Genomic DNA, 141,345 nt, shown 5'->3' with positions numbered 1-141,345 from the left:
CAAAAGACAGGCATCCAAAAACTAATCCGGGTATCCGTATATAGAAGTTACAGATGCACCACCAGCAGATGATTCACCCTTTTCTAAAACAGGTGTCTCAGATTGCTGCTGTGAGTCACTGTGAGCACCACCTCCGTGTCTCCTCTGACTAGAGGATGCTTATTTAACCAAAGTGGATTTCACACATGTTTAAAATTGCTGAAGTTAATTGAAACCTGTCCCCACCATCTTTGCCCTGTGAAAAGAGACACATGATCTCTGAGTCATCTTGAAAGAGTTTTGGCTGAAGGGGGATAGTGGACAGGTGAGTGAAGAGCAGCCTGATGTTCTGCACCTGCTTGAGGTGAGAAAACATCTTCACCTCAGTCACAGCTGTAGTCATTCAAGGCTTTTAAAATAATTATCTTTGTTTTCTAATGATGCACTTACCAGTGACCACCCAAGAACAACGTATCCAAGCATCATTTCTTTGGGATTCAGGATCAGGCCAAATCTATTTTAGCTGATAATACGGAGTAAAATGTGTGATATTTGAATCACCAGTATGTAATTAGGCAACTCAAAAAGACAAGGAAGAAGAGAAATATTATGATTGTGTAAGTCTCTTCCTGTTTCTGAACATTAAAAGTCACATGAAAGGGGTTACCAGAATTATGTTATTAGCTTAGAAATTTTTAATTTTATGTAACTTTGTAAATGTGACAGAACGTTAGACCTCTCTGTAGATGAAGGAACATGTAAGGATCACGTAATTAGGATGATTTTGTCAAAATGATAACTTCACCTAGCATATAAGGTACCTGAAGGTCATAGCTACTTTCAAAAGGGATAAGCATTTTTTTCTGTTTAAGTGATAAAGACCAGAGTTTTGTAAAAAGCTATTTTAGGATAACTGAAAAAAAAAGTAAAACAAACAGCTGTGTTTGTTACAAAGCCAAAGTGGCATGTAAGAGCTGTCGTCACTGTGTTCTCTCTTATGAAATACTATTTGTTCTGCAAAGTGTTGTATCTTTCCATGCAGTTTAAAAAGAAATGCAAGACACAATTTTACAAGGGTTTTTTTCTTTAGTTAAGAATTAATTAATGAAAGTGAGAGAGGATTTGCTTGTTTTCATGTAATGCTAACTTTCAAAATACAGTTACAAAACTACCAGATTATAACACAGTTAACGTTTATATGCATGAAAATCGTACTTTTAAACCTCTCTTCCAAATCTAAGTATTCTGCTTTATGAGTGATACTTTTGTGTTATTTATGTATATGTACATATAGGTCCGTATTTGAGTGTGACTACAGGCGTCCACACGCATACTGAATTACAATGATTTGCCTCCCGGATTTTTTCTACTATCTTTTTAAAGCTAAACCCAGAGCTCATTTTTAAACACGACTTGAAGTGCTCCCATTTCCCACGACTCCAGCATCTGGCGCTTTTTTTGAGAAAGTCCGACGAGGGTCAGGGGCGGGGCTGGGAGCTGGGAGCTGGGAACGGGGCCGGGCAGGGCGGCAGCGGGGCCGGGCCGGGCCGGGCCGGGCGGCGGGGCGGGATTGGCCCGGCGCGGTCAGGCGCCGTGGGCTGTTGCACACACGCGGCTCCGGGCCCCGCTGACCGGCAGTAACCCCGGGAAGCCCAGCCCACTGCGGGTGTTCCCCCCGATCCCGATCCCGGCCCTGCACCGTCAGCTGGCCCGGGCTGTGCCCGGCCCCCCCGCCTACGAGGGCGCCTGCCTGCGCCGGGGCCTGCGCCGCCCCCTCAGCGCTGCCGCGGCCCCCCGGGACAGGAGCTCCCTCAGGGGTTGCGCTGGGGCGATTGGCCCTTGAGCACATGCCGCTCCATCCATCCCTATGCTCTGCACGGCTGCTGTGGTGCCATCTCCTCCACGCGCTCTCCTGGGACTTTGTTCCCTCTTTCCGAAAGTCCCCACGGGCTTGTGGGGCCCGCACGGAGGGTCGGCAGCAGCTGGTGCTTTCTCGCTGTGGTTGGAGCGCATGGCTCGGAGCAGAGCTGGTACCCAGTCCTGCTCCTGGGGGCATTGCTGCCTCCCTTGGGCACCCTCCCTGGTCCTGCTCCCAGGGCCCTGGGCTGGACACACTGGGTTCCCCACAGCTGTGTTCACTGCATCCCACCCCTGGGGAGTGAGTGGATTGCAGCTGGAATCTGTTTTCTCCTAAGGATCACGTTGGCATCTTCAGCATGGTGTGTTCAGAGCAAAAAGATGCAGCAAACTCTCCCCTGACAGCCTGCAGCCCTCCCGGCTCTCCCCTCCCTTGGGTCTGAACAAGCAGGCACTTGTTTGCCTGCTCTCTCCTACTCAGCAGAGCTGGCTTGTACATTAACCCTTCCTTTCCCTCTCCTCTGGTGGGTGGGAGATTTTCAGAGGAGCAAAGTTGGGGTGCACTGGAATTGCAACCCAAATGTGCAGATTACATAGGAAACCAGGAATGATCATGCATGAAGTACTTCTAGGCAATGACCTAAAATGCTGAGCTGGCACTGCATTGATACTGTACGAAAACATATTTTGGGCAGGGGATTTAATAACAGTCTTTAACGAAGAGGGAGAGGTTGCGATTGGAGTTGCACTCATGAAATCCAGACAGAGGGATCATTAACTTTATTTTTAGGCTTGGCTGAATAATCAGGAGTTTTGAAGACTTGCCTTCTCTGTTTCACTTGTTTTAGGAGGGGCTGTGCTGTCACAGCTGGGATCAAAAGTGCACCAGATTACCAGAAGAAGCACCTCTCTGTCATTTGTGGGGCCATGGTGCTGTGACCAGCTGATGAGCAGGAGCATTTGCTTTGCTTTTTTCTATAGCTCAAAGCAGCCATGTGTCAAATTGGTTGGGCTGGTCACGTACCTCCATGTGGAAGAACACAGCTGCTGGAAGAGCCTCAACCTTCTGTTTTAAGTAATTCTCTTTTCACCCCCCAGTCCAGTTTGCAGTGCTGGCTCTGGCCTTCCCACCAAAGAGCTTTGCAGCAGCAGTAGCTGCAGCTGGAAACCAAAGCATGGGCCTGTTTTTCCCAGGGATTCAGCATGCCCAGCTGCACGGGTCTGGCAGTGCCAGCAAACATGGGCTAGACCAGGGGTCCCAGTGTGCCATCTTTGCAGGTGGCAAAGATGCCACAAACAAGGCCATCCCCTCTGCCTGTCTGTGCACGGAGCGAGCTGGTGCCACACAGAGATGGCCTTACTCACCACTGTGATCAAAATGCGTTTGGGTGGGGGTGCAGGGAAGCTACTGTCAATAAAGTGCTACTTGGTCGGGGGATTTCCCCCTTTTCCTTTCACTTCCCTCCAGCTGCAGCAGGGGTGGGGATAAGCAGGGACACTCACTGCTGCATGAGGAAAATTCCCCTGCTGAGGCTGATGAACCCGCCCGACGGGCGGCTGCCGGTATTACGTGTTGTGCCGCATGTGTATCCGCCAGCCACAGGGCCCTGGCAAGGGGCCCCGGCTGGAATTAACCTGCAGTAACCCCAGGCGCAGGGGCAGCCTCGGCGGGGTGTGCCTGCCTGGCCTGCGCTGGAGTATGAAAGCCATTATAATCCACTCATTCATGATGCTTAAAGAGCCAGAGGCGTTTTTCCCCTGGTTCTCCTGGAAGAGAGAAGGGTTTGGAAGCAGTAAGGCACAGCATTCCGGTCCTGATGGAGTATCTCGTGCTTTACCAAGCCCTGCCCACCATGTCATCAGTCAAACAAGTTTTAAAGTAACATTTATCATTTTTATTATGAACAAATAAAATTTCAGATCAGCACAACCAGATGTCTGTTTCCATATTAGTAGAAATTATTTCAAAAAGTTTTTTTTTTCCCGTACACAAAACAGAGATACTACTATGCAGAAATCCCTAAGCTGTGAAAAATCGTATCCTACTCACATTTCAACAGTGACAGAGCTTAGACAATGTGCAGATTCAACTTTCCAATCCTTCCCTGAACACTCAACACTTAGACTTCTGCTCTTCACAATACCAGCAGGGCTGGGAACGGTTTTGGAAAACAAACCAGTCCATGCTTCTGCCAGCAGTGGTGTGTGTGGTTCGTACTGTTCCTTCCTGTGCTCGGCTGGTCGGCAGCGAGCCTCACCCACACCTCTGGGAGGCAGGGTGTAACACCCCGTTACAGATAGGGAAACTGAGGCACAGAGTGTTTTTAAGTGACTTCGTCCCAAATCACGCAGTGAGCAAGTTGGTAAGCTGGGAGCGGGTCCCAGCTGCTTTAGCCATGAGGTCCCACTGCTGCTTTTTCTGCTTCCACCTTTCACAGACTCATTTAAGCTAAACATACAGACTATGCGTCCAGGACACAAACATGCCACCAAAAATATATATATATTTATAGGTGTATATATATATATATCTCAAACAAAGTTCTACTTAAAGTGTTGTATCTGTTTCTTAATCTAACAAAAATTCTAACTCAAATACATTCAAAATCACCTGCACCCACAGTTCAATGTAGGCAATTAAATAATTAAGAAACCCCTTGAATGTTCATAACTCAGAAAAAAAAAACCAAAACGGCAAATAGCTGTCAATACTTCTATGTATATTAAAGAAAGATTTAAGGCACCCAGAGATATTTGCCAATCTACCTTTAAAGTGACTGGACAAACACCAGGACTGTTTGGTTACTGCTCCTCAACTTCCACTCTCATTCCAGATTCTGGACCTGAATCAGCACTTGAAATTTGAAAGGAACCCTTGATGTCAAGCCCTGCTTCTCTGCTGAGAGGATGTGAAATACTGCTGCATTTCACAGCACGCATCTCTACTGTAGAGTATGTCACACTACACCTTTAGGGCACCAGGAGCAAGGAAATCATTCTCCCCTTCTCCCCTCCCCTCCTCCCCTTTCAAATTACTGGCTGGAGCAAATTCATCCTCTGGGGACTTCCATGAGTTCAGAGGGGTTTACACTAGAGCAAAGTCAGCCCACAATTACAGAGCTAACAGTGTTTCTCTTTTTTTGGAGGGCTTTTTGGTTTTTTTCAAATGGTAGGATACAGCTCTAGCCACAACACCCTTTGCTCCAGCCAGCACCCAGGCAGTCAACAGCGTCAGAGCAGTAAGGACGCTGTCTCCTGAAACCAGGAGCTGAAGGACTCTTTCTCCATTTGTCCTTGTTCCTCTTGGCTGGAGACCACATCACTCCTAATGGTTCAAAAACTCAAAGGGTCCCATTGCTGAGCATAAACAAGGTCATGATGGTGGCAAGGAGGGGAAGGTGAGGAGACAGGCTCATTTTCTGAGTAACAAGCTTGTTCTTGTTAAGGAGAACATCACAGAGCTATCCTGGCTCCTGGCGAGTTTCACTGCAGCAGGTGGAAGCAAAGCTGCAGACACTCGCTCCCGTGAAGCTTCCCTGGCTGCGACGTGGCAGAGCTGAGGTGAGGAAATTGGCATCTGCACTGTCTCTGCCTTCCCTGGCCTGCCTGAATAAGGGAGATGCTGCAAACCCCACTCCAATGTCACTTTGTTCCAGCTACCTCTTGTGCTTTCCTCCAGCTCCGACTGATGCATTGAAGCAACAAAAACAGTACTATTGCTACAACTAATAACAATAATAGTAATAAAAATTAATAATAACTAGGAGAATTAAGGGGGAAAAAGCATGTTCAGCTCAGTGAGAGGCGTGATGCCATAACATCCAGAGTGTAACCAACTGCCTGAACTCAAGCTGGTCTCTGTAACTTGCAGGAAACAACACCCACATGGACTTTTTCCCCAGCGCCCTCCCGCTGCATGCCCACATCGCTCGGTGATGTAACTGCCCTTTCTGCAGGCTCAGCCGCCCTCGCTGCCTGTCTCACTGGCAAAGAGCGCGGTGCCGAGATGGCTCGCCGAGGGGGCTGGGAGGCGAGCTAAGGGACTAACAAAGAGCTCCTTCCCACTCCCTCTGGGCAGCAGGGAATGGCAAACCAACACAGCACACCTTGGGCAAGAAAGCACAGAGGTAGCTCACACTGGTGGCAGTTTCTCACCTTGAGGCCTCAACTTCCTTGAGCCCCCTGTGCCACCTGGCCCCACATTTATGTTTCTCAGGCACTTGTTGAGTGGAGCCCCCAAGGATGAAAATACCTGGTCCTGCAGACACTTTCACTCCTTCCTACACCTGCAGGTGCTCCCTTGTCCTGTCTCTGTGCTCAGCAAAGATGTGGATCTGCCTGCTACCCAGAAGGGACCCTGTTTTTCCAGCACATAAAGCAGCTTAGCTCAGAAGCTCACCCTTCCATCTGTCCTCCTCCTCACTGTGGCTCTCCAAAACAGCTGTGGAGCTCAGAGTCATGCTCTGCCTTCAGTCCCTCGTGGCACAGAGGGCAGTGCAGGGAGGGAGGCTGTGACACCAGAGGGAGTGCAAATTAAGGCCACCAGCACTCCCTCTCCAGTGCTAACTGCTGTTACAGCATCACGGCCAGTGGTGGGGATGTGAAAGAGTCTGGGCACTCTTCTCTCCCCAGCCAGAGTGGCTAGGTGGTGAGGAGCAGTGGAGAACACTTTCCAAGAGACATCTTGGAAAGAAACAACTCTTCTTTCTGATGACAAGAGCAAGGGATGGGTCTGCTTTTCCCAGGAAGAGCAGTTGAGCCATGTCATGTCTGTCAGCAGCCCTTGAGAAAAGAGAAGGGACAGTGGCAGAAACTTTGAGGGGAAGGTAGTGGGGAGAGGGTCACTGACTTTGGCTCAACTCTTCATCTGGCTGGTTCAGGCTTCCCTTAGCTAAATAGTACATAGCCGACTGCAATAGGCCTCCCCAGGCCACTTCCTACCAGCTTCTCTTCCAGGTATAGACTGGGAAAATGTAAAGCAGGAGACAGGTTAGAGAGACTGGAGAAGAAAACAGAAAGGGAAAGGAGAGGAGGGAAAGGGTGGCCTTGTGTTATAAGGGCAGAGTCCTAGGTCTTAAATACATCCTGCAAAATGCAGTGTGGGAGGGGGGTGTTAAAACTCATTATCATTATCTTAAGCAAACTGGTAGCATTATTCAGTAGTTAGTTAACAGAACATTAAACTTTTGTCCAGCGTGTTTGGAGGGGGTGGGAAGGGAGAAAAAAGGACGAAGGAGAGGTGTGGATGTGTGTGTGAAAGGGAGCAGGAACTCAGCCACTCTTGTGACTTCCATCTCCAGTCCGCAATTTCCGAGCCAGGATGACCTCCTTGGAGACCTTCTTGCGATCGCTGGCCAGCCCCAGGAGGCACATGAGGTCAATGAAGGCTGTGGTTAAGTTGAAGCGCCAGCCAAACTCACTGGTGGAGTAGTCATAGGGGAAGGTGTGGTGGTAGTTGTGGAAGCCTTCTCCTGAAAAACACGACCAGGGAGAGGATGTTGCAGAGCTCTAGGTGACAGACACTTTATCTTACCCAAAGCACCATATTCTTGTAACAGGCTGTGGATTGAGTCCAGGTTCCTCTCTCCTCTCAGCCCAGTTTCACCCTTCTGCAATCTACCCCATCTCATTTGGCATCACCCAGCATGCCAGGGCTGAGACAATGACAATCCCAGAGGAGTTTTGGTTCCTCTTGGCTTTAGAGGAAAGTAAGCATATGGCAGGGAACAGTGAAAGGCCCTGGTTCCCCAGCTGCACCAAAAAACCAGAGGATTCCTAATAGTTTTTCCCCTCCCATCACAAGAAATCTTCCAGTATTAATTCAGCTACCAGCTAGACCAGCAGCAAGCCCCCAACAAACCAGGCTAATGAATACTCTCACAACACTGGCAATCCTCATGTCAAATCCAAAGGACATTTCCAGATGAGGAAAAAAGCAGACACTAAACAGGCACTTCTACTAAGCAATCTACACCAGTCAGCCACTATCTGGTCTGGACACTGTCAACACTGGCTTCAGTGCTCACCCCTTCAAAGACACTGCCTTGACTCCTGCTCCTACCCCTGAATCTCTGCAGTTCAAATCCCTCTCTACTAAAATTCCACAAGCAGATCCTTTGGTGGTGGAAATCAGTGAAGCCCCACTGAGATACAGTGGTGCAAAACAGATGAGGATTTAGGGAAAACCAGTAAGAGCATATGCTGATCCTGGAATGTACTTCACTAGATCTCCAAAATTTCAGTAAAAAATATGAAAGCATCTATCTTGTCTTATCCTCAAGTACCCCCAAAGTCACCAGCTGTCCTGAGAACATGTCAAAATGTGAATCTGCTGGTTTTCAAGTTGACAAATCTCAGAGAGATACGCAGTGACGGCAGCACACGTTTTTTAGTCTAGTGAACGTGGCAGAGACCTCTGAACAGGGTAAATAAAATATTGCCATTGAGATAAGAAGGTGCTAAGTGTGGCAGAGTCCTTTCCAGCCTGGAAAGAGTCTGATGGGAGCTGATAACCCCACTGCCCTTATGTACTCACTGGCTAGCACAGGAAACATCCTCAGATGCAAAGGCCGAAAGGTGCAGGGGAAATAGGGACACCTGGACTGATAGAAATTCCTAGAAGCAGTTGCAGCCCCAAGAGGCAGTCCCTGTTCTAGAGTCCCCCTGCAGCAAAGACACAGATGTTGGACATACCTATGGCCCCCAGGCTGACCAAGGGGTTCTCCCGCGGGTTGATGTTCTGGTCATACGGCCGGTTGCCAAACATGTGAGCAGCACTGTTCACTAGCCAAGTGCAATTGAGCCCTACGGTGTAGCGCAGGATGGCTGGAATGAAGAAGCTGATGATGATGGACTCATCCCAGAAGTACCAGGGCACTACAGATGGCAGTGTGAAGCACAGCAACACCACTGAAGGCTTGTAGTATCTGGAAAGGAAGGGACCAGGAGGAAGGGGTTCAGTGGCAGAGGCAGGACAGGAAGGACTGATTCAGTCCTCCATTTGAAGGATTCATGCTCAGCTATACAGGGAAAATCAAGTGCAGAAATGCCTCACTCCTGAGCCTTGTATCTTTTGCTCTGGATGTGCAGAAGCCATGCCTGGAGATTCCCAAGTCCTATCATCAGGCAAAAGACTCAGACTAAATCCTGCTCTCCTCACATCTGCACAAAGCAATGCTCCCATCACCATGGGGGTGAGTGAGAGTCCAGACACTCAGACACCCAGAAAAGCTGCTGCTTTTGGCTTCATCTGTCATTTGCTTCTCAGCTGTATTGGTCCCCATAAAGGCAACCCTGTGCTTTCAGAGTCCCACACATGGTCCTTTCTCTGGCTTTGGCCCAGTGCTGCAGCTCCTCCTTGCAGACTTGGCTCTGCCTACAAATACACCCCATCAACAAGTGCAAGCAAGTGGCACAGATGAGCATGTGGGCTCTCTCACACTGGAAGAGTGGGAATAGAGGAAGGTGAACCGCTCTGATGACCCACAAGAAAAGTCAGTCTGGGACCGTACTAGGAACTTTCTGACTTAGGCTGGTTACCTATTTGGGTTGAGTCCCACATCCCTGCAGCCTCTGTGATAGGCTCACCTTCTCTGCATCCTAGTATAGCTCCAGATGGGTGAGAGATACCCTACCCAAGAGGCACCAGTGAATGAAGACTGTTCTTCCCAGTTGCTGCACCTCTCACATCTCCATTTTCAACCCTTCTTTCACCATACTGTTTCCAAAAGACTGAGGGAAGAGGGGCACACACATGGCCTGGAAGGTGTACAATCTCCAAGGATGTCTCAGAGGCACCTGTGTGTGGGCTCTGGGCCAGCCAAAGCACCAGCTGGGCTGTGGGGTGAGCAGCTGTGGAGTGGCTTTGTGGTGGGAATCTCAGCCTGCTGCTGGCAAGATGCTGCAGGGTAGGCAGGCAAGAGAAGGGCGTGGGAGGGCTAGAGGTAGCACTGGATTCTAAACATTTCTCATAAGAGAGGAACAGCTCATTTCTCACAGCTCATCTCACAGCAAAGCCTTGGGCATGCTGAAGAGTCACATTTCTCACATGATGCCCTCAATCCTCTCACATTCCATCAAAGCCATTTGAGTTCCCAGCCCATTTGTCCCTGCCCCATTCCCCATGGCTCCCCACTAAGGCTGACCCCACTACTCACCTGCGCTGGAACATCACCACTTTGTCAGCCTTGATGTCACTGAGGTCCAGCTTCTGTCCCTTCTCGATGACATCGGGGTGCTTGCGCACAAGCAGCCAGCCAATGTGGGAGAAGAAGAAGCCGCGCATGGCGTTGTGTGGGTCTGCGTCTGTTTCAGAGAACTTGTGATGGACGCGGTGGTCCCGGACCCACTCGTAGATGTCATTCTGCAAGTCAGCAGGAGTGAAAACTTAGGGTCAGAGCTGGAGATGTTCCCTCTGAATTACAAAGTGGCCCGAAATGCTTAAATACGTAAATCCTTGTATCAGTGGCATTATGTCTCAGTAGGGTTTGGGGTTTCTGACCTTTAAAACAGAGGTTGAGTTTTGGCTGCACCTCTCCAGTTTTTTGGGAAGTGGTGCCTCATTGCTGCTGCTCTTTGATTGGCCAACTCTGGGCTGGGGGGGGGGGGGGGCGTTTGCACCACACCCATGGTGCTGCAGGCTCTGATTGGTCAGCCTGTGCCCCACCCCTGCAGCAGCCACTCTCATTGACTGGCTGGTGCCTCCTCTCCTATGCTCGGCTCCTGTCCCATCCCCATCCCTGTCCCCATCCCCATCCCTGCACAGTGCCAGGCAAGGCTGACCTGCCCCTTCCCTCTACCTGACATTTCCCATAGGTCATCCTGCCTTGCTTGTCCTGGGATTGCCTAATCAGATGTTTAACTTCGGGGGGGCAAGGCTTTTTTCAACTTTTTTTTTTCCATTAGAAATCAAACAGTCTTAAAATTAAGGTCCCTTTTTAGAAGGAGCACAAACACACCCTTTCAATGACATTTCTCAAAAATACCTCTCTTCAGCCCCATTGCTGTTCAATTTAAGCAGCAAAATCAATACTGTTTGGAAAATGTAAACGCTTTTATCATTTGTATTATGAAATGATTGCTTTGGCTAGTTTTAAGAATAGATTTTCATAAGCCTGTGATCATTTCTTTGTATCAAGATTTCAATGAGCTTAAAGCCATGTATTACACCATCCTAGAAAACATGAAATAGAGATCTAACCATGGCTCTATTACCTGTATTACACAAGAGGCTCCTTAATCACCTGCATACCCAGGACTTTTCCTGAAAACACTTTGAAGATAGGGAAATGGCATAACCATCCCTATTTCTTGCCTCGAAAGACTAATGGACTTGTACACACAGGGAGCCTGTAACAGACACTCAACTCCTCAAGTCCTTTTCAGGTATTGTAACCACTCCTCCTTTACCTGAGATAAAATGATTTACCTGCAGGCCATTCAAGAAGGCAATGATAGACATGGACCAGGGTTAAAGTCTTGCTTGTTTCCTAATAGTGGGAACTGCCGCCTTCCTTCCAGCCAAATATCTCCAATTATCAGCAGCCCTTGCTGATCATGGCCAGAGCCTGGTCACTCAGTATTCCCCCAGAAGAGGGTGGCCCAGCTGCCCTCCCTATCTAAGTAAGCAGAGAAACTCAACCAGTACCTATGCTGGAAAAGTTCCACCTGTGACCCAAAGTCTCTTTCACATCCCAGACCCTACACAGCACCATGTAACATGAGAAAGCCCAGTCTGAAAATTGACAGACAATTTGGGCTTGCACATATCGGAAGGTCTTCCCTGTCTTGCTGGAGGCAGGAGGCACAAATTTGGAAAGAGACCATGTAACACAGCTGGATCATGGTATGACTTCATCTACCCCATCATCCTGTCTACAAACAAAATCAGGAGTCTCAAACCTGAAAAATCTGTATCTTGACCCAAACTTTAGCTCATTAACTTTTCTACAGCTCTTATTTTGGGCCCACCTCCAACTGCAACCCTGACTGAAAATCACGACTTTCTGAGAAGAGCAAGCAAAGCCAAGGAGAATGTCTTCTTCCCTGGCATATCCCAGCTACAGGCTATAACCATGAGACCTTCTGTTGTGCTGCAGCTGACAGGTCTTGCAGGCGAAAAAGCCAATTAGATGCAGAATTCATAAATTCTCTGAAATTACAAGTCACAGGTCTCTGAGCAGCCAACAGGTGTTTTCTGGAGGACCTAAGATAAGACAGTCCATAAACTTCCGTGATCTTAAAAGTTCCTGATCTCCTCTGCTGCCACTAATAGGAATGAGAGAAATTCAACATAAATCTTCTCTTGATCTCACTGAAAGTAACTACTAAAAAAATCCATGGGGAATAGTATCGAATTTTCACTAAAACTTTGGATTAGTTCCTATTGAAGTGGAAATATCTCTCTGTCTTTCATCTTTGTCTATTCCTATCCCCTACAGTAATAGCTCAGCAAATTCTTTCCCCCTCTGCCCTATAACCCTGTGAAAGATGGTCTTTGTACAGGACTAGCTAATACACAGCAACCCATCCTGCTGCCTTGCTGAGTGCTGGACCACTGGCTGGAATCAGCAGCTTGGTCCCTCCCCTTCCTCATCAAAGACAACTGTTTGGTACTATCAGAGAAGAAGAAATTCATTGATGTTTTAGAAAGTTTTTCAAAGCTTAAAAAACTTTACTCTGTTTTGATTACATGTAAAAAAAATCATATCCTCTGGAGAATTACTTAAGAGCACAGCACTGATACTTTTGTGTTCACCTTTTTATAGCAGAAAGTGCTGCATTCTGACACCTTCCTGAGTCCTTCCCACAGACAAGCAACCCTTCAGTACAGTTGGAGGATGGAGTGTTGTTAGAGCTGACTTTCAGCAGCAAGCCTGAGAGGATTTATTTTTCTGTGCCATGCTAATCTGGGTTTTCACTCTGACTTCTACAGATTTGCAGTTTTGTTTGTTTTGGGGACTGTGAAGTACTCTCACAGTAGTTAGGCAATATCCTGAGTTAAGAGCTCTTTGGGAGGTGAAGCAATCTCCCAAGGTGCTTAACAGTGCCTGCAGTCACTTGTGCCACTGGGCCCAACCCTTCTCTCCTTAAAATATCACTGACCTGGGACAACTCTCTGGAAGCCAGTGGAGTGATTTGTAACATGATTAGTCCTAAATATCACTCTTCTGAATGAGAGAAACATCCCCTAAATCTCAACAAGTTCTTGGTCTTTATGAAGTAGCAAATTCTACATCCTGTAGAATTCTACAATCCTTGGCTTAGCAGATGTCTTCTCCTTTATCAGCCACACAGCAAAAGGAGAGTGAGGCAACACCAGGAAAACACTTAACACTTCCACACCTCTGTCATGGGACCTGGTGCAAGCACAGGGAGACCACACCTTAAGAGAAAGGTACATTCCTGCTTCAGAGATTTCCTACCCCTGGCTTTGGCCTGTTGTCCTCTCAACACTGGGTTTGTCTCAGAGTCGGCCTCTGATGGGACAAGGTAAAGACAACGAGACAGACTCCAGCATTGCAGTGTTAGATGGAAAGGGCTGTCTTCTTCCTAACAACAGGTAGTAGATAGAATAGAGGAGCCTCTTCATCAGATCGTGTCCCCTATCTGGGACAGGGATTCATGGGAGCACTTCCTTCCGAGGAGCAGTGGGACACTGAGGAAATGCTTACCTGGAAGGCCATGGAGTTGGCAATAGTCAGGAAGATGCGCAGAGGCAGCGTGGCTTTGTAGGAGCGATGACTCCAGAGGCGGTGAGATCCAGCTGTGATCCCCAGAGCACTCACCACGAAACACAGAAGAGCTACAAAGGAAAAGAAGGTGTTTGAGCAGTTGGAGCAAAGCTTCAAGCAGGGCAACACAAAGATGGACCTTCCCCCAAATCTGTATAAGCAAGAGAGGAATCCATGGAGAGCAGATTGGGGCAATAAAACTCCATGTGAGATTGACCAAGCTACCACTGGCCTCCTAGGCAATGTGGACAAAGCAATTCAGCTCTTCATCTCTAACAAGGAAGGAGGCTCCCCCTTAGAAGACTCACGAGGGCTGGTTCTTCAGCATAGTGCCATCTGTCATAGTGCAGAGTAGTCAAAATTGTATAAACTGGCTGCTTTCATAAAGCACTGTGATAAAAGCACTGCAGTCCATCAGGGAACAGTTTCTCCCTTTTCTTCCACCCCAGATACTCCAGGCTCTTGCTTTCCCAAGACTCACCAAACCCCAATAAATCTCTTTTGCATTATTTCCACCCTGAGATGGTAGATAATCTTAGCATTCTTGAGTGGGACAACTCAAGCCCAGGGTTAGGCTTTTCTTCTGCTCCCTTTCTCAGCAGAAGCTGGCAAAAAAAATATCTAACCTATCCTCCCACTGAAGTCTGGGTTTCACCTTCAGCTCTAGCACTGGTTTAAAAGCTGCCCAGAGGCTACTGTTCCTGGGTCTTTTTGATCCCTCCCTCTGCTCAAGTCCTGCACTTTTCACAGAAGGAAACCCCAAGGCTAATGATTCATTGCAAGTTGTGCCCATGGCAGAGGCAGATGTTGCTGTGCCCTGTTGAGCTTTGAGGCTGCTTCGTGTGTTCCCTCTTCACACAGGGCAAAAGGAATTCCTTGCCCCTCTGGCATCTAGTAACAAACCACATCCCTCTCCCAATACATCATGAGTTCATATTTGCCCTGGTCTGTGTGCCTGTTTGCCCTCCTGGGAATTCTGGAAATTAACCTCAGCTCCAGTACCTGATCCTAAAACGGAAATGGAGAAAAGATCCCAAGAGTTTCATAGCAGCATTACACTAGGAAAGTAGGGTAAGAAGAAAATTGGTTCTGCAAATTAACTCTTCCTCTAGAAGGAAGGGTCAGGAAGTTTGGTAGAAAGAGAGCATTCAACAGCTGGTTTGCTCTGCAAGCTCAGACACAAAGAGGGAAGGGTGCACATCTGTGAACAGGTCAACTGATCCACCTCTAGTCCTCTGGGGGAGGACTAGTGGTCCTTCTTACCAGTCCCCCAGGGCAGACTTTTTCTGGTATAAATTTGCATATTTCAGCCAATTGTATCAATCATGAAAAGAGTTCCTTATTCCTTCACATAAGTGCATGGATGGGAATTGCTGGTGGTATGCTTGACATTCAGCCGTTCAGTCCAGCCAAATGGCTCTAATCAAGTTTGTCTTGAATCCAGAAAACCAGATACACTGACAGAAACTTGTCTGGAATCAGAAATCTGAGACCTCTGCCAAGCATGGTCCGATTCTTTAATTCAAAATAATACAGGCTTTATTTCTGCTCATCTCCTGCTTCATCTTCCTTCTCTCACCTCCTTTTTGTTGTTCTACATTCCCAGCGTAATCACTTATCCACTAAAAGCCTGTCTTGGATGTTTTCCGGCCCCTTAAACTTGCATGAACTCTTCTCACTTCCATCCCACTGCACAAGAGTGACCTTCCCTGTCTGCTGATCTGACTGTGATTCCCCATCTTCATCTTCTCCCTTGGTTCCCTGCCTGCTACTGAGTGCAGCACAACCCTTGGACCAGCACAACTCTGCCTTGTGTCTCCCAGCACCTTGGCAGTCTTTCAGAAGAGCCAAGCATGCAAATACAGCAGGATCCAGCCTTTCCAAGAGACAACAGAGCTGAACAAAGCTCACAAAGCTGTCGAATGCAGACAATTATACAGACAATTCTCAGAATTTGCCTGTGGATACCCCTCTTGGGAAAAGATGACACCAGCAACAATGACATTATCAGCAAGCACAGGGAATCATAAAAGAGATGTGATAGGGACACCAACAGACTCCAAACCCAGACAACCCAGTATCTGCTTTTGGGGGTCCTGTCCTGGAAGCTTTTGTAAAAAAATTGCAAAGTACCCACTGATTTTGGGTGCCCTGGCATAGAACAGACTCAGCCTCTATCCAAAGCCTGTGAACATCAGCAGCTCATGCTGACTTCTCTTGGACCTGCATCCCAGGTCACTACAATGGCCATAACTCTCTAATTATAATCCTGTGCTGCCTGGCCTCACGCCCATGTACAGAAGCTGTAGTTTATCTAAGGGGCAGACACTTTCTGTGGCAAAGCAACTGATTCTCAGTCTATGCATTGATGGCACCAGCCCCACAGAAAGCCAGATCCTACCTGGAGACAATTAGATCCGTCAGCTATATCTAAGAGTTTATGTGAAGTGTCAGGACATGCACAATGACTGAAATCCTTGTGGAATACAGAAGAATCCAGTACCTTTATGATTCAGAGAGTTCACCCCCACAAACAGATACAGTGATGATCAATCATTGCATAGTCAGGGAATCAGCATCTCACAGGGAAGAAGAAAAACTCCTCCAAGATCATCCACTAAGAATTCAATTGGAAAGAGAGTAGAGAAGGTGAAATAAAGTAGCACAGATTTTCACACCTGCCCTGTGATGCTGCCCCAAACTGAAGGACTTAGGGACTCCATCAGCTGAGGATTCAAAGTCATTTTCCATCCTGTGCTTTGAACTACATGAGATTCAAAATACTGGCAACTCACAGGTGATATTCCCAGTGACCCATTCAACTGGAATACAAAGAATTATGACCACTGACAGTAATAAGCACTCAATGCTCCAAAAATTAAACAGAAAACATTCTGCATTCAGTCATAGCTATGACTCATTAAGCTTTACCTCTTTAGGGCTCAGATTCAGACCCAAGCTATGATGAGAAACCAGGAATGTGCTGAAAGCATTGCCACCTGCAGTGAACCAGTGAACACCAAGGATGTTTACATGTAAAGAGGTGTTCCTGATGCAGCATGTGTCCTTGGGCTTTTGCTCTGGGCGCGATTGTTCCCTCCTTGCTGCCCAGTCTCTGTTAGCCAGGTGAGTCCTGCTACTCTCAGGAGAAAGATACCAGGGGCAATGTAATTTACAGGCTGCACAAAGGGAAGAGTGTTTAGGAGGAGCAATAGGATCTGCTGTCACTAAACCTAACTTCCCTGCCACACTCAGAGAAGCACAGCACCTGCTACTTTAGCCTGGAGGGAGCACTAAGTGGTAAGGTGTTGCCAGCTATAGTCTTGATGGGAAAGTAAAAAAACCACTGTAAACACTTTGCTGGTCATATCTCTGGGGGTAGTATTGGCTGAGATTTTCTGACTGTCAGTTGCCTAAATTACCCAGCAAGGTTCACCTTGGTCCAAAGACAATACAGCAACAAAATATGGTATCAACCCATGCTCCTAGAGCCTCTGGCACTGCAGGGATCTGAGGTGTTGACAGAGCACCATGTCGAGAGGAACCATTCTTGTTTACAGACACTGCGTCCAGGCCAACAGGAGCTAGGACAATTACTGACAATTACAAATACTGCTGCATCCAAGGGCTAAAAAGACTACCCACAAATCATGTTTCCAGCGAGGATCTGAGCAATTGGAGAAGAAACTGCCCATCACGTTTGCATTCTACCATTTAAGACGCAGTCTCTATGCCATTTAGCAAATGACATAAAATGTGCCCATGATCCTTGAAAAGACTAAGCAAGACTTTGAGAAGTGCAGTGGAAAAGACAATAAATAAAAGGGGACCTGACTAGAAAGCCAGTGCTGGACAGGCTCGGAGAGCTCTTGTGATGGTGAGCCCTCACCTGATCAACAACCCGAGCTCATTCTGGGAGGCTCTGTACCAGAAAGAGATCAGGGGAGACAATGCACACAGCAATGCAGAACAGCAAACAATGATGAAGGCAGGGCTGGGGAGCTTGAGAGACAAAGAGGGATCAGCACATAGAGAAACGAAAACAAAAGAGGACAGTCACCAATATGACTGGTTTCAAAGGGACAGGAACATCAAGGAGATGGTGGCCTGGATGAAGTAGGTATAAGCAATGGATAAATTACAGAAGGTAGATGAGCCACCAGGCCCCACAGCTGCCTGTTGCAACACAAGAGAACACCCGAGACCATGCTAATTTTATATTATATGTAAACAATCTAAGGAAGAAATTATCTGAAAAACAAACAAAGAAACAAGCAAAAACTGCAGCAGCTCCAGAACTACCATTGCTAGAGCTGGCCTGCCATGAGCCCATGGTGTACTGCCACGAGCAACACAAGTCACTGCTGCACTATCCTTGTGTGTAACATGGGAACTGTAGTCCTCTCCTTGCTACCAGAGGGTGATAGGAAAAAACACCAAGTCACTGACATGACATGACAGCCACAGATGCCTTGTATATGCCAAATAAAGGTATGAGCTGAGAAAAGGGCAATGCAAGGAGCAAGAAGCCTTGTGCTGAGAAGGTAGACATGTGGAAGATCAGAGTATTCCCGTTCCAGTTAGTGCTGGAGGACAATGGACTATAAGGGAACTCTGATTTGGCTGTAAGGTGCCACAAACAGTGGTACTTTCCTGGAACAGGGAGCTTCGTGGAGCTACTCCAACTTTGGTAAAGCCAGATAGATCTTCAGCCAGTCCAGAACAGTGCAGCTCCCCCAAACACCATGTCCTTCTCCCATTCCCAGAACATGTCACTCCAGAATCCACCATGGAATCTTGCAGTGCCTCATAGTGGCAGGAGAGCAACTGGCACTTCCCATCAGAGTTGACTGAGCGAGGAGAGCAGGAAAGATTGACATCAGATGAAAAGCAAAGCAGATTCCTGAGAAGTGCTATGAGATGCCATACAGACATCCTAAAGAGGTGCACAGTTGCAAAGACACTGCCTCAGAGACCATTTTGGAGTAGGGTGGGGTTTAGCAGAATGCAAAACAGCATTAACTTTCTGGATAAAGATGCTCAAGCCCTCATACGTATCCCAAGCGCACTCAAGGGATAAGGGTTGGATGGATTTGGAAATCATGGAGCATATCAGCAGCTTGAAATGAAGTCAGTAAATTCAACTCACTTTTTTTCCTTCTCCTTGCCCCAACATCCTGAGGTTATCTGACTGGAGTTGGAGGACCCGGGCTGTCAGCTCAGTGAGTGGGAGAAGCCAGCAGTCTTTGCTTAGCCTCTAGCCCAGGGATGGGACACACAGAACAGGACCAAGAGCCCTGAAATGCTCCTCCAACATCATGCTGAGGCTGCATGTTCTGCCCAGTTCTGACAGGCCAGGGGAAAGTACAGCCTGTCAGGTTTTCACAAGGGAAAGGCCCAGCAAAGTCTTCTTTCACAACATCCCCCTGAAAGGCCATGGCTGCACAAGGGAACACATCAAGGCCTCTGCTTTTGCAGATGCTGTAGCCAGGCCCTGGCTGTTGCCTCCAGTGAGGAGGCAGACCCCTGCCTGTGAGAGGCTGATAAGGATAAGAGGAAGAGTCAGCCTGGCCATCCAGGAAGCCATCTCCTTCCCAGTTCAGCTGTGAAACTTGTTGCACACAGCCATCAGGAAGACAGACTTTGAGAGGGTGACAGACCAGGTGGATCGCCCCAGGGCCCTTCCATAGCCAGCCTGACCAGGAAGCATGAGCACTACTGAACCCAAAAGCCACCCCAGCAGACCTCAATCTAGACTGTTGCTTTTTGTTTCAGGATGTTCTGTTTCACAGGGAGGCAGGGGCTGGATGCAATCTCTCAACCTCCCTACTGGGAGCCATTTGGTTTCTGGACTCCTCCAGGGGTCCACACAAAGGCTCATGGAAAGCGAAACTCTCCTGCAGAGTGGGCCCTGGGCCCAGCTGTCTTTCAAGCAGTCAGAGGAAAAGTTTGGTTCCTACCCAGGACAAGATCCCTGAGAAAGCAGAGCTTTCCCTAGCTACCTTCTGCTGGGTTGTGCTTTCCACTGGAATTTGCTGCCTGGAGAGATGCTTATTTATTTTCTGAAAGTCATCAGGCTTAGTTCCGGGATGACAGTGGCTAATCTGTGCTTTTTTAAGAATGATAAAAGACCTGAGCTTCAGACTTAATTCTTGACTTTTATCTTCAGCACAACTGTATTTTGTCTCTTTTCCCTCATACACACATTGAGGCTCTGTGGGATTTACACTTCCCTGGTAAGGACAGGAATGGTTCTCGTGTCTGGGCAGCAGTCTCATGCCAAGTAGTGCTCTGTACCTTGCCTCCCCAAAAACCCGTTCAGGTGCTCTTGCTAGCATCTTCCTAACTTTCTGGCACTGTCACAGTACTCTATCAAACAGTTTTTGTGCTTCACCCCAGCAGCAGCTACACATCCAAGGATATTTCCAATCCTAATGTCTGTGAATCAAGTTTGTTCTTTGAGCAGACAAGCCAAATCCCTGCCAAATCTTTCCCTCTCATGTGTGACCTTACAAGAGACACTAGCAAGTCCTTCCACAGCTTGCTACAAAACTGGCTGAAGAGCTGCTTCTAGAAGCCCCCTGCTTCTTTCTCTCTCATCCCCAAGTCTATGGGCCTGGAGGGAAAAAAAACCCCACCCAACAGACTGGGGGGTTGCAGATGCCCAGAAACAGACAGAGGAATGTGCTTACCCCACACCAGTGTCTGGATCTTTGCAGAGGGTATCAGCATCAAGGAGAACAGAGCCCCGAGGTGCAGCAGGCTCATGAGGATGATGTTCCTCCAGACGTATCGCAGTGGGGGCTTGGGGCCCTCTTTCTCCCGGTAGGTCTCATCAAAGATATCGTCTACCATGCCCCGGTCTGCTGCCAAGTCCTCATGGTTGAGTAAGTCCTTCTCCGTGACGGCGTTTCCATTACTGGTCACCCGGGAGGTGACTGTGCCACCAGCAGTGGTGCTGGAGGTGGAGGAGAACTCCTTGAAGAGGTAGCAGTGGATATTTTCAAGAAAGGAAAGAAGGGAAAACAAAATAAGAAGTTGGTGGTTATCAATTCAAGAAATAGAAACACATGCATCTAGGCAGGCAGTGTAAAGATTCACAGCCTGTAGTTTCCCTGGAAGGCTCCATTCTTTCAGCTGAGCCCTTGGCACAAAGATCCTGCTCTGGCCACATGGAGTCATGGCCTGAGAGACCAGGGACCTGCACTTTCTGGAGAGGAGGTGAATGGTAGGTAGGGTGCCAAAAGGAAAAAAAATACTTGAAAGCCAGTCTCTTTTCCACCAGTGCCTTTGGTGAGATCATTTGCAGACTGCAAGGATTTTTATTTTCATTCAGTTTGATTAGTGGATGGTTTTAGGTGGGTCTGGGCTTGTGCATAAATGGACAACAAAAAGGAAATCTTGTGAATGAATAAAGAGGTGGAAGAGAAATATGGTCTCAAACACAGTTTTATAATAAATTAATGGGCTGCTCCTGAAATCCTACTTATTTGTCACCCCACCTGGGATCACAGGGGAACATCAGGAAGATCCACAGGGGGATTCCTCTGCCTCCTTATCTTGCTCGCCTCACCTTCCAAGATGGGATGTAGCAAGACCAACATGCTTGAAGATCAGTGGACGGAAGCAGTCAGGTGAGGTACTTCTAGTTAGAACTGCAGCTACTTATCCTGTGCCTGCTGCTAAGACTCTTATCCCTCTCTCATTTCCCACCCACAGGCAAACTGAGGCAAGGGAAGACAATCCTCTGATCTATGGCCACCAGCATGTAGAGAGGAAGTTTTAAGCAGCAAAGTTGGCTCAGCTTAGCTCCTGGCTCCCTTCTGTAACTGTGACACAACATTCCCTCAGAACATGCTTGTTTGCCCTGGCTGAGTGACAGCCTGCCCCATCAGGCATGCATGACAAAAGGAGCAGGCAGGATTGACCCTAATGAGACAGGTCAGTGAACCCTGAATCACCGATTTCCATCTCCATCCAGACAGCCCGTGCTTGCTGGTACTGTGCCTGCTGGTACTCCCAGCCCTTTGTCAGCCCCAAGTGCCCAACGTGGCCCCGCCCCGGGGTGCCAAGCACGTGGGATGCAAGGGTGTGTCCCACACACATCACCCCATCCCCTGCCCCTTGGGACACATCCCTCTGCCACCCAGACTGCTGCCTCCATGGGTGAAGGGGCACTAAAGGTCAGCCAGCAGGAACAGGAGGGCTGGGACTGCAGGACGGAGCATGGTCAAGCTGGGAAAGCTCCTTCCCCTATAGAAATCTCTGCTGAATTAGCAGCAGATTCCCACTCAGGTGTTCAGGATTCATAAAAGACCACCATCCTGCCATGGCCTAGTTTCCTGAGGGAGGCATTAAAATCAGGCCAGGCAGCTGACGTGGCCACCCCAACTCCTCCCTTTCCCAAGGGTTGAAACTGGAGGGTTACAGACATACCTTCCGATGGGGAGGAGCTGTCAAGGCTGACAGATTCCCCACATTTGGGAAGTAAAATGATCTCTACAGAGGAGCGCTTTCAGTTTTTCCTCAGGGAATCAAAGGTTTGAAAGGAAAAAAACTGGACACAAAGTATCCTGCTGCCTTCACTGCACACAGGCAAGCTGCTGAGCTTGGGACTGGCTCTTCTGCATCCCGGCTATCTCTGCCTGGTTTCCTAGTTAACATTTTAAGGGTAGGATACTCTCATCTGCTAGAGAATTTAGAGGTAATCCCCACACCAAAAGAATCATGAGAAATGGCTTCTAATCCAGAGATTAGGCAAGGAGAAGTCCTGCCTGTTCCCAAGTGTTAGATATTCTCATCTAGCATTTTGGCAGAAAGGTACAATTTTCTTTCTTGGCTGCAAGACAATCTACCAAAAAGACCCAAGACTTGTCTATGCAGGAAAAATTCCCAGCAGTGATTGGTGGTATAATTAGACAGGTAACACACCCCATATGGACATGCTGCTTCCAGAGTAAGAATGTGGGGTTGGAGTTGCATTTTTCTCCTCCATGATAGCTTATGTCACTGTCAAAGTTACACAGGGGCAGAGGAGGAGGAGGGAAAGCGCAAAGAAAACAGCAGAGAGGAAAAAAATCTCTTCTGGAGTTGTAGTAGCCACATGAGGAATTTGACCAGCATACCTATGCTGCTGGAATTACACTGATATAATCAGGCTGGTCAATTCTCACATGTAAACTAACCTTGAACAAAAGGGCTATAAAGCAGCTGTGAAACAGCTCCACCGTTACAAACTTGGTGGGAGGAGCATGGGGGGATGAGGGAGGGAGAGAGGTAGAAACGGGGGAAACGAGGAAAGAAAGAGGATTTTTGTCCCGTTATGACCATAGTGGCTCCTACCGAGGAAAATGAGATGGACATTGATCTGGAGTTTAGGGCTGAGAGAGGGAGGAGGCCAGCTAAATAATTTTCATTAGCTTTCCCTCATTTCCGAATGGCTTTGCTGCTCTCATCTGCAGAACAGATGTGTTTCCCCATCTACACCCCCACCTCCCCAGCACTGAACATGCCATAGGTGATCCTGGCACCCAGCCAGCTTATACAACCAGCTGCAGCTCAAAGGCTCCTGCAGCGGGCACGGTGTATGAGCCCCAGGGCACTGAATCTCGGGTCCAGCATATTTGAATGTGCCCAGCGTGACCCAGGGACAGGATTCTTTCCAGCTTCCAGGATATGACCCAAAATACATGCCAAAACCATGAAACATGGTTTGAACACACCGCCTTTGACATCCATTTTGGGAGGGGGGAAAAGTAAAGTTCTTTACATCACAGCATGCCTGGAAGGTCATGGCACCTGCACAAAAGCACCAAGGGAGACCCTGGGTGCTGCTGACAGGAAAAGAGCAGGGGTATGATTTACATCCACTTCTAGGCATTGGCAGAGGGGAGAAGGATGAGAAGGTGGGAGCACAAACACCAGAATCAAGTGTCTGCCTCCTCCCCTTGGGCAAAGGGTGGCTGCCGTAAGGGTCAAAAATAAAAATGAAAATCTTTAAAAATCCAACACTCCACGTGTCTTACTGGTGTCAGGTTATTATTCAGACCTTCTTGTGCCAAAAATGGGCAGTCTCCCTATTGTATGCTTGCTTGGCTCAAGCAATGCAGTCACAGTCATTCATTTCATCTGGGCAGCCGGCTTTCACCTTGCGTCTGTCCTAGAGACGCTTCCTGCTGCAGTATTTGGTTTTAAAACACTGCGAGTAAAACCCCTTTCTAATCACAAATAAAATTAATTAAGAAATTTTTTTAAATCCCAGTCTGAGTATTATAAAAAAATTTATGACTTCTTGGCACAAAAGATCTTCTTGAATAGCCCTTCATGCTACTCAAGCACCCAGTATGTTTCGATGGGTGTTTTCAAAATAACCCTGTATTTTATGCTCAGTCTACCTGAGGGCACAGGATCCAGGAAGATCACCTCAAAGGTGGATGTCTCCGCTTCATCCGCGGGCTCCCCACCAGGCTTGGGCGATGTTTTAAGTTCCCACGGAACCCCTTCGCCTCCCCGGCTGCAAAGCGGTGCGGAGAGGACCGGGCACGCACGTGTGAATACGTGTGTGTGTGCACGCACAGACACGCGTGGATGCCCACTCCTTCTTCCCCAGCACAGCAGCAGCGCAGCAGCGCAGTCGGAGCCGCGGAGATGAAGGAGGAAGGGGCTAGGGGAAGACAAAGCACCCGCACCCCGGGGCCCCGCTCACCTCCTCTTGCAGCAAGTGCGCAGGCATGGGGCGGCCTGTCTGTGCTCCTCGGCGCGGTACGCGGGCGCGCAGCTCCCCGGCGCTGGCGAGAGGCTGGCTCCGGTCGGCTCCTCGCTCGGCGAGCTCTGCGGCTGGCGGAGGCGGGTGCGGAGCTATTTAAGGGGGGCTGCTTGCTCGGCTGCTGGCGGGGCTGGACTCTGCGCGCCCCGGCCTCCCGGTGACCCCCTGCCCGCGGCTGGGATGCGCGGGGTCAGCGCGGAGGGCGGCGAATCGCGGCGGGGGCCCGGCTCTCGACGTAGCCGGGGGGAGAGGCGGGGCGGAGCGGGCAGGGGGGCGGGAGGGAGGAAGGATGCTGAGGAAGAGGAGGATGACGAGGGCCAGGCTCTCTCATGATGCCTGGCTGCTTTTTTCTTTTTTTTTTTTTCCTTCCTTTTTTTTTTTTCCTCCCCTCCCTCCCCCTTGCGAGCTGATTGGTTGCGGGAAATTTGGTGCCACCTCGGCTTGCCGTCGCCATTGGCTGCCCGCAATCTGCTGTTCGCTCCCCGCGGCGCGCACCCTGCGCGCCCTGCTCCGCGCACGGTCCCGCGCCCCGCTCCGCGCCCGCCGGGGCTGCTGCGGTGCCTCGGGAGCCCCTTCCGCCGCCGCGAGGGCCGCCCCTCATGGAATAAGGGGCTCCCGAGGGGCGAGGGATGTTGGGAGCCCCGTTCCCCTTCCCCAGGTGGATATGGGCTGCGGCGGGGGAACAAGGGGATTCAGCATGGAACATTTGCTCTGTACTGGGGATCTGTCTGGGGCGCAATCTGCACGTGTGTGCGCGTATGGAAATCACACATTCCTGCAGCGAAAAGCACCCACAACGTACGTCCCGATAAGCACGTATGTCTGTGTAGATGTCCATCACGATATGCGCAAATAGTTTGGGAACTGTTGGCTGTAACATTTGAAAAAGAATCCTGTCTGTTGTCCCCAGAAAACAGTGCCTTCAGCAGAGGATGGAAGGAAAAAGTAGTAGCTCAGTTTGCCGTCAGCTGTTTTCCTTAACAACCTTCCTGCTAGCCAGTAGTGCCAGCAATATCCAGCCTTTATCCAAAACCCAAGATCTATCCGAAATTCAAACTCTATCCCACAGAGAACTTCACTATTAAAAGTGAAAACCAGGGCTCTTACAAATCAAACCCTTTCGGTGGCAGAGCCGGAGGCAGCTCTCCTAACTCCACCGTGTGGTCACCGTGCCAGACACCTCAGTGATTTAGCACCAAGGCTTAGGGTACCCTACAGCCATCACCCTGGCCAGGACCTCGTGCAGCTCCTTCCCCTACTCAATAGTGTGTCCCGTGTTCAGTTTCTGTCCCCTGCTGACACATGAGTCATTTTGGGAGTGGAGCAGGGACATGAAAAGCCAAAAGTGTGCCCATATCCTCTGACATACATCCCGTCTGGAGCTCTCCTGCAGTGATGGAGCTGACCACACGAGGTGCAGATAGACAACCAAGATCTTGCAGAGTCCATCCCTGGGCTGATCCTGCTCAGACATATCGAGACTTATTCAGTGGCAGCTGTGAAAAGTGAGTTGCATTGTAATCACTGGAAGGGAAAAGTGACAACGAAAAACAGTAGCCCATTTGTTCTCCAGATACAGAGGTGTCCAGCAAAGGCGAAAATATGTCCCTGCTTTTTCATTACATAATCATGGACAAAAGGTATGTGAGGAGTATGTGTTTAAACTTGATATTAGGATCTTGAGTCATGCCTACCTTTTGAGACACAATATCTAAACTGAGAGCCCAAATCAGATGTTCCTGGATGGTGAAAGCAGACATGAGTCAGGGAGAGACTTTCAACCGTCTCTTTTAAGACTCTCCATTAAATGTTTGGTTAACAACACTGAGGAGAAATTACGTTTGAACTAAAGATTCTACCTATTTTCTATATGAGTGCTTGAAAGAACTACAAACTGAGCTAAAAACTACCCCAAGGAAACCTGACTCCTGCTATTTCCAAAAGAAAACAAGAAAATAAATAAATTTTTAAAAAATAAGGTGGTACTTGATGATTTTAAAAAGGTACTCTCCAGCTCATAACACATGGGGAAAATAATCTCAATGTCATGAACCAGGGACAGACCTGGAATTGCTACTGATGGGTGACAGTGAGGCTTTGGGGAATTCAAGGTTTGCAGTTTTGCAGATACTCAGACCCACCAGAGCCCTTTCCTTTTCCACAGGTTTCTTTCCTCAGACATGGAGTACAACTATGAGGCATTATACAGGGCAGCTAGACTTTTACCCTCTAAAACTGAGAATACATTTGGCTGCTCCCTCACAACATGAATAAGTTTTCTGCATATTCCCCTGCTCAGTTAGCTTGGGGGGTGGCCATCCCAATTTTATTTTTTTTTTGCATAGAGGGAAAGATGGATCTTTACCATCGTTGAGGCTGTGCTGACCTGGCAGGTTTCAAGTGTTCTGTGCCAAGGACAGTCCTGAGAAATGGCCTGCACAGCTTGGCCAACTTCTCCAGCTGCCATTTTCATCACCTTTGCAACAGGTTAATGCTCCTGAATGTGGCCACGAGGTTCAGGCATTGACACCTTGGTGAGGAAGTGGAGAGTCTGCAGTGTGGTTTGCTTTTCCAGTGCTTGGACTGCTGCAGATCTGGCCTTGCTGTTGAAAAGCATTTTGGCCCTATGTGGGCTAGAGGCTTGGCCATGCTGTGCCAGCCAGGCTCCCTCCTGTGGAGAGCTGCTGGCCATGCCAGTGGCCTGCGCCCTGCATACCCCTGGCCCACCATCCAGCCCTGCCCATCTGAGCCCCAGCTCTGCTGCTCAAAGGCTTGAGACAAAAGGGGATCACTGGGCAGCCCAGGTGGGAAAACAGACATGTTTATATAAACACAGCAATACAGCTTAAATCAGGGTTTTCCACTCTAGTTTGTATCTCTCCAGACAGGTTTTTCCCTCGTTCCAGGGAGAACTTCCCAGCTGAGCCTTCAGCAGAATTACATTGCTCGTGGTGTACACCAAACTGCTTCACGAAGATTTGGCTTCAGCCGTCGTCCTCAGGAAACTGATTCAATTTTTCTGTATCTGGTGACTGCTGCCCAGGGTCACAGTCTTTCATAAAAGAGCTGATGCAATGCCAGGGCCATGGTGCATGGCAGCAACGAGCAGAGCCGTGCCATGGGCAGCACAGGCCATGAACTTCAGCACCGGATTTCTTTAGAAATACATGGTCTAATGCAAGGCTCTTTCCACCTTCCTAAGACCTCCCCACAGATTCAGGACTCAGCTGAAGCACTGGTGCTCAGCTTTCACACTAGTGAAAAATTCTTGCAGAATTCTTTTTGTCAGAGGGTCTCACAGCTTTTCATTAAGACTGGGGACAATGAGGCACAAACCAGCAGGGAGGTTTACCACAAGACAGTATCAGTGAGCAGACCCTTTAAGAGAAAGAACTGTCACATTCCAGTCCTGGGATGCACTAACCACCCTGGTTTTGCTACCACAGTGCCAGAATGCAGATAAAAACTTCAAAACTAAGCTAAAGTTCTTTTACCATAACACATTCCTTCCTAGTCTCCCCTTTAAAAAGGTAAATAAATAAAAAAAGCTTTTCCATTTAGCAGTAAGTTTTGCAAGAGGATTTCATCTATTTCATCTGATGTTGACATCTTGGAAATTTTATTGGATCTCCTCAGTTACCCCCTAAAACTGTTGAAAAAGCCATGTACTCAAAAATGCTTGCTGCAAGGGCTTTGCAAGGTTTGTTCAATGTTGTTTATTTATCTTCTTTAACAACATTCCCTGTCTCCCACTTTGTCTTCCATTTCACAGCTGGAAGTTGAAACAAGAAGAGGGGACTCAAGTAATGAGGGAATAAGCTGAAAACTGGGGAAAGAAATGAACCCTATGCCAAAAATAAAGGCTTGCAAAAATTGATTTTCTGAAGAAGCATGAAGCAATTCCAGCTTTAGAGTTTTTCTGGAGATAGGAGAATCATGCTGTGGGTGTGGGTGCTGTGGGTGCTCCATTCAAAGGGCACTGCTGGGGTGGCTTTCCATCCTTTCACCAATGCTTTCTCTCCTCCTTACCCTCATAAAGAATCTGCTCTTCAAAGGTGTTGAGCCCAGTCTGCAGATCAGCTGAACACTGCCATCATTCACCACTGCTGCCAGCAGTCTCTCAGGTTAATGGTGCCTCTGGTTTTGGCAAGCTGACTTTTTGGCACAGTTATGTGTTGCAGAGAAATAGGGTAGGGGACCATGGCTTCAGAATGAGTTGGGACAGGACCTGGCTCAGTCTACAAGAGTTCAGAGTTAATGCCTGCTTGAAGGATGATGGCAGCTGCAGGTCTTTGGGGTTTGTGTGTTTCAGGTGTTCAGGTGCCAGGGATCAGATGCCAGCTCATGGGATCACCACCCTTGTTTGATGTTGTTTTCTCCCCATGCTTTCTTTTGGAAGGTGATGATTCTTTGTTATATTTTCACACACTCTTCCTTGTCCAGGAGAGGTAGCAAATGGCTTTCATAGTTGAAATGGAAAGCTAGGAATTGTTTAGTCACCTGGCTCCAGACACAGTGACTTGAGGAGCCTGGTATCATGGCATTTACCAAAAGTGCTGTTCATGTTTACAAGAACTGGCAGCATCCTGGTCACTTGCTTGCTTTCTATCATGTTCTCCCCACTATGCACACACCTTAAAACATCAACTATTGCTCTATAAATTTCCACAAATTCCTGAAGATCCCCTGCTCCATCGTCACTCTTCAAGCATGGCTAAGCTCAGTGTGGGTTACCTGGGCTCCTCAGGTGGGAGCACCCAGAAGAGTATCAATGGCCAAACCCCCAGCTGCCTTTGGAAAGGCAAGGGCTGGAAGAAGTAGTTGATGCTTACCTGGCCACCCTGCTGATGCTGAGTGGGAAACGTGGGGTTAAAGGGAGTCAATAAAGTAGCTGAAATCAGTCCTGTCTCATTGCCAAGGTTAGAAGGGAATGCAAATGTAACTGGGGTGATGGCCATGGCTTCAGGCTATGGCCAGGATGGCTAAATTCCCTGTCATTGATGAGAGAATAAGCTGTCAAGATAATCTTATCAGCATCAAGAATTAGGCTGATAACTGCTGATGACTGGGATAGGGTGCCTATCTCTGCACTTTGCTCCATCCCTTGCAGTCTGACTCGATGCCACACACCCTGCCCACCCTCCTCCCCTCCTGTTACCCCAAACAGGCTTTGCTCCCAGTCCTCGGGCTGCCAGCAGCAAGAACCCAGCCGGTATTGTCTAAACAGGGCCATACAATGGGCAGCATTGTTGATACTGGATTTTTGCCCTCATTGAAGATGACCTCACAGCCCACCCCTTGGCCACTTCAGCCAGCCCCTCGGGACTGTGAGGCTGTCTTTTGAACTCGGGTAAATAAATTGGGAGAGGAGGGGGAGAAGGGGATGGGGACCAGAGGAACACAGCGGTCTTTGTGTTGCCACCCTCTCTTCAGCACTGGTGCTCTCTGGTGTCCTTCTACCCACATCAGATATGGCAGGCCAGGTGCCAAGGAGCCGCATGCCGAGCGCCATCCCCGCCCTGCGCTCGCCGGGCAGCGGCACCTCTGCACTGCTGCAGCCTCCCTTCCCCGGGGGGCAGCGTGCTCGGCTCATCTCGGCCGGCCTGTCTCCTGCTCCAGGCCTGCCGTGCCTTCTTCTGCCCATCTGCGGCCTACATCTCCTGCCCCTCTCTTCAGGCTGGCACCGTCCTCCTCGGAACCCCATCCCCGGCTGCCAGCACCGTGGGAGTGCCGAGCGGGGATCTGCAGGAATGCCACCTCCTGGTGGCAGATCTGGCCCGGCTGGGGTGGCGGGGGCAGTGTCGCAGTGTCCCGTGCTCCGCGCTGTCAGCCCGCCTCAGATGCGCCTCACACGTCCGCGACACCCGCTTGCGTCTGCGGGCGGCTCCCCAGCCGTGTGGGGAGAGCGGTGATGCTGCGTGGCTGCGAGCGTGAGCCCTGGGGACACATTGCCACATAGCCAGCACAGGGGGGAATTGCAGCACCGGCAATGGCGAGGGCGCATCCAAGGTCAGTTTGCAGCTGCCTCTTGGGCAGAGCACAGTGTCCCATGCCACTGTTTATCCTGTTTGTGTGCGTGCTCTGCATCATTGCCATCTACCCTGTCTCCTTGCTGCAACAGCAGCCTGACCTTTTGATGGCTGTCCCAAAATTTAGGAGAACAAAAATAGTTTACCAAAGTTAAAAATAGCCTGGGGTCTAAAGATCTGGGAGGCATCTCCCTTACATACTTGCTGGCTGAATCTCAGATACTCATTTTTATCCTGGAGAGGTTTCTGACCGACTCCTGTTAAAGGAAGCAGGCATACCCAAGCAGGGAGTGGGGTTGCCCTGAGAATGCACACATGCTGCTGGGATAAGAAGCAGGAAGAACAAAGGAGAAACTTGCTGGACACTCAACCCAATGCTCCCTACTCTAGGCTTATCAATGGCACACAGATTAAAACCTCAAAGATGGGGTGTGTACCTCTCCCTGTCTGCTGCTTCCAACTTTGTCTACATCCATACCTCAGTTGCTTTTAAAGTGAATATTTTGTTTCCTCTTGGACACCAGCACTAGAGCAGAGAGCTTTGCACTCCTCCAGAAGCCAGCATTGCTTTTCCTCTTTTCGCTCTCTGCTTTTCCCAGTGAAGACCTACCCATTGTCAGCAGCATTTTATTGGTTTTGGGATTTTTTTTTCTTTTTTTTTTTGCCTACGGGGATGGTGCTCCTGTCTTTGTCTACATCCATTTGCAACTGAAAATCCTTCAGGATTTCCCTCTGAGCAGAGTGCCTCCCCACCATGGTGCATAGGCTGCAGCAGTGTGCATGGCTGGCCCAGTAAAGGACATTTTGAGTCCTTAAGGAGAAACATCCTACAAGCTGTTACGTTTCTGCCCAGCAAAAAGTCCTACAAGCTGTTAGGTTTCTGGCCAGGAACATTTTTAGATTTCCTTGCTTGCTCCTTTAGTTGCCTGCCTGGTTTTGCTGCCTTTTCAGGTCTTTAAAGAACTTGTCTACCCCGTCTCCTCTAAAAAGTGGAGCTGAAAATACTCTCGCCTTTCCATGTCTACCTCCTCACTTAAAGTAAAGAGCTGCAGACTTCTGGGTTACTGTTACTTTTGGTGGGTAAAAGTGTCCCATATTAACCTGGTGTTTGTGTCTGGAGTGTTAATAGAGAGAAAGTTCTGTTGCAAGTGTAAAAGAAATCCTGAGCAGGTAACACTGAGGGGACCCTGCGGCCTGAGCAGATGACAATCTTTTCTTAGCTACTTCTGCTACCTTTTTAAAGCATCCTCATTTTGTCTCTAAAATCTTGTGACAGTACTAATGCAGCAGTCTCATCCAAAATGTCAGTCTACAAAGGCTTCTTACAAAGTCAGGTCCTCATGGCACTGGAGAGGTGAGCAAATGATTGATCACCACACACATTCACACATTCACACAGCAAGCATTTGGTATGTTTTGGAAGGTGTGTGTTTTCCTTTGTCCTGTGTTTGAATGGATCATGTTTGCAGAGGATTCAGATATAAACTTCAAGAGCAACCAGTATTGAAAATTACTTCAATTTTCTCTAATTGATAATTGATTTTATTCCTGATTCTTTGAGAAAAGAAAGCAAGGTAAGGGTGAAGTAGCAGAATTTTATGGCTTTTGGTGTAGAGTTACATGACATGATCACCACTGTTTTATCCTCCTAATTTTACCTAGATGAAGATGGTTGTGGAGGTTTTGGGAAACTGGGCTAAGAGCCCCCACTTTCAGTCTGAGGGTTGCTGGAACAACTCTGGGATCCATAGGTACTTTGAATTTCCCTGCTGATACACATGAAAAAAGGCAGATCAAACTTCTTCATCCTGTAGACTGTACTGGACTAAGAAGAGTAGAAAATATGTTGGAGGTCACCCTGCTTAGATTTCCAATAAGATCTTGGCAAATGGGATACATGGACTGAACGAAATGATAGGATGCAATTCACTAGACAAGTACAAAGCTCTGGTTTGAGATGGAGAGTCAACTATCCCAACCTGCACTGGGAAGGTAACTTGGTGAGACAGCAGCTCTGCAGGTAAGAGTCTGTGGACAGCAGTGGAGCGTGTGCTCACAGTGCCACACTACAAGCAGGGTGAACTGTAGGTGTACAAACAGGGGCATACTACAGACACAGGGAGTGACTGTCTGGTTCTGCTTGGCACTGGGGACACCCAAGGCCTGAGGGATTTCTTTGTTTGTCCACTGTGCCAGTTTGCTTTTTAAATAGCCTGCTGGCTCGGTGGTGTGCCTTGGGAATAACAACTCTGAAAAAGGATTTGCATGTAAAGATTAGCAACTCTAAGACTTGAAGAGCCTCCCTGAAAAGTAAAAATATTACAGAGGAGAATCCAGACAGAATCCTTTGCTGCCTGATACTCCAGGATCCCAGCTAGCATGCCTGAATGCTGATAGAATGAGTCTGGAAAGCACTGGAACACAGACAGGAGCTAACTGGTGTGCAAACACACAATGAATGTTGCCAGAGACTGGTTTGGCCCCAATTCCTTCTTCACCTCCTCTTTCTCAATTACTCAAGTATATCCTTTAAAAAACTAGCTTAATCAGGTGATGGGCTCATCCCTGGATATCAATCACATGCAGCACCTAATCCCAAAACTGATGACAGACTCTTGGTGTTCAAACGGCCACCTAAGCCTTTCCCATCTTGTCTTTCTACCTATAAAATATAAACTTCATGTATTATTTGGAATTACATGATGAGGAATAAGGAAAGAAAAATACGTACTGTGCAGCATGGGACTGTGCAAGTTGAATGGATATAACTGCATTGCAGACAAATGATTTTCATCTAAATAATGATTTGGTTACAGAAAACCAGAGAGAGAGAGAGAATCATTTGCAGCTCCTGAGGAATCTGCTTCTCTGGTCTCTAGCCAGGACTTGGCCAGCACCTTTCCCCAGAAGAACAGTGGAGTGAGCTCAGGATGTGCTGAGGTAAAGCTAGAGCAGCTCTTTAGTGTCCAGAGGATTCCTGTCTTGGTTTCCAAAGATTTCAGGATTCCTTCTTTTGCATTTCCTCCCTGGGGCTCACAGCTGCATCTCAGGAGGTGCCAGGCCTTCAGATGCAGGGACCCTGCCCTCCTTCTGGTGCTGCTGGATGTATCACAAACATTTCTTTCACCCCTGGGAACAGGGTATCTCCTCTTCAGCATGTGTTAATGTGAGCCTTAGCCATAGACTATGGGAAAAACAACATCAAAATGTCAACTGCTGACACTTGACAGCTGCTAGAGGAGGGGGAGCGGGATACTACTGCAGCAGGTATCAGAAATGCCTGCTGTTTTTCCCTGGATAACCCCGATTGCAGTATCTTTTATTGCTAAAGTTTGCTCCAGGCATGACAGGAACAGGCAGGGTGAGTTTCCCGTCCAGGAGTGAGTTACATGACAGTTAACCAGTGCTGAGGATTTAAGTTTGCACTGCTAATCCAGTTTTATACCCCCAGCCCCACCCTTTGGACTTTTCCTAAATTATTCCACATGGGATATTGGCATTGCCTGCCCCTGCCAGAGGCCCTGAGAGGTGGAAGTATTCCTAAAGTCAATGTGCAATGATTAAACTGCAAAAAGCCTGGCAGCTTTCAGCAGATGGCTGTGGTATGTCCTCTATAGCATGTGTCTGCCGCTTGTGCTGTAGCTTGTACATGATCTGTGCATGATTTGTACTGATCTGTGCATACACAGATCAGTAATCAGCTAGAGAAAGTTTCCCAGGTGGAATAAATTGCACTCCCTTCATCACAAACACCTGCACTGTTCCTCAGGTGGGATTGGTTGATAGTGAGTGCTCTGCTGAGCATTAAAGAAACCTGGCTGCCTTGCTCCTGCCTGTAGGATATTGCTGCTGCTTTGTCCTGGCGAGGACAGGCCGGGTCTTGTTGAAGCTGTGCTGGCTCTGCCCGTGTTGTCCTTGTTAAGCGGGGTGACAGGCAGTAATTGACTGAGTTTGGTAAAGGACAGGCCCAGTGTGGTATGGCAGGTGAGCGCTGGTGGGACTGCGATTTCGAGCGCTTGTGGCTGCTGGGGAATGCAGTTCCAGGCAGAAAGACCCTGAGGAGGGGGCAATGCCGCACGAAGGACACAAGGCGGGCGCGTCCCGGGGCTGCGCTGCGCTGCCTGCCCGGGGAGCTGTGGCACCAGGGCAGCGGGGTCGGTGCGTGCGGCCACCGGGAAGGCACTGAGCGCTCGGACCCGGGCAGCGGGCACCGGGCCCTGGAGAGCGAACACCGCGGACACTCGAGGGGCCGCGGGGCGCTGAGGGCAGCGAGGCCGTGAGGGCCGCGGGGCGCTGGGCCCGCGGAGCGCTGCCGCCACCTGGCGGCCGGGCCGGGCGGAGCGAGCGGGGCCAGGCCCGGCCCGGCCCGGGCGCTCCCGCGGGGCGGCGGCGGCAGGAGCGGAACGGTGCGCGGGCATCCTCGGAGCATCCCGCCGCGCTCAGCTGAGGAATTTCACCCCAGCTGTCATCTGTCTGGGGTGGGCTGGACTGCCATCGCTGAGAGACTTGAGCACCATCCTCGTGGGATTCCTCCAAAAAGGCAGAAAAGATAAGCTCGTTTGCAGCATCACTGTTTCAAGCAGGGCAACCCTGTGCCAGTTTGTAGCCGTGTGCTAAGCACTGTCCAGCAAACCCCGGTGGTCACAATAGTGAGTTTTAAGTGCTTTACTGAACTCATAAGCATGCAATTGAGGAGTAGGTGAAAAGCACTGAAGTATAAATAATAGCTAATGAAACCAAACAATATTTCAGTGCAAGATTTACTGTGAATGAACTGAAAAAAACCACAGGCATTACCTACGCTTCAGAGATTAAATGCTTTGAAATGTGCTGGTGCATCTAAAAGTGGGAACACCAGGAAGCATGCAAATTCTGGAGGACGGAAACAATTTCACAGAGACCTTTTTACTAGTCTCCCATTATATGAATTAAGCTATTCCCTCAGAAAGCTGGATGTAGTACTGTCATTCTCCATCACAATTGCTTCTGTTAATAAAGCTGATGGCAACGACAATCTCATCTCTCATACCTGATGCATCCTGCTATTTTTTTCCCCGATGTGTTAATGCCACATGTATTAATGCAACATTCTCCAAAAACCAAACATTCAGGAATCAGCCCTCCTTCTTCTCATTGCACTTATTCAACACAAGCTTGCAGCCTGCTGTGTTCTCAGGGATATTATACAGAGACTCTTGCATCTGGCAGATAGCTGGATTGGGGGAGATATCTTTGGTCTGAGTCCTGCTTTGTCTTTGCAGGGACAGTGGCAGGTGTTTGCTTGAGATATGCCATGGGCACAGACTGTCTGTGTCCCTCTTCTTGCTGGCTGTGATAAATCTGGATAAAAGGAGCAGCCTGTATCCAGACACCCTGGTACTGACAGCAGCCCAGCTTATGAGAAGTGACTCTTTGAGCCCCTTGATGGAAGTTTCCTGACTTGTGACAAGTGTGGGTCACCTCTGGGCGTAAACTGTGGGTTGGTTGCCACCCCAGAGCGGGTTTCATTGCACAGGAGGAAATACCTCTTGTTTTGAAGCTGGTCCTCCTGAGGCACTTCTGTTTGTGAGGCGTGGTGCTCAGCTGGGCGTTCATCACTGCCCACGGTGTGTCAAGCACAGACTTTCTCCCAGCAGTGCCAGTTGGCCCAGACAGTTCCTGGGAGCACAGAGCGTGTCTGCTGCACGTGTGTGGGGTAACATGCCCACACATGGCCTTGCACAGCTGCACGGATCGCAGTGAAGTCTCGAGAAAACAACACCCTGCAGGGTGACAGGAAATGTTCTTTGTAATCAAAATTGTGTTTAGAGATCAAGAAAATTTAGTTCTGTGTTCTAAAAAGAGGAAAAATCAATAGTATCTTGTAAAGGACCTGATAACTTCATCCTATACCTGCTTCTTTCTGCTCAGGTGGAGTTGCACATGCACGGTCCCTGTGAATTTGCAGCCAGCCAGTGAAGTCCCCACTGAAGGCCACTGCACGGGTACATGAATGTAAAAGAGCTCTCCAATGTGTTAGGAAATATGTAAGTGTTAGTAAATATGTGTTTGTACAGATGTTTATGAAAACTTACTGCAAAGTTGTACATCATGGTAACAAGTTTTTATAGATAAATTTCAACCTGTCCTGAGCTAAAATGTCCTTTGCTCTCTCTTCACCTTCTTCTCCTCAGGAAGATTTATCTTGACAGATTGGAGACATGTAGGGCTGCTTACTGAAACAGTTCTTAAATCTTGGTCTGCAGAAAGCACCTTTTGTGCTGGTTCCTCAACAAGTTTCTCATGAGATGGCTGGATTCCCTAGCCTCTGAACATAACTAGAATAAGAAAGGTACTAAAATGTAGATAAAATCCACCTGTTTGATGCAGAAAAAGAGATCAACAGAGAAGACTTCATTTAAATGAAAAGTAATGAAAACACACGAACATTAATACACTGTGCTGGGAAATTTTTCAAAATGTCTCATAAACAGTTTACTCAACACCAAGGTACTGTGCTTGGAAGTCTAGCTTTTTATTTCTGATTAGTGCTGTCACCACCACTTTCCCTTTCTCTATTCCTGATGCAATCCATAGAGATAACAACTGTCTCTAGCTCTGTTTATGTTGCCTGGAAGTGGGAACCAAATGCTTGTGTCGATGAGAACCTGCTGAAAATGGATTATTGCCAAGAGAATTAACATAGCACCCTAAGTAAGAAAACAGGAACTTGGATATAGAATTGTTTATGCATGGTTGTGTCTCTTTCTTTGTTTGTTTTAGTTGCAGTGAAGAGTGACTATAGAATACTTTGTACTGCTAAACTTGTATACAAGATTTCTCAAGGCATCTGTAAATCTTTAAATCTCAATGATGATGATTAAGCTTCTGGAAGAAATTGAAAATATTGTTCAAAATGTGTGCCAAAACTGATTCTGTTATAGAGCTGGATGCTTCTGTCCTGGTTTTCTACCAGCTCTATTCAGCACAGAAAGTTGGTCTGTAACTGGTGTCCCAGCATCATCTCTACTGGTGAAAACATTCCCACCAGGCAGGGCCACTTCAGCAGAGGCTGGTGAGCTCCTGGACAGCCTGACCTCTTGGGCCTGGTGAGCAGATTTGCCTTCAGTCCCAACAAATGACTGCTCTTATTAACTGATAGGACTTTTTCTAACCATGACATCTAAACACTTTGTAGTTCTAATTCAGTGTTTGAGAGTGCTTTTGGGGGGGAATTTATGAACTCTTTGGTGCTCTCCTCTCTTTAAACAAAGGAATTAAGTGTGAGATATTGTTTAAAGGTCTGTGTGCTTGGCACACTGACAGAAAAACTTCAGTGGCTGTGGCACTTTGTCTTATTCTAACATGCTGCATCCTGTAGTGATAGTGGTTTCTAGTTTCAGAAACAGTCTTCCCTGGGTATCTCTGAAAGGTTTCCTCTAGGCCTGCTGAAAAATGGATTTCAACAAAGAAGGGAAAAAGAAGAATGGAGAAGAGAAATTCTGTTGGCTGGTTTTCACAAGAATGAAAGTTTGGCAAATGAGGTCCAAAGCACTGTAAGGAAAAGAGATGTGAGGTAAGTGCTCACAGATGCTACCAGACCTACACTGTTCCTCAGCCAGGAAATACTGCTGCTCCACATGGGCTTACATCAAACACCACAGAGGGCACAGCAGAGTGATCTGTGAGGTCCTAAAGTCTGAATCATATTCTCCCCCAGCTGACACATCTCCTATCATTCAAGTTTACTGGCTGAAAAGGAGTGTTTTAGACCCACATAAACTGAGTCACCTCATGCTACCTGTAAAGCATTGCATGTGTTTCCTTAATTATAGAGTGCTCTTGGTTCTGCCTTGTGTTAGGCTCTTCAAAATCAGGTGACACAGACATGACCTGTCTTCTGGGCTAGGTGGGTGACTTGGTCTTTCAATACAGGACAACGTCACCCCTTTCACCACCTGCTCTGTGCCCCAGTCTCTGAGAAGGCAGATCTGCCCTGTACCTGGCTCCTGAAGGATGGGGTGGGGTGTGCTGTGCCACAGGCAGCAAGAGCTGCTCTGTGAAAAGCCCCCCTATTCCCCCAAAGCAGCACTCCACATGTAAGTCATGCCACTTGTGCATGGGCAGGGGTGTCTGCCGTGTGGTCCCAGGAGGGATGGCTGGCTCTGGCAGGTGGCCTCTCACTGAGGCCTCATTCCTTGCATTGCTGCTGCCTGGGAGCTCTGCAAATGCTTCCCATGCCACTGCCTTCATCTGGCAAGGGAGTAATAAAACACAACAGGCCCAATAATACCAAATTCAGTCAAAGGACCCAACCCAGACCTCCAGTGCCTTTCCAGCCACTAAGGGTGCCCTCTTAGTGCCCTGTGGCAAATTAGGTCTTGTCTCACTGTTGTTCAAGCAGCTGCTTAGTGCCACAATCTTAGGTCACATCTAGGAGACATCTCTGCATTTCCTAGCTGGCTTGGCAACATCAGAGTCCAGAGAAAACATCCTCATCTGGGCCTACAGGTGTGAGAGTCTTGTTGCTTTCTTGGGTAATGCCAGAAAAATAGCAACCCTCAGTACCCATGGAGAGGCACCTCTTCTGAATTATATATTCAGACCTGAGGAAGGACCAGGCTCAGGCTACATGTTCTTTTATAGTCTCATCCCCAAGACAAGTGTGGTGTCCTGGGGTTAAGCTCTGGGACCCCTCAGGGGACAGTCACAGACCTGCAGGACCTGTGGTGCCTGAGATGACTACTTGCTGGTGGCCAGTGGCAAGGTGGGTGCAGGCAAGTCCCTGCTGCTCTTATTGCCAGTTTTGCCTGTTTTTTATCTTGATGGGGTTTTGGTTTGTTAGGGTTTGGTTTTGGTTTGGGGTTTTTTTTAATTTGTTTTGGTGGGCATTGTTTGTTTGGGGTTTTGCTTGGTTTTTTTTTCTTTCTTTGGGTTTTTTGTTTGTTTGTTTGTTTGGGGGTTTTTAATTTGTTTTCTTTTGGTTTTGTGGTTTTTTTGGTGGTAGTGGTACTTTTTTTTTTTTTTTAATCAGGCTTGCCTCAGGCTGGCAGGCACTACAGAGCTTGTGGAAATACCGCGAAAGCAGGAGATTCCACCCCCTGGTTTCCAAAACGACCACTACAGCTACTCCCGCGTTTCACCCCTGCTTTTGCAATCCGCAAGGAAGAGGATGCTGTGCCGCCTGCGCCCCGGGCCCTGCCGCACGGGGAGGTTCTGCCCTTTGTCCCTTGGCTGCAGGCGCGGGTCCCGCCGCCCCGAGCGGAGCGGGCCCGGTCTCACGGGTGCCCCGAACTGACCCGGAGCGCTCCTCGCTCCCCGCTGCCTCCTCTTCTCACGGCGGCATCTGCCTCTGTCATTGCCGCTGTGAAGCAGGGAAGGACTCCTGGACCTGCCGGTGTTCCCAGGGCGACTGGGATAATAGGGCTGACGGTGGTTCCTAACAAGGGGCAGTGCCACCCCTCTGGTCGGTGTCACCAGCTGAGCTGATATAAAAGAAAGAGAGGATGCTTACTGTCTGTGGGGAGCTGCTGGTGTGCCCTCTCCTGGCTGCTGAGGCAGACAAGCTGTTTGGCACTGATTATCTCTCTGCTAACTTTTAATTCCAGCCTGGGCAGGCAATCGTCACAATTCCAGCTAAAAAGTACTTCTGCTGGCAGTGAGTAGTCATGAATATGTCTCACCTAAAGAACAGAGCTGAGAGCCACTTTAAAGTATCGGAGGTGCATGAACTGGAGACAGTGGGGAAGAAAGCTTGGGACAATCCTGTTTACAACGGCTCTCCCTCTACCTCCTTGAAAATTCAAACCATCTACAACCCCAAACCTGTCCTGGAGGATCCCTACGAGAATTTTGAAGAGGTTGGGGATGCGCTGCCCTACCAGGAAGAACAGAGCAAATCTGTGAATGGGAAGACAAGTCCTTTCCTCAAGTGCTGCTTCTACATCTTCCGAGGCATCCGAGGTAAATCTCTATCACATTAGAAGGGACTTATTAGCCCTCAGAGCAATGGTGAGGGGAGGAAGAGAAGGGATGCAGATGGCAAAAACCTCATAGTGTCTGTGTAGCCCAGGGACCTGTTCAACATGCAGTAGCATTACTCCAGAGATCATATTTGGCTGACCTGAAGGAGCATCATTGGTCTGTGTGCCTCGCTGTAGCTTCATGGTCTGTCCTCTTACCTTTACCATAAGATAAGAGACTTAGTGGGTCTCATGCTCAAGGTCATGCAGTGAATCTGTTGGCAGATCTTAGGTGCTCTGAATCCCCAGAAGCCATCACTGTGGTGGTGAGACTATTCTGTCTCTGTGTGTATTTTCTAGATAGAATGGTATTGGCCCCTGTGCTACAGTAGCATAAGAACTTATAGCCCTATCTACCAGAGAAAATCTAGCACTGTCAGGACTGAAATGTAGGGGATTACAGCAATGTGTCAAATAATGTTTTGCTTGAAGATAGCTGAAAGAGGTGCTGTTTTCCAGTTTAAAAGACAAAGGGGAATAAAATATTATGTAGGCTTATTCAGAGGCAAACAAAACCCTGGGGGCAAGATAAGTCTCCTGTCAGAATACAGTCCTGGGTAAGGGCATTATTTGAACAGTTTCTTATAGAAGGCATAAAATCACAATATTTTAAAAACAGGAAAGATAAAGCAAAGAAAAAAATTTCTTGCCAATGTGTCTTTTTTTTTTTCTCACTTGGAAGGTAAGAACCCCTCTCAGAGCCATACCCTCTAACAGCATGAGTGGGTGAATAACAGTACAGTTTGGTCCTGAATTGCACAGCCCCTCTGTGATCAATGCTTTTGCCATTGCCATTACAGTCTAACACTACTATTTCACGTGGAATTCAGAACAGAGGCTTTAGACTTTTCTCCTGGCCAAGGAAGAGTGCTGAGTGGGTTTGGTAGCTAATTACAGATTACTCTTAGGCAGTGTATCATTTACCTGGTTTATTCTGAAATGCTTTCTTCTAGGCATTGTTTGAGACTTAAAATGGAAAACCATATCCATACTTTAACATCAAATTTCCATTTGTGATCTGCCAGAGTTGAATTTGGAGCATGCAAATGATGGTAACTGTCAAGATACCACATCATTTTCTTCTTCTGACTGTTGCAGCAGCGTGTCCTGACACTAAGGGTGGTAAATAGGGCTGAAGGAAATACCAAAGCTGGGAATCCAAAGGCCAGTGCAGACAGACCAAAGGTCTCTTTGAGCCTCAAATCCTTTTTCCTTGAAGGATTTGCTTCCTTCCTTTGCATCTTTACTAGGTGCTCATCATTTTTCATTGCCTCTCCATTGCTGGCTTTTCTCTTTCCATTTAATCACCTTGGTGTCTCACACGGAAAATAGAAGTAGTACATATAAGTTAGTTAAACAATGAGAGTTTAAGAGGTTGGGTTTTTTGCTTAAAAACCATTTCCTGGGATTACATGTCCATAGCTAGAGGCAATAGTTGGATTATTAAGCTTTTTTCTTGTCCTCATCAGTTACTGTGCTGGGTTAGTAGTGAGTAGCTGCTGCACCTGGTGCCACTGCTCAGGACTGTTCCTCTCTAAGCAGTGTCCAAGCAGCTCTGTGTCCTGGTTCCTGCCTGCCTCCTGCCACCTCTGCTGGTTCATGGCCAGCCCATGGGCAGACGTGGCTGGGTATCTGGGTGTATGGTGGTTGATGAGGAGTACCCAACTTCCCACTGCCTTTGGAAGAGGATCTCCAGCTGTACCTGAGATCGTGAGCTAGTCACTCACCTGGGTTACAAGTCTGGTGATAATGTAGGTGTTGCCAGTAATTCTTATCAGTTACTTGTTAACTATCATTAACTATCAGGAAGGTGAGACTTATAAATGGATTGCATTCATAGCCTGTTTTCTAGGTTCTGTTATTTTTTCTTTGCTCAGACATGTGGGTTCTGGGTGGTCATTCAAGGTGCCATAAGGAAGACTGGATACCTTCTAGCCTTGAGTCCTTCTACTCCAAATGTCATGTCCAAAATAGCTGCATCCCCAAGGGGGTAGGTGGTGCCAAAGGAGACACAGATGGGGACATGCTTCATGTATGAGGTGATAGATCTCCCTGGCATGTTTCCTAAAGACATAGCTGAAAATAAACCTCAGCTGATGCAGTATTACAACTAACGCAATCTGGAAGGACTGGAGCAGCCTCATGGTCCTCCAGGTATCATTTTGGGCAAGAGTCTGAACCAAGTTCTCAAGGATATTAGAGTCTTCTTGAATTTGGGTGTTCCTTCCGTACACTACTGTTCTAAAAGTAAAGAAAGCCTGTGCATTTGCTCCAAACATATGGATAGTAGGGGTTTCCTGCTTATGGAAAAAATCCCAAACAAACCTCTTAAAAGATTGTGGTGTAGTCATATCTAAGGATGAAGGTAGTAATTTAAAAGTGATTTTTGTCCATTGTGAAGATTCCTGTAGATCACATGATACTTTCTCCTCCTCAGGAGTTAGTCCAGATCATCTCCAGGCTGTCATTTCTGTTGCTGGTCTGGATTGTCCAGAACAGGCTCCTGGTTTGTCTGTCCAGATGTGATGGCAGATGCTGCAACATCACTATGGTCACTACGGTAGTTAATGGTGCAGAAAACTGTCTAATCTCTTGAGATGCCAAAGAGCTATCAAAATGACAGGATAAATGCACACAGACCACTAGAACACTTTTGCTTACTCCAGACAAAAAAGAAGTTTGTATCTGCCGGAGATGACTTCAAGTGTGGGGCCTTTGATCAGCTTTGATCCTGGTTTGCAGGAAGAAGGTTGTTTCATCCCACTGGGGATAGGAATCAAGGCTGAGCTCTCTAGGAGCTGCAAAAAGCAGCAAGACCATGGCAATTATTGACAAGGCTTTCATCACCAGGCTTTCAATTGAAAGTTCTTATGCCTTTCAACTTCAGGAGCATTCCAGAAATCACAACAGAAAGCCATTACAAAAAGAACAAGCAAATACACTAATGGTATTAGGTGGTTCATCAAACACAAAATATCAAGGCTTCTTTTAAAGGAAGCATTTCTGTCTTATTGACGACCCTGGTGACATTTAATGAGTTGTGTGAAGAAATAGGATCTTTAGCTGGTGCAATTAGTGCATTGGATTCAGCTAAGCTCCATTGTTAGATGTCCTGAAGATAACTTGGCTCTAAATGTTGTGCTGAAAATACTGAGTTGTGTTATTTGATTGAGTTTTATGACCAATAAGAAAACTGCAAAGGTTTTTAGGTAATCAAGAGACAAATATTTGGAGCCTAATGGTTCAGTATACAATAAAAGGAGTAATAGTTGTAAAGCTAACACCAGATGCAGTTCTGCAATGAAAGACCTCTCAGAAAGTCAGCTGTTGGCACATGGGTGACTGAGATGAAATATTATGGTTTCAAGAGCATTTGTGACAAAGACTGAACTTCTGCAAAGAGTAAGCTGAAACACAGTCAGGAAAAGATCAGGCTATAATGAACTGAAAACAGAAGAAACATAAAACTAAATAGTGATTTAGCAAAATAAAAATCCAGTATATTTCAGTGTTGGTTAGCTAAAAATCTTTTATGCATGCTGAAATGGTTCTTCTTAGGGGTATTTAGCAAATGTTTTTAGTCAGGTTTTGAAATGAAAAGTGACTTGGCCTCAAAAAGCCACAAAACTTCAACTCCCAACTGTGCTTTTTTGGAACAGGACTACAGCTCCTCACATGGCTGTTGAGAATGGCCATGAAAAATTCTACAGTTCCTTCTTTATATCCAACAGGTCTGTGGGGCACTACGCTGACTGAGAACACAGCTGAAAACAGGGAGCTGTATGTGAAGACCACCCTGCGAGAACTGCTGGTCTATGTTATGTTCTTGGTGGACATCTGTCTCTGTAAGTAGCTGTCATATCTCATAGGCACCATTTCTGTGTGCAGCATGAGGGGAATAATGTGAGATTTTATTACTAGTCTTCCTTGCTCTGCTGTAAATGTTACACATTTATTGTATGGGTGCTCACAGCAGCAAGAAGTTGTCATTAACTTACAGAATTGATGCTGCACAGAGAAGTAAAATTACTGACCCGTGCTAACTGATGCTGGTTAGACTTAAGCAGTGCTTTCTGATTGGCATAATCAGTTCTAGCCACTAATTCCACAGTCCTAGGAGAATCTGCCCAAGGTCTTTTCTCAGTTTCTCAGCAAATGCTCAACCCCCAGAGAGTAGCTCTAGAAACTTGCTGGTAGCAAAGACAATTCAGGGAGATTTTCCCCTCTGAGACTGGATGGGTGGCTGAGGCGATAAAGCAGATGACAGCTCACCCTGTTGTTATTGAGTGAGTGTAATGTGTTCCTGTAGTGAATGGCAATGCTAATATGGACTTTGTGTCAGTAGGACAATGGCTGTTTGGCTCTGCTAAGGTTCATTCCTTATCACCAGTGAGCACCTGTGGCATGGGACAGTGAGGAGGGTTATATTTCATGGGCCCAACAGCAGGAGAGATGGACAGACAATACCACCCTAAGTTACTATCATGCTGTGCCAGGGAGACAGTGCTTCAGTCACTCTTCCTAAAGAACCAAGACACGCACAGGGACGTACGCGTTGTCGCACACAGACGTACGTGTTGTCATACACTGACTCATCCACGAGGTGTGGGGGCTTGTGTCTTGAATGTCAGGTGCTTTATTCTCCTGGTGTCCTTTCAAGAGTAGGACATGTTCTTAGTGATCACCATGATGGATGTTTTCCTGAAGGAAGGAGCACTGGAGAGTTGAAACAACATGTTTGTGGAAGTTAGAGCCTGCTCCTCTTGGGGTTTCTTGGTAGATGAAAACTTACCTGGAGCTTTTCACTTGGGAAAATAAGATGGTCTTTGTGCCTTCATGACTTCACATCAGAAATTCAAAATACAGGTCATGGACTTTGTTCTGAGAAATAAAATTTCCCTCAGAAATTCTGTCTGGGAACAAAAACTGTTATCCAGAATGTTCAGTTGTATCCTCCAATGGTCTTCTCTTACAACTTAACTCTTACATTTGGTCAGTCTGACAATTTAAACTCTGCAACACAGAGCAGATAAGGTTGTAAATCTCTAAGAAAGCAGAAAGCCCTAAAATTTATTCTCCTGTGTCTTGTTCAGCTTACCTGTGAAAATATAAGGTACACAGAAAGTGAATATATAAATGCAGGTATATCAGGTGCCAGTATTCAGGTATAAGAAAGGACCCTCCTCTTGTTCTCTTAGTGACATATGGAATGACAAGTTCCAATGCCTATTACTACACCAAAGTGATGTCTGAGCTCTTCCTGCAGACCTCTACAGATGGCCGTGTCTCCTTCCAGTCCATCAGCAGCATGGCTGACTTCTGGGTGGTGAGTACCAATCTGGCCTGCCATGGGAACCCTGAAGCTCAGCTGGACTGGGATATTCAGTTCCCTCTGAAGTACTATCTAGTGATTTCAGCAGACGTTTTGCTGCCACAAGCTTTTGCCAGCTACTAGCAATAGTCACAATAACATTTGCATTCAAAATATTAACTCATTTCAAGTATAGTGTATCCCTGAGCACTGTGTCCAGAATACTGGCTAGGCTAAGATTTGTGTGTGCCCAGAAGAGTCCATTTCTCAGTAAAACAGGCAGGACATAAAAAAAATAATTTTGGTGATATTGCACAGATAGGAAGTACTGGTCTAGAGAAGCCAAGGGATTTACTTCAGATTTCCTTGTGACACAAGTGGATTTGAATCCTAGAGTTCAATGTCTTCAAGCTGGTGTCTTAGTAATAGGCCATGTCCATTTTCATGATATTTTGAGAACATCAAAATTAACCTGCCTGTAATTCATGCCTGGGCTTGTCTAATCTATAGATTCTTTAGGAAGAAGCTGGATTAAAATTTGCAGTGACTTTTATCAAAGAGAATGAAGGGGACAAACATCTGGGTTCTAACATATTTCTGTGAAAGAATGGGTGAAAGAATAACAAGAGCCTCAGTGAAGGCCATTGAGGTATTGCAACCACTTATCTCTGACAGCCAGAAGTTATTTGTCAATTAGAGTTGCCTTTTTCTGTCACATTAAAACACTCCAGCCAACAATGGCCCTATTGTTTCCCCACCACTGTTTCCAGGACACTGGCACACGCACTTTTCATCATTCACAACTTGTGCCAAGGCAGTTCCTTGAGACTTGTGCTGACTGAAGTAGAAGAGACAATGAGACTTGTAGGGCTTTTGTCTCTTCATTAGGCACAGAAGGTGCCACAGACACATTACAGGCCTGTGAGAAACCAATGATGACCCTGCTGCCCAGCATCCCTCCTCTACCACCAGCCCTGGTCTTTCTTCTCGTTAATGTACACGCAACACAAACTTTGGCTACTTTCCATCTTGGGGACCAGAGAGTGGTGGGTCAGGTCTCACTACCTCAATCCCAGACTAAGAGAATGTGTGAGCTACAAAGGAGTTGTTCTCTGCCTCCTTTGCAGTATGCACAGGGTCCCCTGCTGGACAACCTGTACTGGACCAAGTGGTACAACAACGAGTCGCTGGCGGCGCACAGCACGCAGTCATACATCTATTACGAGAACCTGCTGCTGGGTGTCCCACGCATGAGGCAGCTGAAAGTGAAGAACAACTCCTGTGTGGTCCACGATGACTTCAAGGAGGAAATCTCTGGCTGCTATGATGTATACTCTGAAGACAAGGAGGAAAGGGTCTCCTTTGGGCTCCTCAATGGAACGGCGTAAGTACATCTAATCCAAACGAGTCTCTTCTCGTTCAAATAAGAACTGCTGAGCTGCAGGACGCCGGGGGTGAGTTTCTCACATAAGGCTGGAATTACCCTTGCAGTCAGAGGCAGAAATTCCTTTTTGTCTATCAATAATGTCTAGTGTCTTTTTGGGGGAAGTACAATAGAATGAGTTTTCATGTTGGGAAAGCCATGAAAAAATACAGTGGGAATATAGGAAGAAATTGTTGCCTATTTTTAAGAGAGTGAGAATAAATGAAGACCTTTGGGACCAGATCCATTAAATGGCAAGCTGGCATTTAGCTGGCAAGTTACTATTTGCTTTCCTCTGGGATTTCAGGAGCCAGAGAAAAGGGAGTGCAATTCTTTCATCTTGACAACCTATTTCTCTATAATAATGTGAGGTAACTGCAGTTTAATATCTCTGCTCACTTCTCTCTGTGTGAATCTTGATCCATGAATGAGAAGCTATTATTCATTAGGAAATACGAGTACAAGAGCATTCTAAGCAGATGGCTGTGTAGGATGTGGTAGAAGGTAAGAGAGTAGATGCTGAGAATAACCTCCATGAAAACAAGACTGATATAGCCAACAAACCTCAGCATTTTCCCTCCATAGTATTGCAAACCATGTTGTGTCACTGTTGGGAAGCACTAAACCAGAAAACTAACCATAATGGTTATCAGTATTACGTAGGGTCAGATCAGGAGTAGGAATTAAGTGCCAATTCTTCAATTGCTTCAATTGAAAACTGCTCTGCCCCTTGAAGATATATTTTTTTCCAGGGCACAAGGCCATATTCAAGCCTGGGCAGATGAAGCCTTTCTTTGTGCCTTGTCTGTTGCAGGTGGAGGTACCATTCTGAGGAGGAGCTGGGTGGTTCATCTCACTGGGGAAGACTAACCAGTTACAGTGGGGGAGGATACTACATAGACCTCAAGATGACCAGAGAAGAGAGTGCTGAAGCCCTGCAGGTCTTGAAGGAGAAACTGTGGCTGGATCGGGGAACACGAGTTGTCTTTATTGATTTCTCTGTGTATAATGCAAATATCAATCTGTTCTGTGTTCTGAGGTAAGCTGAGTCCAGATGAAAATTCTTCAGCCTCTTGCATCTTCCTCAGTGCCTCAATTTATTTCTCAAAATACAAATATTTTATTATGGTCCACCAGTGGGGTAGTGACCACCCCTCCACTACTGCTGAGTGATGTCAGTAGAATTTGCATGGTTTAGTGAGAAGTCTTGGTCTTCCTGAAATAACCAGTCACACTTCTTTTCACCTTTTACCCTTTCCTATCACAGGCAGTGAAGCAGCAGAGACATGGCTGCACAAACACATACACAATGCTTCCACTCATGGTGTGGTGGATAGTTCATGCTCAATTTGATTCCTCTCAAAATTATCTCTGAGCTTCCATCCCCTAGTTTGAAATTGTTTCCTTGTCCCCTTCAAGGTTAGTGGTTGAGTTTCCAGCCACTGGTGGTGCCATTCCCTCCTGGCAAATCCGGACAGTGAAGCTTATACGATATGTCAGCACATGGGACTTCTTCATTGTTGCCTGTGAAATTGTATTCTGTGTCTTCATCTTCTACTATGTGGTGGAAGAGGCTTTGGAGCTCCATATCCACAAGTTTAAGTACTTCACCAGCATCTGGAACATTCTGGATGTGGTTGTCATTCTGGTGAGGATCCTTGCTCACTTTTTGGGGGAGGAATGGCAGGAGTGTGTAAGAACCAAAATAAATGAAGGAAAGTGGAAATTATTCTAGATAAGAACTGGCACATGTTTTGCTCTAATACTAAAATGAACAGCAGAGTAAATGGACACCATGCTCTTCTGTCTGGAAGAACTGCTAGGAGAAAATTCTTACAGATGCCCAAGAGACTGAAGTCAGGGTATCATTCAGCACATCAAGACCATATTTTCATAGCCCACCACTAGACTGAAGCTCTGAAGTGGGATTGCAATGAGTTCTGTGACATTTAATTTCCATGGAAAGCACAGAAACAGCGATTACTGCAGACTACTCCTCTTCCTCTTTGCAGCTCTCCATTGTTGCCATTGGGTTTCACATCTTTCGTACCACTGAGGTGAACAGGCTGCTGGGAGAACTGCTGGAGCACCCCAACACCTACGCAGACTTTGAATTCCTGGCGTTCTGGCAGACCCAGTACAACAATATGAATGCAGTCAACTTATTTTTTGCCTGGATCAAGGTACTGTAGGGGATCTGGGAGGTGCCAGGTCTCCAGTCAGGCCTCTCTTTCTGGATAGCTTGAGGGTTGTCTCTTCCATCCCTCTGAGTAAATGAGTGTAACAGCTATAGAACAGAGAATTTTCCTTGAAGTCACATGCTCTGTTTTGCAGTTAATCTGGGCAACTTTTCACCCTTCATTCTGGGATCAGTCATTCAGAAGTAACAGTCAGGGATATGAGTTCAGACACTGTGGTGTAAAAGTGGTTTTAGAAAATGCTGAGTACCATGTAACATCCTATACTGTTTTGGCATTCTTGAGGATAATCTGCAAACCATATTTTTTTCCATTATGATCATTCAAGAGCTGGAAATGACTCATCTGTTGACATGGACTTTGCATTTCAGCTAAAGCGTCTTGGTGTGGCAGAAAGCCACCAAGGGGCTCCTCATCGGCCTTAAGAGATTTGTTCTTGTAGCAGTCGCTGTTTTTATTTTCCTTTGACAAAGGGAACAAAGTCATATGTTTATGAACCCAGATAAGGATGGTGGCACACCTGGGATAACTGTCCTGAAGACTAAGCCACCATTCCCTAGCCACTTTTCTCTTCAGTACTTTGGTCCTGTAGTGAACCTCTTGTCTTAGTAAGCATGTGCATGCATGAGAGGGACTGACCTAGCTGATGGTTTGGCCTAACTTTGTCCCCATTCTTCCATCCTGCAGATATTCAAGTACATTAGCTTTAACAAAACAATGACCCAGCTCTCCTCCACACTGGCACGTTGTGCTAAGGACATCCTGGGCTTTGCCATCATGTTCTTCATTGTCTTCTTTGCCTACGCCCAGCTGGGTTACCTTCTTTTTGGGACACAAGTGGAAAACTTCAGTACCTTTGTTAAATGCATGTAAGTGTGTAAGCTAGTACTGTGTTTCCATAATTTTATCAAAATAATTTTAGCTGCTTTCCACTCTTCCCCCCAGTTGCAAATCTCAATGACAATCAGACACCTGTTGTATCTCATTGTAATAAAGCCACAAGGGTTAATAAGTTGCTCACAGCCTTCTGGTTGTGACTGACATCTTCATGGACAAAAGAATACAATAAGAAAACTGAGGGCTACAGGCAGATTTCTGTTTGTCTGGTGTTTATCAGTAAGGACAAGAGATATGGTGGATATTGGTAAGGATATCTATTTCCATAGAAATCCCACAGATACTGATCAATATATCTGAGATGGAGGTGGGTGCATGAGCACACGTGGAAGGAAAGGAGTGTTGGGGAAGTGAGTTAAAATCCCATCTCAGACAATCCTGCAGTCCATGGGCCTGCTCAAGTAATGTGCAATGTTAATGGAGGTATCTGCTACAGCAATGGTTTTCAGCTTGTGTCCCACAGACCTCTGGGCATCCAAGTCCTGCCTTTGAAGGGTCTACAAGAGAAAACAGAGATGAGGAAGCTTGGGATCAATACACTTAAACACCCATCATTATAGGGGCTATGAACTACAAAAGGTTGAAGAGCACTATCCAGTTCTAATGTCTGGATAGTGCTCTTCAGAGTCTCACCAACTTTCTTGCAAGAGATGGCTTCACTGAGTCAAATGCCTTTAATCAAGGAAAATTCAGATTGTTTTGGTTTTGACTCCTATTTATACCAAAACACACTTCGGACTACCTGAATTTGTGTGGAAACCATGTTTTATTTTCCTCTTGCTCTAACCAGATCAGCTTGCTTCACTCCTGAAATACTATGGATGCCTTTAACTTGCCACTCTGGAGTGACTTAGACCCTGCTCTGGTTTGTGCCTGTGCCCATCTGGGCTGCAGGGAGGTTCAGGTTCACCTCAGGACTGTTTGTGTATGCCTTTGTGTGACCCTGTGCTCTTTCTTTCCCCCAGTTTCACCCAGTTTCGGATCATTCTTGGTGATTTTGACTACAATTCCATTGACAATGCCAACAGGGTGCTTGGGCCTCTTTACTTTGTCACCTATGTGTTCTTTGTTTTCTTTGTGCTTCTGGTAAGCAACAAAGTCCTCCTTGTCCCTGTATTGAAAGCAGTGTTTGAGAGACCCCTCCTGACAATCCCTGGGTTAGGTGAAAATGCTTAGAAAAGAAGTTTCAGTTACAATAGCTTTGCAGTGCAAATAGACCACAGTAGGTAAAGAATGTGTTACTACAAGTGGGGATTTGCTTATTTAGGGTGATTAAGGGCCAACATCTCTTAAGGTGAAAACTGAAACTGACTGGCTTCCTAGGCAATGGATGCAGAGGAATGTTCATAATAACCAGGTTAAACACTCAGTGTCAGAAGTCCATATGTAACCTAAGATTTTGCAAGAGAAACTACCAAAGGTAGTATTTGAGGTGGGAACAAATGTACTTTCAGCCACTGCTTTAACTGCAAAAACTTTAGAAAACATGGTGTGGCTGAAGTAGGCCTTTTCTTGACCCTCTTTAATTTGCCCAAGAGATATCCCATAGGGAAACAACTCCTTGTTTAACTAAGTCTTGCACATCTGTGTCTGTTTCTTGCTGTTTCAGCTGCTGGAGCAGGCAGGATGTCTCATGCATGTTCATCTCACTGCTTCCCCTTTTCCTAGAACATGTTCCTGGCCATCATCAATGACACCTACTCAGAAGTCAAGGAGGAGCTTTCGAGCCAGAAGGATGAGCTGCAGCTCTCTGACATCTTGAAGCAGGTGATGACTAGTGAAAGCTGTGCTACTTTCTAGCTAAATCATGAAGCATTTTTTGGAAGTCCCTGACCTAAGTGGAATTTACTAGAGAGAAACAGTGGTTGCCAATCCAGATCCCCCTTCTTAGTGTGCACAAGAGTCGCAATTCCTTTCTGGGATAAATCAAGCTCCCAGACCCTTTGGCAATGGGAAGATGAGAATGCAAGTATTGGGTGAATCCTGCTATTTGATGTAGTGTTTCTGAGAGACTTTTCTTCCCAGTGTGGTCTGTAGACAAAGCTCTTTCAGTCCTTCATAAAATGTACTTTGATTGATAACATGGCAAGTCCTGCTGTGCTAAGTTGAGCCTGTTACAGTGGCACAATTCTAGCAGGTTAAATCTGTCTGTCCCATGGGCAAATTGCAGAAAAGTTCCTGGAAGGTCACAATTCTGCTGTGAGATCAATATTCTACAAGGAATAGTATTTGAGCTGATGTGTTGGGAAATCAGATAAAGGAAGAACTGGGGTGAGAAAAGCAGAAGATTAGCATGTTAGTGTCACTTTGAAGGTGTGATTCTAGTTTGGAAATGAAGTTTATACTGCAGTGCTTTATTTTTTGCTTGTGGAGAGCTTGAAAACTCCTGCTATTACTTAGCATATGCTCACCTGTATCACACTGCCCACTCCGCTCTACTTTTCACTGTTCTGTGTGCATGATTCTGTGTCTGTGGCTTTGGTCACAGAGCTACAACCGGACACTCACGAGGCTGAAGCTGAAGAAAGAGCGGATTTCTGATGTGCAGAAAGCCCTGCAGAATGGAACAACACAACTGGACTTTGAAGACTTCAAGAACAGCTTGAAGGAGTAAGTGAGTCAGTTTGAGGGATGTCCACTTAGTCCTTTCTTTTAGTAATACAGGTAATTTAAATTTTCTGCTTTTCAAGACAAGAAGAGCGATTAGCTCAGATCTGGGCAATTTAAGATTAAACAAAAATTATCTTTCCTCAAATATTTAATTTCCTGTTCTAAATAGGTTTGTATAACTATCTCTTGCCCATTTGGGATGTTTAGGTTTATCAGTGGCAGGAGGAAACAATACACTGATTTCAAAATTCCCACTCTGTTACAGCTTAACTGTATAATTCTATGCTTTGAGCTTTCTCTTTCTATTCTTTTGCAGACTGGGCCATGCAGACCATGAGATCACAGCAGCTTTCTCCAGATTTGACAAAGATGGCAACCGCATCCTTGACAAAGAGGAGCAACAGCAGATGAAGCATGACCTAGAGGCAAAAAGGGTAAAAAAAATGGGCAAGGAAAAAAAAAATTTCTGTTTGGCAGACATCACTTCAAAGTGGCCTCGGGAATCTTTGGGTTTATGGTATGAACTAAGCAGGCAACTAAAATATAGTTCCAACTCCACCTGCACGCAGCTGAGTGTATTGTTGCCTGTGAAGCTCGTGTGTCATTGACAGTAAAGCCAGCCACAGAATTAGTATCCATATTTGCAGGAGTTTCTTTGTTTTCCAGGTTGCTCTGAATACAGAGATTGAAAATTTGGGGAAATCCTATGCTGACAACAACCTGGATGAGAATCTGACCTACATGGAAGCAAGGAATAACCACAGCAATAAGGCCACCTGGGTCTCCAAAGAAGAGTTCCAAGTGTATGTTTGTGCTATCAGTAGTTTAAACACCCAGCAGATGAGGGGTCCAATTTCCTGCTGCTTCCTTCCCTGATGTAACTCTTTACAGTGATGCTGAGCAGTTTCAGTAAGATCTTGTCCCTTTTATCTTGCACATGTGTAAATAAGCAGGTCAGGAGATACCTGGGACTGTCCTAGTAATGTAGTTTACTTCTTCCTGTAAAAGACTCAATTAAGGAATTTTGCTTTCTGCCTCTTGATTAACCTCTTCAGCTGTCATCTAGCCACAGGCAATATGCTGGCATGTTTCAGGTCAGAAGGTGGCCCAAATAACTGGGTGAGGGAAAGCTGGTACCTTTACAGAATGTCCTGTAGCAATAAATATCCTTGATTTATAGCCTAGTTGGCCTTTATCCTTCAGTTCCAAGAGCAACACTTGGCTATTTTCTTCATAGGAGGAGCACAGGATAAACACAGCAGAGTGAATCAGTATATCTTGATTCTGCTACTGAGAAACACTGAGAAAACCACATAGGGCCATATCAAAGGAGAGGCAGGTGCAATATTTAATAATGGAATTATGCTGTGTCTAGATCCATCCTAAAGAGAACCACTGATTACAGATGAAAACACAGTGTAGCAGTAGGTGACATAATCAGTGATCTGGGAGCATGCACTTCTATTTGAGGTCTCTGGGAGATGCCTGCAGCAAATCCCTTGACTCATCACAGGAAAAAGCTTACAAATGCTCTCCATGTCTCCCTCAGCCTCCTGCATCGTGTGCTGCAGCTGGAACAGTCCATAAACAGCATTGGCTACAAGATTGATGCAGTGGTGACCAAGCTTGCTGTGCCAGAAAGAAAAGAGCTGAAGAAGAAGGATCTGTTGGGCAAACCACTGGGTGATGTTAGCAAGGTTGGTAGCCCTCCACCATGCATTTGAACCAGCTTCAGATCGGGTGACTAGCTCTGCTGGGAGAAAGGGCCTGGTATCATCTTTGCTTTTCCAATCTTCATTGACTTCAGATAAAAAGGCTTGGGCAGGGTGTACGATCAGTCCTTTTCTGTTTAAGCTAAATGACATAAAGCCTCTTGCTTTCATGTCCCCACGATTAACCCTAATACCTTTAAACACATCTTCTGGCTCCTTTGAGGCCAGCCTCAACTCTATGGGAGTGGGTAAAATTTGCCTATTGTCAGTTGCTTTCTAGCTGCTCATCTTCAGGCATTAAAATGATCAAACTGTCCTTTCCAGCAAGAGCAGCTCATGGCTGTTGTGGACTGTGATCTTAACATCTTGCCTGTGGATCATTTATCACATGAGTGGTAGAAGATTGGCCAACTGTGTGCTTATAGCATAACACTGACTTTTGCCAAAGAGTGCCCATATTGAGTCAACCAGTGTATTTTGGATCTTCAGCTTTAAAGTCAAAGGCAGCAAGGCATGTGGGAGCCATGTCACTACCCCATGGTTTTGTGGCTTCAACAATGAGAATAGCCAAACAGCACAAAGTGACCTAGCAGAGTCAGAAAAAAGTCTCCCTTTTGCAGAGTAGTCTTGCTATCCCTTTGCATCTGAAAGAGTGCTTTGGGAGGTCCTACTCCTGTGAACATGCCCAAAATCTTATGCAAGTGATTGTTTGCAGATTTGCTGTGCCACAGCATTTCTGTGAAGGTGCTCATAAAGGATGAAAAGGGATGAATCTCTCCTTGTTTGTCTAAAGATTGAATGTGCATTCATCAGTGTACTGGATCTTTAATAGGCAGGCTTGTTCTAATTTCTGAGAGAATGTGGGAAGATATTTTAGTATCATGCACACCTTGCCTCTTTCCTACAGTGTTGCTAGACTTCTTGGTAGCTTGCTGACATTGCAGGTCACACTTTCTTCTTGTTCACAGGAGGAAGAAGCCAGTCAGGAAGAGCTGCACCCCCAGAGCCTAGACCAGCTGGGAAAAGAAGCAGAAAGTTGGGGAATGGAACACATACAGAGAAACAACATGAGTGGCAACTCTTCCCAGAATGGGGTCTATCACATCTTGCCCAAGTCAAGTGTGCTGGGGTCTCAGGTGCCCAAGAACTTCTAGCCAGTTATAGCAGTGCTCAACAGCCCAGTGCTCCCAGTCTGGCTACCATGGTACCAAGTCACTGTCAGTTGTTCTCCCACTATTAGGATAATCCAGAGAGCTGGACACAGACACCACTGTTGCCAGGAATTCTTAATGTGAAAAATCAGGGATGCTATTCTCCAGTGTAATGATGTATGACATCACAGAGCTAGAACTTCTGTCCCCCCTCACCTTCTCCCCTGTACCCATATGTCAGGAAGAGGTGAAATTTGGCACTAGGTGATGTATTAGGTTTCTGCCTCTGAACAGGTTGGCACAACATTGCCTATCTAGCCTTCCCCAAAAAGTAGGGAGCCCAGAATTCTGACCGTTTGTGTCCAGATAAGCATGTTGCAGCTTGTTCCCAACACACGATGGTCTGCAGGAGACAGATATGGCTGTCATGTAAAGAAAGCAGAATGTAATCACCAGTGTGAAATGGGAAGAAAAAATGTAGTTTTTTCTACCTGGTTACAGCCAGTTTTGTTCCGTTGTAGTTTGTTTCCAGATTACCTTGGTAACCCTCTCTGTACCTTAGGCTCAGGTGTTGAGGAAAGAGGTTACTGGTGCTTAACTGGATAACAATAAGATACAATAAGAGTTGACACCAGTGTAATTGGGAGGTCTGAAATATTCTAAAATGAGAAGCAGTTGGTGAAGGCCTAAGTCTGAGTGTTAGGGAACAAACTTCTAGTTATATGATTTCTAACATAGCTGTTGACACTAAGAAATCTGTCATTTATTTTCACACTCCTTAAATTGCACCTTGCAAACTAGCACCCCATTTATGAAGTTTGATGCTTCTTGTTTTTGTGAAGGAAACAAATTTGCAGTTTTGAGTGCTGACACGATTTGCATTGAAGAATATTGTGAAAATGAGTGTCAGTTTTTTTACCACATGCAAAATACTTTTTTTCCAAGCATTTTTCTGTTTGCTGAGGCTTCTCTTTTTCCTTGTAATTGGTGCAGGCTATTGCTGCTATTACAGGGCCATTGTAAATATGTTTCAAATACCTTAATGACTGATATTCTGCCACAGTTAACCCCAAATAGGGTCCAGAGGCTTAAAGCCAATAGAAATGTGAGCTGTACCAGACCACTGCTAACAGTTCTCATTTGTGCTACACTGTTTAGTGTGCTGTGCAGTGACAGGTTTAGCTGGGACCTTGTGCAGGGGCATCTTGTATTGCCACCTTTTGTAAGATGGATGTTCACTGCATTCTGGGGAAAGCCTCTTTGGCAGTACCTGAAGGGCCTCAGGATGAGCCCTGTCCTCAGATGGCCCAGGTTTCAGGGCTGCCACAGCCACAAGATGGTCTTGGTAAATTGAAGCAGACTGTCAATCAACTACAAGGGCCCGGCAGGAGCTGTGAGAAGGATCTTGTCGCCCAACCCACAGGGAGCTTAGATTTCAAACAGGAGCTGGGGAGGCAGGAACTGCAGGGTCTCATGATTCACTTCCCATCATCAGCTGGTCCTGCTGTTGGGAACAAGACTGTGAGATATTGCCATGTTTCTTCATTCCCAGTTCCACTGAATTCAGAATTGAGCAAAATGTCTTACCTTTAGCTTTTCTGGCTGAAAACAGAACAATGGTGTTGCTTACGTCCTCCTCCTCTCTGCATTGAAGCTATTATCTTGTTCAGAAGAAAACAGCCTGTCAGGAGAACTTCCTAAAATAGGCTTTTTTCCCCCTCCAAATTTTAATTAAACAGAAAATTCATATGCTAAACTGTGATTGAACAGAGGAATTATGTGCTCTATAATGGGCTCAAATAGTGCACACAGCCCTTTGTAGTCAATTCATCAGGTCTTCTGTGATTTGAAAGGCACAGAGGAAGGTTCTTATAAATTAATTTGTAAGACCTTGTTTTAGATCCTGGCTCCAGAGTAGACTACAAGTATACCAAGGCATAATTGCAAAGCAAGAAAAAAAATGGCTGCTCTTTTGAGGTGTCTGAAAGTGTCTGCCTTTTCCATGGACTCAAATTACTGGATGAAATTCTGAGTCTGTATTACTGCACAGATATCAAATGCTTGGGATGCTGATCTTTTAGGAACTAAGTCTGGCACTTTGGGAGAGATCCAAGCAGCAGTTGTCTGCTTCAGGTGGCTGAACCTGTGCTAGTAGCCAGTGTAAGATATGTTGCTGGCTGAGGCCGAGCTTCTTAACCCAGAAATAACTACTGTGAGGGTAACAGGATCCTGAAATCATGTTCTGCCAAGAAAATGAAAGTAAAACTTATGATCTGTAAAGCTTGGCTTTACAAAGCCTCAGATTTCTCACAAGGGAGAGTATTGTTTAGCTGCTCTGTTCAACAGAGAAGGTGACTCAGAACCTCCCTTTCTGCATTGCCCAGTGTTTCTTTCTGTTCCCCTTCTAAGCCAAACCCCAAGATCAGCCCCACAGATAACATCCCACTGAGGCAGGGGTGCTGCAGCCACAGCAGCACAGTGTAAGAGCCCTGCCTGTCACTAGACACCAAGATAACCTTCACCCCCTGCTCCTTTCTGCAAGGGACTCCCATAACTATCAGGGAAGGCAGGTGAAGTGCAGAGGTGTGACAGCTGAACTCAGTTCCGTGGGACAGTGACCAAGAGCATCAGACAACCAGCTCCCAAGCACTGAGTCTGTTCTTTAGGGCAGCAGCAGGAGCAAAATGGTAATGTTCACATGCAGTGTTTGTTCATGCCTGAAATTTGGGAAGCCAGTTTTCCCCTGCAAAGGAAGGACATGGGAGTCTCCACAGGCCACTGCAGCTGTGAGAGATGCCTGCCTCTCACTCTGCCTGTCTCTGGTAAAGGCAGGAGACTCTAGCCCAGTTTGCCAGAGCTCTCCCCTTCTCTCTGGCAAGGACAGCCTGGCAGCTTCCTCTCCCTTGGACTTGGGGGGCAGCAGTCAGCCTGCCATGCTGAGGAGCCCTAAACCTGCTCTGGCTGTGATCAGACAAGAACTGCAGGCTATAGTGGTCTCCCAGGTCAGCTCTTTTCCCCCTTCCTGGCAGAAAGACCACTTCCCCCTGTGGTGTGATTTTAGCAGTGCTAGTGCTTCTCAGTGTAAAACAACTTCTGTTACTGGCGTGTGCCTGCATTAATCTCATATTTCTTGTACATTTTTATGCCACTGACTGTGCCTTGTCTGTTCTTTGTGCAACTGTCAATTGTGTTTTCATGCTGGTTGAAAAATAGCATCAATACACCAAATGGTAAGTTCATACAGCTTTTTTCTTTTCAAATACGTGTTGTCAGGCCTCCCATCAGGAGCTGATATTACTTAGATGATACATGTCTGATGGGTAAAGTAAAGTATTTGTTCCTCAAAAGAAAAGGTGTGTGATTGTGTTTTAGTTCAATCTGTAGAGCGTAGCCTTCCAAACTGCACTGTACCAGCTGTGCCTTGAAGTTGTTAAAATCTTGGGGAAGAGGTTTGGAGAAGCATAAAGTCCTTTGATGAGATTCAGCAGTTATCACTGTTATTTATGTTGGCACTAGCAGTGGATGTAGTCTGAGGCCCACTCTGGCAGGTGTGTGTGCTCCTGATCCAGAGCCAAGGGGGAAGGAAAGCGTGTCCTAGCCATGATTTCACAGCACAAGTGAGGCAGAGAGAGATTCATGGATGTGTGCAGGGAAGGGCATGGCAGTGATGTCTGAGAGGAGGCTCAGGCATTGGCAATAAGCAGCCCCAACCAGCCGTGGCCATGAGCATGGGAAGCTCCTGGTTGTGTTGTGTCTCCCCAAGAACATGATGCCAATAGTCTTAACAATGAGCAAGCCTAACTTTTCACGTTTTAAAGGAACACAAAAGAAATCCCCCGACCTCCTACAAATACAGCCAAGCTTACCAGCCCGGTTCGTTTCACCAGTAGATGTCAGTCAGCACTACTCACAACCCTTTGCACCTACAGTCCCTTCTCTTCCATTTTCAATGCACAGAAACAAATCTGTCGTTTGTTTTACTGAAAGAAACTGAGATACAGAAACATTCCGTTTGTGGTGAGAGAGAAAAGACAGAAGCAGAATCCATGGATTCCGACAGGTAATTTACAATACTAGACCCTCACACTTCAGGACTTGTTGCAAGCTTTATCTATCTGGGGCAGGTTATAATTCTCCCTACAACCTGTAAAAAGGATTTGTACAGGTTTTGCTAATTTTTTTCAGTCTTGTGAAAAGCTCTTAGTGAGTGCTATTATTAGCCTGGAGCTGCTGCTAACTGGCCTTTAGCACCAAAGGTTGTTAGCTGGAGGCTGCCCTGCCCCTGTATGTTTTACAGACACACCCTAGAAGGAGTCCTACAAGAAAAAGAGCAACATTAGGGAACAACTATCAGTATTCAGAGTTTATCAGCAATAATGAAAAAGGGAGGGGAGTAGTCAGTACCTGATGATCTAGCAAATTACGAGCCCAGATGATGCGCCATCCTTTTACTGGTCACACAAACCCTAATTCCAGGTCTCCAAACATGAAAGCAAGGAGCCTAGGAATGGAGAGCAGTAAAAGTAGCAGGAACTTCAGTGAGTGCCAGGTCCCCATCTCTGGGCTCAGAGGTTAAGGGATGTGATAACGTGAATGTGCTGGGTTTTGGAGAGTCATGGCACAGTTCAGCACCTCTGGCCCTGCTCATGGCCCTTTTTTAGAGGTGGCAAATGCCAGGCGCAGCTCATTGCCAGCCAGCCATGCTGTACACATGCCAGGCACTCAGGCAGATGACAGAAGGGTGCCAGCCCCACGGGGTGTGGTGAGATAAAGCCCTGGCTGAAGAGTGCTGAAGGAGGAGTGCAAAAGTTCAGTTGACAAAACAGAGGCTGCTCAGCCTGGTCTCCAGCCTGAATCAGCCAGCTTTGCTGAGGTGTGCCATAGCAAGTTACCAAGAGAGCCCATGTGCATGGCAGTAACAGGGCTGTAGAGCACAGGATGTCCCAAACTGCTCTGGATGGTGCTGCTTCCTGGCCACTGTGTCCCCAGATGATACCAATCGATACTCTGATGGTACACTCACTTCTAGGTGCCAGAAGGCACAGCAGCCTAAGAAACAGCCACTCAGAGCAAGATGCAAAGCGGGAGCTTGAAGCTGGCTTTGCTTGTGCTGCCTGAGAAGGGACTGGGAAGCTATCCCAAGTGATCATTTCCATTGGCTGTGAGTCCCTGTGGGGTCCCCTTCTGCAAAAAGCATCAGAAATAATAGTAAAGGGCAAGCTCAGAGAGAAAAACTCCATATCTGTGCACACACACACCTGCAGACCTATTTCTGGAATGTTGCAAACCACCCAGGTTGTTCAGACATGTTTGGAGCTCAGTAATAGAGCAGGCTTTGAAAGCACATACAAAGACTTCTGGAGCAGACAAAAAGGGCAGAGCTTCTTCTCAGTTTCCTACACAATTGAGAAGTGTTACAGCAGCAAGAGATGGTAGGCTTTCTGAATCCTTTCAGGAATACTGCCTCTTCTGCTTCAAAGAGTTTTGTTCTGTTCAGGCCCAGGAGAGGCCATGCCACCAGCAGGCATTCTTTACCACGAAGAGAATAGGATGACCTTATTGTAAAACAGAACAGATTGTACTTGCTTCTGTTCTCTTACCAAATACTCATGAGGAAGGAGAGATGTGCTCAAAGGAACTGTTCAGCATTTGGACACGAGGACCTATGTCCAGGGGCTGGGGTCAGGGTCCTTGTCATGACATAGAACAAGGAACATCAGCTAGAGACCTGTCGTGTCTCCTCCATCCTTAGCCTGGTGACCAAGGGTTGTTTATGAGTGTGCCTTTTCACGTGCTTTAGGAGATGACAGTGATCAATTTCTTACCCTGTCCCTCTTCTGTGAGTCATTAAGATTTACTCATTGCCCCTTGTCTTCCACTCTGAGTGCCTGGAGGAGCTACCCCTACATGTGCTGCCGTCCTGGTGAGAAGCTAAGCTCAATGTCATCAACACTTGCCACTCCTGGTCTTCTACACCCAGGCTCCCATTTACTCTCCAGTCACACCTACCTTGGCATTTCTGTTGTGACTCTACCCGCCCTGCCTCTCCTGATTAATGAGAACTACCTCCAGGCCTAGGACACCTCACCAGCCTTCAGTGCCTCCTGGGTGACCCTGGGCTCCCCCTGCCCCTTTTGTGTGCACTTATCATCTCCACTTACACAGCCATTTCCAACGTAGGAGAGAAAAATTTAGTCTGGAGAGGAGTAGAGCAACACAGTCAGAAAACCTGAGCTGCCCTGGCCAAGACAGACTCCAGGCAGTGGCTTTACTGAAAAGGCCAAATATAGAGACAAGTTGGAACACAGTGGAACATAACCAGAGAGGCCAGATGGAAGGTGAGTACAAAGAACTCCGGCATAAGTAGCCTAGGAGTGTTCTGCTTTTTCCTGTGGCATTACTGGGTGAGTTGTGCAACCAAGTGTTTCCTTCTCTTTGTTCTGTTCTTTGTTATTGCCTTCATCTTCAAGACAAAAATCCAAACATTTAGTCTGGCTTTCTGGTTTGGGTTATCTTTGATAACACTTGCTACCTGGTGATTCCCTGTTTTTCTTCCTCAGTTTACTTGTTTACAAATGTGATTTTCCTGCAGTCTGCATCAGAGTAGGGGACAACTGAGATTTCTGAGCCTTTACACTTTTTCTTTCACCTACTGTGATGCTCTACCTTGTGTCATGGCACAGTAGTTCTCTGTCAAGGTCACAGAGCACTAGTGAGCCTCTAGGAAGGCACAAAAGAAGGGGTAAGTTATGGATAAGACAGAGCTATTTTTCTATCTCTCCTCCAGAATGCAAGCTGTTTGCTATAACGATATCTCACACTCCTACAATTGTGTACAGTCCCTTGGGGGAAGAATACTCTGCAACTCTGGGTGTACAGCACCTACTGCAAAAAAATGTCTGAATGTGTTCAGGGCTGCCACAACAAATCCTAATGGCAGCAGCCCAGGCCTTGGGAGTGGATAAAAGTTAAACAGTTTTTAGGAATGTCTCATAGGGCAGCCTGGACTTTGCTCCTGAGGAAGGAGGTGAATTGCCTACGTAACAATGTGTATGTCAACATTCATGTCTAGCAAGAGAACTGACCTCTGCAGAGCTGAGTTGGGACAGATAAAACACACTTTAATCCTGTTAGCCTCCTGCAGGCACTGAGGCCCTCAAAAGGGAAGCAGAAGGATGGAGTGCCCATTCCTGACTCACAAATAGCAAGACAAATTGTACATGAAGGAGTCCTGCACAGGAGCTTGGGTTGAGTGTGGGAGAAAATTGTACTGGAGATTGTGTGTTATGGCCTCAGTGCTTGGTGCACTTCTTGGTCTGAAGTCCTAGGCCCTGTCCTAAAGGCTTGAGAACACTATAGGGGCAGTCAGAGCTGGTGTCTCTCCCAGACCTGCTTGGCTAGAGAGGACATGGGAGCTTTCCTTCTCCTTAGCAGGCTCCTGAATACATTACTAACAGCAGCAGTAGGAGCTATAAAAATCTCAGCATATTTATGATGTCATCTTTTTTACCCCCGAAGAACTGTCATGCTGGTTTAGATGTACTGGGTGCTTTATCTATGACATCCTTGGCTGATTACTTGCTTCACCAGATAATACTTAACTGTGTTGGTCCTGTATTTTAATTACTCATTATTTCTGGCAGAATGAAGCCTGTGATATCTCAGTGTAGTGTCATTAGTTAAATACTGATTTCCTTTACTCTTAGATTTGCTTGAACCCTTCCTTATCTTTAACCAATTAAGGATTTAGTGCTACTATGAATTCAGATAATGAAGTAAATGATTAACAAAACTTGACAGAGTCAGACTTCTACATAATCTTGCAAGTCTGGCAGAAGTCAACTTCCCCAAGGCAAGCAACACTTTAACCAAGTAACGGAGACTAGTCAGAACTAGCTTTGACATGATGAGCAACAGGGTGGAAAAAAGCATAATGAGTTTTTTTGTGCCTAGAGTGCTAAATTTGTAGATGCATAAGATTCAGTACATGTGTACACATCTGTACAGGGTGTGTCTTTTGGAGTGGTTTACTGGAGCTTCTGGAAAAGAAGAGCCCAGAAAGCTGAATCACTGAAGCACCATGTCTAATATTGCTATCTTCTGCATTGATCTCAGAGCTGCTTTTATACAGTGAGCATTGGGATCTGCTTATTGATTCACTCATTAGAGAAGGCAATTGTACTAATCATCATACATCTCCTCCTGGAGATGTATGTATATATATTCCTTATACACTCTCTTGCTGGTTCAAGTCCCTGAAAGCTCAAGTCTGTGAGCTTTATGAAATTCAGCATCAGGTAGGATTAAAAAACACCCAGGATCCTCAGGTCAGTGAGAGCAGCATGCTAAAGAAAGCAGTGGAGAAGCAGCGGGACTCCTCGAAGCCTCACTTTCTGCTAGATCAAAAATGCCAGGATGCATCCTTCATGCCCAGGATGATATCATGGTCCCTCCTGCTCTGCAACCCTGTAGTGGCAGCCAAATCAGAGGCTCAAGGCAGCAGGAGTTAAGGACAAAAAGCAAAGATCTCAAACCTGTGCTAAAACCTGCAGGAGATCTGAAACATGACCCAGGCTGTTCTTTCCTTGCTATAACAACCTGTCAGTTCAAAGGCTGTAGCATTATTTGTTTAATGTCACTCAGTAGATGCATGAGGGCATTGGAGCTTGGTGCTTTCTAGGGCTTTACACTAGGCTAATGCTTTTGGTGTCTTTCTAGGGCTTTACACTAGGCTAATGCTTTTGGTGTCTTTCTAGGGCTTTACACTGGGCTAATGCTTTTGGTGTCTTTCTGTCAAGACCACATCCTTTATGCACATCCACATGTGCATAAAGCCTGACAGTTTACAGGGCAAATGCCCCTCTCAGTGGATGAGGAGCACAAAGCTTTGCTGGCATACCTATCAGACTGCAGAGTAGTGAGCAAGAGAAAAGTACAGTAACATCAGGCTGTCATCAGGCTTGTTGTGAGTATTTGTCTTCAATAACTACAGCCGAGGCCACTGTTTTCTATCCCTGTACTGGCAGATACCTCCCTCAGCAACAGTATGAGTTAGATTGACTGGACTAGTAACATGGTACAGTTGGAAAATACTCCTAATTGGGGTGGGAGATGAAATAGGCTCTCCTTGAGAAAAGCCAGAGCCTCCAGCAAGATTTAGTTCCTCTCAATATCTAGGGTCTCTGCTTATTTCTTCGTCATTGGGATGAGTTTAGGCACAGGGGACAGAGAAGTGGATTTTCCATTCCATGAGGTGTGGGAGGAGCAGTATTATTTCCCAAAATGACCAGCATGAAGGCACCTACCACCTTTGTCTGAGGAGCAGATGTGCAACTGAAGGTGTCAAAAATAACCTGAAGTTTTTAATTGTGCTCCTCGAGTGAGCTGTTCTCCTGCACCACTGTGCAGGCACTATGTGGAGCAGCAAGTTCATGACTCAGAAATGCTCACCTTTGTTCCCAAGCACACAGGCTCTGTTTGTCTCACTGCTCCAGGCACGTGACAAGAGAAGATTGCCTCCACAGCTTGTTGAGGGGTAGTGAGTATTTGGGATTGAAATATTTTTGGAGACAGAGATGTGCATGTTTGCTGAAACACTAGGGCAAAAGTCTTCAATGTAGGCAGATTTTCCCCAAAAGGGGAAGTTAAATCACATTGGAAACATGAACTCAAGTCCACTCAAGACCCATAGAGTGACTGAAGATAGCATTCATCAAGCTTGTGGCAAAACCTGCTCTTCTGAGAGATCTCTAGGGCTATTTCAATACCCCCATAAACCCACCTGCTGACTCCTGTCAGCCCTGCAGAGCAATGCAGCTTCATAGGATGTGGGTGTCTTCTGCCTAATGCATCAATGGCACTGAGTTTATCACCATACCCTAGGAGGTATGGTGAGGAAAAGGGAGAGGTGAGCCTTTGGAGTTTCCATTATTATTGTCGATTGGATAGACAGAGGTCTCTTTTACCCTAGCTGAGCCTTAAATTGATCTAGCAAAAAGTGTAGTTAGGAAAATAACCAATGCTGTACAGAGCTGCAGAAGGCAATCAAACCGGAGGCAATATGACTCGACAGCTTTGCCATAAATTGTATTTGTAAACCATAAAATTGGGCTTTTCCTGCATTCACAATATCAAGGAACCTGGGGAGACAGAGCTTATTTGTAAAGACAATAGTGCTTGAGAATGGGAAAGACAAGAAGGCTTGACCACAAACTGAAGGAAATCCGATATTCCTGATTTCACACGTTCCCCTAGCTGGGAACACATGGCAGCACGGAGAGGCAACCTGATGGACAACGGGACAACGGGTTGTCAGGCTGTCCTGACCCTCTCCGGGCCCACCAAGGCGCACCGTGCCACGGCAGGGGGGAGGTCCGAGTGGGAGTGTCACCCTGGGGAGGGCTGCTAGGGCGGCCAATGGCCCCGGCTGACCCGGCGGGACTGGCCCTATGCCCCGGGGGTGATGACCTTTCCAGGAGGCGGGAGGGCAGGAGGGAGAGTGGGCGCTGCCTCCGCTCCCGGTCTGTCCCTCCCGTGCCGGGGTGCGCAGGGGCCGCGTGCATTTCACGGGGCTCCTCGTGTCCGCCGCCCGCTCGGGGGTTCCCAGGGGCGAACACCGCGGCTTTGCCCGCTGCTCTCTCCGCCCCGGGAAGGCGAGCTGACGGCGCCGGCAGCCCGCGGCACCCCGGCTCACGGGGGCTGCTCCGCGCCGCCGCCCCGGGCCCAGCGCTGCCGGCGGGGGCAGCGCTCCCGCAGCGCGGCCCTCACGCAGCCGGGCTCGGCCCCGCGCGGCGCCGGCGCCACCCCGGGGGTCGCGCCGCCCGCGGAGCGGGGCTCCATCACCGCCGCCTTCGCCCGCGACCGGCGGGGCTTGCGTGCCACGGCCGGCACTCCCCGCCGCCGCTTTATGTAACCCGCCGCTCGGACCCGCTTATAAAACGCCGCCAAGGCAGAGCCGCCGCCACTCCGAGCTCCGCGGCGGCCGCGAGGTAACGGCGCGGGCCGGGCCGGGGCCGGGGCGGAGGCGGCCGAGCCGCGCTCCTGGCGGGGCCGGGGCCGGGGCCGGGGCTGGGGCTGCGGGAGGAGAGAGGAACGCGGCCGGCCGGGTCGGGTCCTGGCTCCGGTTTAGTGGCGAAACCGGCCCGCGGGACGTGGGTGGGAGACACAGGGCGGGCACTGCCGTGAGGTGCTGCTGCAGCCGGAGCCTACCTGTAGCCTCTGCTAGGCTTTTCTCGTCCTCGTGCCCTCCGTGCTTCCAGTGCTAATCGGTAGCTTTACAGAAACCTGCCTAAAAGGGTGTACGGGGAACTAAACCGCAGAACCTAGCCAGAACAGATACAAGAAAATGTTCGAAAGTCTAACAAGGTCTTTGTCCCTAGTGTCACTATCATCCTGTTGGGGTTTTTTTTCTCATCATCTGTTGTGCAACCTTTCAAGTGTATAAGCCATCTCTTGCTGATGTAACCAGCATATCCTGTGCTCCTTCCCAGGGGTGACTAGCCTTAGAGTTCAGTATAGGTTCAAACTGAACAACCCTTCCTTTGCCCCTGATTTTTATTTTACTTATACAAGAGAATATTTATACAACTTGTTGAGCTTTCAGTGATAGGAAGAGGTAGAGAGGAAAGGACAATTTCCATTTTTTTAAACCTGGCTTTTGTAGCTCCAGTTTCCTGATAGGATGGCCATCTCTCTATCCCTGAGAAATCTACTGCTGTAGTGGTGGTTTTACTAGTTATCACCCTCTCAGACCTGTGAGGAAAGAAGTGCATATGGTGGGAAAGGGGTGGTTCGTGGGATACTTCTACCTTCACACAAAATTCGAGGAACTAGCAGTGGATGTGTTTGTGGACAGGTCTTTCTCCTTGCTCTTTTAACCTGATGAGCACCTTGGCTTTCTGCAGCATCACAGTAATTTTTAGCATGTGTAATTGTTATTTTAATCACATTGATATCCCTGAAACAGACTTGTGCAGCAAACAAGATGCATGTGACTGGCCTTCATTTTTGTAAACACAAACATTTTTGTTGCTGTCGTTCTTTGTATGGATTCATTAATAGGCTTTCTCTGCTATCTTTGTTGTGGGGTGGGGGGTAAGCATGTTATGACTGAAGAAGGTGAGCTTGAGTCTCTACAAGTGGTCGCAGCTTCCATTAGTAGTACCGACTGTGTTGCCAAAGATGGTGACCGTCATAGGTAGGCTTGGTTTTGCCTCATTAGATGCCCTTTGAGCAAGCATTATTTACTTCAAGAACACACTTCTTGTCCTTAAAGGTTAGTTCTAAATCTGTAGGTTTCTGTGCCTTTGGGGACTGACTACTGGATGTCTTCCGGCGCGGATGCCCATCCTTTTGGAAACTTGGCATGTGTACCGATTGCTGTGGTGTCATGAACTTGCTCTTCCAAGGCACTTTCTGGAGAAATCGTTGTTCACATATCTTCTTCCCTGCATGTTTGCTTGTTCTTTGCCTCAACAGATGGGAACTGCTCAAAACAGCAGTGACCTCCGTGCAGTGGAGCTTGGCCTGTGTAACAAGAGCATGATGTCGGACACAAGGTTCGATCACAGCGTTGTTTCTGTTGGAGAAGAAGAAGGAGTGGGCAATTTCCAGCGTTCTGTTCCAACACAAGAGTCCCTCCGATCTCCTCGTGGCTCCGTTGTGAGTTTCCATAACATCCAGTACTCCGTTAAGCAGTCCAGTGGATTCCTTTGTAAACGGAAAATCGTGGAAAAGAAGATCCTTCACAATGTTAAGTAAGTGTTTGCTTAAATGGGTAGGAGGGTAGGAATTAATCTGCTGCTGTGAGCCAGTGACCTCGTGTCACCTTCCAGATCCAGCTGTGCTGGTACAGAAATGACTGCCCTCCTGCCAGTCAGCAGTTCTTGTAAGCACTTTGATTTGCTTTTAGGCAAAATAGCTGGGATATAGCTGAAACAGTTTCAGTTATTGATCTGAGCAAATTAGGACCAAACTTGTGTGAGCTCTTCTGCCAGAAGATCTGAGGGTTCTGTTAACTATGGTTCAAGGTGCAGTCAGAGGAAATGAGCAACAGAGAGTAGTTGTTGCTTCTTTTCAAGACCCTGCTGAGCAGGGAAGACAATTTTTGTCTTATGTAGATTGCTTTTTATGTCCAGTTCTCATTCTGTTCTGACTGGCAGTCTGGGACAGAAAGGAAGAATGCTTATTGATTTCAGATTTAAGAAGTTTTTAATCTCTGAGGTTTTTCTCTCAATAGCATTTTGTTCACATCTCACATCTACTAAAATCTGCATACGTGTGGTCCTTGTAAATGTCCTTATTTGTTAACAACTCTTTCCTTCTTCCAGTGGCATTATGAAACCAGGCTTGAATGCTATCCTGGGGCCAACAGGGAGTGGGAAATCTTCGTGAGTACCTTCTGCTCCTTTAAATGGATAGTCTGCTGTTCAAAGTATTTTTGGGATTCTGAGGGTTAGGGGAGATGTGAGGTATCTGCACGCTTAGACCTTTGCATGCCTTTGAGAGATCTGGTGATGCAGCTTGACCTCCTGCCCCTCTGTCAGCCTTGCCGAAGTTCTTGCACCATGCCTGTGTCACATGCTTCATCTGCTCCAGTTGGTGCTCCATATTACTGCAGTCATCTTTGGTGGTGGCCCGAGTTAAGGAGAACTGGGGTGTTTGGAGCTCAGATGTAGGCTCTGTCCGACTGTAGGGATGGGGCACAAGCTCCCCTGGGGCGTGGAAGATGTCACCCCCTCTGAACTCTCTGCAGCAAGATTTCCTTGAAACTGCTAGGCCAGACCCTTCTGTGACAACTGACAGTAGTATGGTGTAATGCAGTCTGTGGGATGCTCTGGATCCTTACCTCGGCTTGGCTGTGGCCTGCTGATGGGGGTGCACACATTCTTGAGTTGTTTGGATGAAGGCACAGAGAAATGCCGTGTAGATTGTTTCCATCCAGTGCTAATGCTGTTTTCTCTCCTGTGGTAACAGAGCTCTTTTGTCACTCTCTGACTTTAAGAGTGTCAGACACTTGGAAATATGGCCAGGGTTCACAAAGGCCTGTCTTTGTGGTGACCATTGATCTTCTTTTCTAAGGAGACTGCTGGTTAATCAGGATGCTTTCAAGAGCAGCACTTCATCAGGGCAGTTTACTTATCTGGCAGACAGGCTGGCCTCTGCACTGGCAGTAAGGAGAATCCAGTGATACGTTAAAAAAATTACTTTCTAGAACTAATCTTAACTCTGTCTTTACACCCATATGGATTAATTTCCTTGAGATAAGAGGAGTTAGTTCAGTGCTCCCCTGGCTGGAGAGCAGCCTGCAGCGAGTCAGCAGGATGCTTTTGTCTCTGCATTTGAGGTTATCTGTAAATACACAGACCAAGTTTATGTCCGTAGGAGGTTGACTGTTGTGAATTGTGAGCGTCTGTACACTGCCATACTGCTGTGGCACACCGTGTGCTGGAAAATCCTGGATGGACACCAGACTTTGTGTACAAAGAGCTAAAGCATGCAGAGTAGGGGAAGCCCCTTCCTGTGCCCTCTGGTTTGCAGCACACTGTGAGCAGGCTGTAACTCAGTCCTGGCTGGTAGTACTTAACCAGTGAAGGGTAAAAGCAGCAGTTATTGCAAAACCTAATGCCTGGTGTTTGTCTGAAGTCTCCTAGATGTGCTGGCTGCCAGAAAGGACCCAGCAGGTCTGTCTGGAGAAGTGCTTATAGATGGCATCCCACAACCTCCAAATTTCAAGTGCATCTCAGGATATGTTGTGCAGGTGAGTAACTGCCTTCCTGGGGGCCTGGGAGATCTTGGGATGGAAGACCACATAAGATGAGGAAGCATCAACGACTACTTTAGGTAATTTTCAGTGATCCCTACAGAGCCTAATTTGATAACTCAGCTGTTACAGTTTTTAGTTTTAATCTGGGATATGGAAGACAATAAGATCAAACTCTTACTCCAGCCTAGTCAAGAACAGAGGTGTGTCTTTCCCCTAGCCACATGGATGCCCAAATTGCTGGGCTACTGTGACTTGGCCTTTGGGCTCGGCCCTGAAGTGCTAGCAAAGATTTTTAAAAAAAGGAGAAAAAAAACATGACACCCAAAATCTCTTGTTGTTAAACTCAGAAGCCGTTCTAGCTGGCAGAAGTAGCTTCAAACTATCAGACAATAATTCTAGGAAATAAATAGATCCCTGCTGTTCTTCCTCTGATTCTAGCTGGCTGTGACAGAGGTCCATTCCACTCGGAGACAGGAAAAGCCAGCTGAATCTACGGAAGTGGGTGGAGGCCTGGACCAATAATAGACCCTCAAAGCCCTGGGGAGCTTGGGGAGAAGGGGATTCTTGGCAGTTGTATGAGAAGCCAAATCTGGAAACCACCCAGGGTTTTGACTGCAGGCAGATGTGACACAGGCAGCTGAAAGCTGCCAGCTGGGGGGCTCTGCAGGATCCATGGGATGAGACTGGTGCTAAATCTTGATCCTGCAGGTCAGAGATCCCCAAATCCTCAGTGGCTGGTGAAAAGCCCGTAACTTTCTCATAAGTGGTCCCAGTTTGAGACCTTTGTCTCTCAAATGTCCAGAGCAACCAAACATAACTTTAAAATGATAAGCAACTTGGTCAAATGTTAAATGGTCTCTCCCCCTTCCTATCCCATGCAGTACTCCCTGGATCAGTAAAGACGGACCGAAAACTATGAACAACATTAAGTCCTAAATACATAATTATAGGATCATTTTTATGCAGAGAAGCATATAGGCATGCTAAGTCATATGTTACCCCTATAAAACTGCTGGTGGTCTCTCCATTCATGCTGAGAGTGAAGGTGTCATGCCACTGTTGGTTATGTTTGGTATTAAGCTTAAATTCACAGTTCAGTTTCCAGTGTAGTGACTCAGCAGTTCTATTGGTGGATCTGAGAGTGGAGAATGGGAGGCTGGGGTCAGAGACTGAGGGGCTGTGGGAAGGGAGGTTTGAAATGCCTAAACCATCTTTGGCAGCAAAGCAGCACATTCTTGTCTTCCTCTGTTAACTCCAGTGCCAAACATGGTTGACTGGTATATCATGTGTGCTAGTGATGCACTACATCTGATGTGGGCAGAATCCCAAAGCAGGCAAGAATCTGCTGCCCTGGAGCTTGGGGAATGTCTTCCAGAGATGGCTGATGTAAAAGGCATCTTTCTTAGCAGCTACCCAGTGTTGCAGCCCTTTTCTCGCCATATTGTAGGATACAGAATTGGTGCAAATACCAAAGTGCGGGTAATGGAGACGCATGGAGCTCTGAATGGACCTGATGACAAATCTCTTATTTGGCTCATGGTTGTTGCAGGTTGCTGTAGGATGCCCATGTCTGTCAGCTGGATAGATTTGATTCTCCCTTAAAGGGCATGTGACTGTTAAAGCTTTTGTAGCCCTTAGAAGAAAGGTTTAGGTCCAAGAGTTGTACATAGCTGAGGCATGGCAGGAGTGTCTTGGTGCAATTTCTTCTCTGAGAAACTGCTGCCAGTGAGGAGCTGGGGAAAGCTCCTTGTTGGCAGCTGAACTCAGCAGGTGCTCTGGACCACAACAAGGTATGGCTTGTACCTGGGAACAGAGGTGACCAGGGTGGTTCCCTGAGCGTCTCTACCTTGAACACTGAGCGCTAGCAGTGTCCTTGGGCTCCAACAGAAGTTTCACTCTACAAAATCACTACCTGCTCTGCCTCACTTTGGCTAGTAAGAAAAATGCACATGCAGTACACAGCAGCACTGTCTGCACTTGAACTTCTCAGCCTGAAAGGAGGCTGAGGGGGTGCTGGGTTTAAGCTGTGGAGCCTGCAGAGCTACAGTCTCCCTTTGACTGCTACTGAACGACTTTGAATTTCATGTCATGTAAAATTTGAAGGAGTTGTCCTTCAGTCTGGGTTCCACTGTGGTATGCGAACAACTTATGCAGTAACTGCCACTAAGGGACTCCTGTGCCCACTCAGCAGCTGAGGAGTCTTTCCAACTGTCCATTTGTACTTTCAGGATGATGTTGTTATGGGCACGATGACGGTGAGGGAGAACCTGCAATTCTCTGCTGCACTGCGACTCCCCAGCTCCATCAGCATTAAAGAGAAGGAAGAGCGAGTCACCCAGATAATCAATGAGCTGGGATTAAGCAAAGTGGCTGATGCTAAGGTGAGCAGCAAGAACACCTTTCTCAGAAATCCTGCTACCTCTGGAAATTGAACAACTTGTCTCTGGGCAGTATGGTGTGTGTAGTGCAGTTACAGAAAGCCAAACAGGAACCTGACTAAACCATATTGCATGCGAGAAATCAGTCTCCAGCTCAGGAGGGAGCTTGGAGAGAGGTATTTGTATTTGCTACTAAAAGGGGAAGATTTTGGACCATGTCCAGAGTGTTGTATAAATTCAGAAGGGAAAGAGTCGCTTAGTCATTGCATCTTGGAAAGTTGTTCAGTCACTTCCTGGCTTTGTGAAACAAGACAAGAAAATTGTTTTCTCATTTCTGAAAGCTCTGAGGGATGAAAAACTGGTCTTCGATGGAAAAGTTCTGTGTAGAGCTTGTATTAACAGGCAAGCTACCAAAAAAAGGCATCCCCACACACCAATGCCCTCCTCTGAATGCTGTGGCCCCACTCTGTCTCTTGTCAGTGTCATCCTTGTTTCCTGAAGTCATAAGGCACCTGGTACCTCTGAAAATCAGGCTTAGCATACTGCTACACAGTCCCTCACACTGGGTCAAACTCACCTGCTGTTGGTCCTAGAGTTCATTAAAGGGACTCTGAGAGTGAAAATGGCTGCTGGATGTGGAAAGCCCACAAGTCCAGAGCATATACTGACTGGGTCTTGTTGCAAATATCTGATTTCTTCTGCATGCAGGTCGGAACTGAATTGATCCGGGGAGTGTCTGGAGGAGAACGGAAGAGAACCAACATTGGGATGGAGCTCATCACAGAGCCACCAGTCCTTTTTCTGGATGAACCAACAACTGGCCTTGATGCCAGCACAGCCAATGCAGTCCTCATCCTTCTGAAGAAGTAAGAGTCAGTGCTTCAGTGTGTTGCAATTTGGTTGTCAAATCATTAGTAAAAAAAGGAATGTTCTTATGACTGAGTAGTTCTAGGTCTCCTTTAAAAAACAAAAACATAAAAACTAGACAAATGTACTCAGAAGTAGTGGTAAATTATTTGTTTGGGTCTCTTCCAAAGCCTTTTTAAGCTTATGGGAATCTTTCCACAGCATGCATTGGATTGGAGCCCAAAAAGCAGATGTAGCTTGGACAGCTTCCCTTTGCCACAACAAAGAGTGGACTGGGAGGTCAAACCTTGTAATCATAATTTCTTGGCCTTCCATCTGAGTCTATTACCCAACAACAGTCTTGAACTCAGATAAAACTTCACCTGCAAATTTAACCTAAGTGTTCTGTGTTTTGGAGATGAGGTGTCTTCTGACAATTAGAACAAAGTTACATGCAAGGAGGATGAAAAAGGGTCATTTAATGAGAATGGCTTTCTAATCCTGCTCCTGGGTTTGTGGCAAGTTGTCTGATTTTGCTTGTGGGCGTTGCTTTGGTCTGGGGTTTGTGGATATAGGTCTTTGATCATCAAGGGTCCTTGTTGGGCATCAGTGCTAAAGCACTTGAAAGAGCATCTGACAAATTTCAAGGAAAACTTGGTTTGAATTTTCTTTAGAGTAAATCTTCAGCAGAAGAGCTAAGAGAAATGTCATCTGGCCAGACTTCCACAGCCTGATAACTACCACCTGGTATTGCCATTGAGCGCAGTAGGACTGTTGCAGTTAGGTGGACATCTGGTATAAAAAACACATAAGGAGGGTTTATACACAGCTGTGGCCTCAAGCTTTGCTAGCTACAGACAACATCATACTTTGGCTACCTGGGCTGCAGTGATGGTCTCCTGTAATGATGGGTGCTGTCTTGCAGGCAGCATCTGATACCGTGACAGAGAAGGGAGGGAAGGTTTTTCTGGGTCAGAGCCCTGAGAAGTTGCCAAGTATTTGTCTTGGATTTTGATACTTGGGGTTTGCCTTCCTGAAACTCAAAGTGTGGTGTACTTAAGAGATGTTTTGTTTCTATGTCAGGCTCTCAAGAAGAGGGAGAACCATCATATTTTCCATCCATCAGCCCCGCTACTCCATATTCAAGCTGTTTGACAGTCTGACATTACTGGCTTCAGGAAAGGTGCTGTACCACGGTCCTGCGAAAAACGCCCTGGACTACTTCAGTTCTATTGGTAAGTCTGCCATGCCAAGAGCAAAAGCAACTGGCTCATGAGTTAAATCTGTGTGTAGATTCTTGCCCTAGCATGGGATAATAGGCCCATGCTTTTCTATCACTGGGATGTTAGAAACTGTACACAGACAGTCTAAGCAGTGTTATGTTAGAACAGGAAAAAGACACAATGAGAAACCTAAAAATTTTCAGACAAGAGACCATGGCTGTCTCTTGCCTTTGTTTTGTCTTGCATGAGGACAAAAACCAAGAATCACTAGATAATGCTCGTAGTTGTACCAGGCCTCAGTGGCAGATCCAGTGGTTTTTGAACCACAGCCTGCAGATTAGCAGCAATGTGTACAGATTGATCCAAAAATATGCTCTAGACTGAATGCAGGTGGGCAACCAAGAGGACAGAATTTGGGTGTGTCTTAAGATAGGTTAATAGTTGCACTGCTGAGTGGCTGCCCTCTGTTCAAGTAAGCAGAGTGAGGGTGTCTGACTGTAATGAACAGAGAATGTAGAGTAGACTTCCAATCTCTAGATGCAACCATGGACTCATTAGATTGTAAGCTTTCCCTGGCTTTAATGGGGGGGCTTTAACCAATGTCAGTACTTCTACTCCTCCTCCTTGTAGCCCACTTCCTTTCTCTCAGGGAAGATGTAGAAGTGTCTTTGGGTTTGTTTGTTTTTAATTTCCTCCTTGTCCCATACTTAGAACTGTATTATAAGAAGCTGCTCTTGGACAGCCCTTCCTCATCCTTGTGACCAGGGAAACACCAACAAGAGCTGAGCCTCTGGAGGAAATATCTGAGGCTGTAGAGCAGACATCCAGGAACCTCTGCTGAGGACCTGTGTGTCTTTCAGAGTGGAATGTGGTTGAACAGCAATGGCAAGGAGGCAAGAGTTGTCCATACTGAGTTGTGGTAGAAGCAAGTTAGAGATTCCTCCTCACCTGAAATCAGTGAATGAGCAGCTTAGAGGCTTTTTAGATACCCTGGATTCACCATCTCCTAAATCCTGTCCTCCGTCTACTGCTGTAAAGTTACACTTATGAAAAGCAGTGAAGCTTTCTGGTAACAGGGTTATAGAAAAGTGATATAGTATTAGACCTGACCTTCTGAGGTGTGCCCTGTGCAATGCAAACACGTTGCATGTGTGGTTTTGGTTTGTTCTGGTTTTGTTTTTAAAGGATATCAATGTGAACCCTTCAATAATCCAGCTGACTTCTTCCTTGATGTCATAAATGGTGATTCAACTGCCGTGGCAGCCAGCAAGGATGATCATGGACCTGTGGACACAGGAAAAGGTAAATTGCAAAGGAGAAATTCACTGCTGGATAGTGTAGAAGGGAAATTGTATGTGGTGATGGCAAGTTTTTATTCTCTGGGTTTCCTTGAGTCTAAGGGCATCTCTTTATCTTTTCATTGTTCCTGCTAATAGATATATTTTGTTTTGGCTTCTTTAAAGAGATCAGAAAACTTCTTAAATGGATTTTTTTCACTTTAGTAGTATAGGAGAGCAATGACAAATACCAAAATTTTATAAAAGCCTGTGAGGGAAAGACTGGAAAAACTAAAACTGCCTAGTCTCAAGAGGCAGCTGACAAGCTTTCAGTCACATAAGAGGCTGCTGCAGAGAAGACTAGGTAGATGGCTAAGGAGTGTTGGATTTACAGGAGAGTGAAAGAGATTGGAACTTTTAGGGAAGAAATTCTCTACCAGTATAATGAGTGAAATGTTTGGAAATACTTGTTGGGGATCATGTTGCACATCGTTAACTGAAGGACTATAAGGGAACAGATCTTGTAAAGCAGTTACACAGCAGTTCACACCACTGAAGTGATGTGAATCAGAGCAAACATTGATTTTTTCCAAATTCAATGAAACAATAGTTTTATGGTGCCATGTTACAAGAACATGACCATTTTGTTCCAGGAAGAATGGGCAGATTAGCTAGGTTCAATTAAAAATGTAGGACAAACCTCTCACTCAAGCTAGCTTATTGATGGGCCATATCTGAAGGTCAGGTTCATAGGGAATCACAAGCCATATCTTTTTCTCACTCAGAAGCGAGCAGTGAAAATGGAGTGACTGAAGACAACGTGGATAGCAGTGTGGTAGATGTGCTGCACCAGAAGTATCTCAGCTCGAGCCTGTATCAGAGCACAAAGGAAGCACTGGGGAAAGTGGAGCTTGGACGGGGAAGCAAGCAGAGACCAACCAAGCAGGAGCATGAGATCACCTATGCAAATGGATTCTTCACTCAGCTCTACTGGGTGTCCAAGCGTTCCCTGAAAAATCTCATCAGGAACCCACAGGCCTCCATTGCACAAGTAGGTAACAATTGCTAAAAGTCTCAAACTCTTGCTGCTTTCAGTCTCATAATCTGTAGTTTGTAGGGCAGAACATGTTTTCAAAGGCAGTTAGGGAAACAGAAAAGTCCTGTGCCACTGCCATGTAAATGGAGTGAGATGCTCAGCTACCTTTGTGGCCTTTGGAAAAAATCTCCAGTTCGGTTTAGCATAAGAATACTGCACTGAAGATTGGGGTGGGGGGGGAAGGTGCTTCATTCTCTGAGTCACATAGGGATCTTCTAGGGTGATACTAATTTTATGCCTCACTTTAAAACTTAAACTTGGTTACTCTATAAGCATATTTCTACTAAACTCTCATAGCCAAAGAATGAAGTAGAAAAGTGAAAAGGATAAAATCTGAAAAACTGTCATAAGAATTTTAATTGGGTGTGTCACAGGTATACATTGCCTCACAAGAGCAAGGCTTTAGGCAGGTGTGAATATTAAGCCCTGCATATGACTTAATAATGTTAGTTCCTGATTTTTTACTTATCTGAAGGATTTCATTTTACCTTTCTTCTTTCCACTTCCAGATTGCAGTGACTGTAATTCTAGCCTTGGTTGTGGGTGCTATCTTTTTTGGTGTAAAACTGGACCGAAGCGGCATTCAGAATCGGTAAGATGAAAAAGCTTTGCTCATTTTTCTATCTGTAGCAGACAGGTTTGAGGCACAGGGAAGGAAGGCCTTGGAATCCTCTTGAAATACAAAGGAGGGTTGGGTTCACAAGTCTCAGTGCACTGCAGCATGGAATTGCCAGGGGTCCTAAAGGGGCCACAGTTCTGTCAGGCTTGCACATGAGTATAAAGGGGATGTAAAAGGGAAGATAAGGATACAGTTAAGATTTACAGTAGTGATTAAATATCTCCATTCTATGGACAGAGAAAAGCACTGACTCTATGGAATGGTGTCTGAGGCTGCCACTGTTTGATCTGGTTGTTCCCTCACTTTTCCACTGTTCTGTTTTGCCTTCTAGGGTTGGATCCTTGTTTTTTGTCACTACAAACCAGTGTTTTTCCAGTGTCTCTGCAATTGAGCTATTCATCAGAGACAAGAAACTATTTGTGTAAGTAGTAAGGCACTTGGACTGTCTCATACCCTGGAATGAGATGGGGCAGTATCTTACACACTGAACAAAATTATTACCACCAAAGACTTGGTTGCTCCCTTGCAACATCAGATTGTAATAGTAATGCTAAGTGAGTCTGTATAGCAGGGAACTGAAATGCTAAGAGCTGGGGGAAGGAGGAAATGCTTTTTCTTGCTTCCTGTGTGACAGCTTACTGTTTTTCCTACCCAGTTTTGGTAACAGCTGGTTTTGAGGTCTGCGTGTGAATCCTGCAGACTGTGAATCCTTCCTGCCCCCTTTCTCACAGGGGCTGACACACAGTCTTGCAATGGTCCTAAAGTGGCAAGACTGTGCAAAAATGAAGGGAGAGTTTCTCCAGGAACTTTGCAATGGATGCTCAGATAAAGGAGGCCACTGTCTGGCTTACAAGAGCTCGTTAATAATCAAGCACATCTGTGTTTAGAGGGATGTGCTTGATTATTACATTGTTGTTAAAAGTAATTAATATATAATTAAATACAGTTATTTACTTATAATATTATTTATGCATAATATCTTTATAGTTATATATATATATTTGTATATGTTTTTGTATGTGTGTATACATATGTAAATGCACAGGTAGGTATGTATACCTACAGTATACACACATGTATGTATACATATATATTGAAAGTGTAGTTTGGAAGTGCCTCCAGCTCATGCAATAGAAGAGTAACAGACAGATCCTATGCAGTAAAACAGAAACTGGAGATTTATGCCTGGAATGTCCATGTCCACCCACAGGCTGCTCAGAGCAGCTTGATATTGTCCCTAACAGCTGCTCAGGAGTGAAATTCCCCCACACTGCCATTTCTTGCTAGTCTGTCATGTTTACCAGCTGTGTCAATGGGGATTTAGGCACATCACCTGTTAAAGCATCTTTTCATGAGCTCCATTAAGCAACAAAACAGTCATAATGCTCTGAACTGGAGGTGAGTTGGTGTCCCAAAGGTGTTTTCCCGTTGTTGGGTATCATTCCTTCTTCCCTGGAAGCAGCTGTGTGAGTTAGCAGTGGATGAAGTGTTCCTCCAGTTTATAGAAGTCTAATGCTTCCCTGTGCTCTTGTATTAAGGATCTTTTCCTTTGAAAAGAGAGGAGTTTTTTTATGATATTTTACTTAGCAGTCACACAGTGTTTCATTCACGTTCCTTGGTGTGCTGTTTGACTGTCTGAGAGACAGATCAGCCCTTGCTTCATAGAGTGTCAGTGATAGCACAGAGAATATAAGCAATTTGCATAGAGAGGAGTCAGTGGTAGAAAAAGCAGAAAACAAATCAGGGTAAATCAAATACACACTCTGAGCCTGCTTCCTAGAGAACCTCTAAACCTGTACAACTCCCCTCCTTCCTGTCCTCGCAGCCATCAGTACACCAGTGGATATTACCGTGTGTCTGCCTACTTCCTGGCCTTGATGATAGGAGATCTGCTGCCCATGAGAACTACTCCAGCCATCATATTCTCATGCATCAGTTACTGGATGATTGGTAAAGAATTGATGCTTTCATTGAACCTGTTGTCTTCCAACACATTTCTGACTTAGCCAGATTCCTCTATCTATAACATACTGCTGCTTGAACTTTCAACTGATTTAAGTGCTTGGCATCATAACTTTGGAGGACTCTGGGGCAGGGGCAGAGACACCAGCAATCTAACACAGGGACCTTCCTGACAACGTCTTTTGGTAATGCTCTTTGGGCCTCTGAAGCATGCAAAGTTCCTGCCAACTCCACACTTGGTCTTTCTTCCTGATTTGCCTGTCTTGTATAGGAATCCAAGGGTACCACTCTGGAATTCATGTGGTTGTTTACTGGACTCTCACCTTTCTGCTTTTTGACAGGATACCAAGCTGTTGCAGGGCGGTTCTTCTTCTTCATGCTGACCCTGATACTGGTGTCCTACACTGCCACAGCCATGTCCCTGGCTATCAGTGCTGGGATGGATGTGGTGGCTGTGGCCAATCTGCTCATCACCATTTGTTTTGTCCTGATGCTTGTAAGTATAGTAGGGGGTGTGTGCTCCTTTCGTGGAGGGGAGGGAAGAGGTGAGACCAGCTAAGAGGACTGAGTTGAGCTTATCCTAGGCAGGCTAAAATATCCATAATCCAATGGCATGTCAGCTCCATGCTTGTGATTTTATTGTCACTGTGGTAGTCAAAGATATACTTCTGCCAGCTTGTAGTCTAAGGGTTGGGTGCAATTCAGTACCTGTGATGCCACCAGAGCTTTCCAAACAGTGTGCCCCAAACACGTGTTGCTTTTTCTTAAATTAAATTGTCCTTACAAAGATTGATTTTAAAAAATCTTGCATTTCTAGTATTAGAAATCTAACTGATCAACTAGATAATTTATATGGAAAAAGCCTTGAAATAAACTTTAGATCTGTTGATTTTTTGCATTATTTTTTGCTGCCCAAGTGGTACAAAAGTCACAAACCCTCTCTTGTTTTGTAATTCAATATTACCTTGGGGTTCAAGAAATTACTTCAATACTCTTCCCTGAGGATTTTTTTAAGGAAGAGAACAAGAGAGAGAGAAAGAAATTTTGACCACTTGGAGATGAGAGCTGTGAGTTCTTTTTGAAAAAGGTGATGTTGATAATGAAACGTCTTGACTGTGAAACCTACCAAGTTACATATTTCTTGTTAGATTATTCCTGGTCACTGTCTGTGTACATACTCTGAGACACAGTATCTCCCTTACTCTTTGATTTGCAATTTAAGCTGCATTTGCAATAAGACAAGTGCACTGCTTTAACTGCTCACTGTGGGTGAGAAGTGTGCATGTGTAGTGAAGGGCATGATGTACATTGAGTTAGGTCATAGTGTATAAGGAGTGACACATGCATGTCCTGAAAGTCAGTGGGGTAAGCACACGATCACTTGTGATGAAGCAGAGGCTGAAGTATTGTGTTTACCTATGAAGACCACTTGTGATAAGAAGTAAAAGCAAATATTCTTCCAGATGAGAGAAAGCATGGATAAAAGATGTAGGACAGAGGATAAAAGATGTAAGACTGAAATGATAACAGCTCATAAGGCTCCCCGTTTTTCTCCTTTTTGATTCTCCACTTTCTCATCTCTCCAGTCTCTCATCTCTTTCTTATTTCTCCTCTCTTCTTTACCCTCTGCCTAGCTCTACCATAGGATAGTCCTCCTGGGTAAGAAGTTGTGATCATGCTTCTTAGCTCACATGTGGGTGTAGAAAACCTTTCTGACCTCTTTGCAAGCAGTTCAGCTGGAGTACTTGGGTGTGCTGTCAGGCCAGTGGCATGGGAGTGCTGCAAGGCTCCAACTCGTGTCTGTGGGTGCAGGGATGACAGCAGTAGCAGGTCCATCAATCCCAGTGAACCTCTGCTGGGAGCTGCAGCATCTGTGCAGGAATGGTATTATTTGTAATAAACAGTTTGTGACTCATCAATCTCCTGTGTTCTATTTCAGATCTTTTCTGGCCTCTTAGTGAACCTCCCTTCAGTAATGGGCTGGCTGAACTGGCTCAAGTACTTCAGCATCCCCCGATATGGCCTCACTGTGAGTAGAAAGTAGCATTGGTCTCCTTTGAGTAATGTAGCCACACTGCTGCTTCCTGGAAAGGTTTTGAGTATAAAGTTTGAAATTCTCTTAAAAGCCAGATTTGGTTTGTTTCATTGCATGAACATGGTGAAAAAAAAGAAAAAAATAGACCAGCCAGCCTCAAAAAGGAAGCGAAATTTAGAACTCTGTGTGAGAGCTGGAAGTCTCAGGGCCTGAACAAACATTTTGTGCTACAGAATTAATGCAGCTTGGACAGCTGCAGAGCAAGCTGTCCAGTCAAGTACTAATTCCTAGCCTGAGTAGTTGATCCCTGTGGTTTAGAATAAAATCAAATATTGTCTAGCCTCTCCAGACACTACTGCATGGGTGGCCAGCTGGGGCCAATGACTTTCCAACTGGTTAAGGGATTTACTATAGTGCACAAGTGTCTCAGTCTTCAGAGTGGCTTCCTCTGAAATGAAATTTGACTTTTCTGAATAGTAAGGAGCTGGGGTACCAAAATCTAAGGGTGCAGCTGCTTGAAACACAGAAAATAGAGCAGGTCATAGGTGGAGTTGTTTCCATCTCCTTGTTTGCATACTTGTCAAGCCTCTTTGGAAGGAATAGTGTCCTACTTCAGGTAACAATGACTGAAATGAATGCTGGAGCTGGTGCAGGGTGGGAGATGTGTGAGACCTCATTACTTGGGTATCACTGAGATGGTTTATCAGTGCTACTCAATGTAGAAGAATCCTCTGAGATAGCAGTGAGTGCAGAATGCCAGTGCTGAGGAACCTTTCACCTCTTGCTTTGGCTGACTTTGCCATGCCTTCAGTGTGGTGATGCTGGGGTATCTGCATGCAGCCACATGATTTTCTGGATCAGTAGATTGACCCAGGTGAGTGTGGATGAACAGAAACTTGTAGCTGACAAGACAGAAACCCGTGGCTGAGTAACTTTGAAGCCAAGGCCTGGGACACTGAACCACCCTGCATGTAGAACTTGGAGCAGTTTCTAAGAAAAGCAGTGTCTAAGAGCTTGAAAATAAAAAGGAACGTGAACATATGATTCCAAGAATGGTAGTATGTGTATTCTAATAATCAAGTTCCTTTGAAGTGTTTCAGTTTTAAGAGCCCAAACCATGAACTATGCAAAAATCTTGTGTCTTCCTCTTTCCCTAGGCCCTTCAGGTAAATGAGTACAGAGATCTCTACTTCTGTGGTGAGAAGAATCCAAATACTACAGTGTCAGTGGGATACACAGGCAGTTGTCCCCCCAATATTACAGAAGAAATGTAAGTAACTCATGATGGTTCTGGGCCTGAATAGTGATTACTTGAAGGGAAGTCTGACTGTGTCAAATTTTTATACTATTTTCAGAATAACCACTTACAAGCCAGTCTCAACAACATGTCCCAAAGTAATGTATTTTAGGATTATACAGTAAAACTCCACAATTACCCAAGAGCAAAGTAGGGATGAAACTTTACTTGTAAAAATAGGCAGATTAGCTAAATTAAGTTTTGTATTTGTTAACCTAGCCCTGATTGATCAGTTTTCCTAAACAAATCCAGAGTCACTTAACAATGGAAATGGCAGTGTGTGGACAGCTACAGAGTTGCTGGAAAGCAGTAGGCCTGTGATCAGAAACATGCCTCTCCCACAGAACTTTTAAATATTAACCTCCCTGCAGATCCAGAGAGAGCAAAGGTATCTCTCTCACAGTGCTTCATTTTGCCCTATTTGAAATGCTCTTGGCTATTGATGTCTTAAGCTGTAGCAGTGCAGCTATTTTGTGATTCGTACTAGAAAAATGGCAAGCTGAATATTTTGCAGGGAGCAGTGCTAGAGTACTGTTTCCATGGCTTTTGGAGTTCCAGTGATTGTTGAGGGGAAGCTAATGCTTCTGTACTTACCATGGTTTAAGATGGTTCTGAGGTTTCCTCATAAATTGCCAGTTATCTATAAAGAACAATTAGGTTGCTACTGTAAAATTAGGAGAGCTAGAGATTAGATTTGTCCCTTGAGTTTTATTTGGTGATGGATTGTCTATTTCCATCACCTGTTTTGCAGAGTTGAGGGTAGAAGGATCTTTGAGAAACAATAATAATTACCTGAGGATGTGTGCTACATAGTAACATGAACTTCTGCCCCATGCTTTTCTGCAGGTGTTCTGGTGAAGCATACCTGTGCAGCCAAGGAATTGCCCCTACCAGCTGGGCAATGTGGGAAAACATAGTGGCTCTCTTCTGCATGACTGTCATCTTCCTTATCATTGCCTATGCAAAACTCCGGTTCATGAGGAAGTTCACATAGACTCCTGTGTTGCCTTGCCCTGCAGCTTCTCAGGTGTTAAAGCTGCAAAGCTTGTTAGGGCCTACTGGAGATTGCCAAAATGTTTCAGCTGACTTTACTGGACTTCAGATGGGAGGCCTATTCCCCTGTTTCTGGACCATGATCTCCACAGGACTGTGGGTTTTAAGAAGAAATGCATTAATGTACATTGCGTAAGTGATTTTTCCTAAGAAAATACAATTCTCATAATTCCTTAGGTACATATCAAACTTTATATTGTAAACCATTATAATTATGTGGCCAGCTTATACACAAAATATTCCATTGGACATGTGAGCTTCTCCATCACAAAAGGTGGAAGGTGATGGTGGCATTTTTACAATGATATGTTGTCCCTTGTTAGTGCTTGTCACATCTGAGGAGAGACAGACCATTCACAGTGTGTTGGAGATGCATTTGAGTTTGAAGTCAGTAGAGACCAAGCACTCATTACCAGAAAAAAAACAGCTGTACTTGTAGTAGCTTCTCAGTGGAAGCTACTTCCAGAAACAACTTTAGCTTAATTAAAAACTAAATAGCAGTGGTGTTAGGCATCTCACCTAAGAAGAGAAATATGTACTGTTGTACTGCAGGAAAAGAAAAACCAAAAAACCTCCCCTCGCCCCCATAAACAGCAAGAAATATATTTACTACTTAAAGGATGAGAGGGAATGCCCTTTTTCTTTATTACTTTCTAAATAAAAATTTGTATACTTACTACTGGCAGAAGTTTTTAACAACAGACTCAGTTCTTAGCTGCACTATCTGTATATAGTGCTACTTACACTATGGACTGGATAACACCTATGTAGCTACGGCTGTGGCAACTACAGCAACGTGTACCACAGTCCCCACAGTATCCCTGAGTATCGGCTATCGTGCCGATACTTGTTTCCTGGCCACCTCATCAGCAGCAGAAGAGATGCTTTTAAATCGCATGAAGACCTGCAGATGTAAGCGGATCAGCTAAGCCAAAGGAAAACATCCTCAAACACAGGACTGGAGAGTTTGCCTGTGAAGGTCGGGTTGGCCGCAGCTCCTGGACCGGGCTGCGGTGTGAGAGTCCTGCCGGTGCTCCTGCAATGACGGTTGCGGTGGGAAGGGGGAATGGAGCGCACTGACAGCGCAGTCGCATCGAGCACAGACCGGGCGCTCTCGGTTCGGCTTCACTGCCTGTAACGCCTGGAGCAAAGTAACCTCGTACACCTTGTACACCTCGGCATTCGTCTCTTCCCTGCAGCCGCGTCCCCGCAGTGCCGGCACCCCGCACACCTACCGTGGGCGCTCCTCAGGGGCGGGGGCTCCGGGCGCTCCTCCTTGCGCCGGGCGCGGGGCGGGCCCGGGCCTGGCGCGGCCCGGAGGAGGCGGCTCCGGCCGTGGGAGCGGCTGTGTGCCCATGGCGGCCGCGGCGGAGGGGCCGCCCGAGGCCGGCGCGCAGCCCGCCAAGCGTAAGGGACCGGGGCCGGGGTGCAGGACTAGGGCCGGGGTCGCGGTGCGGGGCTTGGCCCGGCCCGGGGAGAGCGCGGCGCGGGCAGGAGCTCCCGGCGAGCCCGCGGCCTGGCGTGTGCCGGCCGGGCTGGGCCATACGCCTCCTGCCGCTGCTGCCCCGGGGACCGGCCGGGTCCTGGCCCTGCCGCCGCTTCGGTCGGAGGGAGCCGCGGGCCTCGGGCAGCCTTCGTGTGCGAGCCCACAAACGCTGCCGACGGGGGAAGGAGCGGCCTGCCGGGCTGGGGGAGAGGTGCCGGACTGCTCCGAGAAGGGGCCGAACAAGGGCAGATTGTGGCAGAAATGGGTTTGAGAAGAAAGCGGCGGTTGCCGCTTTCGGCAGGTGGGAATCTATTGTAGCCCATATGAAGCGGGTTGGGGCAGTGGTGCTTCTTTTCCGAGTCGGTGACCAGAAATAAACAGCAGCGCCGTGCACTCAGCCACTCAGAAGTTCTGCCCAAACTGCTTTGCTGTCTAGGCACGAGGGGGACTAATGCTTGTCAGTGCTGTCAGGCCGGGTGCCTCTCTCTTGAGTGCTCCCTAAAGTATTATTTGGAAATAATGATGGTGCTACTTCGAAGAAGCTGCCGTGGTTTGTTACTCCTTAACAGTGTAACGTGTAAAGAAGGCAATTTACATGGAAAGCAGCTGTAGGCAGCTTAAGGGGGGGGAAATGGAACCATGTAATCTTTCTGTTGTGCTTCCGGACTTGCTATAGTTTGTCTTAACCCTGTAATGTCTTTACCCTGAGTAGAGGATCCTGCTATTGAAACTGCAGAGGAAGCTAAGGAGCCAGCAGAAGCAGATATCAATGAACTCTGCAAAGACATGTTCAGCAAAATGGCCACTTACTTGACAGGTGAACTGACAGGTAAGGCACTGCAATACTGACCTGCAAGTTCTTTTTTTTCCACTTTGTTTGAAAGAAATCTCTTGGATAGCTTGTCTAAACTGTAACTATTTAGATTGCGTCTGGTAAGACTGGCAGTCCAAATTTGGCACATTGCTAGGCTGCTAAGAACACTGAGATTGGTTATAATAATTTAATGAAGTCCCAGAATATTACAAATATTTTTCAGAACAATTCAGTGTGATATCAGCAGCTTAAAAATATTTCTTTTTCATCTCAAAGAAGTTTGTACATGGAAAGTCAATCTAACAAAAGCATCTAGGTTAAAACAGAGTAGGAGGGAGGCACTACAGAGAGTGGAGTCATTTTTTTCTTGAGAGCAAGGATCATATATGTTTTCCAACATTTATGCTTTAGAATAAACTGCTGTGCAAAATTAACTGGAGCAAAGTAAACTGTTCACCAAGTTAATGCATGTCCTAGGCTCTAATTTTGAAAGCACTCCTGATTTGCAGACTATAGGAGGAATATATGTTACAAATTACAAGTCTGGATTTGTGCTATCAGTTTTGTAAACATAAGTGTCTAACTGACAGAGGTAAGAATAGAAATGTGAGGACTTAGTAAATTTTGTGGAATTCACAAAATGTCATCTTTTTGTAGAGTGTATACTAATAACCTGTATTGCCATCTAAACTGTTGTGCTTTATTTGGCTGTTGGATTGAAATCTCTTGTCCTCTTGAAGAGTCTGCACACAATTCAAACCACATCACCTTTAATTAAAATATATTTTATATTTTTTTAAGCCACCAGTGAAGACTACAAACTCTTGGAAAACATGAATAAGCTGACTAGCTTGAAGTACTTAGAAATGAAAGATATTGCTATAAACATCAGTAGAAATCTGAAGGATTTAAACCAAAAATGTAAGTAGACCAAATAAGGTAGGGGTGTCATAAATGGCACACTTGTTTGGGAAATAAAGCCTCTTAGAGTCAGAACGTTCACGCTCCATTAGTACTGAAGGAAATAAAACTCACTGATATAGATGTGTTGCTATGCAATGCCAGTCTTGTATATTTCTTAACAGCTTTAGACTCTGTAGACTACTGTAAGAGAAAATACATCTGAATTTGTGTCCTGGTTTACCCCAGACTCTGGATCTGATAGGAATAACACTTCTTCTAATTCATGTTCTCTTGTTACTTGTGTTAGAGACTAGACAGTACACTTAAACATTTAATATTTTCCTGGAACATGGCTGTCAGAGTCACCACTTAATTTTGGGCTGGGAGAGGGCACCTTTTGAAGTGTCCCATCTGAAGAATGTAATAAGAAATTCTTGTGTTTCAAGTGTGAACTGTTTCTTGGAAGTGCATTACTGAGAACTGACAGGTAAATTTTTCATGCTTTTTTAAGATGCTGATCTTCAGCCATATCTGGAACAGATAGACTTAATTGAGGAACAGGTTGCAGCTCTGGAGCAGGCAGCTTATAAACTGGATGCATATTCCAAAAAACTTGGTAACTATCATCCTCCACTGTTAAGACCTAGAAGCATAGTGCCTTGCAAGAGGATTTAAAAAGAATGAAAGAAAGTAAACTCTGTTTTGTTTAACAAATCTGAGGTGCAGAGTTGCCTGTGCTGCTTTTGAGCACAAACATTGTCTATGAAGTGATAAGCATTGGGAAAAGATTCATGTCATGAGTTATGTTACGGTGGACTAGTACAGGTGTTGTTAAACTACTGCTTATTAGTGAGGCTTGGTTTTTTTTATGGTAGGCACTGACTTATAATTTAAAGTCTGATGTTTAACCTTGCAAATTAAGGGGTTCATAATGTTCCACCAGCAACCCAAGCCCTCTTGGCTTAAATTAATATTATTGTCTGACTTAAGCACTGGGTTCTTAAAAAAATTATTGTACAATTTTATCTGCCTAAATGCATTAGGAAAAAAGGATCCTGAATGATACAGTAAATTAGCTTACAGGTTGCAAAGCTTTTACCTACCAAGTACTAAAGTACTATTTTTCCTTCTGCAGAAGCCAAGTACAAAAAACTGGAGAAACGATGAAATGACCATAGTCTGTAAGCTGGAGTTGGGCAGTGAATCCGACTGATCTCTGGTTTTGCACAGCAGCAAATTCTGTATGTTGACAAGGATTTGGTTTACAACTGACATGGAGTCTGGGACTTTTTCCAGCTATTGGTAGGCTGTGTTCAGGCTTAAGGCTGAATAATATTTTCCTCTTCTCAAGGGGTACTGTTGCCTCAGTTCTGCAGTGAAAAGTAGAAGGCTGTCTTTTAACTCATGTCAGTATTGGCTATATGTGTGTTAGTCCTGTTCTCCACATGAAATACTTGGTCTAGGGAATGTCTTCCATAATCTGTAAAGATATTTTCCCTTAGTAGCAGCTGGACCTAAACTTCAATTTTTCCTTCATTGGGTTCTGTGTTGGGAAGATACCTGGAACTTTGGACTTAATGGGTGGGGTATTGAAAACACTTCATTTTGGTGTCCCCTTTTATCTGTTTGAAATAGAGAGACAAATTTACAATAAAATTGCTGTATATATTTCTCTGGAATCTCAGCTTCTGTTGGAAAGATTACACAAGCTGTTTTTTTTATTTTTTAAAGGGATCTGTTAATAAAGACAAACTCCTTCAAGCTATTAGGGATGATAGAAGAGAACATGTTTTAAACGTCTGCATCAAGTATTCCTGCCATTATATTCTTTGAGTGTCTGGACCTCTGGTGAAGTTTCAAGACATATTACTTTTATTACTTGCTCAGTTGACTTAGCAGACCCTTTCTCTACTTCACCAGTGAATTTTGATCCTAGTAGTTTTTGAAGTGGCATGCCTACCACAAAAATCTACTTCTCTACTAGGTTAACAACGTTCCAAATTGCTGATTTGGCAGAGCCCTTTGTACTGAACAGTTATTCGTGCTACTCCAAGGATATTTTTTTTGTACCTGCTGACCTTAAGTAATTCAGGCTGGCTTTTGAGTGAGTTGTGGTTGAAGACAGTGCAAGTGCTGTATGTAAGAAGGAAGTGGTTCAAACTTAAGAGTGTTTACAAGTCAGGTGCTAGTGTGATAAAGATCATCATGCTGTCAGGCTGTGTACAGCCATTGTTTAGTCAGGATGGACACTTTTCCCTAGTGCTCTTTTTGAAGAGTGAAGCAGATGACTTTTGAGTGCCTTCACCATCACTTTGAAAATCCTGGGTTTGATATAGAAATAGCATTTCTGTGCTCATGGTGTTACCTGGCAGGACTGCAGGGGAACACAGGGAGGCACCATTCCAGCAGGGAAAACCACAGATCCCACAGGAAAGGCACAGGATGGACCATGGGCTGTTCCTCTTGAAAAAGTTGCTTTTCTGTGTGTACAAAATACAGTGCCATTTTAAAACTACAAGGTTGAAAACCTCCAGGGGCTCTGAAGATGGAAATCCTTCTAGCCATGCACTGTCACCAAGTGCTCAATGTTTTCAGGTAAGAAAGGTAAGAAATAGTTCCTTCACAAACTCTTTGAGTATTCCACCTCCAGAAAGCAAAAATGAGAGAAGGGCTTGTCCCACAATAGACTTTGTTTTTGAGAGGAAATTTTAGAGATGGACTTCCTGGCTGGCTGGAAGAGTGTGAGAGTGGCATCCTAGTTAGGCTAAGAGCTGACAGCTATGTTCCCAGTTGTGTCTCTGAGTAACTGTTACCCCCCCTGCCTGAGGGACCTCTGGTAGGATCCACTGGTAGAATCCACATCATGTCAAGGATGGCAGGTCCTTGGAGAGTAGCACCATGGAAGAGACACAGGTGTGGGTGAACAGCATTGTACTGGGGAAATGTATAGTCAGTCTAAAAGCAAAGCCACAACTTGGTTACTGCTCAGCTACTGAAGAATCCCTGAGAAATTCCAGAGGAGATAAATCTCAGAGTTCTTTGCAGCATTTTCTGGTGGAAAATAGAGTAAGAAAATAGTGGGTTCTTAAAAGGAGGAACAGGAGGAAAACAGAAAAGGGAGGGCTGATGGATGAGAGTCCAGGGGCCAAGTGAGTTATCAAAATGGTCTGCAAACCACTTTGGAGCTGAAGCAGTTCTTGATGGCTTGGACTGCAACTGCAAACCAGGGAATGAAAATCAGCCTAGCAAATAACAGCTCTTTTAGAAGAAGCAGAAGAGTTCAGTTCCAGAGAATTTTTTTCCAGCATCTGAAGACAGTTCTGCCAAGCTGCTCTAACAGGTTATGCTGAAGTCATTCAAGTTTCAGAGCAGTACTTTGTGGAGATATCCACAGTGTTCAGAATCAGGGCACATGGCTTTAGCCCTCTAATCCCAAAGCCCACTTCATGCCATGGTGGAGTCTCCAGGCACTAAATCTGTTTTGCTGATCTGCATTGGCTGCCTCCTTGACTTCTCAGCATGAAGAAAGATAACTGGAATAAGAAAGCTGCACCCTCCTTTGCTTTGGCTATTTTTGTCATGGCACAGCTAAAGAGGAAGTACAGTGCTTTCTTCTTTTTATCTGGTGAGGGAATTTATTTCTGTGATTCTGTGGAATTTGTGGCTTTTTGCCTTTGCAATATCGTGCTAGTAATGCATAGTATGTCTAGCTTAATAATCTTTGAAAGGAAGCAAGCTCTGTCTGTTTCACATAAACAGTTAATGGCATTGTGGTAATTTTACAGTTCTGTCTTTTCCCACATAATATAGATTCAGCTCTCTTCACTGTAATCACTATACATTGATGGGAATGTGATCAAGGCAGGAAATGCCAGCCATTGATCTGTACATATATGCTTGGCAAGTCATATAAACTCTATTTATTATTTTTTTCCTGATTAAAACATTGCTGTAGTGATCTTTATGTACTTCATAAAATATTGGGAAGATGCAAGCTGGCATTCATCTAGGAAAAGGTACTGGAGGGGGATCCTGGTATGATTTAATTTGTCCTTTTTCTTCCCCAATGAACAGCTCTGTAACCACAGTTGGGGTTCTGATGGGTCCCATAGGGTCAGTGCAGCTTTATTCCAGATTGGGAATGGACATTTATAGATCATTAACCAACTCATTCTTCAAGCCACAGTACATTTCATATGAGTGAAATGAAGCAGTCAAATGTGTACAGGACTTGAAAGAGATTTTGGAGTATAAGCTTTGTGGACACTGGTTTTTCACTAAAAGATGTTCTGGAATATCAGAAAAACAACAATTCAGTATACTACTTCTTTATTTTGCAGTATAAATTGTAATTTCACAAACCCTTATTGCAATCACAGAGGATAACCCATCTGCCCAGTCACTGACAAGCTGTATCCCCAGTACAGTAGACAGTAAGTTTTCGGGAAAGAAGTCTATATTATTTACCACAAAATACCCTTATGTTTGTCTTTACAAATAGATTACAAAGAAACTTGTTGTAGTGTGTTTTTAAGTTTCTTGTTTTGTTCCCCCATTTTATGTATTATTCCCCCCCTGTTCTTTGTAAGATGGTTCTTCCTCCTCCAGTTTTCCCGCCACAGTGTCTTTGGCAGTTATGTTACCACGGTTACCCCTGCCCCCGTTATTTGTCAATCTCCCAAGTTACATAACTGCTCCTCCCTTATCCCACCATATAAGTAAAGTTTTCCTCCTCCCTGAGCCCAGTCAATCACCCCCCACTCCTCCTTGCTTTCTAGAACATTCTTCTCTCTGGGGGTGGTGGTTGGCTGGCGTTCCGGGGCCCCTCCTTTGTTCTATGGTTATTGGATAAGTTCTTGTGTCAGTTTTCTTATGTACCTCCCCACATGTTCCCCTATTGGTTAGCTGGGCTTCCCCTCCCGTCTCCACCCCTTCCCTGTAAAACTTTGTCTCCCCCCGTGTTCAGGGCCGTTTTGCTGTGGGTTTTTCCACCTGTTGGTTTGCCCTGTGCTGCCTGTGGGCTCTTCAATAAACCGACGTTTTACCCCTAGCAAGTGGTCGCCTCCTCTCTCGTCTCATCCAGCGCGAACCCAAGTCCGCAATCCAGCCCAGCCCGAGGCCAGGACGCCAAGGGGGGCTGGCCTCAGATGCGCAGGGGCGTCGGCCGCTTCACCCCTTCAGCTAGCCGGACTTAGGGCCGTGTACGCCCTCACGCAGAAACTGAAAGTTCAGAGAGAGGTACTTCAAACAGAGTTTGTAAAAACCCTGGAGTACAAGCATCTATTCCTGGTGGAACCTGTCAGGTGGTAGGGGCAGCAGCAGCAGGGCTCTCAGAGAACTCGTGCAGGCAGCCTGGCATGTCAGGAGCTGACAGCAACCACAGCTGGGTGAGGTAGATGCAGAGGAGAATCTGTAATTTTGCACAGGGTAGTGTGTCCTTCCCTGTGTGATTGCCTACTCTGTTAAGGGCTGGCTGTGGTGATTATAAAAGCACCATGCAATTTAATTTTCTAAGCACTCTTCTCTCCATAAATGGTCTGAGTGTTTCATTCTCAACAGACTGGGGAATGTCATTCAGCCCGAGCACTCCTGAGTTTGGGAGCTGGAAACGCCTCACTTGGCTAACGTGGAACGAAAGAGACCTCATAGTCATGGGGCATATTTGCCAGACTGGTGACTACTGGGGTGATGTCAATGTCTTTGTGATCCACAACAGGCTTCAAAGTGAAGTTCTGCAGGATGGATGTTAAAAATATGAATATCTCCATCCGGGCCAGACCTTCTCCTGCACAGATGCGTTTTCCTGCAATCAAAAAAAAAAACCAAAAAAAGAAAGAGGTCACAGTGGCGTATTTTGCTGATAACTGATTTTAGCCACAGTTCCATGAAAACCGAGACATCTCAGACTGCACAGGCAGCACTGCAGTATTTTGGGGAAGCATGAATGAAACTAGGAACTAAAGGTCTAGACCAACAAGAGTGCTCAGTTAGTGAAGGCAGTTTGAAGGCTTTGGTTGCTCAAGTTCTGCTGCTGTTTGATGGTTTGAGAGACAAGTTGTGTGGTTGAGTCCCACATCTTACACATCTTGTAGAAGGCATTGGAGGAGTTCTTGTGTTTGCTAAAAAAGGAAGTCAGCTGGAACTGTAGTACAGGGGTTAGAGCTTCCCAGAAGTGACTCTAGCAGATGTCAGCTGACATTGTTGTACAGATAATGGTGATGGAGCCATGAAATCTTCAGAGAGATTTCAGGACAGGATGGTCTGGGATCTGAAATAGCAAGAGCTCTTACCTGTAGAAAATGGCATGAAGTAGTCACTCTTTTTAAAGGTACCATTTGCATTCAAGAAATGTCCTGGGTCAAATTTTTCTGGATTTGGAAATTCCTTGCTATCATGTAGGACAGAACTCAGCATAGGGAATATCAGAGTGTCCTGAATTAACAAAGACAAAAGGTACAATGGAGATATGTTAAAGCAAGGAGGCCCTAAGAAGTTCCCAGAGCTAAACAAAAGGGTAGTCAAAGTTTAACCACTTTTAAATGAACATTTAATGCACAAAAATATATGCCGTTGGTATGGCAAAGATGTTTTTTAGGGAATTTTCATAAAGAGTCTGTTTAGAGTATTTAATATTGTGTCCAAATAAATTACAGCTTACAGTGATGTGAAAAAAAACCCCAGAAATATCTCCCTCTTCATACAGAGGATGCAAAAGTATTTTCTTATTTTTTTCTAATACAAGGGCTTGGACTCAGCAACTTCCAGAATCCCCTTACAAAAAAAAAATTTAATTCAGTATCACATTTCAATGCTTTTGAAAATAAATAAAAAGAACAAAACTCAATTGTTGTTTTCAAGAGACTATGACATTTCTCAGATACACTGTAACAGACCTTGGGGATAAAATAGTCTCTGAACTTGGTGTCTCTGATTACAGCATGTGGGACATTAGTAGGAATGAAGTCAATGTATCTCTGGATTTCGTGGATCACAGCATCTGTAAAGGTCATCTGGCTCCGATCCGACATGCGAGGGCTTCGCTCTCGGCCAATCACGGAATCAATCTCCTTTTGCATTTTCTCTGTTGAAAAGTCAGTAAATGTTGAATGAACAAGTCCCCCATCTGTTTGCCTGAACCTCTCCTTATATACAACAAAATATGCTTTTAGCATTCCAGGAATATATGATTATACTCAGTACTAACATCTGCTTCTTGTGAAGACACCTAAGACTTACACACATCTCCACACTGCTAAAACATATTTCCTTAGTCAGGGGAGTATTGCCACATGTGGTAGTGACAGGAATTGTCCAAACTGATCCCACAACCTATTAAAAATTTTTAAACTATTTATTTCCATTACCTACTATTTCCGGGTATTTATGAAGAATCAGAATTGCAAATCTCAGTGTGAGGCTTGTGGTCCCTGTTCCTGCAAGGAACAAGTCAAGTGTGGTTCTGCTCAAGGTCTCAATGGTGAATTTTGAGTCAGCATTCCCTTTCTCCTGCAGGAAGATTTGGCAGAAGGTTTTGAATGACAAACCCAAGAAGTTTGCTTAAAAAGAAAAATTCTATACCCATAATGTAGGTTTATCTTTAGAAAGAACCTCTAATGTTCTTTAAAAAATACAACACTCACTCTCCAGAACACCAGCATTTTTATAGGTTTACTAAATAATATTATGATATGGAAGGAGCATTGAATTACATTAGCCAGATTGGTCTTCAGCTTTCATCACTTTGGCTCACACTGTTTATTTTGTGTTTAAAAATCCTTGATAAAAAAATGGAGAGGATAAAATGAAGTCAATGTGTCATGAAGAGCAAGTTCCCCTCTGTATTTGCAAAAACCCAGTGTCCCATTACAACTAAAAAGAAAAGATCTGATTCAAGTAGTAATTTCCATGTAATCTAATACATCTCTACTCTTTCAGTACCTGTTCCATTTTATTAAGAAAAGCATCAATAAAATCTCGAGGACAAGTGGGATCCATGGTTTTCTGGTGTTCCATTACGATATCTGTTGTAAATTTATCAACTTTTTCAAAATTTTTTATCAGTCGTTGATGAGGTCCAGGGAGATAATCCATGACAGTTGGGAAGAAATTATATAGCTATAAAAATAAAGGGATGAAAAGGTACATTCTGATTAATGTGAATAAACTAAAATGTTCCCCTGATTGTAATTATGAAAATGGGGTAGTTAAACTGTTTTGGAGCAGTAGGTCTTTCTTACTCAGGATTTTATGGCCATTTACTTTATGGTTTGACTACATTCAGGGATTTGAATATTATAATAACTAACAAATATATTAAATAAAACTAGACCCACCTGTGCTTGTATAGTGGTTTGGAGCCTGTTGTTTTCCTCTATCCAATCAATTAAACTTAGAAAATTCTTGTCCTCATAGTCAAACCGATCCCCAAAGACGATGGAGCAGATGATGTTGGAAACAGCATGGATTAGGAAACCACTGGGGTTCAGAGGTTTCTCTGCAACAGCCATCAAAAAAAGGTATCTTGCTTTCAGTATTTCACGGAATAACCCCTCCTCTGACCCTACGAAGTAGTTTCACATTCTCTGGAGATCCAGAATTTTGCACTCCTTTGAAAGGACAGTGAAGGGCCTACCAACTTATTCTTGAAGTGAACTAATTTCACTCTTATAGTGGCTTATCTCTTGTCTTGTTCTCAGCAGAACACTGGTCTGAGTGCCTTTGTTGCTCTTCACCTAGCACATGCCTGTCTGTCTTACAGACTGTTTATTAGAAACAGCCTAACATTCCCACAAAATCCCAATGAAACCATGGAGACTTTGCCTGAACGATTTCTTTAGGTTATTGCACTCTCCTTATTAACTTTATTAGTGTAACCTCAGTTACATAACCCTCCCCTTGGCGTTCAAATGCCTGTGATCAAAGTCTAGTTTTGATAGCACAGCTGCATGACTCCTGTGCAGAGAATTATGGTGTAAGCAAAAAGCAAGATTAGACCAAAGAAAGAAAGGAAAGCTAATTGCAGACAGTGATAGGGTGCATCTCAAGGGTTCAAGATGAGAAACAATAACATGAAAAGGTATAAAATCCTGAAAGAAAACCACAGAGTGAGAAAATGTCAACTTGGTAGCAGACTATTCCACAGAGCAATAGCACTAGTTCTCGGTTTGATTAGTGACTCCATGGCCATTGAAGACTCAGTGGATATTTCAGAGGTGGTGAGTATATTAATGCTGAATGTAGAAGACACTAGTCATAGCTATTTATTAATTGCATTAAGAATAAATAATGGATTTATGCTTTTTTCTTGTATATATCTTGCTTACAAAACCTTTTAATACACGGTAAAAGATGATGCAACAAGGTGAGCCAGAGTTAGAGGCTTGCATAAGGGCATAAGAAATATAGTATTACTGTGATAGTCAAAAGGTAAAAGCAATGCAGGTGAGAGTGTTTTCTCTGTTTTATAAAACAAATGCTTATCTGAGAAGCCAGATTGAATTGTCTAGTGGCTCATATAAAACAGTGATGCTTAATCATTCTTTTAGATCTATTTGCTTTTCCCCCTTGCAGAGTAGGCACACATTGAGGGCTGGCAATGAAAAGGGTGGCTGGTACTGTGCCACCCTCAGGGGACACATTTAGAAGTAACACTGATTATATAGTACTAGAAAACACATTTACAGATTGGAAGCAAGTGGGTAACGTTATACCCTGCCCTCAGAAGCAGCTTATATACCTGTTCCCATTGGACAGCCCCATCAATACTGGGATCTATTGTCTTGTGTTCAGATGGACCCAACCCCAAATATCTGCAAATGAGTTCTCTGGTCACCTACTTCTTCAAGATCTGTTTACACAGAGTTGCAGGAGACAGGGTGAAGAAGAGCATACTTGATTACCTGACAGCATCCAGCACTGTCTCCATGGCTGAATTCCATCAGAGCCTTGGCTCTGTGGCAAAGCCATTCCTTTTGCCCCTTCCTGTCTTGTTCCTCAAGCACAATAGGTTAAAAGGTGCTTTCCAAGCCTCTCTCTCCTACTTTTATCCTCCATACTGTCACAGTACCTTTGACTGATAATTTTGCCTACTGATAATTTTACCTACAGAAGCAGGGAGCAGAAACAGCAGCCATACACCCACTCCTTGGGTCATAGATTTTGTGAAGCAACCCTACACCCCTCATTGTCTAATTGCAGATATGCAGTGTCTCAACAGGCACAAAGTCCTTATCATACCATGTGTGTTCTTGAGCCTCTCCACCAGAAAATGAGCTTCCTCCTGGATTCGCTCCTCAATGCCCTTTTTCCCCATCCCAAAATCCCGCAGGGTGGTGAGTGCAAATCGTCTCAGCTGCTTCCAGGTCTCCCCATTGCTGGTCACAATGCCTGACACAGGGAGGAAAAACAGACCTTCATGATGAAACAGGGTTTTTTCCCTTTAATGGGTGCAACACAGTAAGTACTCAGCATGCAAAGACACCTCTCTGTGGAGTTACACTGCAATTGCTATCTGCCCCAAACCATAACTTCTCTGCAATTCTGAAGGTGACAAATTTGATCCATCTGTCGCAGCCCTTGAATAAAACTGACTTTATTCCCAGGATAAGAAAAACTATGTTACAAAGTAAGAAGTAACACTGAATTGGTCTTGGACACAAGGCCTTTGCACTGACATAACCACTCAAATGTTCTACTGTGCACCTGCAATAGACCATATCATTATTGACAATACCAATGGTACTGCCCTGTATATATAACATCATGGAATATGTGCTAGAAATGTCATACCAGGGACTGACCTGGTGAATCATTTCATGACCTGATCTGGACTGTGACCCTTACTGGGTCAGCCTATATTATCTTATCTTGTTGTGCTGTGGACTTTCCTTTTGCTGATTCCTTAGCTGTGTCTATATTCAGAATATTTTCAGGAATGAGAGAATGAATGTAAGACCTTAGAGGCACATTTAATGTACAAAATTTTAGCCAGAGCTTGGAACACGCTGGAAATAAAAAGGCAGTCAGAGAAGCCATCCTGGGACTTTAAATAGTTCTCCAGGGGACCAGTTTGCTCAAGAGTTCAAGTAATGAGCTGGGTTTTTTGCCTTTAATTGCTAATTTGTCTGCATGAAAGTAGTAAATGAAATCTACCATGCCTTGCTGCACTGCCCTCTCAGCTGTGGTGGAGCTCTTTCTGAAACTCTGAAAGCATCTGTTTTGCATGCTGGCATTACCAAGAACATACCTGTGCCTTGGAAGAGTTTTTTAATCAGTGGTAGAGTGCCTCTTCCACTGAAGTCATCTCCTTGATCAACCAGGGCTTCTTTTACCACATCATAGCCATACAGCACCACAACCTTTTGTGGGCCCAAATGTACCGTGAAGACAGGACCATACTTCTCACTGAGCTGCAGGAAAGGTGAGCACAAAGAGCAACATCACAACACCAATGATAATCTTGTGACATTTGTAGCAAAGAGGTCTGAGAGGTGATGTGTCATTGTCCCAACACTGCTGAGACATGACATTGATTAACAACAGTGCAGTGATCTTTCAATTATGAGTTACAGGCGAGGGATGAGGGAATCATACAAGAAATAAGGAATATGAATGGAAACGGCAAGTATCCAGTCCAAATCTGAGAAAAGAAAATAGCCCTTCACAGGGCTGGCAAAACATTTTAGAATACCTTTGTGCAGGGCATAGTGGATAACAATTTACATGAGCTCTAAAATCAGTTAAACAACATGGAAGCAAATGCCTGAAGGATTTTTGACCACAAACAGTGAAACTGCCTCTCAAAGGGGTATTTTTGCCAGTCAAAGGAGGGAATGGACAGCACAATTCACCTCCAAACGTTTTTATTTCAATTTCTGCACTTGCTACTTCCACTCCCAGGAGATCCTACATATCTGTTAGGAAGCAGAGGCAGCAAAATGGAGCAGGGCTCTCTCCCCAAAAATGGCCAGCGTGGTGAGGAATTAAGCACAGGAAGATCATACTGCAACTGCATCAATGCCTTGATTGCAAATCCACTGCAAATTGTAGTACTGTGGTACAAATTGTGAGGTCAGCACATAACTCATTTCACTATGGTCATTGCCAATATATGGACTGACTTATAATATATAGACATATATATATATTTATATATACACACCTGTAATATATAGGCTTAAAAATACAATAGATTACTGTAATTATATATAGACTTAATAAGCATGTATATCTGGGAAACCTTTTGTTTCTGTTTAACATTTGCTCAATGCAAATTAAACTTGTGAATTTAGCTGAGAACAGTGGGATTGGACTTTGTTTTATATGCCATGAAGAAAACATAGGAAAGAATAAGACAGTCCCTTACCTCTTTCAAGCTTTTAGGCAAATTCCATGGGTTTATCTGGAGCAGGTTTCCAACAATGGGGAATGCAGTGGGACCAGGAGGCTCCTTCCCTTTTTGAGATCTGCTTCTCCATGTGGCAAAGAGAAGGCACGAGATGCAAACCAGCAACAAAATAGTGGTCACTCCCAGGGCCTCCATGGTGGGCTGAGGAAGTCAAGTGTCAGAAAAGCCCAGTGCTGGACCTGTAAATCCATGCTTATTTATATGCTGTGGTACCAAATCATGTGGTTGAAATTAGCCAATAGTGCCTTGCCATTCCTGTTAGAGATACGAGTTTACTTATTAATCTGCTAATGATAAGAATGAATGTTATTAAAGCTGACTTTGTTAGTTATGTAATAGTCCTAAAGCAGTGGTAATTAAGACCTGGCAAAGCCCTGGTAGGGAAACAAGTAAACAAGGGATGAGAACGTGTAGAGAGCAGAACATGGTAAAAACTGTAGCTTAAGAAGGGGAATGGAAGTATTAGTGGAAAAAAGAAAAGAAATAGCTTTCTAGCTTTCATTACCTTAGGAAGTCTCTGTGTAATAAGAAAGAGGCATGACATTACTCTTAGAGTAATCCTGAATGAGAATCTGCAGAAGATTGGTTGTCTCTGTTTATCTCTGATCTATGAAGCTGGCGTTCAAAGACAATGCAGTGGATAATACTGGCAAAATAATTAAGTGTGTCGAACACTTACAGAATATTCTGAGTTGGAAGGGACCAACAAGGATCATCTAGTCCAACTCTGAAGTGAATGGCCCCTACAGGGATCAAACACACAACCTTGACATTATTAGCACCATCTCTATCAGTTCAGCGAGGCTCTGTATGAGTTTTCTGTAGCCGAATCTCTCTGGACGGTTCTGTTTGAAACAGCTTTCTCTGTTTTATTCTCCCTCCTCCCCCTCTCACCTTCCCCTCTGTTTTTGAGAAGCTTTATGTGGCACAGCCCCAGACCCCAGGCAGGGGATGCTCCCTGGGTAGGACTTGCCCCACAGGAGAGCCCTCAGCTATCCCCCCACAGGCTCTGGTCACACTCTGACCACTCTCCTGCACTTTGCTTCAGACACCTGGGTCTGTGTACAGCACCTACTGACAATGGATGAGCCCTAAACTGGTGTCAGTGTCCTCTGGCAGTGCCTGTTTCTCTTTACATACCAGGGAGGGAGCTCATCCAGACAACTAATGTCAGATTAGGGGTATCCCACCCAAACAACCATGTCAGGGACCATTTCAGTCAGAGAAACAGGTTCTTTCACCTGCCAAGACATTTCCCACCCCATTCCATCATTTGACACGCAGCCAAAATGATACTGACCCCTTACATGCTGTGATGCTGGAAGGATATGTTAAAATGTATATAATCTTATATATCCTATATGTAAAAATACATATCCTATACATAAGAATATATATGTATCTTAATCTCTTCTTTGTCTCCCTAATATAATGGAAAACAATTTGTCTTCCTGCAAGAACTTGTTGGCTTAGAACTTGAGTCCACATTTGTTCAATTAGTTTTTGAGTGTTCCTGTGCACAAAAATGGCCAGACATACTGTAAACAACACACTTTGTTCTCTACTGATTTGTCAGAATGGGGTTTAAGGATGGGTAGGTTTTATCTTTAGCCCAGTTAGCTGAGTACTGGCAGATTCTGCAATAATGAGGAAAGAAACATATCCAGCTTAAATTTAGACATTAAAAAGGTGGATGTACAAATGAGCTGGCAGTCTCACCTGTTAGTGGGGAAATACTGATACTTCCAGAGAATAGGACATCTCACTTTTCATATGACCTTGTTTTTGTGAAATGAGCCAGTCACTGAAGAAGTTTGTTTTTCCTCACTACGAAGGAAGGCTCTGGAGGCATACAGATTTACATGTCTGTCTGCTAAGGATCTGTTTTGAGGCAGATGATTCTAATTCCCTGACTATTTCTCCTGGTCTTAATGGGGTTTTTTTATCAGCAACAAATTCTACAAATTCTTGTGCAATGGGCATTACTTTGAATATTGCACACCAGGGTATTTAAAACCAGAAGTGGGCAGATGAGTGAAAGGAACCTTCTAGGCTTTGGAGGGGTGATTATATTGCTGAAAACAGTCAGTTTTATTGTCACGAAGGAAAAACTCCTGTTGTTTGCTTTTTCTTTTCCTTTGCTTTTGTAGATAAAGTGCCTTGCATTCCTCTATTGGCAGCCCTGAGGGTGAACAACTGCTGTGAAGCCTAATGCACTGGAAAAGCAGAGCTTTGCTTGCAGCATCATCCCACATCCGGACATGGTTTTTTTATTATTTATCTAATTACTCACATAATCCCCAAAGGGTTTCAAAATGGTCTTGGGAATAAAGCCAGAGCTGCTTGGAGGGATCCATGAGTTTAACCGGGAAGAGATTTAACTGCCAAAGGTCTCGGGTCACCTCTGATGACAGAAAGACAGGGATTATTTGTGTGAAAGGCTATTTGAGTATGAAGGGTTTATCTGGGTCTGAAAGACCCATCCTCATATAGTTCACATTCAGAGGAAGCACTTAAGAGACTCTGTTTTCTTCCAAGCTTTCTTCCCAGTGTGGTAGGAAAGCAGATGCTGGGGCCTCTGGTCTTGTTACAAATTGTCACCATTCTCTGGCTCCACCTGTGAATTCAAGCTCAAATTGACAGGGTGGGATGCTGCTGTATGAACCAGTGTTTCAAATTCCAGGCCTTCCTTAGAATGCCTTCTGGAAGCTGCTGCTTTTCTGGCCTGCCTAATGGCATGCATGGGCCAGCTCCTAGGGCTCCATCCTGTGTTTACACGTAGCCTTTCATCTGGGACCTGCACTTAATCAGCTTCTGTTGTCCTCCAGATTAGGTCTGTGAGAAAACAGACACCTTTTTCTCCCCAGGACAGCCCCTACAGGTGTATTCCCAGCCTGCTCAGGCATACTGGATCTGGCTCGCTCACAGCAGCCAGCGTGGTGCCACAATTCAGGTTTGTGACCGTGGAGAGGACACAGCAGTGCTTTAGCTGCTGCTGAACAATGCTTGCACTGCACTGAGGCTTTCCTAGTTGCTCCCTCTGTCCCCAGCCCAAGTAACAGGCTGGGAGATAGCAAGGGATTGGGAGTGGACACTGCTTGGACAACAACCCAAACTGCCCTAAGAGATAATCCATGTCTAACATCACACTCCGCAATGAAAACTGGGGAATTGCCTGTCCAGTGCAGCCATTGTTCAGAGACTGAGTGATCAGGAGCCTTTTGGTGGTGAGTCTTTGCATCACTTGTTTATTTTTTTCTGTCTCTGTTTAACTGTCTTTATCTTGACCAGGAAATGTTATCAATTTTGTTTTTCCAGGTTGCTCCCTCATCCTGTTAGAGAGAAACCTAGAGTTTGCACAGTGGAAAGCTGGGTACAGACTATTAGCTAGTGTCTATTCCATGGCATCCAGGCACAAATAAATGTAGCAACTTTTGGTATTTTTTCCTTTCTGTATTTTCAAATAGGCCAAAGGGGGTGGCTTTTCACACACTATGCCCTTGGGCTGTGGAACACAATTTTTCAAGATGTATGTGTCCAAAAAGTAACCAGGCCAATTCATGAGAGCGAAAATCCATTGAGAGTGCTCAAACACAGAGATACCACTGATAGCTCAGGAATCACTGGCGACTGAAGCAGTCTGAAAGAATATTCCTTTGTGGTAGCCACATTTGGTTTTATTCTGTTCCTTGGGAATTAATTTTTAAGTTAATGTTGGAATTGGACAGAATTCTGGGCTGCCTTGACTATTGTCATGATCCAGCACATCCATCCTTGGGTTTCTATGACCTTTACATTAAAATGTGATATTTCACTAAGCATTTCCATTGAGATGGCTGAACCCCAGCTGACAACTGAGCCACTTTCCACTCTTCCCACTCTCTCTCTCCAGCAGGATAGAGGGGAAGAGAACCGGAACACTAGGAGTGAGAAAACTCATGGGTTGATTTGAGAACATTTTGATAATTGAAATAAATAATTATGATGATGACAATGAAGACAAATTTATGAAAATTAAACTTAAGAAAGACAAGTAATGGAAACTAAAAACAATTGCTCACTACCAACCAATTGATGCCCAGCCACTGCTAGGCAGTGGCCCCCAGCCTATTTCTCTCTAGTTTGTGCATTGAGCATGTTGCATGTGTATGAAATATCCCTTTGAACAGTTGGGATCAGCTGTTCCAGCTGTGTCTCCTCACAACCTCTTGTGCTACCCCAACGTATTTGCTGACTGGGTGGTAGGAGAAATTAGAAAATACCTTGAGGCTGTGCAAGCACTGCTGAAAAATCACTAAATCATGCCTGAATTATTAACACTGTTTCCAGCACAAATCAAAAACATGGCCCCGTACCAGCTACTATGGAGAAAATTAACTCTACCCATCCAAAACCAGGACGGCAAGCTGGCAGAGTAGTCTGTGGAAATCATCTTGCCATCTTGTCCAGACAGGACTTTCCTTAGTGCCATGTAGAAAATCCAATATCTACCTCTGCCTTATTTCTGGCAGTAATTTGACAAAGAATCTGCCACGGTCAGCCAGTATTAAGGTTCAGTGATATCTTCAGTATTCAACAATTTATAACACCCATATTTGTAAGATGCTACACGTTGTACTACAGATAAGATACAAACCACATAGTTTGTTTTCAGATCACAGAAATTACATTTGACCAGCTAGATCAAAAAATTTGGTTAAATATTTATGTATGAACTCACTAGACCCAAAACATAACTCAGCTGAAAAAGGATGAAGTCAATGAAGTTCACTTAATGAAGTCAGTGAAGTTCACTGCAATCGAGTCAATGAAGTTCATTGCAATGAAGTCCTTTGCAATACATGCAAACTGCTTTTCAGTAATCAGAAGGGCAAGGAAATGAAGCTCGTAACAGCCTTTCCACTGGACCTGTACTGTGATTCCACCAACAGCAAGTCTCTGTGTGGCTGCTATACCTATCATCTCTCAGTAAGGTGCTTAGTTCCAGACTGTGATCAGCATAAAGAAAGAACAGGCACTTCCCCAAGTCAGGAAAAAAAGAGTCAGGAAATGGGAAAAGTCAGTCAGGTGCTATACACAGTAAAAAGAGGCACAGAAGTGAAGGCTGCCAGTTTCAAAGAGGGTGTCTGAGCTTGGCAGATTTCCTGAGAGTGCTGCACTCATCTACCTGCATGAGCAGCTGAGCTCCTGCTGACCAGCTGCAGAACCACTGTGGGGTACAGCAGCTCATGCAAAAGGTCTGGGAGACATTGAAGCAAAGGGGCAGCATTGTCACTGTCCCCAGCTGTAACACAATCATCATAGGGCACGGTGCCCACCGTGCCTTTCCAAAGGTTGGCCAGGAATCTGCAGCACAAACAAGGTCTGAGCACAGAACTGCTCAAACTCAAGCTAGGGCCTTAACTAGAGGCATTCTGCAACTTTAGAAAATTACTTATCATCACCACAAAAAAATCATGGAAGCATATTGTTTGCTGGTAGTCTCTATGCTCTGAAAACAGTGCATATCATAAAGAAAAATGGTAGCAGAAAATCTCACCAAATAATTTAAAATTCAAGAAGAATTCAGTAATCTTCAAGTAACAAAACCTTTGTTAACATTTCATGATATCAAATAACTACAGTCATAAGGGAAACAGATGATAAATCAGGCATTAAAAACACAAAAAAAGCAGTAACTGGTGCTGACACCAAGTGATAAAACGTATGCCTTCATCATGCCTTTTAGTCCTGCCAGCGACAAATGCACAGAGGTAGCAGAGTGGCTTGAGAACAGGAAAGAGGAAATGAAAGAAACACAACAACCCCAAGAAGTGATCCCAAACAAGGGCCCATGTAAAAACTCTCCTGCTTCAGGTGTCATCCCTGTCTCCCTCAAGTGTGAAAGTGGCTGTTCCCCCCCTCCCAACCACTGCCTTCTTCTACACATATCACCTCCTCTGGAAATGGTGATGACTAATGCATGCTCTTTCGTATACATGAAAGATGCCCCCTGACTTTTATCATTTTTTTGGAATAGTGAAAAAGGAGCACATTAACTATGATCTATTTTCACACTTAAGAGCTGTGAAGTATATGATATTTCAATGAAAAATTGTCAGAAAAAAAAAATCTTCCTTCTTTCTCTGTGACTTTCAGATAAAATTATTAATTGAAGTAAATATCCCAGTAGGGCTATGGCAAAAGATGCAGAGTGATCCACATGTGGTACTGTACAAAACATTCTCTCAGTATTCAACAGCTCAGATGACACAGCTGCTAAAAGCAAAACAAATATTGCACAGCTTATCTACTATTTCACAAGGACTTGGCACGAAGGATATTTGATTTATCATTGCAAATAAGTTGGTTAAATGTTTCTTAATGAACTCAGTTAATCCAGGCATTACCTGGGAGGTTCCAACATCAGACTTTGTAACTAGATTTCACTGAAAATTAACTTTCATGACCTCTTTCAGTGTTCCATTAACCTTTTTCATTGCACCTTTCATGTAAGGTACATTGACTCATTAGAAAAGAGCTATTAAGGGTGGATTATCATTTTTACTTGATCCAGGTGTAACTACCTACCTGGGGTAGATCATGGGATGGCAAAGGCCTGCCTAGGCAGAAAATCGTCAGTTCAAGCCTTAGAAGTAGGTCCTGAACTTTGAATGTCTCACAGACTGTGTACAAAATCATTCTGCTGTGGAGTTAGACAATGAATATTCCTTTTCTGAGGTTTCCATGCCTGCTTTCAGAGAGAAGATGATTGACCTTTCTCTCCCTGCTTTGCTCTGACCATTCTTTTTGCAAGGGTTCTGCACAAACACAGGCTTTATAAAATGGGCAAATTTAAACTTGCAGTTTCCTATAATCTCTTGTTTCTGCCATCACACACACTAATGCTCGGGCACTTGTTGCTATCAAAAGAAGCACAAAGAGAGTGGCAGAAGATTTCAGTTGCAAAATTCTGGAGATGCAGGTAGAGACAGAGATGAGGGATTGACTGGTTGGTGACATGATGTGCCTGAGAGCTCTCCTGCAGTCACAGAGCTGTGGTAGCCCCAAGGGCCCCGCACTGGTACCTCATGGCCACATTGCTGCTGTGGGACTGCCTTTACCACCACGGGGCTCTCCTTGTGCCACCTGGCTCCAGGAACTGCTGCTCTGGTGTCTCTGCTGTGGCTGAGAAAGGAAGAAAGTCTTTTGTGTGGCTGCAGCTGGATGAAGTGCTGGGACAACTTCAGCAAATGTCATCAACATGTTTTATGATCTCAGACAATGGAACCTGTTGACTATTCATCAGGAAAAAATGCTATACCCACCCAAGGCATGGGAATGGAGTCTACACAAAATGACTGAGTGTTTCTATACTGATAACCACTGAGTGAGGGACACAGTCAATAGCAGTCGTCATGTAAAGCCACGACTATGCGATTAAAGCTAGAAAAATCACTGTACCAGGGGAATGTCACACATGCCCAGGTGAAAACATAAGCTCCTGGAAAATCTGAATCTGAGCTCAGTGCTGATTCCAGAGGAAAGCAGACCAGCAGGGATCACTAGGGACAGGTGCCCAAATTCCTGAGATGTAAAGAAGTGGGACCTTAGCACTTTCAGAAGTAAAACCCTATCAAAGAGTAAAATCCTATCTCCATGCTCACACATACTCTCTTAGAAATCCCACAGTGAAATGCCAGAGCACCGTGCTTACCAGGTGGCAAATATTAACAGTGTTGGTAAAGAACAAGAAATGTTTCTAACAAATACTACTGCAGTCGAGCAGCAGCAGAGGGCACCAGTAACAAGAACATCTGACTGCTTCAGAGTCCAGAGCCAGGGCAGTCCCCACAACCCCACAGGGCCCCCTGGAGGCTCCAGCAGTTCTCCAGAACTCTCCTTTACATCTCTGCCGGGCTGCTTCACTTCTGGTGTTCCAGCTTCTCTTGCTGCTCAGCTTTGGGCAGCGCTTAGTTTCATTCATCTCTCATGATCCTTGTCCTAACTCCTCCCTGTGTGATCCTCACCTATGCCATGACCATTCCCACTCCAAGCTTGTGCTCTGAGCCCCCTCACCATCCTTCCCTCTTTGCTTCAGGTGCCCTGCCCCAGATGGAAGGGGTCACACCGCAAGTACCTCTCCCTGGCTGCCCCACACCCTGTGGTGCTTCCCCAGGGATGTGCCTGCCCCATGACTACCCCTCCAGGAATTCCAGCACTCCTTCCCATCCTCCACAAGGACCCCCACCTGGAATTTGACAGGTCATGGCCACTGTGACTCTCCTTTCATAAATCTGTCATAAAACACTCTAGAAAATTCTGATCTCATCATTTTGCTATGAAGAGTTTCCTTTCCTCAGCCTTCCCAGTGACCTCCTAGAGCACAGCAGACCAGCTAAACACAGTCACAAATCTGCTTCCAAACCAAACCAAACCAAAGCAAACCAAACAACCTTCCACCTGAAACCAGCTGGGTTCCAGGACTGCAAGAGAATGGCAGTGACTACACATGGAAGAGCCACAGTATTAAAGGGATCAGGGTTCACATCATACTTGTGTCAGGTATTTCTCTCTGGTTTTCTTCACTGGCTCACATCCAGACCCTTGGAAGCCAAACTCTCCCACAGCTGCATCACATCTGCCCTCTGTCACCTCCCCTCCAGGTCTGAATGCACAGCTGTCCCTGGCAGTGCTCCATGCATGGGAGGTCAGGCCACAGGCACTGCATGCCTGGGACACAGAGAGCTGGCAAAGCTCTCACAGATGCTCCTGCTGCCCTCACAGCACAGGGGCACAGGGAAGCAGTGCATGATTTCTTTTACTGCCAGTGTGTTCTCATGTTCTCAGTCTGTGAAGGGCATCCTGGTCATATGGCTCAATCTGGTTGGCACCAACTCCCACAAGCAGCTATGAGTTATTTTCAGAGCCTGAAAATCAACACTGTTAGTGCAAGATGCTGTCATATTTATGAAGAAAAGGGCAGAATTTGAATCTTACCTGTTATGGCAATATAGAGTCAAGCTTCTCCTTCAAAAACCTTGGTGAAAGCCAGGCAACTTTAAAGGAAGAACTGGAGAATTGCACTCTTTGCATTGAAAAAAAGTTGCATTTACTGGTTCTATGAATTGAATTAGCTATGTGAATGACTGAAGAGTAAAAAGAGTAAAAGAACAGTATGGTGATTTAACTTTGCATCAGGAACAAACAAGTAACATTTTCTAGCTTTAAGTGGCCCAAGATTTGGAAAGCAAAAACACATCCAAAATATATTCTGAAATGTTATTGGCCTAAGAAGATTTGGTGTGAAAATACCATTCATTACTTGTACCATACATATTACTAACAGGAAACCTGGTTTTACATACACTTTTTTTCCCAGTGAATTTACTCATAGTGAAAACACTTATCGTAGAAAGCCTAGAGACAGATAAACTTTGGCAAATCAAACAAGACCAAAAGCAACAAATAAAACCATAAAGTATCACAGAAAAACTGCAGATATATAACTGCACCCACTAAATTTTTTCCAGTTGTTCAAGGATTTTTCCTTATTCTGCTGACTCCTCTAAACTGGGTTCACCTATTAAAATGTGCATTTATAAATGATAAAAACATAAACTAATGCAGTTTGACACGACCATCTCTACAGAACAATGAATTTTTGCCTGTTAGACTGCCAGCATAATCCTTCAAGATTCAGCCAGACTGAGTTCAAAAATGATAAATCAATCACCAGTCCTCCTTATTTGAATTTTTCTCTCTTTAGCTGATGGTTCTTGACATGATTTTGACTGCAACATTTAAGTGATTCTATTGATAAAGCAGATAAAGTTTTAAAAGAGATAAAGTGATATGAAATCAAACCAAAGCACTGTCTCACTCAACAGTGAAGCTTTCATGCTTCACTGGCAGAATGTTGTGTGAATCACTTTTCTTGAAGTTGCCTGAAGAAACAGCCAGGCAAACATACCAGTAACCCTATTTCTCTTCAAATATGTACAAGCTGTATGCTGACATATGGGCATAGGTGTCCAAAAAGTTGTTCCTAATTTATCCCTCATTGCTTTTTATCAGTCTTCAGATTTTTAAATAAAGTGTGTTTAACTGTCTACCAGTGCCAAGTCACACATGGCTCTTGCAAAAGTCTCCCCAGTAACTAGTTCAGAGCAATATCTCACAAAAGAACAAGCTCCTTCCTCCTCTCTATGGTGCTCCCATTTCTAGCACAGCATGTGCCAAAGGTAAAGGAAATGTGAACAGGGAAGTTCAGCCCATGCAGTGAGGTTGCACTGCATGTTTCTGAAACCAGCTGAAGCCTTCAGACAACAACCTGCTTGTGACACCTTTCATTCTTGTTTTCATATATTTTTATTATTATTGTATTTATATATTATTCAAGAAGCAACTGGATAACATTGTCATGCATGTGGTGTGACTCACAGGGCTGTTCCATGCAGGGCCAGGACTTGGACTCAGTGAGCCTTGTGGGATCCTAACAACTCAGGGTATTCTATAATACTATGATTCACATAATTTCTGAGGTCTTTCAGGAATTGATTTCACAAGATGTTAGTGTTTATGAAGTCTTGAATTGAATTCTTCGTGTTGACCCATCACATGTGGTCAGTCCCACAGAGTCTCCTTGGGCAGTTTTCGACACACTGGGTCAGATGCTGAAGCACAGATTCCCCTTTCATGATTGGTAACACCTGTTCTGGGAGATTTTTCACATAAACAGAGCCAAGAACCTTTATCCAGAACTCATCCAAACTGTGGGTGAGCTGCTAGCTTATTCCCAAACTTACTTTGTAGATTTCCACCTGTATAACTCCCAAAAACCTTATGGAAAAGTATTTTGTCATTAGCTGCTTCGATCAATTGGTACATCTCAATGTGATCCATTACTTCAGCAAAGCCTCAGACCTTTCTCTGGATCACCCAAATGCAGCTCAAATCTTCTCTGTCCCTGCTCTCTTCAGACCCTCTGCTTCCAGTACATGGATTTTGCAAAGCCTCCTGCATCCTTACTACATCTGTTGATTTCCTTTTGAGACACAAGTACTGTTGAGAAAGTTTTCTTTCCAGAAACATTTCTCATGCATGATTTAAGAGAACTATTAATATCTTTTCTGTCAAGATGGCCCTGTAAAACAAAGGGAGAAGAAACATAACTAAATCTTGGCCAGGCTTATTGATTATTTCTACTCACTTCCATGTATGCAGAATGAAGTACCAGTACCCCCACTTTTAAATCATGTAGCGCTCATTAGCCTTTGAGATATAATGATGCCAGAAAAATGATGTTCCAGTAGCACAGCTCCTGGGAAGGAGAAGGCTTCCAGATGACCTTCTATTCCCCAAACAAGAAAAGCCTGCTGTGAAGTGCTGCTGCTGAAACAGCTTGAATATACTGATACAACCCAGGCTTAAGTAGGATTCCAGTGGTGTAAATCCATTGCTTTTAGGTTAAAATGTAAAAACCCCATTTTTCTTCATGCCAAAATTGCATCTGATTTTATGCAGCCCACTATGAAGCCCTGTTAATGAGTATGTTTAAGTTGGGTCAAATGCGGTGGCCAAGTGGAAATCGGGCAACACTTACACAGTTCCACAAACACAGCAGGGTAGGGAGTCTGCCTCTGACCTGTTGTTTCCACAGGGCCAGGCAAACCAGATCTGCTTATTTCAGGCCTGACCAAACACAGCTCTTCTACCATTTGAAGCTCAGCAGTGACCAGGCAAGCGCCAGACAAAGCCAGACTGTTCAAAGCTTTACCCAAACACTTTGTGATACCTGATCATCAGCATATCAGGCTGGCTTTGTCACCATGCGTGTCTGCTTATCAGTAAACATGTCAGTAAACATGTCATCAGACAGATGATCCTACAATTATTAGGATAGTGGTTAATGCTGATTATTGATGGCTGCTAACCATTAGTAGATATGAGTGGCAGCAGACAGTGCCACAGATTGCTCTCAGACCATGCAAAAAAGATTTTTATAAAGTTGGCAGATCTGAAAAGTTACCAACCGGCTTTGACAATGACCCCTATAATATTTTCCATCACAGATGAGTGAGAACTGGCTTATTATGTCCTGTAGCTTGTCTAGATCTGACCCTAGGGCCAGAAAGAAAATAAAGGTTGGAGTCTTTACTTGACACTGCCTGAGGGCAGAAATAGAGCTCCCCTTGCTCTCATGACTGCAGTATCTTTGGTATATATGGTATGGCTCAACTTGGTGAAATGAAACAAAACATCCATCTGAGAGCAGCAGGCTGTAACCAAAGCACATTGCATGTAAAGTATCTACAGCCATTTAAATGAGATGAGAACCATCCAGTGCTTTAGCTCCCCCAGAGACAGAGGCTCTTACACTGCTATACTCTCACAGAGACAAAAGGGCTCAGAGGCTCCCAAGTCTGCAGGAAGGCCAGCACACCCCTTGCCTATGGGGATTTCTCCTCAAGGGATCCTGAAAAGGCAGCAAGGGGAGAGGGAGGTTGGCAGCTGTTAGATTGCACATGACATTAGTGACTTCATGCATGTGAGGGAGGTGCTCAGACAAGGTACTGGACAGTGAAGGAAGAGCTCTACAAATAAGCACCAAGTTGGGAAAGAAATGGTTCTCCAGTGTCCTATATTAAAGCATGTTCCCAGTTTAATTCCCACTGCTGACACAGACTGTGGTAACTGCACTGAGTTCAAGACTTTCCTCTGCTGTATCTTGCACAGCTCCACAGAATGGGCTGGACAGGCTCCCCAGATACCTCTGCTGTGTTCTGCTCTATGCAGGTAGCCAAAAGCCTGAATTAAAATCAGAGCAAACCCTGATTAAGTTAAATACAATCAAATATTTCTAGCATTGGATGATAGAACTCTCCATGGCAGGGGGTTAGAACTGGATGATCTTCAAGGTCTCTTCCAACTCAAACTGCTCTCTGATTCTACAGTAACTCAGCTATGTAATTAGAGATTGAGCCTAATCACCAAGTACTGGACTTTAAACACTGCAAATCTAAAGTTAAAAGGCTGCTGGATATACAGTATGCTGAATTTGAAGTTCGACAGGGATCTACTGAAGCCCAGGTTCCCACTCAACTCTTAGACGGAAATATTTGAACAACTCACTTAATATTTCTTTTACTCCCTGAAGGTATCGTCCACTGCTTGCAAATGTGCAAACAGGAAATTTTTTCAGTAACACAGACAATTTGCTGTGTTGTTTGTGACAAAAATCTACAGAAAAACTGCAGATACCTAGCTGCAAGCACGAGGAAATGCAGCCTATGAAATAATGACTGAAATAGTCATTTAATCATCATTGTAATCTGCCCACACACTGTGCACACAGTGGTAACAGATAAGAGGTTTAAAGTAAGTCTTACAGCAAAAGACCCAGGAAATTATTCAGTTTATCAAAAGAAAGGGGAAGCATGCAGTAGGGAACATGGTCAGAGAAGGATTTGCAGTCACACAAGGCTGCTGCAAGAAGCGTGCCATCTGTTGCAAGATGTGAAGCTAGAATGCACACTGAACTAGAAACACAGCATTTATCTTTCACAGCATGAGGGATGCACCAGTGAGACAAGTGTCTCAAGCACCAGGGTGAACCATGTTTTGGTGCATGGTGAGTGGATGTGTTCACAGATGATTCCTAGATCAAGCACCCGTGTATTGAATTTGGAGAGGGAAATGCTTCAGAGAAATCCAAATGCTTGTGCTATGGTGAGATCAGTCTAAGCAATCAAACCCCCATCTTCTGGCCATAAAAACCCATGACTCAGTTAACCTCTAAATGTACCAGCCACATCAGATTGTGCAATATTTATGCCTTTTTATAGTATAAATAAAGCAAACTATGCCCTGCTGATACTATCTCAGTGTGTGTGATTTCTTCCAGGATACCATGTTGCTATTACTGTAGCAGGAGCTGGTTGAAGCTTGCTAGTTAGAAATACATCTCTGGGGGGTTATTTTATGTTCTGCTCAACACACAATAACAGAGCAAGTAATTCTGAGCAACCAAGCCTGAACTTGTTGTTCCCTCTCTAGAAGGATGAAACTATCATGCTTCAGATACACAGCCTTCTCACCGTCTCTCTGTAAAGGAAGAACCTCAAATCAGAGCTGATCTACTGAATTTAATTGCTCTTGTTCCTTTCCCCCACATGTAAAATGGGGATTGATGGGAAAAGGGTAGCTTACTTCATATGGGATGACTAAGAAATATGAGGGCTTTGTTTTTGGGGCAGTGAGAATCACATTATTGCAAGGTTTGTCTGGGGGATGGGAAAGGGACAATCCTACAAAAAGTAGTTTATAGAGTTAAATTCACCCTGCAAAAAGAGGAAAGCACGTTCAGGTATGCTGGCCCGACTTCCTGGAACTAGTTCAATCTTTCAGCCAGTTGAGAATCACTGCAGCTGATCTTCCAGCACGGGGACTGAGTTGAAGAGCCAGGCTACATTCCCTTGGATTGGCAGCAGCAGCAGCCACCCTGCCAAGCCACGAGCTACTGACTGTCAAACCTGGCAGAGCTGGGGCCAGGCACATCCAGCTCCAATGTCTGCCACAAGCTGAGTGCACCACACTCCAGACAGAGCTGACACTTTCATTTCCACCTAGGAGGGCCCCTGCAGGTGGGGCCGTACCCTAGCACCATGGCTTTAGGAGACAGCTCTAAGATGTGGGGAAGGAACCCATGGCCTGTGCACAGGAAGGTGACTTTCTGAGAGATGGAGACAAGCTGAAAATGGAGCTGAGAGTGGGACAGCAACATGTACAGCCAGGCCCCCTGGAAGAGTAAGCACCTTACTATTTGCAGGTATCTGCTTCTTTCCTGTGTCAGTAATAGTTTTAACCTGTTTACCTCTTTCCACAGCCTTTCCTGCCATTGAATCAGATGCTAATGCCAGTTTTCAAAGCTACGCATTTAATTCCCCAAATCTCTCCTCAACTGTACTTGTGTCCCAGGTCCACAGGCTACAGCAGAGTGCACAAGTGAGAGAGAACATCCAACAGTCTCCTTCCATGTTTTATTTTCTAAAAAATACTTGACTATGCAAATCATTATCAAATGAAAGCTGAAGCCAGAGGACATTCTCTGTATGTAGTAGGAAGACAAAATTTGGAGCTAGCACACTCGATATATTGCATCAGCTTGTTGCATCTAAGTTGCACTTTTCTGTTTTCAAGGCAGGGAGCTCACAAGGGGTCTCTGATTCCTTGGTCCTATTCCTTGTTGCTTTACTCTGCTTCTACACTCATCAATTCTCATGGGCTGCAGCGAGAAGATGATGCATAAATCATAAGTGTACTACTCAATAATAGAAAATGGTTTTACCTTCCACATTTTTCTTGAAGTCTTTGGTTGAGGGAGAAAAAACAGGAATCAGTCTGCTGTAAAGGGTCTAAAATCAGTTTTCACACCTGTTTCATATGAAAGGGTGTATATTTTAGTAGTACTATTTTCCAAGTTACACATGAATGATAGAAATAACTGTATTTCTCAATTACATAAAAATAACTGAATTTCTCAATTACATAAGCTTCATTTCTCTACACAGCACATTCTGTTTATTCCTACAAGGTTTTCGAGACATAAAGCATTAGATGCTGAATTAGGAAATAGAAGTTGGATGTTCAGTTTTGTTTAATTAGCACAAGGAACTTTCTTATCTATTGAGAAAACACACTGCATGCTGGCAGATCAAGTACAAGGAACAAATTCTCAGAAAAATAACCCCAAATTCTAATCAGCAAAACCACAACTTAAATTTCACAAACCACAATTTTGGTTTTTTTTCAGTGGCTTTTTCAACTTTTACCAGAGCCCAAGTGTTTGAACATAAACACCTCTACACAAAACAGACAAAACTCAGTGGTTTATAACTAAGATGGAACATGCCAGTTACGCTTAATTGGCCAAATCTTAAGATTCCTCTTAGAAGCTGTCAGTTGAGTCTTCTCCACAAATTTTTCCATTATGCAAAGTAGCCTCTTCATTCCCCACAAAACAGAAGAATCTGTCCACAAACCCCACAGCCTCAGCAATGAAACAAACTGAGCATAGGTCTGTACTTGCTGGCACTGCCTTAAGTAGAACATTTGTCCCTACATGTGAATGGCATCAAACTCTGCTGGCAGAGGCTAAAACAAACCCTCCTAGTTTCATGTAGAAAATACTTAGGTTTAAGAAGGTACAAAATTTTCATCTCCTTTGAGATGTCATCTCACATGAACTCGGTAAGAAAGCAATAAAACCCCATCAGCTATGTCAAAAAAAATTTCCTGCTTCTACTTTCATCCTGATTAGGATATTCATGATGGTAGTGAAAATACTTCATATCAATCAGATTCAAAACAATGCACAAACTTTAAATGTTATATTTTTTTTATGTCACCAGTGTCACCTATTAAAAACAGGAAGGATTTTAAAATGTGACTTGCTTATTGCTCATGATACTATTTCCACTGAGTAAGTGAATCTGTGATTGCATTGTTTTGACAAGGAGAGGGAAAGATAACAAGTCTATTGATTCTAAGATTAGTTTAAAAATCCTGGAAAAATAAATTTGTAACAAATCTGACCTAGAGGGTTGTCAGTTAGATTTTGTTTACAAGATTGGTCATAACCAAATTTATTTTGAAAGTTCAAACAGACTTAAGCAAGCTCTGATGGAGAGGGTGGGTTTCTTACCCATTTCTGAAAAGCTAATTGAAGAAGAATATAACAGAAAAACATCATTAGTTTTACAAGCCTTCAAACTCTCCTGGCTATGTGCTCAGACAGCAACACTGTTGGGAATACGATCTGGGGAGAGGTAGTAGTAAGGGAGCTTCTTGTTCTTGTTGCGCTCGGTGATGGTGCTGACAATCTCATCCAGATTCTTGCGGAATTTTGCCATAGCCTCTTTCACTGGCTTCTCCACGAAGTGTTCATCTGGGTACATGCCCAGAAACAGCTGATTGAAAAACACCAAGAAACCAGGCTTTGAGAAAGCAAAGGCAATTAGTTTTCTGTATTACACCATTTGGCAGGACACCACCCAGAGCCTCTCCTCACAAATGCTTCTAATAAAATAGCATTATCAATATTTAAACTAGCCTACACCTTCCCTCTGTTGCTGGCTGCTTCTTTCCATCCCTGCACCATTCTGTGGTGTGGTTCAGGTGTCTGCATGGCACTCCTTGACCTAAAGAGACCTCATCCACTGAAAACCATGCACTTTTATTCAGGCAGTAGTCAGTCCACTGAGCCTCCTAAGCCAGATCTCTGTATAGCCACCCAAACATTTATGCTGCTAGAAAAAAGGATAGCATTAGAGGGGAATTCCCAGCCAGAGGCTGAAAAGGAAAATGACTACTTCATTCAGTGACAGTGGAAGATTCTATTGACTTCAAACTGTCCTTCAGTTTGAAGTCAATTCAAACTCTGTCCTTCGATTCTGTCCTTCAGAGTTCATACGACAGCTGCTTTAGTCAGCTTGGACTCTGAGGGTGCTCTGAAAAGTGCACAGCCAAGATGCACACTGGCATTGCTTTGGGCACTTTGGGAACTATTTCCCATAGGACAAGCTTCTCTGCTAATACTGCCTTCTTCTTACAGAGAAACTGAATTTAAAGTACCCTCTGTCCATCATCTTCTATTTAAGGATTTCAAAACACATTCTCCAGAGCCCTTGTGTGAAACAACCAGGTACCTACAACCTCATTTTACATGAGGGAAATGGCTACAGACCTGTAGCCATGCATGGCTTTACATGCCTGCAAAGCCTTCTGTAGGCTTGTTTTGTTTTCCCTCCTCACCTGCCAGGCACGAGCCACAGCTGTAGTGCACATGGCACTGGAGCAGATTTTCCAAAGGAACAGGACATGGGGGACACAGCACTGCTGTACCTACTTCCCCAGCACTGCAGCCTTATGCCTCTGCAGCCCTCTGCCTCCCACACCAGCATCCTTCTTAAGCAATGCCATGCTCAAGCTTAAAAACTTTGATTATAGCTGAGACAGCCTCAGAGTGAAAATACAACTTCTTTCTCTGGTTTTGCACCTGGCTGGTTTGCACCTGGCAGAACTCAGGCAAACCCACAGCACTGACACATCTCCACAGAAAGATGAAAATGGCCAAGTCAAGCACAGGGCAGCAGAACAGTCTCCTGAGTCTGTGCAGTCTCGCCGTGGCCCTCATGGTCTCACATCTCCAGCACCTAGAGCAGGGGGGTTGACTTACTTCTTTGTCCTGGAATTGGCTCAAGGCCCAGACAGCTCCAAGATGCCAACAGGACCGTCCCCTGTCTGGCAGACTCTCCACAATCTGCTCGATGGTGACGGTGCCCTTTTCTGTAGGGGGAGGGCAGCGCATTGTCGGTGGGGCGTTGGGAATCCACGAGCACCAGTCATACTGCACAGAGAGCAGGAGAGCACAGTGAGAACCTGCAGGGGCCGGTGCTTAGCAACACACCAAAGAAAAGCAGGAGTTTGCCAACAGGGACTTGGCTTCTGTAATAGGAGCCCCTCAGAAAGAGACAATACTAATGACAGAAAAGTTCTATAGAGGGACTGGAGGTGACAAGGAAGTCCCTACTGCTTTGCCCAGGAACTCACAAGAGAGAGAGTTGGGTAATCTAAATGGGAGAATTTATTCCGCTAACCACAGGCATGTGCCTCACAGCCCAAATTCAGCAGACTGGCTAAGGCCTTAAATATTTTATTAAACAAAGTTCCCTTCTGATAACCTCAGGCGATCACCTTTACTCCAGCTTCTCTTTTATGCTAAATTTCCTCCAAGAACATGCCCACAGCGAATGCCCATGTGCTCAGATACAAACAAACAGAGATAAAGCATGCTAGTTCATCAAGAAATATGGACTATGGCACGTAGATATGGCCATGGTGAGACTGGGAACTCAGAGTCACTGTTGGCCTGGTTCAGTGCAGTGAGATGCTGCTGTCTCATTTTGCCTCAGATATGACCCTGAGTTTTGCCACCATCTAAGATGCTGCAGTTACCAGAACCCTTTCTATCCCAAGCACTTTTTCATTACCTTCTCTGCCCTTGCTCTGCCTGAGGGGAAGTGCACAGCCACCTCCTCCTCCCCTCAGCCCTCTCTGCCCTTTCCTTCCATGCCTGAAGATGCTTTTACTGATGGGCTGCATATCCTCTGTATGCCAAATTAAGAGATGGTTTCTTGGTGGTACTTGAACAGACAGGATTTTCTGAGGGGGGCACTGGGAGTTGTCTCAATCAGTTCTAAAGATAAGTTAGAAGGGAACAGTTGCAGAGGTCCCTGATTACGGACATGCCACAGCAGTAATGTGAGCTCATTGGACACCAGGTTCCAGACTTCTCCAGGGCTCCTGAGCTGCAGGGGTGGACAGGAAGGTCAGCATAAAAAGTGATGTAGGCTATTTGGGAATAACCACCATAAGAAAGATGGTCTCTCTGCTTATCTCTGAGATGATATCTCCGAGATCACCTATGCCTGAAGTGAGAACATGCAAAAAAAAAAAAAAAAAAGCTCATAAAATCATAGAATATCTCAAGTTGGAAGGGACCTATAAGGATCATCTAGTCCAGCTCCCTGATCCTTGCAGAACTACCTACAACTAAACCATCAGAGTAAGGGCATCGTTCAAATGCTCCTTGAACTCTGGCAGGCTTGGAACTGTGACCACTTCCCTGGGGAGCCTGCTCCAGTGACTGGCCACCACTCAGTGAAAAAGCTCTGTGACTGACAAAGTGATTTGCTTCTGGTTGTTAAATCTGCTTTCCAAAATGTCTTGATGTTGAAAGAAACAGCATTTGAAAGGCAGGTGGTTACTATAGATTCAGTGCAGATATATGTCAGTCAAGGCAGGCAGGGATAATGCAGGTTATCAGTATGTGACACATCAAACATCATAGAGGAAGCTCAAAGTTGCCTCTTGGTTTGTAAACTCAAGAAATGAGCAGCAATGCCATTTAAATGCTTTAAAAAATTATTCCCTTATTAAAATCAACAAAACTAAAATATATGAGTTAGAACCCCTAATCTGATCTTTGGTACATATGTAGGACTTGGAATGCCTTTCTCAGCTTCCAAATTACTTCAGTTTCCACAGACTTCACAGGGATTTGTAGATGGCTCTGCAGTTATTTTGACCGGAAAAAAAAGCAGTGAAATTCTGTACACCTACTAAAAAATGCTTTTCAGACCCTGCCCTGGTAGATGTACCTCCCAGCCCAGAAAGGAGAACAGTGCTCCCACAGGTTCCTACCTGACCAAAGTTCACAGCTGCGTGTTGAGCCGATGTAGTGAACATGATCACTGTGAGATATTCTGCCAGTGTCTCTCGTGTCCTGATCATCTTAGGGAACCCTAAATGAGGGAGAAGAAAAGCTTGACCCAGCAATGAAGTAACCCTGCCACCCAGCAGCGATGAGAACCCACGGGTCAGAGGGCCATGCAGCAGTGTCTGCAGAGCAGGGCAGGCTGTGGGTGTTGCTGTGTGGTCCCACAGGAGCTCCTCACCTCTCTGTGCCTTGGCTGTGCAGCTGTAAAAACAGCCCTGCTTCATACAGGCCTCTGAGGCATCACCACTGTTTGCAAAGTAGGTGGTGTTCCATAAGGGAAAGAAAAAGTGTAACTATGCCTTTAAAAACCAGCGTTCCTGTCCTACCTACCCTGCAGCAAGGAACTCCCAGAGTCCCCAGGGCAGGGACCTCTGGTGCTCCACTTTTCTTCAGTCTGCAGTGCGAGCAGGGAAGGTTCATGCCAAGGAGGGAGCGACCATGTGCTGGTATTTATAAAGGTCTGAGGTTCAGCAATCAAGTGAATTGGAAGAAAGAGTGCAGGGAGAGTTGATTTGCTGAAATGGGAAATGAGGAAATGAGAACTTCTGAAAAACAAACAGAATGAGGAACAGAAATAGTTGCATTAAGCTGTCTTTGAAGGAGAATAATCAGAGTTATATAAAGAAAAAACAGAATAGTCAGGGGCTAGGAAAATAGTTTGCAAGCGAAGTAACCCCAGCCCTGTATCAGGCCTGTCCTCACTAAATCACAGGCCTGTGCTGTACCCCTGTCCCAGCCCAACGTCACCACTGGTCCCAGTATGCAAGCTGCCCCTGCCCAGGCTGCCTGTGCCAGCTGCTTCATATCTCCACCACCAACCTGATGCAGAGCTCAGCCTGCAAGAGGGAAGGGGTAGCTCTGGCCAGCCACGGAGCCCAAAGAGGAGAGGATGCACCATGCCCTCCTGTGTCCTGCTATTCCAAGTACACTGTGCTCATCTTTAAAGGAGTTTGGCATTCTCCCAGTCACAGCAGCCCTCCCAGGGAAAAAACAGGAGGCACAGTCTCCCTCATTTAGCCTCTTCCCATTCTTTAGAGACCCTGCCAAATCTCCATTCTCTATGATACAACCCTTGGAGCAGCAGCAGTGCAGAAAGAGATGCTGCAAGCCTGGTAGGTTTCCCATCTGTAGTGGCAGTCCTCCCACCAGTGGTGCTTGTAGCATCCCACCCCAGCTGGAGCCCTGGAAGCTCAGGACTTCTCTCATATCAGGATGCTTAGGTCAAGCATGAAGTCCTTACCAGGAGGAACAACATTTCTAAGCTTTTGCTAAGAGACATCTAGACAAACAAAAATGAACCTTTGCCTGTCCAGGCAGATAGAACCCAGAAGCCTTTTATCCACCAGAACATAATGAATGGAAACATCACACCTTTGCCTGGACATCTGGCACTCTAATGTGCATGCAACACCAGAGCCATCTGCCCTAGGTCACTGGCCAACAGGTGTTGACAGATTTAAATCAGACAGGACAATAGGAAGAATCCCCAGCCACCCCTATAAATTCCTGAAAATCTGCTTGGAAAAAATGTGTGTGGAAGAGAAAAGCAACATGTTTAGGGAACAACAGGGGAGTATTTAAATCAGGTAGGCAAATTGAGCCATCTTATGGATGAGAGCTCCCATGGCCAAGTAATGGGTTGCTAGAAAAGAGAGGCAGTGAGAAGAGACAGAGCAAAGGAAAATATTTCATGGAAATTATGAGTATCTGTTCTTGAAGAGAGTAGAATAGCTCAATGATGACACCAATGCTGAGCAAATGTGAAATGCAACAATATACCCCTAGGAGGTTATTACATGTTCTTATTTGATGTGAGGTTTGGAGGAGAGGATTCAAGGGGCCCTGCTCCTCCTCGATGTCCATCAGTCTGCCTGGTGGCTGTGGCACACACAGACACTGCCCCCAATGCCTAAAGCATGAGCAGACAAAATCAAAGGCCCTGTCCCCTGTGTAGAGAGATTACACAAGCTGCTCAAACTCACTATGAGAATCTGTGTCAAAGGAAGGAGCTGTCTCCTGAGAGATGGCCTGAGCCAGGGCCTCACAACAAAACCCAGCTCCTTCAGCCCAAGAAGAGAGCAGGTCTCTGACTTGTGCTGTGCCTTCAGCACTGCTGCCAGCAGGGACTGCACAAGCTGCACACCCAGCTGGGCCATCCCACCTTACCTGAGGCTTTCACACCCCTCATTCCATAGACATAAATGTCTTTGACAAAGGCCTGCAGCTCCACATCCTCACACACCACCTCGTCGCTCTCATAGTAGATGTGAATTACATCCTCTGCAAAACTGCGGACAGGAACAAACAAACAAAATAAAAGGAGAATGCAAGTCTGCCATTCCACAAGGTGTTCTTCTGACCTTGCAGATGCTAAACAGAAAAGGGCAAGAGAAGGTCTCAAAACCCTCCTATCTCCTTCCCACAAGCAGTGGCAATTAACAGAGGCAACTTAGATTCATTTAGGACTGCAGCATCACTTCTTCCCCCAACAACAAGATCCTGGACCACACTGCAACCCCTGAAAAATCCTGTGCACTTTATTCTCTTATTTAAGGCTTTGCTCCTGCACAGACCTCTGTCATCACATCTACATCCTTTCCTCACTCCATATAGAATCCCTCTTGCATATCCACATGGCTCCCACACTGGGCAGTGGGGTTCCCACACTGTGATACCAGTACCATTCCCTGTGTGTGGGACACTCCAAAGCTGCTCCTGAATGCCAATAGCTGACCCCTCCCATTGGATATCCTTGATGTGAAATACTTAAGTGGCTCTGGAAACTTTTCTTGGGAAGAAGAGGTCTAGAGTATTTCCTATGCCCACTGTTCACAGCAGACACATTCTTGTTCAGTTCTTCTTCTCAAGATGCCTCTTCCTAGGAAAACTTCCCAGGTTAGCTCACCTCTGAAAGACAGGCTCTTAAAACACTCAGTTAACACAAGTAGTTTTGAAAGTAGTGAAAATAGGAAATCCTGATTTCCTGAAGAACTGCAGTTCACAACTGGTTAATGGAGCTGTGTTGAGATGTTCTGTTAGCTCTGCAGGTACCCTGCTAAATCTCTTGCTAAATATTTTGACAGCAACCCACAAGATGAAACACTTGACTGTAGAAGCTGACTGAAGAATTGTTACCCAACAGAGATTTATCCCTTAACAAAATAGAAATTTATACATTTTATACATTTTTTGCAATTTGGAGACTTTTACAAATCTGTCAGTGTGGTTCCTATCAGCCAATCAAGAGCTGTCATTGAGGCAGACAAATAACTGAATAAACACCAAAAGTTTAAGTAATTTTAGTTTCCAGAGGAAATGCAAAGGAAACAAAAACTTTGCAACATGCAGAGAGAAAGCTGCTCTCCACGAGTTCTGTCTCCATGCATTTGGCACTGGTGCCAGGTGATACAGGAAGGGGATCCTCCTCTCAAAAAATGGCGGTATTTCAGACCCTCTTCCATACAAACAGAAGTTAGTATATGAAGTGTGGGTGAGACCTTTTGGGCTGAAATGTCTTTGGGTTGGTGTATCTATCTGCAGCGAGATCAGAAACAGGAAGAGGACTAGAGGACTTTACAAATTTGCAATGTGAGACTCATGGTTTCTGTGGGAACAACCTTATCAGCTTCCTTAGGCCTAGGTCTTCTACAACATGTGAAGTAATGCTGGGCATAGAAATTATTTCATCAGAAAAGTGAAGACTGATAGCCCTGCAGTGTGTAGGAAATTCCTGGTGAGCAGACACTGCATGGCCAAGGGTTCCTGGGTCAGGATCTCACACACTCAGAAGGGCACTGCCACTCCATGTATAAACCCAATGATTCACAGCTCCCAGCCAAGCTCGAGGCCGGCAACATCACCCTCCAGCAAGGTCAACACCCACAAGAGCTGACTAAGTATTACCTGGTATTTGAAAGGCATATCTCAATCCACAAAGAAAACACAGAAAAGAGTAGGAGAACAAAAAAAAAAAAAAAAAAAAAGAACCTCATGAAGAAAACAACCACAGCAAAGTAACAACTTCCTTTTCTCTCAAATGGGCACTCACAATTGCAGGAAATATTGCAAGATAAGCCCTCGTAAAAACACAGAGAAAACACAGGAGGCAAAGATGTCCCCAGAACTTCCAACATTATCCTTGCAACATTAAACTCCTACTTTGTGTACACAAAAGATCTGATTTTTAATGATCATGCTTTTCAAAAGTCATGTGATCAGAAACAGCTGCATATTTGGTAAGCAATGTATGTCATGCAAAAATACGTTGTTTGTTAAATTAAATGCCACTGCAGAATAAAATCCATATAAATCATGCAAGGCAGTGTTTCAGATCTGAAAAGGAGCCATGATTGTGTGGTCGAGCAGCCTTGCAGTACCTCTCCTTATTCAAAATTGCTGCTCTTCCTGATTAAACTCAGACTTTGAAATTTTAAGGCATTTTAAGAAAGGTTTTATTCCAACCAGTTTATACCTAATTTACGGAGTTTCAAAAGAGAACCATCATGGAAGCCAAGCTTATATTTTCAGTCCACAAGAACCTTGATGAGCTCATGTGGCTGGCTCAGAGAACTGGGTCCTTTCTTGGCTTGTGCATAGCTAAAAAGAGAATAACTAAATTCCTTCTGCAGGCTAAATTCCGACTCACTAAATTTCTGTGAAATTCTGCAGAAGAGTACATATTTGTAAAGGGTCCTCTGAAATACAGAATGCAAGGAAACAGCACTGAAAAAAGCAGGAATTACCAGTCTTTCAAGAGTGTGTGCGTGACTAAATATTTTTCCTTAGATAAAATATACTGGATGGAAAAGGCCCTATGTGACTAACCAGCACAGATATTGTTTACAAGGTGCCATGAAGATCAAAGTGAGGAGGGAAAAAATGAGGTCTGTGTCTCTGTGACTTTATTAGCCAATTTCTAGAACCATGGTCTTTTACCTCTTTATAGCCTCCCAGACCTTAATGCCATCATCCCGGTAAAAGTAGTAAGGGATATCCTCTTTGCTGTCCATTCCTTTGGCTTTGATCTCCTCAGGGAAGCAGAGGGAACTGTAGGTCAGATCCTTCATTGCTTTCTGCACCATTTGTACATGTCCTCCTCCACCTGTGGCATTTGCCTGCAGGAAGAACAGCAAGATGGGAACAGCAGGAGATTGTGTTCCCTTTGTGCCAAGACTGGCTTTACAAATTTGCAGAGGATGGGATACAGAATGCTGGGGAATCTGTTTTTCAAGGAGAAATCCACATCTCCACACAAAGTACCAAAGTGCAGAGGTGTACTGGAACTATGCATTTTGACATTAGGGATTTCACACCTCTCCCATGAACCACTGTTAATATCCACATCTGCACCATGGGTACTGCTTATAGTGGAATACACTAATAAAGCACAGCAAGATCAGGGCATGGCACTCCCTGCAGCCCCATGGCACTCCCTGCAGCCCCATGGCACTCCCTGCAGCCCCATGGCACTCCCTGCAGCCCTGTGCTCCAGCCCCAGTGCATGTGTGAAGGAAGGCAGCCCTGAGTGTGTTAGAAGAGGGCTTAAGTTGAACTGCCAGTGCTGTTACAGAGTAGTTTAGGAGCAAGTTTTTAGAGATGCAGGCTGCCCTTAGTCACCCTGGAAAAAATGCCAGGAGATCAATCCTGCTGGGTTGAGACTAATGAGGAGTGCCCAGGTTTCAGTATATGTTACATTTGAAAAACACAGCATGTCCACAATAGATAGCACAGCAAAACTCTTCAGATAATCACTGTGCAAGAGTTCCCAAAAGTTGCTTTTCTAGCATATGATATAGTGTTGTAGTAGTTGTCACCTTACATTTACTGTCCTCTAGCTGGTTGTTCATCTGCATTGGAACCAGCAAATTCTGGAACTCCAGATCCTTGCTGGCAGCTCTTACCCACACATTCATCCCACATGCATGGGGTATGTTCATGACACTTCTGTTTAAAGGGTTGCAAAGGGGAGTATAGACAACAAGGAAAGATGTCTGGATTTAACCCCTCTTTTCTTCTTGGGTGAAAAGCTCTGAAGCAAGGAAACTATTTTTGACCTGGTGTCAGTGGTTCAATGAGGACAGAAACACAGGCTCCCTCTTTGAAAGGGTTTCTGAAACCTCCCCAAACTTCATAGCACCCTCCTAACATGTTGTCACAGAGACTTCTGTGTGCCAGGCTGAAGCAGTTCCTACATGTGGCATTCCATTTCTCCCAGGGAGCTTGGTGTCACCTGTGAACTTATTGAGGATGCATGCCAGCCCTCACCCAAACCACTGATAAAGGTGTGACATACAGCTACATTTCACAGACTCAGATGAAGCTGAGATTCAGTCCTAGCAGGTCTGCTGCTTATGGCAACTCAAGAAGACAGTCTGCAATCCAAACACACTCTTTGTGGTCTTAGAAATCTGTCTTATCTATATGTCTTTCTCTGATGAAGATTTCTTTTTGCAATCACAAATCCCTTTGCTCATAGGTGAATAACTGAGTATTTAAAAGAAGTAGGGGGCTTAACTATGTGGATACATATGAAGGAATTTATATGCATTCCTATATTATAACCCAAAGGCACATCAGCAATGAGCAAGATACTGACTGACATTGGCCACATCTGATTTGGCTACTTAGAGGTAAAAGAGAACACCTTTAGCACAAGGCATCAGCTCTGTGTGCCTGTTTTTCAGGTGGCATTACTTATGTTTGCCCTTTAATAGAAAGGTCAGGGAACAAAGCAATATGTGATGATTACAAGATATGTACATATGGAACCATGAAGAGCAAAGAACCATGGAAAAGGATGAGCTGACATGAACAATGAAGATTCACAAGGAGTCTACCCACCTTGTCAAAAAGGCCACATTCACAGATAAGCTGTTCTCGGGCTTTGGTATTGATGGCTATTGTGAACCGCATATGTGGCACCAAGAGCTGGGAAATGAAGCAAACAATGAGAGAAGGAAAATTCTCAATTTGAATTCAACAGCAGCCAGATGTAAAGGTTGAAGTCCTGGTGGTTTAGCTGCATCTTATCTTGCAGGGCAGCCAGTCAAACTATTTCAGCTGAACGATCACCAGAACTTCCTTTTGGTTTTTCCAACTGATGTGATAACCACCCCACCCCACAGAGACCCTCCCTTCGTGCCAGAACTAACCTTGAAGAGGGGATGCACAGCAGGCAGCTGCCGGAACATGGCTATGCTGAACACCTCTGAGACCAAGTGTGTCCGTAAGAGGTGGGTCACTGTCTGGTGGATGTGGAAATCAGATGAGCGGACCCAAATTTTAGCTAGCAGCCAGTCATAGGTGGCATCTGAAGGAAGGAAGATGGGATTGTCTGGTCCAGGCTTTTGACCAAGCTGAAAGATATAGAAAGAACATGAAACCCCAAGTCCTTCATGCTTAAAATGAGACAACAAACAGCTGACCCTGGCAGCAAGCCCACCTGGATTGCAATGGGTACAATTTTTTTCTCCAGATTCTTATACAGCAGACAGATGGGTGCAGCCAAGTACTGTATCGTGCACGGGTCTGTTCTATTGGCATCCACACCATCAAGCAGCTCATAGTCCACAATGAAAATGTTGCCTTGCTGTGGGGAAAAAAAATAAAAAAAAAAAAGAGAAGCATTATGTGTTTTAATTATATGCAAGCACCTTGGAACAAAGGAATGGGAAGCCTTGGCAGAGACTGATATGAGCCTGGTGGTTACAAGCTACCCCTGGCCTGCCCTTGCTCATGGCAGCTCAAGAATGATGCCATTGAGACAGCAAGAACCATTGCACAAACTACCTGACTGGTGTCTGCAGAGTCTGGCAGTGAGCCTTTCAGCAAAGAGCATGTATGTATTTGGTACTCATGCAGCGACACACAAGCAAGCTTCACCCTGACAGCTGAAGAGAGCCTTGTGTTAATTGTACAAACAAAAGCAAAGCACCACCCTTGTCAACCCTTCTTCAGCACGTTTGTGGGAATGACCCTGCCAGGAAAGGAAGAGGCACCTTTCCCCTCGGAGGCACTCAGTCAATCCCTAACCTAAACCAGTGACAAAGGAGTGTTCATCTGCAGGTTACAGCTCTTCCACTGGCCCTGGAGACAGGCATGGCCTGCAGCTGCAGGACAGCAGGAGGAAAGCCAACAGGAGCACTGCCAGCCTGCAGAGACAAGCATCTTTGCATGACCTATCACACATCCTGAAGAAAGGAGATGTGGCTGAAGGCAGTAAGCACAGACTCTGGAGATTAGAGGCTGTGAGAAGGAACAGGTGGAGCCCAGCCTGGCCCAGAGCCATACCTTCACTTCCTCCTCCAGGGTCAGGTTCCTCTCCAGACTGCATTCTACCATATCCATGGTCACAGGCAGCTTCTTGGGTATCTCTGTGCATCTCCGGATCAGCACAGGATTGCATCCATTCAGGAACTGGTAGCCAAACATAAAATCTTCCCTCCAGTGTTGCATCACATATTCTAAAGGAAAAGCAAGCCTACAGCATCAATGTCTGTGCAGCATCAATACCTACTGCATTGTAGGATTCCTCCTTTCCCCCTCACCTTTTTGTTACACTGCACTGACACTTTGAATAGAGAAAGCAGCAAGAAAAGGATTCAAAATATGACAGACTTAAGAAATATCACTGAAGTTAAATGGAAAATGTAATTCTTGCTTCTCACACTGAGAAGAATTAAATTGATGATAATTTGTTTATCCATGTATAGAGGAAATAAGGAATAAAATATCTAACTTTTATGAAGAATACTCTCTTCATCTGTAAACTGCCTTCTCAGGTCTTCCATGAAATTTTTAAATTCCTCTCTTCAAATTCACAGGGCATGCAGTACAGAGGGATAAGTTCAAAAACAGGTGGCACAAGCAGGATAAGTGAAATGCACATCAGTGTGTAGGGAAAGAACAGCAGTGGCTGGAGCAGTTCTTTTAGGCTAGAGCTGGGTGAAGGAAATTTGGGGATGAGTTTGGACTCTGACTCAGTAAAACTCCTCATTTGTTGTTTTGCTTGTTTGACTTGTTTTCCCTCTATTTATTTTTCAATTGCTGATATAAACCCAGATGAACATCTCAATAAAATTCTAGTTTTGGATACTCCATCTCTTTATTATTACATATGTAGTACTACTGGATATTTTCTATAGTTGCAGTGTTCTGTTTTGTAATGTCATGTTGTCACTTCAGTTAATATGAAAAACCCCATTGGTGTCTTCAGGGAAAAAAAATGAAGCTAGAGAAGTTTTCCACTACTGGCTAGTTTTAAACAAGGCAGTACTTTTTCTGAAAGCAAATAATTTTTCTAAAAAGGCTAAAAAATATTAAAAATACAGGCCCCAAGGGAATGCAGTGATACTTTTTAAAAAGTCTTAAAACCCACAATGCTTTCTAATAAAGCAGAAAAATGTTAAGTTTATATAAAATGACATATACATTATCTCCATTAACTGCCTAATCAATCTGCTGCTGTATCTGAAGCCTACATCAAGAAAAAAATTACTCAGCACCTTGGACAGAAACTGCATGACTGAAAAATGCCTTGAACCACCTGCCAAGGCTTGCAAAAAAGCAAACTGAGATTTGTATTAACATAACTGAGACTGATGCTTAATGTTTAAATGTCACAGATTTGGAGCTTTCCTCATGAGTATGGAAATATTATCAATGAAATTAATTGTAGATCATATCTAATTCTTGTGTTAAAAGTACTTTTGGAAGCAACCTTATTAAATGTAACAAATTGCTGTAATTAATTTTTAATACTTCTGCCACCTTGTATGCTTGGGTTTATACCCAGGAAAAGCAAAATTGCTCTTATTTCAGTGAATTCATCCCTAGGCAGCCTGAAGAAGAGTAAAACTTCAGAGAATACAGTTTATTTACTGGGGAGCAGAAGAGCAGGTCAGCCACATCCATCCTAATCAGATGATCAAACAACACAACTAATTAGTCACTCTGTGACGCAAACATGAGCAAATGCTGATAAACTCACCAGAGATTGTGTTGCTGATTCTGACAAAAATCCTCTCAAAATCTGCAAAATCACTCCAGGAAGACTGGAACATGTGCATGAAACGGTTGACATAAAGATTTTCCATCCTAAAATAAACCAAAGCAAAACATATCTGGAAAAAATAATCTCCAGCTTTCTCAGTATCCATTCCTATTATTTTCAATGTTTTTATACATCTAAACACAATAAACTTTAGTAGTGGAATGTGGGAGTAGCCACCCTAGAGAATTAATATTGCAGGCTGTACCTTTACACACAAGGCTGAAAGGCACATCAAGAGCCCAACTTCTGCTATTGCATGTACAGAACTCCATTCTAGAATTGTTCTCAGCAGCCTACAGTGGCAGTGCTTTAGGACCTATAAAACTGGAGTCAGAAAAGCTGGTGCTTCACACATTGTTAACATCAGCTAGGAGTGCTGAGGGCACTACCAACACCAACTCAGAATGTGGTGTGGTGACACAAAGAGACTCAGACAGGAGCACAAAGTCAGAAGATAACCCAGGATCAGGCAGCCACTATTCCTAAAAAACCCAGCAGTACTGTAAATATCTACCTGACAAAGGCCAGTCTGGATCCCAAAAATGTGAGGCCTGAGTTTTTGAGAGCTTTCTATTTATTTGAGCTGCTGGATAAACTTGATGCTCACATCTAACCCCAGAAACCAAGGCTCTTAGTTGCACACGTCACATGAACACAGCGGGCTGGGAGCCAGAAATGTCTGACTTCATCTGCTAATTCAGCAAACACAGCACAGCCAAGCAAGTTCCCTTTATATGAAATGACAAGTCCTAAATTATTGCATAAATGCTAAACTCCTGCTATTAGATGGAAATCATTTACTTTGACTAGAAAGCAAATAATGAACTTGAAAAAGAAAGCTGGCTTCCCACTAACACTTCAAACACACAAATAAAAGCACACACAGCACACGCAGATATGCAGGGCAGACAACAAAGTAAAGTCACAGTGCTGCATGAAAGCCTCCCAAAAAGAATTTGAGGAGAATCCAGGAGGCTGGATTTAAATAATATATAAATCCAGGAGGCTGGATTTATAATCATCAAACATATAGAAAAGACTGGATCAGAACTGGCTGGAGAGGACAAAAAGCCTGGAGAAACAGCTAGTGGCTTTCTGGAAGGAGGGCTCTAGACCAGCATGACCACAGTGCAGACAAAACAAAGGAGCTGCTTCTGCACTAAGCCCAGATGGGTGCATGTGGAATGGGCTCCTTCTGCTGCTGCAGATGGCAGTCAAGGGTAGGAGGTGCCTGGAGGCATGTTTGGAAGTGGAAGTCACACAACTGTCTAGGCTAGAACAGGTGATGGTGTCTCCAGAGGTCTTCTCAGACCCAACAGGGACACAGAATCACTGTACAAAAACTTCCAAAGGACTCGGGAAACAAAAATATGTTTTCCTCAAGAAATCGAGTACTTGGAAGTCTCTGGCACATACTAGAAACCACAGCAAGGAAAAAAAAGTCAGAGTTGCTTATAGAACTTAATCTGCCCAAATGCAACACTGGTCCAAAATAGCTACACAAGCCTGCATTTCTGGCACAGAATCCAGGCTGAGAGCTTCCATTTGCTAGATAGTGTAGGTCACGTCAGCACCGGGCACCTTCAGGATTATCTCCACCTACACATAATTAATCCTTTAAACTTACAGAGCTATCCACTGCCAATAGCATCCAAAAATCCAACCTTGCAACAGCATAAGGAATATCTGAGACGTATCTCCCTCCGAGTTCATTTTTACATGTCCCTAGAAAAAGGGCTTTCCCCTCCCCTCTTCCACATCTTCCTATGTCTCATATAACTCTCCCAGCTCTCACATATTCCCTTAAAAGTTCTCCTGGCCCACTGCTGCACTTTGCCTTTGGGTTTCAGACATACCTCTCTGCCATCCTTCCTGCTGCACCCAAACTGAAGTCAAGCCCCATGCCTTCCCCCATGTTTCTCCATCCCATTCCTGCAAACAGTTGTTCCAAGCTCCCAAAGCACATCAGGATAGCTAGATAAGGCCTATCAAACTCTTCTCCAAAGATTTTCTCAACTCACTTGACCAGAAACATAGGTCTAGATTTTTCAGCCAAATGTGCCAGATAAGAAGCATTGCCATTGCTTAGAAAATCTGTTTTGTGTCATACCAGTTATCCAGAATGGCTGGCTGTCAGCAGCACAGTTTCAGGTTCCTATTTCATGGGGAGGGCCCCTTACAGCCAATGATAAAGATAGATGTCCCTGCACTCTGTTGAGTCACTTCCAAGTTTCACTTGGCAGTGGCTCAGGCCCTCTGATAATGTGCCACAGCCTGGCAGGATGGGATTGCTGGAAGGGGAATGCAGCCTCCAAACTGCTTATGTCTCCTAGTGGCAATCCTCTCATCTCTGGCATTCAGGTGCTGCTGCTCCTGCATCACTCAGATCTTCTATCTGAGCTGGGGAACAGCTGCTTTGCACTGGCTAACACCATGCTGACTTGACTCTGTGCTGGCAGCGGAATTCAGCTGCAAAAATGAATAAATAAAATACCCAGAATGCTCTGACATGTAAGGACCAGTCTTGTCCCATGTCAGACTATTCCACCACCTGATAGTATGGTGGGATATCTGAGACAGTGTTGTATGACCTGGGCACTTGTGACAGCACAGAAGGAGACTCACAGGTCAGAGAGGTCCCATCTGCCTCTCTGACACTGTGCTATTCCAGAGCTCTGCAGGATTGATTATCCAGGCTCATCCCGTGCCCATGCAATGTTTTCCTCAATGACATGATATGTCCAAGTGGGTGGACAGTGACTTGGCTGCCCCAAGCAGATTACACTCAGGTGTGGATGACCGATGAGCTGCTCAGAAGAGATATTCTCCAGCAGGATGTCAAGGGTGCATTGATAAATAACAACCTTCTTTGTGTATGCCACCAGAAGATTCAATTATCACCAACAGTCAGAGGAGAAAGGTATCTCCAGGGGGCAATGCTGAGAACTGAGGGAGAAGCTCAAGGTCTCACGTGCCTGCAGTCCTGCTGATGCTTTCCACCAGTGTTCACCAGTGTCTCCATCTGCCTACAGCCAAAACCATGGCTAACAAGAATGCAGAGGCTCAGTCAGGTCCCAGTGTGAAAAACGTAAATATTGATAAATAAAAAATAAAATAACAAATCCATTAAATTCCTACTTTCATACTTTGGCTGCTGATACAGCACTTGGAGAAAATAATTCAATTCTGAGATTCAATGAAACCTAAAAGGTGGTCAGATCCTTACCCTGCCCCAAAAGAGATTCTGCAGACTTACAAACACTTACGCTTTCGTGTAGTTCAGAATGAAGTCAATTCCCTTCTCGTTGTCAAACTGGATGTCACGAGGCAGTTCACTGTGAGAATGGGCATCGATGCTCAGGGGAAAGCCTGGATGCCACTCCTTCCAGCTGAGAAAGTAAGAGAGGTTTGACTAACCATAAAATCTTATCAGCATGGGAGCTGTGTCCTGACCTCCACTGTTTTGGTGGCTCACTGCTATAAAAGAATCTTGTGTCAGACTCAGGCCAAAATAAGTGATTTACACTACATCAACACCTACCAGTACCCCACAGAATCCTGAAGCAGACTGGAAGGCATTTACTTGGCTGCCTACCTTCACAAAGCTTGAAGTAACTTAATATCTGTGATATTTTGCCACATTTGGTTGAAACTGACTTCAAATGTATTATGAGGGGAAGGGACAGAGAGACAGCTGCCCAATGCATGCTCATTCTTGGGACTACACTTCTACAGAACTGAGATGCAGCAGATAAAACTACACAGGCATGTATTTAGATTCCTTCAAAAGGCCATCTCCAGGAGTCTTGATTTAACTGTTCAACTTCCTAATGGCCATGGCACACATTCTTTGCCCCATTTTTATTTCAAAACAAAAGAAAGTGAATTGTAAAGAATACTGTTTCAATGGTATTTCCAAACTGCCTGCCACACACAGACTGCACTGTGTATTATCAGCTATGCATCAGAATTTTTAGTAGCTATTTCCCTGAAATTACAAATGGTTTTGCCTTCCTTCTTGCATATGTAAATAAAATTTTGTGGCATACCTCTTTTTGTACCATATTTTCCTCTGCTCTATTTCCTGTAATTTGTGGGGAACGGCCTTTCTTGTTCAAATGAAATAAACAACACACACACCAAGCCTCACTCCATCAATTCTGAATAGACCCTCTGCCCTGACCCCTACTTTCCCAATAAGGAGATGCAAGTGCAAGAAACTTTTGTTATTTTAACAGAGCACATCTCTAGCAAAAGGCAATGTCTATGCCTTCTGGAGTTACTCTCTGAGAAAGAACAGAATTTTCTTATCATGACACTGACTAGGAAAAAATGTCTATAATATATATGTGATATATATGATATATCACATAATATATATGTGATATATAAGTAAAATACATACATGTATGTACATATATATATGTGTGTGTGTGAAACATACAGGTATAATATACATATGTGAGATTTTTATACATCACAACTGTGTTCTGTTAGCACATTCCAGTTCACTCAAACAGGGCCAGGTTTTCACTGCACCCTGGTACAGGAAACAGCTCAAGCTAGCTTGGTGCAGCAGCCAAAAAGCTCCAGGAAAAGCTGACATGTTCAGATCATGTTCTAAAACTGTAGTACTGCTTGTAAGAGACAAATGAAATATGCCTTCAAATCTTCCCTGGAGATTTTCCTTGAAAGCACTACGGTGTGCCAGAGGGCCCACACAGAGGCTGTATCACTGAATTCCCATGGCAGTCTCACAGACTGGCTTATCTGAGGCACAAGCATCCATAATGCCACTTGCATCAGGGTGATCATCACTGTACAATGGATTCCATCTGACCTAAAACCAGATATGGCCAACATGGTAACTTAGGCTGTCTCTCATCCAGCAGTTGAGTAATTAGAGGCATGTGGTAATGTGAATATACTGTGCCAGACTCTGCCCTGAGGAGGACAGGCCCTGGAGCAGTGGCAAACTCACCGGTACATTTTCTGACGGGATTCGAGCTCTTTGCGCCTGTGCTGCTTGAGGATCTGAGTCTTGTCATCTCGGGGCAGCTTTGCTGTTAACAGGGAAAAGACACAGGGTTATGAGGCTCTTCTACCTATCACTGCCCAGGTGTTGAGAAGGACAGCAAAGTTTTCAAAATTCAAAATTCTGATCTATACCTTTACAAAGTCTCTGCGGGAAATGCTTACATGATCCAATTCAGTATTTTTGAATGGACACACAGGTCCTTAGAGAATCTGTGGAAGAAGACAAGCTCCTGACTTGGTGCTTCCAAGGGAAAATTAGCTCCAACTAGGAATATCAGTCTCAACTGTATATAACCTTGGTTTTCTAATGTAGACATTTGCTGTACATATCTAGTGTTAAATGGTCTGAAGAGTGTCTTGGGAACTAATTTTACAGTTCAGTATCTAAGGGACTTTCCACCAATAAGAGAAACCACAACATTACTTGAGATCATCTCTGCTAAATGTGCAGGAAACATCTCCAAGCTTCTCCCCTTGAGCAATGCTCTCCCCAGCCAGCTTGGGGAAATAATCACATCTTCCAGTCATGAGAGCAGAAAGAAAAAACAATGACACTTCCGTTCCAGACATTTTGCTCTTTTGACCATGAATTCAATATAACATTAAATAACACAGAGACTTCCTCAGTGATCAGAGAAAGGGCAAGGTACGAGACTCACTTTACATACACAAATGTGGAGGCAGATAAAACCAGTAGAAGTTTCATGACAAAAGCTTGTTTGGGGTTGGGGCTGGTAATATCAGAGGTAATACAGCTGATAACGTACATGGCTAATGGTTTCCAGGTGGTTGTGTCCAAGTTACCTCGAAAGTTTCACTTGCTCTTGTCCTTTGCCTCACCATACTCTGAAATCCACACAAAGCTGCCTTCCATGGAAGTAGTACAGTTGTTATAAAGCAAATTATGAAAAATGGAAACACCAAAAATAAACTGACACATAGTTGTCATTATAGGACAAAAGACTTCAAACACAAAATGCCCCAGCCACGAGTGGCCAAAAATGGAAGGCGAATACAAATATTTATTTCCCACCACCTCACACTTGTTTCAGCTGTTTTCAAGCACTCATGCTGCAGAACACTACAGTAGCCAACCTACCCCAGGTACCAGGGAGAGGAACAAGCAAACATCAGTGACAAATGTCTGCTCAACCCTGGTCACGGCAAGAAGGTGTCAGAGACACTTAAAAACACCTTTCTCAGTTGGTCACTATTACTTGGAGCAGTCCAATCCACCACCCTGCTTTGTCCTGGACTTGACAGCATGCAAAGAGAATGAATGGAAAGTAAGCTGCTGTTTCAGTTGGCACCTGCTGAGCAACTATGGGGTTTTCTTTCACTCTCATGAAAACAAGACAATTTACAGGCAATTAATCATGGGCCACTTAGGAGCTTAGAATAAACAAAGAGGGAACCCTAATTCTAATTAGATCAAAAGGGCTTCCAGCAATGGGGATGTGGAGCAGTAAAAAATTTGCCATTAGGGTTAACCTTCAAATTCAAGACCTGTGTAACAAGCCAGCATTAGGACTCTTGTATGTGCTTCCCAAAATATCCAACCCAACTGCCAGTGCCCAACAGGCTGCTCAGAAAGCACTCCTAGGAGGGAAAGCCACTCTCTAGGATGCAGCAGAGGTCTGGCAGAGGGTCCTCATCGAAGGGAGAGACTGGGAGGTATGTGGAGAAATGGGAAGGAGAGATGGAAGAATTCCAGGTGTTCTGCAGGAAATCTGGTTTCTAATAGCTCTCACCTCTTCCATCTCGAAGGACAACCTCCTTTTCATCTGTAATCCAGCGGTAACACGGGAACTCCAGGTAGTCACCCACTGGCGTTTTAACAGTGATGTACTTGAGGTACCAGTCATCCTGGTACCAGTATTTTCGTTTCTCAATTTTTATTAGCTGAATTTCTCCAAGGTCTTCTTCCACAGTCACATCATAGGAGTCCACCTGCAGAGCAGAATACAGCCAGTGATGCACTGCATATGCAGAAAGCACCCCAGCACTACCCAGGCATACCTAGTCTTTCCTCACACAGCTTTCCAGCTTCTGCTGGGTGAAAAAAGGAAGTCCCATTACTGGACTTCAGTGCAACAGAAAGATTTAAAAAAAGAACAAACAAAACATGCAAAACACTCCAGAAATGGAGAAACATTTTTGGATGCAACCTCAAAAGAGTATTACTCCTTGAAATGTGTGCAAGTCTTTCATGCAGGCCAATGAAACCATTCACTGCTCTCCTAGCAAGAGCCGAAGGAGGTACTGCTAGGGCACATCTCATGCAACTGTTGGAGTGGAAAGATGTTAAAGAGATTAGAACATTGGACTAGGAATTTAAAGACCTTTGTGTGTTAGTTATGTGTGCTTCAGACTAAGGACAGTATCCAGATCATCGAAATCCACTTTGCCTTTTGCTTCCTGGGCTTCTTCAGTTCTCCCTTTAAAAAATGAGTGCAATGGTATGTTTTATGTTTATATAGCTAAAATTTGGACAATTATACATTTTATGTTTATAAGGCTCAGATGTACAAAGGAATTGAAGTACAATGTCACACTTGGAGATATGTACACATAAGATTTGAATTAAAGAACAATATGAATTGGATCCAAGGAGTTGACAGAAATGTCACATTGACAGCCAACTTTCAAAGAAAACTCATTCCTCTGGTAATAGCCTACATGTCTACCAGAGCCCTAAGGTAGTTACTGTTGAAGTAATGCAAGAAGGACATGAAATTAACCTAAATGATCCTGGAGAGTTTTAATCCTTTTGTGACCATCACAATTCCAATTTTAATGGCAGTTCTGAAAGGGAGGGCTCCCTCCTGGTACCTCACAGAGCTTCTGCTGCCTCCAAGCCAGCGCTGCCACGCGCTCACCTCAGATGACAATTTTGCTAATAGATAAAGGTTACAGAGAATGTACAAGGTAGGAACTGACACTTGGCTGCTCAAGGTTTCTATGCCATTTGTTGTGTGAAGTCCCTTGATAAACACCAGGGTGGCTCTATGGCAAACCAGAGACACAAGGAGCTTTTATACAGTTTGAGGGCAGAGTGAGAGAACAGAAGTAACGAAGACTATAGCACTGTCCAAACTCCTGTACCATGCTGTTGAAGCAATTTAATCTCATGCAAAACCTGAGTCTCTTTTTCAGGAGAGATTCCTACTGACCATTCTTATATTGGAAAAAGAATGGCACAGACAACTCCTCTTTGTATTCTCATAAAGCTCTAAGTGCAAAGAGCTGCATTTCCTTTCTGGAAATACACGTTAGTATTTTTCTTTCAACAAAAGCAAAAAAGCAGATGAAAGGGGAACAGGAAGGAAAGAGAGAACTGAGGGATACCATAGACTTTGAAATCACTCAGCACCAGAGGAATTTACTCAAAAGACACTATGTAAAGAAAAGAAACTATGACTTTCAACATTGCCTGTGTCCAGGGCTTGAAGTGAATCGAAAAACTACAACTGAGCTGCCATTGTGCAAATTCCTTCAGGGTGTTCTACATATTTTACCCTCAGTCAACATTTGCCATGCAAATCTCCTACTCAGATCTGGCCCATGCCCTCTTTAATCACATATAGTAATATGCCCAATTTGCAATAATGCAAATTAAGACATTATGAGGAGAATGGAACTACAGAGCCTGGCACAACATTTAGGGAAAATAACCCAAACCTGGAAAGTAGACAACAATTACAAAATAATACTGCAAAATTCTGCTCATCCACTAAAAACTGTTATTTGTTTTAGAAAAGGATTAACAATTGAATTGCTTTGCAGGAAAAAATTAAAAAAGATGGTATTGAAAGAAACAGTAAAGGCAGAACTGTGAAAACAATTGCTACACTTTGCAAACCAACCAAACTCAAAGTCTTCTGGCCTTCTTCAGTTTTAGTTTTCTGGTTCTGTACTGGTATTTTTCTTTTCTTTCCTTCTTTCCCTTACACAATTTACTATTAAGGCAGTGTTTGGGCATAATGTAACCTGAACAGGTGCCTGGAAAAAGATACTGCATTCCCCAAGAAAACATCCTCAAAACCAAAACCTAGCACATTGTACTGCAAGTGTCCAGTGAGCTGGACACTTTACAGAACATAGATTACTCTGATGGTCCACAATAAATACATGCTGAAAAACTGACTGCTGCTAACACCCACACCTCTGTATCACCTAGTGTTTCACCCACCATATCACCTAGTGGATATATCTCTGCTCCTGCTGGATCTGGTCCCACAGCAGCTCCCCTGTTGCTGCTGGGCAGACACTGAATGCTCCATCATGGCATTTTCTCCCTGTGACAGGATCCAGCCCAACTGAATGCTCAGAGTACTGCCAGGCTCTCCATCAGAGTCACCTGAATCCCTCTTTTGCAGCCCAGGAGTGAGAGCCTGGTCAGTAAAACCCTGGTGATCTCCTGAGCTGGGCAGGCTCAGCCCTTCTGGGAGAGTGCCCTAACCTTGAGTTTGCAGGACAGTCTGAGGTCTCCTTCCACCTCTCTTGCTAATGTTGTTCAGTTTTGCCTAAAGTATGTGACTATTCAGCAGATAAGAGAGAAACAATGACTGGATGTCCACTGGGGAGATTCAGGTAATAATGTCGTAAGCTAATGAATGTCTAATCGTGAAAGAAAATTAACTTCAGTAGCAGTGGCTGGTAAATATCTGGGGACCATAACCACACACACCATCAACACCTACTCAAAATGCTGACTTTTGTTAAGTGTGTCCATGATGTGTAACACAGAAGAGACCATGGACCTAATTCAGGCTGCGAGCCACATGGTTGGAAAACCACACCTCAAGGCAAAGCAGCACCATGACACTGAAGACTCACTTGTACATGTGGTGGGAGGTCTAACTTCCAAACTTCTGAATATCTTTTTAAAACTTTCAAAGTTGTTTCTATCTCATCAGACCTTCTAGAAACTGTGAATTTTGTTTCCAGGTAAAATACACATTTTGGAAAAAGGGGGGAAAATGTCTATTTTTTCCAGAGTGGACAATAAGCAAATAAATAAATGCCATTCAAAACCAATGCTCTGAGTATAAGCAATTACATTTGGATAGTTGAAACCCGGTGATAGGACCACAGAGAGGACAGGGCACAGCTAACAGCAGAAATCTGGGCTAAGAAGAAGAGCACAGCTGATAGCCCAGCCTCAACTTCATTCTCACACATTCATGCTGTTCTCCAGCTTTCTTTGACGCTGCCCTACACGTTTCTCTTGGCAGGCATTGTACTTTCCACTAGATGCTCTTACCTCTTTGTTTGATTCTTTGGAGATAACAATGCTCTGACTATTAATAAATACTGACCCTAAACATCACCTATCAACAAGAAACACACTAATTTTTTTTTGTATTTATAAAGAAAGTGCGAGGAGATGTGAAAGCCCATCATAAATCCGAACCGAAGGGCCCCGTCCTCCCCAAGGTCTGACCGAGGCAGCCAGGGCTGGCTCCTAGGGCGGGCAGGGATGCGCATGCCGGGCGGCCGGGGAGGGCAGCGGGCACTTCGGTGTCCGCTCCGGAGCACCGGCACACGGAGACGAGCGCTAAAAGAAAGCCCAGCCGTGCCCAGCGCTCGGGGCGCTGCTCAGGGCTCGGCCGGGATGCCGGGGCTGCCGCCCCGTGCGGGCTCGGCGGGGCCGGTGCCTCAGCGCCCGGGACTCACCGCGCCGCGCTCGAAGTCGTTGTAGAAGGGCTTGTCCAGGAGGTGCCTCTCGCTGCAGCCGTCCGTGCCTTGCAGGGTCAGGTACACGTAGTCATCGGTGCCCGCGAACCACTGGCTGCCCGTGGCCACCGTCACGGTGTAGGACGGCATGGTCCGGCGCCCGCGGCTCGGCTCGGCTCGGCCCCACCGAAGCTGCGGTGCTGCGCTGCTGCCTTCGCCCGGACCCTGCCCAGCGCCACCGCCTCCTCCGCCACCGCGCGGGGCGGCTCGGCGCTGCCCGCCCCTTCCCCGGCCCGCCCGGCACGGCCCGGCCCGGCACGGCACACCTACCTACCCCATCCCGCCTGTGCCGCCTCCGGCCGCGACCCTGTCCTGGCACAGCACCCCCCACCCGGAATTCCATCCCTGCCCTGGCACAGCACCCCCTCACCCGG

The 141,345-nt window shown here is 45.2% G+C and overlaps 6 protein-coding genes across 11 annotated transcripts; 3 read left to right on the top strand and 3 right to left on the bottom strand.

The window, feature by feature from the left end:
- Nucleotides 1-6,362: 6,362 nt before the first annotated feature.
- SCD (stearoyl-CoA desaturase) lies at nt 6,363-24,591 on the bottom strand. The gene is made up of 6 exons (XM_054277290.1): nt 24,274-24,591; nt 20,261-20,546; nt 13,509-13,639; nt 9,993-10,198; nt 8,530-8,762; nt 6,363-7,307 (listed from the first exon to the last, which is right to left on the bottom strand). The coding sequence occupies exons 1-6, from the start codon at nt 24,298-24,300 to the stop codon at nt 7,108-7,110; spliced, it is 1,083 nt and encodes a 360-aa protein (XP_054133265.1). The 5' UTR covers nt 24,301-24,591; the 3' UTR covers nt 6,363-7,107.
- Nucleotides 24,592-40,009: 15,418 nt separating this feature from the next.
- On the top strand, nt 40,010-55,668 carry PKD2L1 (polycystin 2 like 1, transient receptor potential cation channel). The gene is made up of 15 exons (XM_054277159.1): nt 40,010-40,304; nt 44,095-44,208; nt 45,562-45,689; nt 46,802-47,058; nt 47,912-48,136; nt 48,517-48,745; nt 49,110-49,280; nt 49,983-50,164; nt 51,158-51,278; nt 51,861-51,959; nt 52,681-52,802; nt 53,119-53,236; nt 53,469-53,605; nt 54,352-54,499; nt 55,483-55,668. The coding sequence occupies exons 1-15, from the start codon at nt 40,010-40,012 to the stop codon at nt 55,666-55,668; spliced, it is 2,532 nt and encodes an 843-aa protein (XP_054133134.1).
- Nucleotides 55,669-66,558: 10,890 nt separating this feature from the next.
- LOC128937290 (broad substrate specificity ATP-binding cassette transporter ABCG2-like) lies at nt 66,559-84,891 on the top strand. Of its 2 annotated transcripts, XM_054276836.1 has the most exons (16): nt 66,559-66,653; nt 68,143-68,420; nt 68,994-69,053; nt 70,309-70,423; nt 72,658-72,810; nt 73,516-73,673; nt 74,737-74,888; nt 76,062-76,178; nt 76,939-77,204; nt 77,759-77,841; nt 78,200-78,289; nt 79,694-79,818; nt 80,172-80,326; nt 81,770-81,859; nt 83,023-83,135; nt 84,009-84,891. In XM_054276836.1, exons 2-16 carry the CDS (start codon nt 68,143-68,145, stop codon nt 84,154-84,156), a joined length of 2,103 nt encoding a protein of 700 aa, XP_054132811.1. In that variant the 5' UTR covers nt 66,559-66,653; the 3' UTR covers nt 84,157-84,891. The 2 variants fall into 2 exon arrangements, with proteins under 2 accessions (XP_054132811.1, XP_054132812.1); XM_054276837.1 differs by lacking the exons at nt 79,694-79,818; nt 84,009-84,891 and having other exon boundaries at nt 83,023-83,114.
- Nucleotides 84,892-85,530: 639 nt separating this feature from the next.
- Nucleotides 85,531-91,908, top strand: BLOC1S2 (biogenesis of lysosomal organelles complex 1 subunit 2). The gene is made up of 5 exons (XM_054276881.1): nt 85,531-85,622; nt 86,414-86,530; nt 87,317-87,436; nt 87,930-88,034; nt 88,554-91,908. Exons 1-5 carry the CDS (start codon nt 85,571-85,573, stop codon nt 88,583-88,585), a joined length of 426 nt encoding a protein of 141 aa, XP_054132856.1. The 5' UTR covers nt 85,531-85,570; the 3' UTR covers nt 88,586-91,908.
- A 733-nt stretch (nt 91,909-92,641) lies between these two features.
- Nucleotides 92,642-99,959, bottom strand: LOC128937411 (cytochrome P450 2H1-like). 2 transcript variants are annotated; one of them, XM_054277107.1, is made up of 9 exons: nt 99,783-99,959; nt 98,664-98,826; nt 97,655-97,804; nt 95,752-95,912; nt 95,357-95,533; nt 94,783-94,924; nt 94,312-94,499; nt 93,709-93,850; nt 92,642-93,221 (listed from the first exon to the last, which is right to left on the bottom strand). In XM_054277107.1, the coding sequence occupies exons 1-9, from the start codon at nt 99,957-99,959 to the stop codon at nt 93,040-93,042; spliced, it is 1,482 nt and encodes a 493-aa protein (XP_054133082.1). In that variant the 3' UTR covers nt 92,642-93,039. The 2 variants fall into 2 exon arrangements, with proteins under 2 accessions (XP_054133082.1, XP_054133083.1); XM_054277108.1 differs by lacking the exon at nt 95,357-95,533.
- Nucleotides 99,960-115,371: 15,412 nt separating this feature from the next.
- ALOX5 (arachidonate 5-lipoxygenase) lies at nt 115,372-141,061 on the bottom strand. Of its 4 annotated transcripts, none has more exons than XM_054277065.1 (14): nt 140,912-141,061; nt 136,984-137,182; nt 135,177-135,258; nt 133,462-133,584; nt 130,133-130,239; nt 128,434-128,606; nt 127,586-127,732; nt 127,296-127,499; nt 126,981-127,071; nt 125,080-125,161; nt 122,311-122,432; nt 120,069-120,169; nt 118,042-118,212; nt 115,372-116,773 (listed from the first exon to the last, which is right to left on the bottom strand). In XM_054277065.1, the coding sequence occupies exons 1-14, from the start codon at nt 141,059-141,061 to the stop codon at nt 116,594-116,596; spliced, it is 1,932 nt and encodes a 643-aa protein (XP_054133040.1). In that variant the 3' UTR covers nt 115,372-116,593. The 4 variants fall into 4 exon arrangements, with proteins under 4 accessions (XP_054133040.1, XP_054133038.1, XP_054133039.1 ...); XM_054277063.1 differs by having other exon boundaries at nt 125,080-125,258; nt 126,985-127,071; XM_054277064.1 differs by having other exon boundaries at nt 125,080-125,171; nt 126,985-127,071.
- Nucleotides 141,062-141,345: the final 284 nt, after the last annotated feature.

This window comes from Melozone crissalis, unplaced genomic scaffold (assembly GCF_028551555.1).
Source record: "Melozone crissalis strain CALT ecotype California unplaced genomic scaffold, PUWL_Pcris_2 ptg000019l_1, whole genome shotgun sequence".
NCBI lineage: Eukaryota > Metazoa > Chordata > Aves > Passeriformes > Passerellidae > Melozone > Melozone crissalis.
Note: the sequence above shows the minus strand (reverse complement) of the source record. Positions and strands in the feature narration are given on the sequence as shown.

Coding starts and splice junctions, on each gene's coding strand:
- SCD (XM_054277290.1), bottom strand. CDS start 24,300: ATGCCTGCGCACTTGCTGCAAGAGGAG. Junction 10,199..13,508: donor CCAACTCCATGGCCTTCCAG/GTAAGCATTTCC, acceptor GCTGACTTGCAG/AATGACATCTACGAGTGGGT. Junction 7,308..8,529: donor GGTCAGCCTGGGGGCCATAG/GTATGTCCAACA, acceptor CGTGTTTTTCAG/GAGAAGGCTTCCACAACTAC.
- PKD2L1 (XM_054277159.1), top strand. CDS start 40,010: ATGAATATGTCTCACCTAAAGAACAGAGCTGAGAGCCACTTTAAAGTA. Junction 49,281..49,982: donor TATTTTTTGCCTGGATCAAG/GTACTGTAGGGG, acceptor TCCATCCTGCAG/ATATTCAAGTACATTAGCTT. Junction 53,237..53,468: donor ATGACCTAGAGGCAAAAAGG/GTAAAAAAAATG, acceptor TTTGTTTTCCAG/GTTGCTCTGAATACAGAGAT.
- LOC128937290 (XM_054276836.1), top strand. CDS start 68,143: ATGGGAACTGCTCAAAACAGCAGTGACCTCCGTGCAGTGGAGCTTGGC. Junction 73,674..74,736: donor GTCCTCATCCTTCTGAAGAA/GTAAGAGTCAGT, acceptor TTTCTATGTCAG/GCTCTCAAGAAGAGGGAGAA. Junction 78,290..79,693: donor AGAGACAAGAAACTATTTGT/GTAAGTAGTAAG, acceptor CTGTCCTCGCAG/CCATCAGTACACCAGTGGAT.
- BLOC1S2 (XM_054276881.1), top strand. CDS start 85,571: ATGGCGGCCGCGGCGGAGGGGCCGCCCGAGGCCGGCGCGCAGCCCGCC. Junction 86,531..87,316: donor CTTGACAGGTGAACTGACAG/GTAAGGCACTGC, acceptor TATTTTTTTAAG/CCACCAGTGAAGACTACAAA. Junction 88,035..88,553: donor TGCATATTCCAAAAAACTTG/GTAACTATCATC, acceptor TTCCTTCTGCAG/AAGCCAAGTACAAAAAACTG.
- LOC128937411 (XM_054277107.1), bottom strand. CDS start 99,959: ATGGAGGCCCTGGGAGTGACCACTATTTTGTTGCTGGTTTGCATCTCG. Junction 94,925..95,356: donor TTCTTAATAAAATGGAACAG/GTACTGAAAGAG, acceptor ATCTTCCTGCAG/GAGAAAGGGAATGCTGACTC. Junction 94,500..94,782: donor TAAATACCCGGAAATAGTAG/GTAATGGAAATA, acceptor ACTTTTCAACAG/AGAAAATGCAAAAGGAGATT.
- ALOX5 (XM_054277063.1), bottom strand. CDS start 141,061: ATGCCGTCCTACACCGTGACGGTGGCCACGGGCAGCCAGTGGTTCGCG. Junction 133,585..135,176: donor TCCCGTCAGAAAATGTACCG/GTGAGTTTGCCA, acceptor TTACTTTCTCAG/CTGGAAGGAGTGGCATCCAG. Junction 127,500..127,585: donor TTGTACCCATTGCAATCCAG/GTGGGCTTGCTG, acceptor TATATCTTTCAG/CTTGGTCAAAAGCCTGGACC.